Source organism: Leptodactylus fuscus, chromosome 1 (assembly GCF_031893055.1).
Source record: "Leptodactylus fuscus isolate aLepFus1 chromosome 1, aLepFus1.hap2, whole genome shotgun sequence".
NCBI classification, from domain to species: Eukaryota; Metazoa; Chordata; class Amphibia; order Anura; family Leptodactylidae; genus Leptodactylus; species Leptodactylus fuscus.
Genome location: NC_134265.1, coordinates 201,671,339 through 201,802,258, shown reverse-complemented (window position 1 = coordinate 201,802,258; position 130,920 = coordinate 201,671,339). Strand labels below are relative to the sequence as shown.

Below are 130,920 nucleotides of genomic sequence, written 5' to 3'. Positions count from 1 at the left end.
TTATACTCTTGTTTTTGTTTTTCTTTTGTGTATTTCCTTACACTTGAAAGAGAGGTTATCAGTCAGGGACCAGTCCATGGTCAAAGATCCCCAGACCATAATAGTAAGACTGGCCATAAAATATTGAGCTAACCTTTTTCATTAGAATGTTTTTTTTTTTTTTTGGTAGTGAGATCCTTCAAAATTTTTCTGAAATGGATGAAGCTATTAGTTCTTTGATTGAGCAGTTGAAGAGACTGACTCTAAACTCAGGAATTAGGTCAGCAAATAAAAGTTCTTGAGACTGCGTTACCTGACTGTTTTTCAGGAGATTATACTATGTTTGAAAGCTTCAAAAATAGCTTTTGGACTTATTTTTTGGTTAAAACTCAATCTATTGGAACACCTCAACCGGTTCAGGTCATCATCTCTTTGTTGCGAGGGGATGCCCAGCAATGGGCGTATTCTTTGCTTCCAAATGACCCTGCTTTGCTAAATCCTGATTCATTTTTTGAGAGTTTTGGATTGGTTTATTATGAACCTAATGCTAAACGTGTTGCTGAGCATGCTATCATTAATTTACAGTAGGCTTCTGATAATGTGGAGTTATATTGTCCGAAATTTATAAAATGGGCTGTTCAGACTACTTGGAATGACTCATCGCTGGCAGCCATTTTCCGGAAAGGTTTATATGACCCAGTAAAGGATTTCATGTCGGGGTTTTCTAAGCCTCAATCGTTTAATAAGTCTATGTCTTTAGCCATACAGGTACACCGCCGACCAGGGCCAGCGTCAGCACAAGGCAATGCAGGTGCAGCGTTCTGTGCAGTGATGTAACTACCGTGAAAGCAGCGAAGGCAGCTGCCACGGGCCCCGGGACATTAGGGGGCCTGGTGACAGCCGCTACCGCTGCGTTTTTTTCTTAATAGGCCATCACCAACCGGTAACAGGCACTATTTACTTACCGATCCTGGCTGGGCCGGGATCGGTAAGTGACACCGCGGGCCCCACAAAGACTATTATTATACTCGGGGGGGGGGGGGGGGGGGGGTCTTTGCATGACCCCCCGAGTATAATGACCGGAGGCCCGGGAGATGTAAGAAACATAAAAAACTGTGTTACTTACCTCTCCGGGCAGGCTTCGGCCTACTTGTCTGACGTCACATGAACCCGGCCTGCGTCCCGGGTCATGTGACATCTGACATCATTGAAGAAGGCCGACAGCGGAGGACTGCAGCGGAGCTGGGGGACAGGTAACAGTGGGGTTTTTTTTATGTTTTTATTCCCCTGGGTCTCTGATTATTATACTCTGGGGTCTGAAAAGACCCCAGAGCAGTGCCAGATTTATAAAAAATGTGACACAGATAATAAATAAAAAAAAAAAATTGCAACATCTTGAACATGGTGTTTCTCATTAGTTGTCTGAAAAAAATTCTGAATATTCGTATTATTTTCTTGTGGCTCGTTTGTATATTCGTGTTCAGTAAGTTGCTCTTGAATTAGTTCCATATTTTCACTTTGAATTGGTGCAACAGCCGTGTCCACACATACAACGTGCTGCATTGCTTCCAATAGAGTAGTACTAGTTGGCACATGCATGTAAGCAGTAATCGGCGTTAGCTTCTTTCCCTCATACTCTTGTAGCTTCTTTTTCTGGCGTTTGCAAGCGCCACTTTCAAATCTTTTACTCATTCTTAGATTAGCTGAACAAATACTTTATTGTCGAGAGCGCGATCCTTCGTTGCTCCTTACCGCGTCAAATACAAAGTAGAAGAGAGAGTGACTTACGTCAGCTTCCGGTTTTTGTATGTCTTGAGCAAGTTGTTGCTGCCCTCTGGTGGTAGCTCCGCCACAATCTTAACCAATAAATTTTTATGTTTGTTTATTAGTCATATGCGTAGAATTTCTCCTTATTTTCGGCTGTGTTTTAGTGTTCACTGTTAGAATAATGTCATTTTAATTTTGCTAACAATTTTAATGTAGGCCCCTCTTGATCTTGAGGCCCTAGGCTGAGGCCTAGTTAGCCTATTGGTAAATCCGGCACTGCCCCAGAGTATAATAATTGTTTATGGGTGTCCACAGTGGGAAATAATACTGTGTGCATGGAATTTTGCTCCACAAGGGGGCCCACTGAGGCTTTGTCGCCCAAGGACCCATAAACACCTGAAGCCGGCCCTGCCGCCGACTATGCCAGAGGAAAAACAATTTGGTGTTTCCTTCCATAGATAATGATTTTCCTGAGCACATGCAAATTGATCATTTCAAAACTCCTGATCAGCAGATGGATTGGCACAAAAATAAAATGTGCTTATACTGTGGAGATCCAGGTCATTTAAAGGGGCTCTATCAGCAAAATTATGCTAATAGAGCCCCACACGTGCATAAATAACCTTTAAAAAGACTATTCAGGCACTGTAAATGTTATATTAAACCCCGGTCCTGTTTTTAAATAAAAGCATTAATACATACAGTTAGGGCCAGAAATGTTTGGACAGTGACACAATTTTCGCGAGTTGGGCTCTGCATGCCACCACATTGGGTTTGAAATGAAACCTCTACAACAGAATTCAAGTGCAGATTGTAACGTTTAATTTGAAGGGTTGAACAAAAATATCTGATAGAAAATGTAGGAATTGTACACATTTCTTTACAAACACTCCACATTTTAGGAGCTCAAAAGTAATTGGACAAATAAACATAACCCAAACAAAATATTTTTATTTTCAATATTTTGTTGCGAATCCTTTGGAGGCAATCACTGCCTTAAGTCTGGAACCCATGGACATCACCAAACGCTGGGTTTCCTCCTTCTTAATGCTTTGCCAGGCCTTTACAGCCGCAGCCTTCAGGTCTTGCTTGTTTGTGGGTCTTTCCGCCTTAAGTCTGGATTTGAGCATGTCAAATGCATGCTCAATTGGGTTAAGATCTGGTGATTGACTTGGCCATTGCAGAATGTTCCACTTTTTTGCACTCATGAACTCCTGGGTAGCTTTGGCTGTATGCTTGGGGTTATTGTCCATCTGTACTATGAAGCGCCGTCCGATCAACTTGGCAGCATTTGGCTGAATCTGGGCTGAAAGTATATCCCGGTACACTTCAGAATTCATCCGGCTACTCTTGTCTGCTGTTATGTCATCAATAAACACAAGTGACCCAGTGCCATTGAAAGCCATGCATGCCCATGCCATCACGTTGCCTCCACCATGTTTTACAGAGGATGTGGTGTGCCTTGGATCATGTGCCGTTCCCTTTCTTCTCCAAACTTTTTTCTTCCCATCATTCTGGTACAGGTTGATCTTTGTCTCATCTGTCCATAGAATACTTTTCCAGAACTGAGCTGGCTTCTTGAGGTGTTTTTCAGCAAATTTAACTCTGGCCTGTCTATTTTTGGAATTGATGAACGGTTTGCATCTAGATGTGAACCCTTTGTATTTACTTTCATGGAGTCTTCTCTTTACTGTTGACTTAGAGACAGATACACCTACTTCACTGAGAGTGTTCTGGACTTCAGTTGATGTTGTGAACGGGTTCTTCTTGACCAAAGAAAGTTCCCAAGCTCACCAGTCAATTCCTTTTTTCTTAGAATGTACCCGACTGTTGATTTTGCTACTCCAAGCATGTCTGCTATCTCTCTGATGGATTTTTTCTTTTTTTTCAGCCTCAGGATGTTCTGCTTCACCTCAATTGAGAGTTCCTTTGACCGCATGTTGTCTGGTCACAGCAACAGCTTCCAAATGCAAAACCACACACCTGGAATCAACCCCAGACCTTTTAACTACTTCATTGATTACAGGTTTACGAGGGAGACGCCTTCAGAGTTAATTGCAGCCTTTAGAGTCCATTGTCCAATTACTTTTGGTCCCTTGAAAAAGAGGAGGCTATGCATTACAGAGCTATGATTCCTAAACCCTTTCTCCTATTTGGATGTGGAAACTCTCATATTGCAGCTGAGAGTGTGCACTTTCAGCCCATATTATATATATAATTGTATTTCTGAACATGTTTTAGTAAACAGCTAAAATAACAAAACTTGTGTCACTGTCCAAATATTTCTGGCCCTAACTGTATATGCTAATCGTACCTGAACGTGCACCATGGGCGGGGATGCACGGTGCGACGTCAGCTTCAGGCACGCCTACCTCTTCTGTCTTCTTGTAGCGATGGCCCCTGGTTCCGTGTCTTCTTCCGTCTTCTTGTCTCCAGAGGGAAGCGCTACTACGCAGGCGCAGGATTTGAAGACGGAAGAAGACACGGAACCAGAGGGCGTCACTACAAGAAGACATCCCTGCTGCTATGGCGGTAGTTACGCCACTGGAGGTGCCCATACTTTTGCACCGGTCAAATTTTGGTTTAATGCATATTGCACATTTTCTGTTAGTACAATAAACCTCATTTCAATCCTGAAATATTACTGTGTCCATCAGTTATTAGATATATCAAACTGAAATGGCTGTTACAAACACCAAAATATTTAGAACTAAAAATGATTAAGATTAATAGGGGTGCCCAAACTTTTTCATAGGACTGTATGGCTAAAAAGGATGTTTCCTTGAGACCGTGTATAGACTATCGGCAGTTACAGAATAAAATCACTGTAAAATTTCAGCACACTTTGCCAATGATTTCAGATCTGTTTAATCAAGTTCGGGGTGCCCGCTGGTTTACTAAGTTAGACCTGCAAGGTGCATATAATGTGATTAGAATCAAAGAGGGTGATGAGTGGAAAACTGCTTTCTTTTCTTAAAAATTCTTTATTTATAAACACAAAGTTACATAAAACAAACAACGGGCACAACCACAACAACGCTGGGCCCGAACAAGCAGATTGGCAAAGCAGAATCAGGCAAGTAGGATATGTCCAGAAAGATGGGACAATACTAGGCAACAAAAATAAAATTCCAAAATATGGAAGAAAGATGGAGGGAGGGAAGACTAACGGAAGAAGAGGGGGGAGGAAAGAAGAGAGGAGAGAAATGAGAGAGGAGAAAAAAAAAAAGGAAGAGGCCCCTGTGAGAAGCAGGCAATCCCGAGCACCAACTACCTACCAAACGACGCGGTGAGGTCATCCATGACTCTGATATTCCTTCACTTTATGAATCTAGTGGCAAAGGGAAGGGGGGTAAGAGGACTTACACAGCGCCGGGACACAGGCCCTGCGTTGATCACATGACGGAGGGAAGGCTTACGGTACAAAACGGAGAGGGAGGTCCAAAGGGTGAAGCAGGAAGAAGGCTGGCAAGTAAGGGAGAGAAACTTGGAAAACCTGATTAGCCAGCAATCATGAAGCCTAGTGCACTCCCAAAAAAACATGCAAGAGGGTCCCCTCCTCTGAGCCACAGCGTCAGCAGACAAGGGAGGAGAACAGGAAAATCTTATGTAGCTTCAACGGAACATGGTACCACTGCGTCAAGGTTTCATAACCCGCCTCCTGGTATATGCTTGCTAATGAGCTTTCATTGGCAAACTCCAAGACTCTGGTGCAATGCGAGTTGGAGAGGGACAAGTTTAAGCCTAACTCCCACTCAGCCAAGACAGAATGTCGGTAACCCGGGGGGAGGGGAGACCAAAAGCGAATAGAAGTCAGAAAGGGAGTGTCTGATGGGATCAGAGCCAAAACAAGCCTCTTCAAACTTCATGAGGGATCCACCACACCCGCAATGGGGTTCATGGTCGGAGGATGGACTCCTGCACAGGGGGGGGGGGGAGGAAAAGAGAGGGCGAGAGAGAGAGAAAGAAAAAAAAAAAAAGGGGGGTAGAGGGAGGAGAAGAAGGATAGAAGCAAAGGGAAAAGAGACAAAGAGGGAAAAGGATAACAAATTGAACAACAAGACAAATTAGCAAATCCGCACCAAACTAACCCTGCACCGGGCAACACAAAACAGTGGGAAGGAACCCACTAACACAGGTGTCAGAGGTATACCGCAGTATACGCTCCAAGAGCCGCCAAGCCTAACTAGTTGGGGGGGAGGTAGAACTACAGTATAGCGCTACCCGAATCCCAGGCAGCAAAACCATAAAGTAACTAAAAGAAGGAGATCAGAACCATGCATCAAGGACCATTCCGAACTATCTTTAAGACGTCTGAGACCCCTCGCACAGATCAGCCAGACCACGCCGCGGCCAGGAAAATACAAGAGAGAATGCAGCATCAGAGCAACCCACCACCACAGCCACTAAACAGAGGTTGAGGGGGAAAGAAGAGGGGGCAGCTGACCACGGACAGCTCCAAACCAGAAAGGGAGAGGGCAGTTTACACCGTCAGGGGGCACCACGGACCAAGGACCACAGCAACCTCCAGCGGGGCAGGACACATAAACCAAAATCAAGAGAAAAACATGCAAAACATATCAAACGTAAGGCACAAGCTGAGCCAGTAGGCAAGCCTGGCCCTAGAAAAGACAATTGTCCCAAAACGTCCAACATCATGTGGAAGCTTGTGAGGAGACATCCTGCAAAGGTACATCCACTCGGTGAGGCCGGCAGACCCCCAGAAGAAGCAGAAAGACGAGAAACAGACGGAGGGGGTGGCTGTGGACACTCCAGCCAGTCCGGAAGATGAAGCTCAAGCAGATTCAGAAACTGCGCTAATAGAGGCATTTGATTGGGAGAATGAAGGGTAAACACTGCCCCATTGCGGCGGATCTGGAGATGAAAAGGATGACCCCAGAGTTAAGTGGATCCAGAGTCCAGGATCATCTGCAGGCTTGTTTAAGGATGCATCGCATGGCCAGTGTGCGACGGGAGACATCAGGAAGCAAATGTATCGGGCTATCCATAAAAGATACCAGGCCATGTCACCAGGCAGCCTGAAGGATGTCCTCCTTTCCCTGTAGAAGTGCACTCTACATAGGATGTCATGAGGCTCTGCAGTAGCAGCACGTCGGAGGCCGAGTACACGGTGAATTTTGTCGATGTTTATTTCAGTGTCCATAGAGCGGGAAAGGACTGTGTTAAAAATGGAGGCAGCAACAGCGTGAATCTCAGCAGTCGGAACTGAGTTGGGGATGCCCCTGAGCTTAATATTGTTTCTGCGGCCTCTATTCTCCTGATCATCCACTTGGCGATTAAATGAACGTTGGGTGGCAAGGGACTTCTCCACCGCAGCCAAGCAAAGATTGATGGAATCTATAACCTGCTGTTGAGCGGTAACTTGCATCAACAAGGATTGAAGCTCAGATTTAAATTCGGACATGATCTTATCCTGTCGTTCCTCAACCCTACAGATCATGGCCTCCAAGTCCATTTTAGTGGGCATAGTATGAAGAAGCTGCCAAATGTCCACCAGCTTAGGACGTTTGGAACGGTGGGACCACGCAGAATCGGAAGAATCAGAAGAGAGAGGGGTACGCAGGGCTGCCAGGGTAGAAGAGTAATCCATGGCTGGATCCATAGGTGCAGCAACAGCAGAGGCAGACACACCATGGCAGAGACCCTGAGAGTGCCCCAGTAGTGAAAACCAGTCCGAGGACTGGGGGGTAGAGCCCAGCACCCCAAGAGATATTGCAGTTGGACAGTCGACCACAATCCAGGGTACAATTGTGGGATTGGCTTTTGTAGCCAAAATTCTTGGTAACCATTCATACAGGTTTGTACAAATTGCGTTGTTTAACTAAAACGTGATAGCTCACAAGCTACCTACCAAAGCTATGATAAAAAGTTTACATACCCCAATTCTTAATACCATGTATTGCCCCCTATAACATTGATGACAGCTTTAAGTCTTTTTTGGTAGTTGTCAATGAGGCTCTTTATTTTCTCAGATGGTAAAGCTGCCCATTCTTCTTGGCAAAAAGTCTCCAGCTCCTGTAAATTCCTGGGCTGCACGCTTGAGATCCTAGAGTGGCTCAATGATATTGAGGTCAGGAGACTGAGATGACCAAACCAGAACTTTCACTTTCTTCTGCTGTAGCTAATGACAGGCTGACTTGACCTTGTGTTTTGGATTGTTGTCATGTTGGAACGTCTAAGTATGTCCCATGCGCAGCTTCCTGGCTGATGAGTGCAACTTTGCCTTCAGTATTTGCTGATAACGTGCTGCATTCATCTTTCCTTCAACTTTGACCAAGTTTCCTGAGCCGTTGAAGCTCACACATTCTCAGTTCATCAGTTACCCACCTCCATGCTTTACAGTAGAATGGTGTTCCTTTCATCATAGGCCTTGTTGACATCTCTTCAAATGTAACATTACTGATTGTGGCCAAAAAGTTAGATTTTTGTCTCATCACTCCAAATTACGTTGTTCCAGAAGTTTTGAGTCTTGTTTCTGTGATATTTGGTGTACTGAAGGCGAGATTCTTTGTCGCATTTGCGCAGTAATGGCTTAACGGGGGGGGGGGGGGGGAGAACTAGTCAAAAAGCACTCCACTAAACACCACTAATAGCAAGAAAGGAATTGCAGGGCAACACTACTCAGTCCATCAAGATAGATAGTAGAGTGACTTAGCACCACCCACCACAGTCCATTCTTTAGAGACATGAGGAGGTCGGGATGGAACCTCCGAGGCAGCAGAGGGAAAGTCTCCGGAGACCAACTTCCACTTACGAAGAAGGGACAATCCTGCATGCACAGAGGAGACAGAATGGAGCACCCCATTGCGGGGTATGAGAAGTTTGGTAGGGCAGCCCCAACGATATCTTATGCCCCGTTCCCTAAGGATTTTGATGATCGGCACAAGTGTAATGTCCCGGTACTGCTCGTCCAATTCCCTTTAATAGTCCTTGCAGACTGAGATGGTATGGACATTTGCATATAAGGTAAAGAGGTTCCTCCCCCTTCATTCTTTCTATATTAACAGTATTTCTATTTTCCCAGAGCCAGCACACAGGGGGTCTATTAATGCGCCATCTTGTGGATGTTTTGTGAACTACACCTGCCTATACTTGCCATTGTAATTTGAGTTGCCAATGTCAAGGAGTGTCCAGTATGATCAGGTGACCTTCAGGACCAATCAAGCTCCCTTGACTGGCCTGGAGGAGGAGGAGTTACAGCCCCCTCTAGGGGGGTTGGGAACCTTGTGTGGTTCTCTTTGTGTGAAGAACTAGACATGTGGAGCTGAAAATGGCAGCCAAGTCTCAGGGCACTCCAAACAGAGATGGCTTTTCCTCTGTACTCAAGATCCTCCTCAGAGAGTATTTTCCTCTGAAGCTCCAAGCCTACAAGCACTAAAGTTTACGGACCTGCTTATCCATCTCATCTGGGACCTCTACACGTATCTCTCTATTCAAGTAAGTCTTTGGAACAAATCTATATTTAAGAAACCCATAGCTAGTCTGGCAGAATTTGAGGGTCTCCCGCTGTCGACAACTCTATTTCCTCTCCTACATACGTGTACCCAGTTTGTTGAGGACTAACCCCCTGGATACAGGCCATCTTTACAATTATATACAAGTTTAACTACCCAAGCAACTACTAATTAAACTATCCAAAGCATTCCTGCTCCAAGCTCCATCACCTGCTTAATTGGACACTACCTACAAAGATCGCTGTATTGTATGTGAAGGATTACTCCATATGTACATTTGTATTGTCTTGTCCTGGTAGTAAAAGAGCAATGACTACCCCCGAGACCTGGTTGTCTGTTGTCATTGTCAGGTACCATGTGGGAGTGGGTAGTCGGGGACATCAAAAAGGAGATTTTGTGCACATTTGGGACCCAGGGACCCCCTAAAAGCCGGCCACATCTGATATATTGATACCATGATACCAGCCCTGGCCCTCCTGAGTGTTACACAAGCTCCCGTCGCGCCTGCATTGTAGCTGCTGACAGATCAGGAAACAGGGAAATAGATGCAAAGGGAGCAGGGAGGGTACCCCTCTTCCTGGCCTCAGCAAGGATCGAGTCCTTTACATTATAGAAGTGGACTCTGGTTAAGACATCTCTCGGAGCCCCTGCTGGAGCAAAGTTCGCTTTGGGAATGCGATGGGTTCTGTCAAGAGTTAGATCCATTTCAGCAAGGTGAGGCAGAATTTTCTTGAATAGGTGCTTAACATAAGCCGCCAGATCTTCCAATGCAATATCCTCAGGGACTCCACGTATCTTAATATTATTACGCCTGGACTGGTCCTCAGAGTCAGCAACTCGGAGTTTAAGCCAGCGGACCTCCGCCTCAAGGGTAGTGTGGGCATCGACCAGTTCATTATGAGTCGTAGAAAATTCTTCCATCTTATTCTCGAGGTGGTCCGTCCGCTCGCCAAGGGCATCAATATCCTGTTGCAGTTTGCCTACTAAGGAGGAGACATTCTTGTTGATCCCTGCTTGCAGAAGGACTAGCATCCCTTTCAAGGTTTCACATGTAACAGGGTCCGAGGATGCAGGGAACTCAGAGATATCCGAGAGACCAAGAGTGGGACGTCCCTCCGAGGCGGTAGGCAAAGCAGGAAGATTCCTTTTACACGCCGGGCCTTCACCTGATGGGGACCCTTGAGGGGACACGCTCAGGCTTCTCTTACCACCATCACTCAGCGAACAACGTTGGTCATCAGGGGAAGCAGCCATCATGTCTAAGGGAACCGTCGCACGGGAAAGCAGAGGAGATTCCGTCAGGGAGCGGGGGCCTTCGTCTGGGAAGATGACCGCCCCGAGCTGGAGAAGACGTCGGAAAGTTTCCCGGGAACCTTTGAAGAGGACGACTTCTTCCTAGTCATCACAGCAGCGGCAGAATGTTATGGAGGTGTCATAGAAGGTAGAGGGGACAAGAGGCAGAGAAAACGCAATAAACACAACACTGTAGCAGGAATCAGTAGATCAAATGCTGGCGGAGTCCATCAGGGTGCCCAGTAATCAGATGTGAGCAGCCATAGGCGATACTGTTAGAGATTTATTCAACCCTCGCCAAGGAGCACAAACAGGTATGCAAGGTCACGCAGGTGGACCCTTCAGTCAGGCATACAATAACAGTCACAGTTCCAGAGGAGCTCAAAGGGAGGAGCCCTTTTTATTCAGTGAAGCGGGGACTTGACACACAGAGGGCTCAACTAGCAGGGATATAACACAGGGAAAGAGTCCAAATGGGGGTCAGGTGAGGAACCCCTTGGTGGTAGCGCAGGGGCTCAACCCTCCTTTGTCTCCCCACCACTGGCTGCCAGGAAGGGTTGCCAGAGGGACACAGGGGAGTCTGTAGAATCAATCCCAGGTGCTAGATACAGAGGCCAGGTGAGGCATACAGTCACTTACACATACCACAGGGATGGAAAGCAGGGGCCCCAGGCAGTAGGGAGGTACACAGCAGTTCACAAAAGAAGGTGATGAATCCCCCACCAGTGGATGTAAGGTGAAGTCCCAGAGCAACAGGATCGCTGATGTCCGGCGATATCCCTCCCCAAAGTCAGGCTGGGAAGACTGGGGAAGCACACACCTCCAGGTGCAGAGATGGCAGGCTGCAGAGGTCCAGACAGCACGCTGAGGAGCTGGGCAGGGAGGAGTAGCAGGGCCCATGCTTCCCAAGATGGCCGCTGCTGCGTGTGCAGCACTAGGCCTCGGTCCAGGTGTCCGGGTGGCAAGGAGGCCGAAGCAGCGCTCCGGAGGCGAAACGTGAGGGCCCGGGAAAGCAGCACTCACCGCCCGTGGAGGAAAATACAGCCGGAGGAGGAGAGTCCAACTTCCGAACTGCCCTACCTGTATATTTTGTGTATTGTATGTAACCCCCAAATGTAAATTGGAATTAATGGTGCTATATAAATAAACAATAATAATAATAATATTATTAATAATAAAAATAAATATACAGATCAACTACCTTTTCCTGTAGAACCGTGGACATTTCTTTTGTCTGTCTGGATCCCAGAAACTGATTCAGCTTTTATACACACACATGGATCACAAGCAAACAGGTCACAGGCGAGGATGTTACCAAACCCCTTTGTGTCAACTTCTGGAAATGTTATTAGGCTAAAATCACCAGGGGATGGGAACTTTTGCACAGGGTTGTTTTGATGTTTTTGGTTGTCATTAGGATTTAAAATGAAAAAACACAGAAGTATGACAATAAATGGCTTCACCTAACCACTAACCATGAGTGGAGAAAAAGTTTTTGTGTTATCATTCATATTCTCTGAAAAAAATATCTGCCAGGGTATATAAACTTTTTAACACAATTGTATAGGCTCATCCTGGTATTTGGCGATAAAATGACGTCTCCATAATAATCTGCACCTGTTTTCACTTGGCTATGTTACAATACAGATATTGAGACTGCAGCTTGTTTTGGTTTTCTCCATCAAGCCAGCAGAGGGCACCAGTAATCCTGTGTCACAAGAGCTTCCTATAAACAGACAATAAAAAAAGTATGACTCTTCTTTCTAGAAAGATAGGGTGAACTTAAAGGGGCTCTATCAGCAAAATCATGCTGATAGAGCCCCACATATGCGTGAATAGCCTTTAAAAAGGCTATTCAGGCACCGTAAAAGTTATATTAAACTACCCCCCAGTTTTAAAATAATAACCTAAAAATGAATGTGCTCTACTTACCGAACGTGCACGCTGGGCGGGCATTCAGGGTGTGTTTTCATCTTCCTCCATGCCTCTTCTTCCTCCGGTCCCATCCTCCTCCGGCGCTCGCTCGCGGACACTGATTAAAAAAAAAAAAAAATAGCCTGGGCGCATGCGCAGTAGCCGTAGTAGAAGCCGCATGCTACTGCGCATGCGCCCAAGCTATTTTTTTATATCAGTGTCAGTTCACGAGCGCCGGAGGAGGTCGGGACCGGAGGACATCGGAGGAAGAGGAGGCGTGGACGAAGATGAAGACACACCCTGAATGCCCGCCCAGCGTGCACGATCCGTAAGTAGAGCAAATTCTTTTTTAGGTTATTATTTTAAAACGGGGGGGTAGTTTAATATAACTTTTACGGTGCCTGAATAGCCTTTTTAAAGGCTATTCACGCATATGTGGGGTTCTATCAGCATGATTTTGCTGATAGAGCCCCTTTAAAAAAGCCTGAGAAGTCACTGTGGGGAAATGTACTATTTCATTTCAGAGAACTGAATAGATACACATAAATATTTCCATGTTTGTACCAAAGATGCACTCCTAGGAACCTATCTATAAAACATAGTGTAGAATACTGTCAGAGCTCCTAGGAACCTATGTATATATCTAATCTATCTCATTTCTGTCTTTGTAAGGCAAACACAGTCCGTTATGTCAATGTGAAAGTGACATTATTATACTCCGGGGTGTCTTCAAAGTATGACTTCCCGAATGGAATTCCGAACGCAGATGTGAACTGGGACTTAGTTTGCCTAGACGATTCTCCATTTGTTCGGTTTTGTGAAAAAAACTAACAATTTAGAATATTTGGGTTGAACCCGGGTCAGTACGAGTCAGTTCACCCATCTCTATTCCCAACTCTCATGCTAGTTTTATGAAAAGTGTCAGAGCTGGGTTGGAATCAAAAGTGGGAATACCTTGGCCCATCTGATTTACTGTTACTCATGCCAGAAAACTGGCATAAGTTATACCAGAAATCAATTCTAGTTCCTTGTGTTTTAAAATAGACAAGGTTTTTTTAATCAAGTTGGGAGGGTATGCTGTGCTGCCTTGAACTGTAAAAAAGCAAAATTCCAGGTAAAACCCAATTTTGTATTTCAATTTCCTGTTGCGGCAACACAGATGGAATTTCACTAGCTACTTAAGGGATGGGGGAAACCGTATTAAGTACTACTGTTCCAAAGGCTAGACCCTTAGGCTGAGTTCACACTGAGTTTTTTGGTCAGAATTATGAGCTCAAATTCACCTCAAATCCCATTTCAATGGGAGCCGGTTGTTTCTTTTTTTTCCAGCTCCTGGAAAAAAGAATGGACATGCTCATTCTTCAGGCAGATTGCATCTCGCGAATCCGCTTGAAGACACTCCCGACTAGGATCATTCATTTGGACACCAACATCCAGTCACGGCTAATCCGTATTTTGGACCGGAACCTGAGGCGGCCTCCTCCTCAGATTCTGGTCCAAAATACTCCGTCTGAACTTAGCCTTTAGGGTCCATTCACACAGAGGAAAATGGCGCTTTATTTGGTGCTGAATTTTCCACGCTGAAAAAAAAGCGCCTCCCATTGATTTCAATGGGTTCTGCTAGCTTTTTTTTCCCACTAGTGGAATAAAAAGCTAGCGGCACCCATTGAAGTCAATGGAGGCTTTTTTTTCAGCGCTGAAAATTCAGTACCAAATAAAGCACCATTTTCCTCCATGTGAGTGGACCCTTATAGTGGATGTCAAGATTATAATGCTTAATAAAGGTGGAGGAAGAACTCCTCGAAGCAGCATTACGGATATACTGGATGGATACTTGAGGATTTTCAGCCCATGAGGTTGCTGTGGAGCATGTAAAATGTGCCTTTGGTGCAGGTGACACAGAGATATATGCTAATCTGTAGGCTTCATATGGTCAAAGTGTCTTTAGAGTATTTCATCCCTTTCCTAGTAACTGAAAAAAGTAAAAATAAAAGTTTTCTTCATTCCTGATTTTCTTAGTTTTATTCAGGTAGGCCAAAATGGCTCTTTTAACATCTAAATTGTGAAACTATTATAAGCTTATATGAGGGGGCTATTATAAGGGGGAGACTTTTATATATAGGGGCTAGTATTTATAGTGGAGAAACTATTATACACAAGTGGGGGACACTATTATAAGAGAGGAATTATATACAAGTGGGGCTATTATAAGGGGGAACTATTATATATAAGGGGGGCTGTTATAAGTGGGAGACATATAACAGGGCTATTATTTATAATGGAGGAATTGTTTAGGAGGGCTATTATAAGAAAGGAATTATAAGGGGGACCGTTATATATAAGGACGGCTACTATAATAGAGGAAATATTACATATAAAGATGACTATTATAAGGGGTGTGGGGAATTGCTCAGGTAGATGCTCGGTAGCAGTGCAGGAAACAGGGACACAGAGACTGGGTTGCACTTAAGTTCAGTATTTATTCACTTCTTGTGCATAAACTGCCTTTGCAGAGGCACATACAAAAAAAACCAAAAAAACCTTCTCGGCTGAGAACTAACTAAACATAAGAAACTTTTCCCCTGACTATACAGGAGCCTGGCTACCAGACTCCCCAATGGGTGGCACAGTACCTGCTCTGTAGATTTGGTCTGGACAGGTCAGCTCTGTCAGTGTGGTGCCACACTCCTAGTCTTCACACACAGACAAATATCAGGCCTTGATTACACAGCTGACCTCCCTGGTGTGGGTCTTTACCATACACCCTTTAGGTGCAAGGCTGGAACATACCTGTGTTCCCAGACCACACCCTTCACTCTCTCACAGGGGAGACTGTTATATATAAGGGGGCTATTATAGGAGAGGAACTATTATATATAAGGGAGCTATTATAAGGGAGAACTATTATATATAAGATTGGCTGTTATAAGGATGAGACATATATATAAGGGGCTATTATGTGTAAAAGAGGAACTATTATATATAAGCAGGAGTATGTTATATATAAAGGGGAAGTGTTATTTATAAGGGAGGAACTATTTATAAGGGCGCTATTATTTATAAGGGAGGAAACTATTAAATATAAGGGGGCTATTATAAGGAAATTATATATAAGGGGGCTATTATAAGAGGAAAACATATAAGCATCCACCGTAATAGTGCAGCAGATGTTGGGACGGGGTTTGCACCATTGGGACACCATCGCATCCCAACCCAGAGCCCGCAGCATCACCGCACTCCTGTTGCTGCAGATAGTCTGTAATGGCAAGAGTGGGGTGATGCTGCGACTATGCTCTTCTGCCCCCCCCCCCCCGCCCCCCACCCCACATTAGGACTATAAGATCTCAAAGGTACCACGAATTCTAGTTGCAAAACTGTTGGACATCACTGAATCTTTTTGCTACTAGAAGTGGCAGTTGTGGTATCAGATTGGGGGTTGGCAATCCAATACTGCAATGCTCGGGAGCCTATTGAAAGCGTCAAGGATTATCATTAGATAGATTTTATTACATAGTGTGCTAGGCAGCCTATAAAGTCTAGGGATTTCGCAATACGTTCCTGGGGACCTGGCAATTAGTTCCCCAGAAATTGAACATTTAGTCCCTGTTCTGTGGATAGGAGATAAGTATTAATAACAGGACAACCGCTTTATAGGGGCTCTATCATTGGGAAAAGTCATTTTTAACTAAGCATATCCTTGCATAGCCTTTAGAAAGGCTATTCCACATGTACCTTTTGTATGTAAATCGCCTCAGTGGTTTTTGAATGAGCCCATTTTTATTCATATGCTAATTAGCCTCTTGGTGGCTATATCAATGAGAGACTGTTATTAAGGGATCAATTGGATATCATAGATCTCTGGAGCCATGTGTAATAGGACTGGCAGCGAATTATATTTATTTAGGTGTCATTAGTTACATACTAGCAATGTTCTAGGAGTGTATCTAGATAACAGTGTATAGGGGGAGAGAGAGTACTCGCAGTAAATCTTTAATACTAATCAGCCCAGCAGGAGATTTATGAAGGTATATCAATGAGGGACTGATAGATTAGATCGACTGCTCTCCAGTATACACCCCCAGAGTTAAGGAGGAACGAGGGTGTGGGTTGATATATCCAACTACTCCTAGGGCGTCCCCTATGTAAATGCTTGGTTTTTAGCCCTAGTAGGCAATACACTTTGGTTTTAGCTGGCGTCATTAAAGGTTAAGTTTTATGCTATTTGCTTTGGAAAGAGAAATTTGTAGCTGTTTAATACCCATTAGACTAAATCCTCAGAAGAAGTATGTGCCTACAAAAAACACACCTCGACGTTTAGGGTGAAATGCGTTGAGATGTTTTTTTTAATGCACATACTTCTGTGGATCATGGAGCTTTATTGACTGTTGTCAATGGCTACAGATAATTATTTGTGGTCACTCCCTTTCTCTTACCTACCTTCACATATATCTTACTGTGTTTTATCCTCAGCATCCTTCTCACAATATTTGTGTCCTATATATTAACACACAGTTGTGTTATTGAGTGGTCTTTTGCTCCCACAATAGTGGATTTATATGCATGGATTATTTTCTATTTATAATACCTCTGCTTATTTTTATATGATGCATTTGACAGACATGTTATTTTATGATTTGATATATTGACTGTGCTGGAAGTTTTTTGATATCTTACCATTATCTAGTCATATGTGATGATATCATTTTGTATCTCCTCTCCAGATATATCCTGTGTTTTCTGTATGTCTGTACCAATTGTTTAGTATATTTATTATGTATTTTCATCAATAAATTATATATATTTTTTACATATATCAAGTGATGTATTTGTGTTTTTTGATCACATAATAGTTGTTTTTGATGGCATAGTTATATTTGCTGTGATCTTGTACATATACAGAGTTTTTTTTTGTCCTGCTATGGCCTAAAGATAGTCCAACCATGGGAAAATTCAGTAAAACCTGTTTGTGCTGTGTGGATGGTATTTGGTTAAATCTCATCTACTTTACTTCTGCTGTATAAATCCATAGCGACAAATCATAGCCTAAGGCTCCATGCAGACAAATATGTGCATTGTCTTTGTGCATGACCTATTATATTGACCCTTGTGACCCATTATATTGTACTGGTCCCATAAACAGACCTGTCTTATCAGGGGTAGTAGAGGCCACTATGGGGGATAATACTGTGTGCAGGGGTCACTATGGGACATAATACTGTGTGCAGGGGACACTATTGGGGATAATAATGTGTGCAGGGGCCACTATGGGGGATAATACTGTGTGCAGGGGCCACTATGGGGCATAATACTGTGTGCAGGGGACACTATGGGACATAATACTGTGTGCAGGGGCCACTATGGGGGATAATACTGTGTGCAGGGGCCACTATGGGGAATAATACTGTGTGCAGGGCCACTATGGGGGATAATACTGTGTGCAGGGGCCACTATGGGGGATAATACTGTGTGCAGGGGCCACTATGGGGGATAATACTGTGTGCACGGGTCACTATGGGGGATAATACTGTGTGCAGGGGCCACTATGGGAGATAATACTGTGTGCAGGGGCCACTATGGGTCATAAAACTGTGTGCAGAGGCCACTATGGGGGATAATACTGTGTGCAGGAGCTACTAAGGGACATAATACTGTGTGTAGGGGCCACTATGGGACATAATACTGTGTGTAGGGCTTACTAAGGGACATAGTAGAGTGCGGAGGAGGGGGTCGGTCGAGGTCTTCGGCGTCAGTTGGGATGGGGGGGGGGGGCATGTCAAAAGTTCGCCACGGGGCCCCGCCATTCCTAGTTACGCCACTGGTAAAACCTCTTTGAGACGACTATCAAAAAGTGGTCTTCTGGGTGGGTGGTCTTCCAACAGAAGATACTTAATATTTAAAAAATCACATCACAGAAAACGTGGTCTCAGTAAGAGAGTGGTCTTCTCAAAGAAGTGGTCTCTAAAAGGTGTCACTATATTCCTATTGAGTAACATATGGATTTTGCCATAAATTGCAATACAGTAAACAAGTTTAAAAAAACAAACAAACCTTATTACCTCTCCCCCATTCCTCTAGATTACAATAATGCATATAAAAAAGATAATAATCCACATAGAATACATACAAAAATAAACACAAAAAACCAAATCAATTATTCCCCAATATGAATTTGATAACGCCTACATTATGCCCCACCGTAAAACACACTTAGGTTGGTCTTACACGACCGTAGTTTTAGACCGCAAATGGTCCGCAATTGCGGGTTTGAAATTGCGGACCATTTACGGACCCATTGTTTTCTATGTGGCCTCTTACACCACCGTAGATTTTGTCCGTGGTGTAGCACGCCGAAACCGTGGTCCAGACAGTATACCGCATGTCCGTAATGGCCGTGCTTTTACGGCACGAAAGATCCCATAGAAGTCTATGGGCACATGCAGTTTTGTGGATACAAACAACACATGTTCAGTGTATATCCGTAATTGCGGATGTCAACACTGTAACGCTGCCGGAACTAGGTCAGCACGCAGGAGAGAAAAGAAGACGAGAACCGAGGAGCCATTAGCTGCCAAACATCAACAGGGGAGGATGTCCCGACAATTTGTCGAACAGCTCCTGACCATGGTGCAGGTATGGACTGAATGTGTTATGGGTGGTTTGTGCCTGCTTGGGAATGACTATTGGCAGTGGGGGGGTTAGTAATTGCCTACTAGGAACAATACTACACAATCATCAAACTATTTACATTTTCATCAAAGGTGATTAAATATAATGTTTTTTAATTTTTATTCCAGTTGATGATGTCAAGACTCAGTGGAACACATGCCGAGACCAGTTTCGGCGTGTGTTAACTGCAAAGGGGAAGAGTGGAGCCGGTCGCCGGACTAAAAAACCGTACATATATACTGTACCCAACAACTGATGTTTCTGAAAGAAGTAATGGAAATTGGAGAGTAAGTATATATTCAATATACTGTACTATGAAATTGTTTAGTCTGGCAGTAAAAAATTACAATGTCTGTTACTTAAAAATTGTTTGTTTTTCAGAACTGTTGACAATCTGGAAGGTGATGTTGAGGAGTCTGAGGACCAAGGTGCACTAGAATGTTCTCAAGTTTCTTCACCATTGCAAACCCCTTCATAGCCTAGTTTGCTACCACCATTTTAGGGGCTAACAATTTTAAAGGGGCTAACACTCTGCTGGTGCAAGGCTCAACTCACCCAAAGGGAAAAAAAATTCTGCTGGTGCAAGGCTGAAGTCACCTCAAGCTCCTCAATCTCTGCTGGTAGCTCAGCTTAAGGGACTCTAACTTAATTTAGAAGGGCTCACGTTAAGGGCCAGAAAAGTGAATTTTTGAAGATCTTACCACATCACACACACACACAATGACAGTTAAGGGTGGGGGCTGTTGGATTTCCCATTGCCTATGCCATCTGTGATTGTCATGGGCAACGTTATTTAAAGGGGTGCATGCTAATGTTTCTTTAGCTTTTAATTTGTGTTTCTGTCCATACTATTGTGGAGGAAAGAAGGTTTCCAAGTATTTGTCAACTTTCATAGATGTTCTATTGAGTTTGGAAAGTGTCTAGTTGATAGGCTGTGATAGTGGGGTAATACTGGGACTTGGGCGTGTTAGATGCCCCCATGCATGCTTCCCCTGCTGTCCCAGTTGCATTCCAGGGGAGTTGGCATCATTTGCTGAGGTGTCACAGTGGACTTGGTGACTCTCCTTAGTCGAATAGTGGTTTCCCCTGAAACTAGCGTTTTTCCCCCATAGACTATAATGGGATTCGATATTCGGTCGAATAGTTGAATATTGAGGGGCTACTCGAAACGAATATTGAATATAGAATATTTCACTACTCGCTCATCTCTAATCAGAAGTTGTCAAGTTGGAGGTTGTTTGCAAATTTTTTTCCAGCATGGTGTAATAATACCTAAGGGCTCGTTCACATCTGCGCTTCCTGCATAAAACAGAGCAGGAGATGGAAACCTGCAGGAGTCTTTCTCACCCATTCATTTGAATGGGTGAGAAAGCTGTCCGGCCGTGAGCGGCGGTGAGCGTTTTATGCTCTCCGCCGCGAAACCGGGTTTTATAATCCAGACACAGAGTCGGACATGTAGTACTCTGTGTCTGGATTAAAAAAAACGGTTTTGCGGCGGAGAGCATAAAATGCTCACTGCCGGACCCGGTCTGTGGTTTCCGTCTTCTGGCATGCAGAAGACGGAAACCACAGAACGGACAGCTGAACGCAGGTGTGAACCTAGCGTAAGACAAGTGGGTTCTAGATTTTCATAGACAAAAATTTAGGTAATAGAAATTCTCCACAAACCAACAGATCATTTTTTTTTATAAACAGGCAACAGATTCCTCATGGTTTTCCACTGATATGAGACTTTCTGGTAAAAATGTCATAGAAGTTCCAAAAGAGATAGAATGTTATGGATATATTTAAGAATGTTTCCAGTCCCAGAGGTCTCAGATCTCTGAATTGATATGTGAAGAAAATTCACATCAAGATTAGGGTTGAGCGATTGGGTAAATTTCACGATCGTGAAATTTTTAGTAGGGATCAGAATGGGAATTCCGATCCCAATCGCTCAACCCACTTACCTGCACAGAACCGATGACGCTCCCCTCCCTGAGGGGATCATGAGTCATCATGACTCATGAAATTGTGTGGTATGTCCTAGAAGAGACCCACATCTAGATAAAGATGCCCTGCTGACTCCAAGTAGTAATTAAATGCAAAGAAGATAAAATTGAGGTCATTCAGACATTGTTTCATGTTACCTTATTCAGTGTGATAAGATTTTGCTTGAGCAAACGCCTGAGATACCATCAGGCTGAGTTTGGATTTTGACCAGTGGCGTAACTAGGAATGGTGGGGCCCCGTGGCAAACTTTTGACATGGCCCCCCCCCTCCAAATGGCACCGACGCCGAAGACCTCGACCGACCCCCTCCTCCGCACTCTATTATGTCCCTTAGTAAGCCCTGCACACGGTATTATGTCCATTAGTGGCCCCTGCACACAGTATTGTGTCCCTCAGTGGTCTCTGCACACAGTATTATGCCCCATAGTGGCCCCTGCACACAGTATTATGTCCCTTAGTGGCCCCTGCACACAGTATTATGTCCCTTAGTGGCCCCTGCACACAGTATTATCCCCATAGTGTCCCCTGCACACAGTATTATCCCCATAGTGTCCCCTGCACACAGTATTATCCCCCATAGTGGCCCCTGCACACAGTATTATCCCCCATAGTGGCCCCTGCACACAGTGTTATAGCCCATAATGGACACCCATAAACAATTATTATACTCTGGGCTCTTTTCAGACCCCAGAGTATAATAATCAGAGACCAGGGGGAATAAAAACATAAAATATTACTGTTTCTTACCTGTCCCTGGCTCCTACGCTGTCTTCTCCGCTGCCGTCCTTGTTCTATGACGTTGGACGTCTCATGACCCGGGAAGCAGGCCGGGTTCATGTGACGTCAGACAAGAAGGAAGGAGGCCTGGCAGGATCGTGGAGAGGTAAGTAACTGTGTTTTTTACGTTCCCTTACCTCTCCCGGGCTGCCGATCATTATACTCGGGGGTCTGCAAAGACCCCAGAGTATAATGATAGCAGCGGTAGTGGCTGTCACTGGGCCCCTAATGTCCCGGGCCCTGTGGCAGCTGCCTCCGCTGCTATGGCGGTAGTTATGCCCCTGGTTTTGACCATATAATGTGTGTGTGTCATTGCATCTAACTCCCTTGGTGACTTCATTCATCTTGCGGCACATAATTCTATTTGCCTGAAGATTTCTAGACACTTGTGTAACATGTATGAAGAAGAGATAGGAAGGAAGGGTAGGTAAAGTTAGGAACTTATACAAAACCTAGAGATGACGTTCATCTGAAGAGCATTAATATGTCTGAACTAGGAAAAATGTAGTCCAGTGTATTTTTACAGGTCAGTGGTGTATTTGTACAGGACAGTGGATTCTGTCAACATGAGGTAGTTCAAATTATATAGCTATGTCAAATCGGAGGGGACCTATATCCCCAAATATTTGATTGAAGTGGTTTCCCAGCAAAAGAGACATTGTTGAGACAAGGAGTCAATTTCTGCAACAAGCAATGTGACATTTAAAGGGATTCTATCATTGGGAACCACTATTTTCACTAACAGCATGTTGGAATACCCTTTAGGCTAAGGCCCACTGGGCGTAAACGCAGCGCTAAAGCGCTGCGGAAAGAACCGCTGAATGCATTACAGTTCTTTCCGCAGTGCTTTTTTTCAACATTAAAGTTTATTAATAGAGATGAGCGAGTAGTGTTCGATCGAGTAGGTGTTCGATCGAATACTACGGTATTCGAAATACTCGTACTCGATCAAATACTACTAGCTGTTCGAAGTTTAATGTTCGATGCAGAACCAGCGTTGATTGGCAGAATGCTATACATTCTGCCAATCAACGCTGGTTCTTCTCTTACCTTTCCGAAGTCTTCTCCGCGCTGCGTCCCCGCATCTTCTTCCGGGTGGAATTCACTCTGCCTAGACATCCGGCCTAGGCAGAGCTGACTGCGCATGCGCGGGCATGCACGCGCATGTGCAGTCGGCTCTGCTCAGGCGTCGGGCCTGGGCAGAGCCGCACGCGCATGCGCAGTCGGCTCTGCCTAGGCCGGATGTCTAGGCAGAGTGAGTTCCACCCGGAAGAGGACGCGGGGACCCTGCGCCGAGAGAAGACTGTACACAGGGGCGTCCCCGCATCTTCTTCCGGGTGGAATTCACTCTGCCTAGACATCCGGCCTAGGCAGAGCTGACTGCGCATGCGCGGGCATGCACGCGCATGTGCAGTCGGCTCTGCTCAGGCGTCATTTGGGGGGATTACTTGTGTTTTAGTAACTCCATGTGCCTCATAGTAATAGCAGTTAACCCCATCATCTCCCTCACATTAACCCCTGTTTGCCTCACCATAAGAGTTACTGATATGTGAGACATATGGGGGTAATAATAATGAAGATACTTTATTATTACCTCCATGTCTCTCACATATCAGTAACCCTTATGGTGAGGCAGACAGGGGTTAATGTGAGGGAGATGATGGGGTTAACTGTTATTAATATGAGGCACATGGAGTTACTAAATTGTAATGCACAGGACCAGATATTTTTTTTTATCCACAATTTGTCCTGGTATAGCGGTCAGCGGGTGACAGTATTTAGTCCTGTAGGGGCCACTAAGGGACATAATACTGTGTGCAGGGGCCACTAAGGGACATAATACTGTGTGCAGGGGCCACTATTGGGTATAATACTGTGTGCAGGGGCCACTAAGGGACATAATACTGTGTGCAGGGGCCACTATGGGGGATAATACTGTGTGCAGGGGCCACTATGAGGGATAATACTGTGTGCAGGGACCACTATGGGACATAATACTGTGTGCAGGGGCCACTATGGGACATAATACTGTGTGCAGGGGCCACTATGGGGGATAATACTGTGTGCAGGGACCACTATGGGACATAATACTGTGTGCAGGGGCCACTATGGGGTATAATACTGTGTGCAGGGTCCACTATGGGACATAATACTGTGTGCAGGGGCCACTAAGGGACATAATACTGTGTGCAGGGGCCACTATGGGGTATAATACTGTGTGCAGGGTCCACTATGGGACATAATACTGTGTGCAGGGGCCACTAAGGGACATAATACTGTGTGCAGGGGCCACTATGGGACATAATAGAGCGCGCAGGAATGCGTAGGAGGGACTCTGTCGAGATCTTCGGTGTCGGGGGGGCCCCATGTCAAAAGTTCGCCACGGGGCTCCGCCATTCCTAGTTACGCCACTGACTGCTGATGTTATTAATCTACAAAAAGGGAGAAGATGCAAATGTGAATACAGCCTTATTTTTAGCACTGAAAATAATGTATCTGATAAAACTGTATTCATTAAAACTACAAAATGAAGCATTAGTGTGAACAGAGCCTAAGGGAACACTTCATTTTCCTGTACACAGGGGCGTCCCCGCATCTTCTTCCGGGTGGAATTCACTCTGCCTAGACATCCGGCCTAGGCAGAGCTGACTGCGCATGCGCGGGCATGCACGCGCATGTGCAGTCGGCTCTGCTCAGGCGTCGGGCCTGGGCAGAGCCGCACGCGCATGCGCAGTCGGCTCTGCCTAGGCCGGATGTCTAGGCAGAGTGAGTTCCACCCGGAAGAGGACGCGGGGACCCTGCGCCGAGAGAAGACTTCAAGAGGAATGCAGCCCGACTGTCACTCGTGGACTTGGTATGATTTTATCGAATGTTGCCTACCCCTGAAACGAGCATTCCCCCCATAGACTATAATGGGGTTCGAAATCCGTTCGAACAGCCGAACAGTGTGCGGCTGTTCGAATCGGACTTCGAACCTCAGACACTTTAGTGTTCGCTCATCTCTATTTATTAAGGGTTTTTCAAAGGGTTTTACAAAAGGGAAAAGGGGGGGGGGAGGAAAGGCAGGGGAAAATCAGGGGAACAATGGGAAAGAAAGAAGGAAAAAAGGGGAAGGGGGAGAAAAACAGGGGAAGGCGGACTCTGACGCAGCAGAGTTAAAATGAACAATGCATTTCAAGTAATCACATTAATGGAGAAAAAGAGAACACAGCAAGAACCGTAATATGAAAATAGAAACAAAAAAACAGTAAACGGTAATACGAAAATCCAAGTGGTAACCATGGAGGGCCGGAAAAATGAATGCAAGTAGGAATAGAAGGAAACAGACAGGTATCACGGGGGTGAAGAGGGGAAAAGGGCGCGGAAATCCGGGGAGTAATAGAACATGTTCCACAGACGCCAGGACGAAGCATTGCCAGCATGTCCTCCATTGTACGGATGTGGAGGAACTCTTTAAGCCAGGAGAGGAGTGTGGGGGGGGGATTGGGACTTCCACAACCTCGGGATAACTGAACGTGCTGCTACTAACATAAACCCCAGAAGCTTGCGAATAGGTTTCTGGAACTTACGAGACAAAAGGGAGAGAAGTAGAGGGGCCGGATCATCTTCCAAAACGACTCGTGTAACTTGAGAAATAACCCCCCTCACTCCATCCCAGAAGGAGCGAAGAAGTGGACATCCTCACCAGATGTGGGCCATCGTGCTGCGGTCGGTGAGGCACCTCCAACACCTATCAGATGTAGTTGGATAGATATTATGGAGCAGAGCCGTAACCCTGTACCATCTAGAGAGAATCTTATAATTAGTTTCCTGAGCCTTACATTAGATAGAAAATTTGTGGCACATATCCTTCTCCCACCCCCCACGTAAGGCGGTAGGCCATCCTCTGGATCCTCCAACAGAAAGCTGTACAAAAGAGAAACCGTGTTACTCTGAAACTCTGTTATTCCTTTCTGGACTGATATTACCAGCGGGTCAGGATACATTGGGTATAGGAGATTGGTGATTATACTTGCACTTGGGGGATTGTTTATTGTATCTCCTGTTCCCTAGGTACTTACCTAACCACGCTCCTGCTTATTGGCCTGTACACATAAGACACAGTATGGTTCGGCCCACTGGGTGGGCCTTTCTGGATATGTGTTGTTCTCCTTCAAGTCCTCCATTACTGTAGGTGGGGCTGGAGGGAACACCCTTTAAGGGTTAGACTTCCCATTAAGGGCGACTCCCAGCTTGTCATTGATTGGGGAAATCGTGCAGGATGGCCTTTAGAGGCGTGGCTTTTTCTTTATAAGGTTTTCACTGGCCTCAGTCTGTTACTGCTGTTATCAGCAGTGGTCATACTGCATCACTAATGTGAACAGTGCTTTCTCATTATATTTTTCTGGTAGTTATTGCTCTGTAACGTTTAATTTATGATGATCTATGTCTCATGGAAAAATGCGTAGGGTTGTTGTAGATTTTGTGGAGCATTACTATTCTTTGTGTTTGACTGACCCTATGAATAGAGTTAAAGGGATGTTGGTGTGGCATTAGATGCCATTAATGGGCATAGAAATATATTTTGTGCAGTCTATGTTCAAGAAAAAAGTTTCGATACTTCTGATCCCATGTTACCATGTATCTTTTATAGATCAGTTTATTCAAGACAAGCCCTTTACCGGACATAAAAGATTAGAGATGAGCGAGTAGTATTCGATCGAATACCTCGCCGGCATAGGAATGCAAGTGGATCCAAGTGGATAAATGCTTTGAATATATTGGTGTTCGGCCGATTACACGCATTTCTATGCCGGCGAGGTATTCGATCGAATACTACTCGCTCATCTCTAATCTTTTATGTCTGGTAAAGGGCTTGTCTGGGATAAACTGATCTTCCTAATCTAAGCTACCCCCTGCCTACCTTGTAAATTTACTGTACCAAAAAGCTATATTTACCTTCTTGCAGGGGTGGTCATGTGACCATCCCAGATACATGAACCGCCCCTCCCCACCCATTATACTTACCTGTCTGAATCTCCTGGGCAATCCAGCTCTATTGTGCAGGTGTTGGCAGCCGGTAGACATCAAGGAGGTCCCGGCTGCTCAGAACAAGTGAAGGCCTGGGCCGGGAAGGGGGGGTTCTGCTAGAAACCCATGCACGGATGTGAATCAAGCCTTTTAATGCATAATTTGTCCCTCTTCTGTCCTTTGAAACTTGTAAGGTATATGATGAACTTTGACATTTCATTCATTAGTAGTAGTGTCTGGTCCTGACAGCAATAATAGCACTGCTGACAGTGGCGTAACTACCACCATAGCAGCGGTAGCAGCTGCCACAGGGCCTGGGACATTAGGGGCCCGGTGACAGCTGCTACCGCTGCTATCAATATTCTCGGAGGTCTTTTCGGACCCCTGAGTATAATGATCGGGGCCCCCTGTTGGTGGAATACTTTCCACCAACAGGGGGCCCCGAAGCTGCAGCAACGGCTGAGACACAGGAGCTGCAGGTCTGGCTCCTGTCAGCGCTTCAGGACGCTCCCCCTCTCTCCCCCCTCCCTTTCTCTGCTGTCCTCTGCCCACCAATGAGAGGAGGAGGCGGGGCTTATCCCTGCCGTCCAGCACAGAAGAGAAGAGGAAGAAGCTGCTCTAGGAAAATGAAACTGAAGCTACACAGGTACGTACTGGGGTTACTATACTTATTACTATCAGGCATTTGGGGGGATTACTTGTGTTTTAGTAACTCCATGTGCCTCATAGTAATAGCAGTTAACCCCATCATCTCCCTCACATTAACCCCTGTTTGCCTCACCATAAGAGTTACTGATATGTGAGACATATGGGGGTAATAATAATGAAGATACTTTATTATTACCTCCATGTCTCTCACATATCAGTAACCCTTATGGTGAGGCAGACAGGGGTTAATGTGAGGGAGATGATGGGGTTAACTGTTATTAATATGAGGCACATGGAGTTACTAAATTGTAATGCACAGGACCAGATATTTTTTTTTATCCACAATTTGTCCTGGTATAGCGGTCAGCGGGTGACAGTATTTAGTCCTGTAGGGGCCACTAAGGGACATAATACTGTGTGCAGGGGCCACTAAGGGACATAATACTGTGTGCAGGGGCCACTATTGGGTATAATACTGTGTGCAGGGGCCACTAAGGGACATAATACTGTGTGCAGGGGCCACTATGGGGGATAATACTGTGTGCAGGGGCCACTATGAGGGATAATACTGTGTGCAGGGACCACTATGGGACATAATACTGTGTGCAGGGGCCACTATGGGACATAATACTGTGTGCAGGGGCCACTATGGGGGATAATACTGTGTGCAGGGACCACTATGGGACATAATACTGTGTGCAGGGGCCACTATGGGGTATAATACTGTGTGCAGGGTCCACTATGGGACATAATACTGTGTGCAGGGGCCACTATGGGGTATAATACTGTGTGCAGGGTCCACTATGGGACATAATACTGTGTGCAGGGGCCACTAAGGGACATAATACTGTGTGCAGGGGCCACTATGGGACATAATAGAGCGCGCAGGAATGCGTAGGAGGGACTCTGTCGAGATCTTCGGTGTCGGGGGGGCCCCATGTCAAAAGTTCGCCACGGGGCTCCGCCATTCCTAGTTACGCCACTGACTGCTGATGTTATTAATCTACAAAAAGGGAGAAGATGCAAATGTGAATACAGCCTTATTTTTAGCACTGAAAATAATGTATCTGATAAAACTGTATTCATTAAAACTACAAAATGAAGCATTAGTGTGAACAGAGCCTAAGGGAACACTTCATTTTCCTGTACACAGGGGCGTCGAATACACCCTGCTGGATGACTTGGAGTAGTCCATAAAATGCTAACGCATGGGGAGACCCCTAGGCCAGAAAAGCGACTAGGATTCAGTGCTACACCCCGGTGGGTGAGCTTATTCACGCGACGTGAGCTGTGGCTCTCTATTCTATTTTCGTCCTTCTGGGTTACTATTTCCTTCCCACTTAATACCCTTACATTTGAGGCTAAGGGGCCATGTGAGGACACCCGCTGGATTATTTCGTTCCCTATCACTAGGCGTATACCTCAAACGCCCCACCTCCCCCCTCCCAGCACACGGTGGTTTGGCCCGGCCTTCAGCTCATTGTTGCTTGGCGCCGGGTCCAAGATGGCGTCGAGAAGCTACTGAGTGTGAAGAGAAGTGAGACCCTGGACCGGCGGGGAGAGAGTGTCTAGTAGCTGCCGTAGTAGGAATCTCCATTTCTGTACATAGCCGTTGGATTGGGATTAGTATGCTCTCAGGACATGGGCGAGAAGCTGGAACTCAGGCTCAAGTCGCCGGTGGGAGCCGAGCCTGCCATCTATCCGTGGCCGCTGCCTGTTTACGTGAGTTCGGGGATTGTCACTGTGGGGAAGGCCGCAATGGAGATGGCAGCCCTGATTGTGGGAATTGCTTTGTTCGCTTCGTGGATGTACACGTGTGTATTCCGAGCTGCCCTTTTGCTCTGTATACCCCTCGGCTCCGGGGCTTTGCTGGGCACGTTTGTTATTATTGAGAGCTGATGAAAGATTGATTTCTAGATAATCTGATCTGATTTTCTCGTGCACCAGACTCAGCAATCGTAGTGTGAGCAGCCAGTTATGTGTGCAATATAAACTCAAAGAGTAAAATCAGAACCCCCTATTTTTCAGCGAGGATGGTACGTCCTTAATTGTTTGGGGCTGATCTGCTTGACCTTTGCCCTGTTTGATTACTGTCACTGAACTGATCAGGAGGATTTAGGATCCTGGCTTTATTAGATCTGTAGCCGAGTCTTATGTGTCGTCTTTCATGCATATTTGGCAAGTTCCACGAGAAGTTTCTTGAAATGCCAATGATCTAAGGACACATGTATGTGTCAGCCCTCCCTCTCCTTATGACTCTGTGTGTATAACTCACGCGATGGTTCCTGCTTGCATACTTTAGTACGTTTTGTCATTGACAGTTATTGTAGTGGTATTTTCTTGACCTCAGATTCTTGCACTGTTGATCGTGACACTTTTTCGAATGCTTGACTGTCAATCACATTGGCATGCAAGTTTTACGAGTGTGGTCTCATTCCAGATGACATCTCTTCTTCTTCTGTCAGCGGGACTCTGGCTTACTAGATTCTAAATCTATTTTTATCCATTCCCGCCTCCGGCTCACACAGGGTTAATAAGGCCAGGGCTTGCTATTGGCTGGGGAAAAAACCTAGCGTTTACCCGCTCAATAGCAACAGTTGCTCCCCCTTCTTCTCCCCAACCTTCCCACAGGCCCTGAGCGCGGTAATGATTTAAAGGGCCAGAGAGAAATTACTGCAGACCAGAAAATTAAAATTTTTGATGTATTGAAAAATACTCAAGCTGTAAAATCAGCTAAAGTGTTATGTTTATCAAAACGTGCCTGTATACTGTGTGGTTTCCATGAATAAATTGGCTATGTTACATTCCCTTTCTGCAATGCAAGCGATCAAATGTTCCAAGCAAAGTACTCACATTATGTCAAAGTAACTCCAACTTAAAACAACCTGAGAACGGTGTGACTAAGCCACTCGGTTATATGTAAACTGGGTAGACAATCTAGGCCAATACCTGTAAGACAGGTAACAGAGCTGACAAGCCAAAAATAAGTTTCCAAATCAAAGCCATGTTCACATCTTAAAAACGTGCTTTATATTGTGGCTGTTACGAGGCTTTATTCTGCGCTGTGATAAAACACTAGAATACTAGTGCAGCCGCATTGTCCCTGACAGCCGAGCACCCAATTGTGAAGCAGAGTAAGTGCTGTGTCTACAATAGAGGAAGTGCAGGGTCTCTGATTCTATTGATCTCTTCGATCACATGATTGTTGGGGCAGCTGTCATGTGACAGCACAGCTCTGTCCAGCACAGCCCTGATTTTGACAGCTGTTTGTGATGTTTAGGTTATGTAATGTTTTTCTTTGTGAATTGCAAAAAAAAATTAAAAAAATTAGTGACCTATCCTTATAAATATTGGATTGCAAGGGGTCCTACGCCTGGCACCTCCACTAAATTGCTGCATTCATGCACAGCAGCAGTGCTGAGAAGGTGTACATAGCCTGAACTGGTGGGGTGTCCGAGTGCCCTCGCTGATCAAGTAATGATAATCAGTGCAAAATATCAAAATCCTTTAAAACGGAAAAATTCTAATGAAAACTGTGTCCACGTTTGCATTTGATCATTTGTTAGGAGCTTCTTTACCCCAAAAAATAATAATGCAGCATTCTTTGTTTTGTCTGGTAAAATGACATGATCAATATAGGCCACAGCTGCCAGGTATTAAAACGTAATAAAAGAAGTTTAAAAAAAAATTGTAATTTTGTTGCACTGTAAATGTTGTAAAAAAAAAAAAAAAAAAAAGGCACGTGTTTCTTTTTTCTAATTCCAACCTATTCTAAATTTTTGCCTGCTACCGAGTACATTGTAGAAAATACTAAATGAGCATTGCGAAGAACACTCTCCCAAAAAATATACTTTCATACAACTCAGGCTGCGGTCACAGTAGCGTTGGGTGACTGTTCGGGAACTCCCTCCACCCTTTCCCTCAAACTGGACTTTTCTCTCCATTGGTTTTGGGCAGAAACCCGGAGGAACCAATTATAGTCTATGGATTCCACAGGTTTCCGCAGAAAACCACTTTTTTAATGGAAAGGGTTTTCATTTTTCAGGGCCCCAAAGAATCGAAACCTGACTGCTACTTGGTAAACAAACACCTAAAAAGGTTATGGGTTTTAGAAGGCAGAGATTAAAACATAAAAATGCAAAAAAACCCCCAAAAAACAGAGCTTTGATGGGAAGGGGTTAAAAAAAAAAAAAGTTATAGTATATGTTAAAAACTGACAGAATTGTAAAGGTCTGTCAAAAATTGTGGTTCTCCAGGGAGAATTTCATGCTTTCCCCAGCTTCCCTTGCAGGTGAGCTATAGGTTTCCTGGCAAAATCCTACCCTTGATCATGTGATCAAAACCATTATCCAGCCCCCAAGTTACTTCCCCTGCTCTCTTGTGTTCACTCCTAGATACCGGCCCTATGGGGCTGCCTTTATTTTTGCATTCAGCCATCCTTAGGAGTGAGGGCTTTGAGATGAAGTTGAGCAACCTGGTGGTGAGGTGCTGGGTCCAATCATGTGACCCAGGATTGGAACCAGCCTGGAACCTAAACCCCATGTTTCATCCACCATAGAAGCTGCGGGAAGTAAGTGCTGAAAGCCTTCCTAGAGACCCTCTTTAGAAGTGTGCCGGTGGCTAAAGCCCAAATTAGAACTGGATCCTAAACAGCGAAAAATATTCACACGTGTCCTATCTTAGAGAATGTTTAAAAACCGTACTGTGGAAGCAAGGTATAAAAGTTTTGTTATAGAGTGTTTGCGTCAATATTTTATTCCTTAGCATGACTTTCTATATTCGCCTGTGTCTTTAGCCTAGGATCCAGTGGAGAGTGTGTGTGGCCCGTCTGCTTCTGACCTTTGGCTAACGTGCATCGGTGTGGGCCAATCAGTGGCTGAGTAGTCATGCACTGTTCAATTGGATTATAAGCACTCAGCCATTGATAGGTAAACAGAGGCTCTTTACTGGATCCCTGGCTAAGCAGAGAGGCAAGTGTATAGTGTTTATTCATAGAGGCTGTAAAACCTGTACAGACACCTGGCAATGTGCATAGGCCAAAAAACAAATGATAAAAAAACCCCCAATCATGACATGCAGTATTGCAATGGTTTATAACCTGTGGTATGTATACCCCAAGGTGTACTCCTCACAGTCCTTGGTGGTTGTCTCCCGGCTGAGAGCTGCAACAATAAAGAAATTGAAGAGTTTGACCTAATGAGTTATGTTTCCTTTATGCATGTATTCAGCTATCCATAATGGTGTATCACTTAGGTGAAGTTCAAATCTGCCCCAGAGTCTCTCTTGGAGACTTCACACGCAGAAGCAGATAGAAATTGGTGTCAAGAAAAGTCCTGCAAGGACTTTCTCTCTGTTGCTTTCAGTTTGAAAATGGCGGACACCATCATAGTCAATGGGGTTCATGGGTACCTGCTGTTTTAGCTGTCCGGCAGAGAGGCCAGCAACCTAGCCTTACCTGGGAAAGAGATGGCACCAGGATGCATTGTTGGGAAATGACCAACTGCTTCTTAACATCTTGGTACCAGTACCATCAAAGTTACTTTGGAGTCCACACCTTGCCCTTGTAAAGCTGTCAAAACATGTCTCTGGCTCAATCTGGATAACTGACGTGATTTTGTGCATGTTTATTTTGGTTTGGGTATACAGTATTTGTGAGCTTCTGTCTCCATGTTTGTTTGGTCCGAAAATGTCTGAACTGGCACTGCTATTGTACTCTGTGGCCATGTTTGGTGAGCAAACATAGAAAGACAGTGTTACACATCTCTTCTTGGCTCCAGTGCAGGTCTTTGTCCTTTACAGGCCTCTGCCTTTTGAATTATGTCAGGGACTCCTGAGGCGCAGTCATGTGGGTCAGGCGGCGTTGACGATTGAGTGACACTTGCCGGGGACTTTAGGAGGCTGGAAGATGGTTGAAGTGGATGAAGACCTGCACTGGAGTTAAGATGAGATGTGCTTGCCTCCCAAGGACCTCTGCTAATGATAGGTAGTTCATGGTCTGAAGAGACCCCAGAGTGTAATTTTATTTACTTTGCTTAGGCTGGGTTCAAATCTGCATTTAGTATCCGTCAGCTTGCAAACCATTTTAAGACAAAAACAGTTTGATACAAAAAGTATTCCAAACGGTTACACTGTGGATACCTGAATCTGTTTTTTTAGACAGATTAGTCAATAGTTGTTCGTTAAAAGAAAAACCTGACAGTTTGTGTAATTTTGTGTCGGTTTGTAATCAGTTTATCTGTTTTTGACCAATCAATTTTTTTTCTTCACCTTTCTTCATTTTGAGCATGTACAGAGGTAAAAACTAGTCCCAGCATTGCTCTGTGCTGTAAATTACGTGTAGCTTATTTTGGTCCTAATTAGGAAGCAGTTTTTAGACCTTTATGCGTTTTCCGCCTCCCATTCACTTCTATTGCTTTTCTCAGGCGGAAAACGCCTGAAGAAGGGTCATGTCGCTTCTTCTTTCTGCTAGCGGCGAAAAACTGCTAGCAGAAAAAAAAGCTAGCAGTCTACATACACCACTATTGTAATGAGGCGTATTTTGAGGTGAAATCCGCCGTCAAAATCCTCCTCTTTGTCCCCGTGTGAACTAGGGTGGTTGAAGAATTTGGTCAGGAAAAAATCCGCTTCAGGAATTAGGAACGTTTTTTGTTTGTTTTTTTTCCTCCAGCACAGTGAATGGACCTTGAAAAAACCGCCTGGCGGTTTTTTGAGACTTTTTTGCCAAAAAACGCTACAAAAACCGCTAAAGGTTTTTCCGCTTCCCATTGACTTGTTTTGATTTCCTGAGGCAGAATCCGCCTGAAGAAAGGTCATGTCGCTTCTTTTTTCCACTAGCGGTCTATACATAGACCTCTATTGTGAGGGGGCGGATTTTGAGTTGGATTCCGCGTCAAAATCCGCCCCTTCTTGCCCCCTGTGAATGAGCCCTTAAAAGAAACAAAACAAAACTGCAACAAAACTTGCTACTAGAGATGAGCGAGTACTGTTCGGATCAGCCGAACAGCACGCACGCATTGAAATGAATGGACGTAGCCGGCACGCGGGGGGTTAAGCGGCTGGCCGACGTCAAAGCGGAAGTACCAGGTGCATCCATTCATTTCAATGCGTGCGTGCTGTTCGGATCGGCTGATCCGAACAGTACTCGCTCATCTCTACTTGCTACATAAAAAGCAGTTTTTCTGCAATGTGGAACTGAAGGCAGATTTGCTTTGGCCAATGATGGTGAAGTTTGGGTTCGCCTGCTTTGTTTATGGTTGATGCAGATAGGACTTTATATCTGAATAGATTTATTTTTATTTACCCTGTAGGTATGAAGTATGGCTTCTTACTGCTTCCAGGTATCTTCAAGATGGGCAAAGAAGTGAAACACAATGTATATTAGAAAGGTTTTGTAATACTTCATTATATAATGATTAAGTGACATTTCCATAAAGCTTCTGGTTCCAAGTTTCCCATTGAAGAACATTTTTGATGACTATTCGTTTAGTAAAGGGTTTTTTGTGGTACAGGAAGTATGAGGTTTGGTAAATTTTGTTGTAACACTTGGTGTATGAATATTTTTTTTTTTCTGATACTGTAGCAGGGTGTGGTTTTATGTGGGTGTGTGAGGTGGCATGATTCCCTTGTGTTCATATCTCCTCACACCCTTCCTTGTCTCAACAGTTCCATGCAGTCAGACTTGTATCTCTTTCATAATAAAACTTCATCGCAATAGCAACATTTGGTGGGAAGTTAGGTCAGAATATTGAAACTGGCCATTCACAGTAGATAAATGTATATAACCTGCACAGTAACCATTTGATGTGTATTGGGGGCTCCTGACTCCTCCAATATCTCCTGTTTGGGAGGAATCCAGAGGACCCCCCATACACATAAGGAGTGAGCAGTTAGGGGGCGTTCACACTACCGTCTGTGTCCAACAGGTAGTGTCCGCTCCTAGTGTCCGTTCAAAATCTGGCACGGACATTAGGAGCGGACACTAGCTGTGTCCGTGACATTTGTGATTTATTTAAATGGACACCGGGTGCGTTCTTTTGCACTCCGTGCCCTTCCTTCACTTTCCGCTTGTAAAGATGTCCGACTTTTCAAGCGGACAGAAAAACCTGACATGTAGGACATCTATACATGTGGATAGAGAAGGAAGGGCACGGAGTGCAAAAGAACGCACCCGATCACCATTTAAATAAATGACAGGTGTCACTGACACAGCTAGTGTCCGCTCCTAATGTCCGTGCCAGATTTTGAACGGACAATAGGAGCGGACACTACCTGTCGGACACAGACGGTAGTGTGAACGCCCCCTTAGTTATCTGAATGTAGGGTCCTTTTGTTCTGCTAGGTGTCTGGAGTAGCTTCTCTCCTTCTCATACTGAGACCACATGCACACTTGGCTCTGCTGCATCTGTATTTGGCCTTTTGAGAAAGGAAGCTTTGTTTTGACACCTATTTAATATGTATAGCCGTCTGTATATTTTAATTATCAAAGAGGTTGTCAGAGGGAGACTACCTCTGTCTGTGTGCCCTATTGGCGCATATATGACCAATAATTCCCTCTTCCCCATCGTATTTTTCGGTTCACTACCATTGAACTTGTTTACGTTATTGTGTTAAAATTGCTTTAAAGGGAGTCTATCAACACCAAAAGCATTACATTATTATGGCTGCTTAATTATTGAGGAAAATCGACTTTTTATTTCTATGCAAATGAGCTAAGAATGCATGGATGGGGGAGGAGCATTGTGGTAATAACCCTCCCCGTAACACTCACATAATATTTTTTCCTTGTTGCCTCAGAACACACCCCTGATGCAGTCTTGGTTCATTGACATACAAATAAAAAGCAGCCGTTCTAAAAACAAATTATAGAGCTGTACTTAGTACTATAAGGTACTAGGGCTGGCTTAATAATGTTTTTAGTGCTGACAGACTCTCTCTTTTTAAGAATGTGGTGTATTCAGTTGGATGGTAGTGTCTCTGTTATCAGTTTATGCACCTTGATGTGCTGGTGTAAATTATATGTTGTCTATCAGACTTAGTGCCAAAAATCTAGTGTGCCTGTCGTACTGACCATTCTGTGACTTTGGATGCATTCCACTTACATCTCTGGGCTGAGACCCCATGTTACAGAAATCCAGTTTGTTTGTTTTTTGTTGCAGATTTTGCTGCATTTTTTTTTTTTTTTCAGCCGAAGTCTGAAATGTATTGAACATAAGGTAGAAGTATAAGAAATTTGTAGATATTTTCCATTCCTTTTGTAGCCGTTCTTGGCATTGGCTCAAGAAACACCGCTAAACCTGCAACAACAAAAGCTGTGTTACGGCAACTTGGGGCCTCAGCCTTAGTACCATTTTGTGAATGTTATAAAAGAATTGTCGCTTACGCTTCTGTTTCACACAATACTGATGCTTAAAGAGCACCTTTCATCAGATTGGGCACAGGCAGTTCTATATACTACTGGAAAGCTGACAGTGCGCTGAATTCAGCACACTATCGGCTTTCCCGATCTGTGCCCGGTGTAAAGCACTATCAGTCCTGGTACCGTAGCGCTTTAGTGTCAGAAGGGCGTTTCTGACACTTAGCCAGGGACGCCCTTCTGCCCAGCAGCGCCTATCGCACTGTACTGTGGAGCGGGGAGGAACGCCCCCTCCCTCTCCTGATAATACTCGTCTATGGACGAGCTGTGTGAGCAGAGGGAGGGGGCGTTCCTCCCCGCTCACACAGTACAGCGCGATAGGCGCTGCTGGGCAGAAGGGCGTCCCTGGCTAAGTGTCAGAAACGCCCTTCTGACTGTAAAGCGCTACGGTACCGGGACCAATAGCACTTTACACCGGGCACAGATCAGGAAAGCCGATAGAGCGCTGAATTCAGCGCACTGTCAGCTTTCCAGCAGTATATAGAACTGCATGAACCCGATCTGATGAAAGGTTCTCTTTAATGTGATGTCTCTTGTGCTAGCCTTAACATGGTAAATATAACTTAATCCTAGTATAAAGCAAATATGCATTGTATTGTGACAGCTAAATTTTTAGAGCTACATGACACAACATTGTTTATGCCACTTGTATTTACCAATGGTCATTAATGGGTTAATGTGTCTACTTCTATTGCTGCATACTTTGTAAACTTGTTTAGGCATTGTTTTTCAGTAGTAGTATTGGCGTACCCAGGCATGCCCAGTTCTAGTCATTTTTGCAGTGACGCCCTGCACACCCTAAATTGTTCAGCCCTATTGTAGGTTGTCTGCATTGTTAGAAGTCATGTAAGCGGGGGGGGGGGTGAAGTAAAGCAAACTTACTTTGAGATGGTATTTGTTGGTGCCAGCAGGCTTGACATGGTCATTTTGTCTGGTGCATGCATAAGTTATATCAGGGGCCTCAAACTCAGCCAAGAAAATTGACTGTGCATAGAAAAAAATTTGATGTTGATAGGCCACATTCCTTTCATATGCTATGCAATATAAAGCCACATGCTTCTAATCCACATTCCTGTGGCCTACAAAATCGTGAAGCTTTAGAACAGGTTTGCTGGGGTCCTGCATACGGGCCTCTTGTTTGAGACCCTGGGTTATAGCATATATTTGGATAAGAGGATACCAGTTGTATTCTAAGGGTTATAATGAAGAAATGGTAGCAGGCATGAGCAATGGTGACTCAGTCGTACACCAAATAGCTAATTCTCATATCAGGAAAAAAGATATCTCAGAAGTGGGCCCACTGATCAGGAAGCAGAAAAGTATTTTGTGTGGATGAGTGTGGAAGCGTAGGTCCCTTCTATGATTGCATCTAGGTTAAAGGGATTCTAACATGTAGGAATAGCCTTTAGAGAGGCTATTTTTCTCCTACCTTTAGTAGTCTTCTCCGTGCTGCCATTTGGTAGATATTCCTGGTTTTCTTTGGTATGCAAATGAGTTTTCTTGCAGTATTGGGTGTTCCCCTGCGCTCAAACAGCACTGGGGGTGTTCCCTGGGCTGCTTGAAAACTCTCCAGCGCCCCTTCATCATCTTCTGTCACGCCTCTCTTCTGGCGAGTCTGTCTTCTGCATCTAAATACAGCGCATGCGCAGTCGGCTCTGCCATTGGACTTCGGGCAGAACCAACTGCACATGTCTGCAGCCATTTTCTTGTGGCCACTTAGACGAGCGTACTGTAAGTGCAGTGTTTGTGTAAGCGTTCACAAGAAAATGGTCACAGACATGCGCTGTGGGCTTTGCCCAAAGTCCGATGGTAGAGCCAACTGCGCATGTGCTGTATTTAGATGCAGAAGACAGAATTGCCAGAAGAAGATGTGGCGTAGAGGCATGCCAGAAGAAGATGAGGCACTGCTGGAGAGTTTTCAAGCAGCACAGGGGATGTCTCCAGAGCTGTGAGTAAATTCATTTGCTTTCCGAAGAAAACCGGGAATATCTACGGAATGGCGGCGCAGAGTAGACTTCTAAAGGTAGGAGAAGAATAGCCTTTCTTAAAGATATTCCTACGTATTAGTATTAAAATACGGGATTCTAATGAGAAAACCCCTTTAAATGTGTTGCGATTAGTAAGGTGAATGGATAACCCCCAGAATTAGTATACAGTGAGTGGATATATCTATGAAGTGTGTCTCTTATCCCTGGCATTCTCCAAAATCTTATTAATAAAAAGTATGTCTGGCTTCACCTAAAACTCCTGATATATCCCCGTGTACAGATTTAGAAAGTCACGGGATAATTTGTCTACTCCAAGATTGTTTTTGGATTATTATTTTGTTCTGTGTGTTAAACTATAACTATATAAATGTGGTATCCCTCAAATCATACTGACCCATAGAATACATGTAACCACTCCAATTCCACCCCATTCTAATTTTTTTTTTTTTTTTCCAGCTTCCCTACCGAGGACCTAAGGGGTTTGTAGTACTAACACGCTCAGCTGGGCTATTACACTAGGGAATTGCCGAGCTGAGCATGTTAGTAGTACTAAGGAATAGCCAAACTGAGCTAGTCGTGTTATTACAGGAGGAGTAGCTGGAGGGATGGTTGGGTGTAGTGCAAAGCTCTTTCATCTCTGGTGTCTGGAGTAGTCGAGCTAAACGCACGGGCTCTGCTATATCTCGCTATAGGAATGCGTTGACCAGCGTTGATTGGCCAGTGTACAGGTATTCGGCCAATCAACGCTGGTCAATGCATTCCTACGGGAAAAAGTCAGCTCGCGCATATCGCAAGCTGACAGGGATCCCGACAAGATAGAGCCCCATAGAGCTAGGTGAGTGACATTCCCCCCTAAATAAAGGTAATCCCTAGCTAACCCTGCCTGTAGATCTGTCCCTGTCTCACATTCATATAGTTCACAGTCCCAAATTAAGCAAATGGTAAATTCACCATTCGTCTAAATTAGAGGTCACCTGATTTCGGCAGCTAATGGGTTTTTTCAATTTTTTTTAACTGCCTCCGTTGTCGTAGTTCCTGTCCCACCTCCCCTGCGGAGTTATTGGTGCAAAAAACGCGCCAGGGAAGGTGGGAGGGGAATTGAATTTTTAGTGAGTTTGCCACCTGGTGTTCAATTGGAATCGAATACCTCGAATGGCCTGATATTCGATCGAATATCAATTCGACCGAACGCCGTTCGCTCATCTCTAATGTTTTACAATAGGGTCACTTTTTGGGGCTTATCTGTACCGCTACCTCAGGGACCCTGCATACATGACTCCGCTCTAGAATAACATTCCAACTATGTCCATGCTCCAGTAGTCTAAATAGTGGGTCTTCCATTCTGAGCCCTGCCATGTCATCATGGCATTATACAATTGCCGCATGTAGGGTATTGCCAAATCCAGGAAAATCTACGCTACATTTTATGGGGTCAGTGTCTCTGGTGGCATGTGCTGGGTACAATATATCGGGCACTGAAATGGCATATATGATTCAAAAATTGCATTTCTCATTCTGCAGCATCTGCTGTGACGTACCATTTAGAAAAGCCTGTAGTGTCACTATATTCCTAGACAAATATAAGTGGTTTAGTTTCCAAAATGGGGTCACCACTGTTGTGGCATCTCTGGGTCTCTGCAAATGCAACATGGTGTCTAAAAACTATCCTAAATGAAGTTGCTGCACCGAAATCTCTAAAGGTGCTCTTTCATTTCTGAGGACTGTGTTTGAGTCAAGTTGCACAGAAGGGTCACATAGGGGATATTTCTACAAACTGCAGAATCATAGTAATAAATATTATGGTATATTTTGCTATTAACCCTTTCTTTGTTACTGGAAAATCTGGTTTGAAATGGAAAACGTAGACAAAAAAAGTGACATTTGGAAAGTTCACCTCCATTTTACATTAATTCATGTGGAACACCTATATATAAAACAGTAGACACCCGGCAGCTATGGTGGCCGCCATCTTCAAACACCTGGCATACTCTGTACTAGTACGGCAGATGTCGGGAAAGGGTTACATTTAAAGGGATTCAATCATTAAAGGGGTATTCCCATGAACATAATCATTATCTATATTTGTAGATAATTAAAAGTTAAAACAATTTTGAAAATATAAATGGTCAAAATTTCTGCAGCGTTTTAAAGATTTCCTTAAACCATCTTAGTGGTAACAGTCTGTTGTCTTGATCGGTTGCCATGGATACTACCACAAATGCAGAAACTTTCTATGGTCTGGGACTTGTCAGGAACCCAGCAATGATTTTCTTATTGTAGCTGTGTTATCAGGCAGGGACACTACATGTATCAGAAGATATCCTGGCCATAATAAGGAAGTCATAGCTGATTTTCTGACCTTAGAAAGTTTCTGCATTAGTGGTCGTATCCACTGCCAACCGATCAAGACAGAAAAACTGTGACCACAAGATATTTAGAGAAAACCTTTAAAACTCTGCAAAATGTTTAATTACGGTACTTATATTTGGAAAAATGTTTTACTTCTAATTATCTACAAATTTGAAAAAATATTTATAAACATGGGAATACCCCTTTAAAATGCATTTTTCTCACTAACCTGTAGGGATATCCTTAAGAAAGGCTATTCTTCTCTTACCTTTAGATGTCTTCCCCGCGTCGCTGTTCGGTAGAAATCTCGGTTTTTTTATTGCATTCAAATAAGTTCTCTCGTAACACTGGGGGTGGTCCCCAGCGCTCAAACAGCACTGGGCGCGTCCACAATGCTGTGAGAGAAATCTCAAACACCGCCTCTATTATCACCTTGAACGGCTTCTTCCGGCACTGGCTTCAAACTTCTACGCCTCAGGCAGCACCAACTGCACATGCCGCAATTTTCCTGTGGCCGCCTACACAGTAAACTGGTGTAAGCGGCCATTTTCTTGTGGCTGTAAGTTACTTACACTGTAAGTTGGGGCAAGTGGTCACAAGAAAATGACCGTGGGCATGCGCAGTCGGCTCTGCCCGAGGCCCGATGGCAGAGCCGAGTGTGCATTCCTAGAAGTTTGAAGCTCAGTGCCGGAAGAAGATGCGTAGAGAGGCGTTCCAGACGAAGACAAGGATTTCTCTCGCAGCATTGGGGATGCCCCCAGTGCTGTTTGACTGTGAGAGAACTCATTTGCATACAGAAGAAATTTGGTATTTCTATTGAACGGCGGCGCGGAGAAGACGTCTAAAGGTAGTAGAAGAATACCTCTTTGTGCATGGCTTGTGTGTGTAGTAAATAGAAAATGAGGGTGGGGGGGTCACTTCAAAGATTTATATCTCGGACATTATAAATCATTGTCCTATGAAAAAGTAGGGTCTCATATATGCATATTCTAGAGATATCACTGGCGGAAAATACAGATGGGATTAGTAAATTCATATGCAGGTGCACACAATAACTAGCGTAATACGAGAACCTCATCTTTTATACGTCACCAGAATCACGTTTTCACATTTCATAATTTCCAGAGATATCATTAATTGAAAACCCAGTAGAGATTGGCATATTTATATACAACTTTATGTAAGTAAGTCAATCCTGACTGTTCTTAACTGAGGATATATCTGGAAATAATACAGGCAGAAGAGCAATCTGAGTCATATGAAAGATGAGAATCTCCTCTTTCATATGACATCAGAAATCATTTATAACGGTAGGCAGGATGCCATTATGCCCACACTGTTTTGTTTGTTTGTTTAAATGTAGATTGTCAGCCCCATATAGGGATCACAATGTAATTTTTTTTTTCCTATCAGTATGTTTTTGTAGCATGAGAGGAAAACAAACAAACACAGGGAGAACATTCTGGTGGGATTAGAACCCAGGACTCCAGCATTGCAAGGCTGCAGTTCTAACCACTGAGCCACTGTGTTGCCCCAATATGCCCACACTGTTTGTCAGCTGGCAGAATCTTCTGTATGTGCATGCATTTTTCTGTTGTAGTTTTGATGCATCCTCAAACCACCATCCTTTCCATCGAGCACATACCAAAATTCACCTTTTACCATTGCCAAGCCCCCTTAGTGGCCCCACATAGTATCATGTTCCCCAGTGGCCCATCATGCAGTGCATACTCCTTAGTGGCCCCTGGACACCTATTAAAGCTCCCTATTGACTCCCAGGCAAGTGATAATGTCCCCAAGGGGCCCCCACACTGTAAGAAGCAAACAAACTCTACTTATCCATGCTAAACCCCGAAGTTCTGTGCTCCTCCTCTGCAGATCAATGCAGCAGGTCTTCAGCAGACATCACTAGTTGATGCCTGAGCTATATAGCAGGAAGCTAAAGTCCTGCTGCTAGGTTCTGTTCAACTACTACGGCATCCTGTAGCCCAAAGGAGACATGTGGCCATTTCCCCACTGGAAGACTGGATAGTAATTCCAAATAACAAAGTTCTGTTGTGCAAGAAAGCCCTCTTGTATGTCTGTCTGCCTTTTTGGAGTGTTCCCCACCCATCCACTTTCCATAGTCTTCTATTGTACAGATTTGATCAATGTCAAGAGGTGCAAATAAGTGAGCGTTAGCCACTATGAAGCATAACTAAACACAAAGCCAAGGGGTTATTCTGGTTAAAACACGTTCCCCCTATGCACAGTGCTGCCTCTCCATTAATTCTCTGTGGGACTGAAGCAGTACAGAGCTTTACTATCTCCAGCGGTGTGCATGCTACTGTGGATACATAGTAACTTGGTCTAACCAGTCTAACCAGACTTGGTCTAACCAGTCTAACCTTCTGTTAGTGTCCTATTGCAGACACTGCATGTAATGGACGCTGGTGCCACAACTGGTAGTCTCAGGTTATGCTCAGTGAGAAGAGGAAGTACAATGCTGATCCTCTTACACCTAGAAGATTAAGCTCTTCTATAAAGAAATTCATTGGCAACAAATCTGGACACTAATCTGCAATGATGAATATTCAACATGTTCAAGTGCCTTCTGTCTGAGTTTTCTAATATCATATGCTATTGTTGTATGTGCTCTACATTGATAAACAATACTAATTTTATAGACCTTCTTAGATTTTCAGTAAGATAATGTCCCTCTTGTCATCACTGTGTTGGGTATTCTTTACTGTGTATTTCTATGTGCCTTTTAACTACCAATTCTCAGGTACACGCACATGACAGTGTGACATCTGCTCTGCAGTCACACTGAATATGCTCCATTGGTGCTACTGCATAAAGCAATATATGGATTGCATTACTCACAATTCAGTCAAGAGGAGGATGTGGAGGTGTGCATGCATGACCACAGAAGAATGCCACATAGTGGACTGAGAAAGACATAAAAAGAAAATGGGTAAACCGATGTGCATGTGGTTGGTGGGAATAACTGACTGCTAATCCCGACTGCCCTGTGCTATTTCCATTGTTCAAATAAAAGCAAATGGAAGCCACAGAAATAGCACATTTAGCTTCACTGTGGAGCAATGGAAACAGTGTAGGTCAGCTGTGGTACGCTGTTTCTGTAGCTGTTATAGGCACAGGACCCCTACTCTTGTGGTGATTTAGGGGTCCCAGCAGTCATCTCTTAGGGTCAGTTCACACGTGAACTGCCCGCGTGGGTTTTGACACCGAGAGAGACGCGGTGAGCCGCGGCTCTCTCTTGTCAAAACCCGCCTGCCGAGACCATCGCGGTCGCGGCTTTCCCCTCCACTGTCGGCTCAAATGAATGAGCCGACATAGGAGGGAGCTGCCGGGGGGCCATGGTGTTTATGCCACATGGGGCCCCGGTCTAAATGGGTTTTCTATAATGATCTATCCTCAGTATAGGTCGTCAATAAAAGATCACTGGTGCTTGCGCAAGCGCCGGGACCCCCTTCACTGTCTATATCACACGTTGTCTGCTTAATATTGGCTATCCAATATAATTACAATCTCATCCCATTAGAAGTGAATGTTATCAACCTGTAATTACTTTACACACATGCGTATGAGTGCTGTGGCCCCTTAAAACAGCTGAATAGTGGGATCCTGGATGTTGGGACCCCAGTGATCCCTTACTGACTGCCTATTCTTAGGACTGTGAGTTGAGACATCAGAAAGCAGATACCATTGTGGAATCTACACAGCTTTGAAATCAGTGAGTCTTAAGTGTTTTAACCTATTGATCTATTTTATTAAAACCATAAATAAATAAAAACTTTTAGAGATTATTTAAAGTACAACTCCCACTTTTTTTTTTTTTTTTGCTATTGTGTCATGGGATGTGTGGTGATTTTTTTTTTTTTTTTTTTTTTTTTTTGTAATATATTTATATTAACCTATTAAGCTTCCTTTTAACAAGCTGTAAAGTTTCTTTTAGCAATTCTCTAAGTAAGCATTGCCAGTGAGAGACTGTCTGTACACAAGTACTCAATGTAGTGTATAGAGCTGAAGCATTTACCAAAGGGGGATGGTCACTTCAAATGGCTGTATCTCCAATTTCATACCACCTAGAAAAATGGCTGCCAGCATTGAAATACAAGTAACAGTACCTTAGAGAGCATGAGTTAAAAACATAGTCGGAATTTGAACTTTGGAATTTAATTTGTGCTAATATGGACTCTTTTTCTCCTATTCAAAGTGCAGGGGATAAGTGTCCAATTGTTGGGGACCTGATCACCTGGTGTCTCTCACCCCCCCCCCCCCCCCCCTCCAAACCTCCCTTGATGGGGGGAATGGGGGACCGGAAGTCCTTCTAAGGCTTAGTGCACACGTGCGCTTAATAGTATATTTTGGTACTGACTTTGACGTGGGAAGCCGCATTAAAATCAGGACCAAAATGCGCTCGTCGTGACTGTCAGTCGCGGCTTCCCGCTCCGGAGTAGGCCCAAAATTAATGGGCCTAATCAGGAGGGTGCTGCCACGAGGCGGACGCCGCGGCTCAATGAGAAAGGGCAGCTCGGTTCTTTTTTTCCGTGAGCGGTCTCCATAGACCACCATTGTGAGGGGGCGGATTAAGACGTGTATTCCACGCCATAATCCGCCCCATCTTTCCCCGTGAGCCCTAAGGGCTTCTTGTATGGAGCTCCAGTGCGCTTGCATGACCAGTGTTCCATTCACAAAGAGACCCATGTTGTCCTGATCATTGGGGACCCAGACACTGGGCCCTCAGCAGTTGGACACTTACTGCCCGTGCTGTACCTAGGGGGATACATGTCCATAGCAATCCCTTTGATATGCATTAGTTCATGATGTATTTACATATCTGATCTCAGAATCCATTTTTTTTTTTAGCTAGTATAAAACTGGATATACAGCCGTTTGAAGTCGCAATTCCCCTTTTGGTAAATGTATGTTAGCAATAGAATTGTGCAGACTCTTCCTAGTAACAGCTCAGTTAGAAGTTTGCGAAGGAGAATGTTACAGCCTGTTTTATAATAAAACACAAGATGGCTTAATAAAGAAATGTCCCAAAATGCAAAAAAATGGGGAATTAACATTTTAATATTTATGACTAGATCTTTCTTCTCCCACACAGAGGAGGAGAGCTATCTTAATGGAATGGAACTCTCCAAGTTTGGGAGACTTCATAATGTGACGTATTGCCCAACTGGACCTGCCCTTGAGTTTAAAATAAACTGCGGTGTGGGTTTTGTTTCTCATGCTGCACTATGTGACTCATTGTGTGGCTGGGTCTGTATAGTGTTAGTAGGTGGAGACATTACTCACAGTAAAAAGTCTATGTATAAATAACAATCTAATTATACGGCAAGCTGTAAATTGGTTCCATCTGCCTAGCATGTTTTATCTACTGGAGCTAGGTTGGTATTTGTGTACAGAGGTCTCCAGCCAGTGGTCTTTAGAACGCCCCCAAATGCTGATGTCATGAGGTAGTAATATTCTGCATGATCTAATGTGAAGATGAGTGATAAATAAAAATCCTGTCCTCACCGTTTGCCTTTATATACACACTTCTGTGTGTTCCTGAAATAAGAGCACAGTTCTTAAAATGGAACTAAACTTTCAAACAACTTTTGATTTTCTGACAGCGTTTGTTTTATAATTTTTGGTAAGAAGCAGGGAACTGCTCTCCATAGAAAAGAATAAAGAAATGCAGGATTTAACAAAAAGGAGCCAAGTTCTGTTAATAAAGTACATTACTAGTTTTATTAAAGGGAACTTGTTTATTTTTCCACCAGAAATTGACCCCATCATGTGCAGAAAGAAGTAATTCCCTTTCCATTGGTTTCCCTCTGTAATCTTTCTGTTGCAGCATAGTGAAGTTATAAATATCTAAATGAATAGTCATTTGCAAATGAACCTAAGCAGTGCCGAGGCGGGGAGTAGCTTCAGCCTAGTACGCTATCCTTTGCCCCATCTGTCCCAAAGAGCCACAAACCTTCTAATGATAGTACAGCTATCCTAGAAACTTAACAGATAAAAGTTGCTCAATGCTAATGAAATGCTGAAAAGAGTATATAATGGTCACTTTTGTGTGTTAGTAGTACAAACACATGCCCACAATGCTAAAATCACCCACAGGTCTGTCAGTCTAGATTCTAGTCCATACACATCTGGTCATAGCAGAAAAAAAAATCCAACACAACAGATATTGGTTCTGACCAATAGACTGCCATAGCTTCTGTAGCCTAATAATACTTACTGACCTCTCAGATCAGCAGGCACAAATTAACTGTCCATTCCCAGGATCCACCGAAAATTATTTGGAGACAGAGTCTTCTGCCATGCAGCCCCCACTCTCTGGAATGCGTTACCTGGACCGATCGGAGAGCTCTCATCCCTGAACAATTTTAAATCAAGAAGGTTCAAAACACATCTCTTTGGTCTGGCATTTCGTGGCAAATGACACCCTCACTTTGCACATAGAATATTGCAAAATACCATTTAGTTAACCACTGGACTACGCTTTAAAGGGGTTGTCCGGAATATTTTAAAAACCCTACACTAATCTAAACAACCCCCCCCACACACACACACACACTTCTTTCTAAATAACATTAATAATAATAAAAAAAAATGTATAGTTACCCATGTGAGCGCCCCAGGAACATTTATTGATAATCCAGTGACGATACGTTTCCCCATTTCCGGAAATAGATTGTCACTACTACTCTTTCTCTCACCCCCCCCCCCCCCCCTTCCCCATCCGCTTCACTCATACTTCCTCTGGCGAAATGGGTCCGTCTCCTGTACTGACAGGGTGCGTGCACTGCTGCTGGTGAATCCCCTCTACTGCGTGTCTACGCCTGCGCAGTAGAGGTGACTCGTCTGTGAAAAAGGAGCTCGCACACAGTACAGTAGAAGAGGCTGTGTCACAGGACAAAGCCATGGAAGTTAAACGGATCCTATCATTAAAACTCAATTTTTTCTAGTTGACACGTAGGAATAGCCTTAAGAAAGGCTATTCTTCTCCTACCTTTAGATGTCTTCTCCGCGCCGCCGTTGCGTATAAATCCGGGCTTTCGTTAGTATGCAAATGAGTTATCTTGTTGCACTGGGCGACAGGCCCCAGCGCTCAAACAGCACTGAGGGCGTCCCCAATGCTGCGAGAGAACTCTCCAGCGCCGCCTCCATCTTTTTCAGGAACGTCCTCTTCACGCGTCTTCTTCTGGCTGAGGCGGTCAAACTTGTAGGCCTCGGTAGAGCCGACTGCGCATATGCGTGGCCACAAGAAAAACGCCAGCTTACTTACTGTACACAATAAGTAAGCGGCCATTTTCTTGTGGCGAATGCCCACAGGCCACAAGAAAATGGCTGCTTACAATACCGTGTAAGCAGCCATTTTCTTGTGCCCTGTAGGAATGCGCAGTCTGCTCTGCCTGAGGCCTAGAAGGCTGAAACCTGCATCGGAAGAAGAGGATGAAGATGATGTTGCTGAGGAAGATGGAGGCGGTGCTGGAGAGAGCTCTCTCGCAGCATTGGGGATGCCCCCAGTGCTGTTTGAGTGCTGGGGCCCGCCCCTAGTGCTGCGAGAGAACTCATTTGCATACTGACAAAAACCGGGATTCCTACGGAACGGCGGCGCGTAGAAGACAACGAAAGGTAGGAGAAGAATAGCCTTTCTTAAGGCTATTCCGACGTGTTAATGAGGAAAAAAAAGCGTTTGTATGATAAGAATCCCTTTAAGTAGGTTATGCACATTTCTGCCTCCATATCATGTAATGAACATCTATATGGAGAATTGTCATCTCTAATGATGAGCTTGCTTTCACCCATCCTTCAGGCATTTGCTGTATCCAAGCTGTATGACGCTGTTTTCTGGCTATGTAGCAGGACTTCTCAGTGTTTTCTGCTTCCTGCCCTGATATGAACTTCTTCTGAGTCCAGTGATGAGCCTCACTGCTCTGTTATTCCAGCAATGTGTGACGCTCTTAGAGCTGTTTATACATTCTTGACTCAAGGGAGGTTCAAGAATATGGCGAACGCAATATTCCACTGGCTGGCAGGCTCTTACTATTTCCTCTTAGTGTATTGTGGACTTAAAAATAAACCCATGTTTCACGCCTTATAAGGGGCTTGAGGCAACATTTTGTCATAAACATGTGATCTGTATTTTTTATCTAGGAAACTATTACTAAATGTGCATAACAACTATGAATTACTAGGATGTGCCTTCCAAATGGGAAGAAGTACTCTTGATAAGTTTATCTTTAACCCCTTCCTGACATCCGCCGTACTAGTACGGCGGCTGCATGGTGCGCACACAGAACCTGCGTGCGCACCATGCACTGCGGGTGTCAGCCATAACATAACATACGGCTGACAATGCCCCGTAACACCCGCGGTTGGAATCGGGTCCGATTGCGGGTGTTAACCCATGAGATGCCGGCAGTCAACATGACCGCGGGCATCTCCGGGGTTTCACTATGTTATGGTGCCAATCGGCACCCTCCGCGCCTGTTTCGGGGGGTGCCGGTGTTCGTAGGGGGCAGCTCAGGGTCTGATCAGTGACCCTGGGTCTGCCCCATCACTTACCCCGTCCTCGTACCTGGTTGATCCTACCGTAAAGGAAGCTGACAGCTTCCTCCAGCGCCGCACCTCCCATGAGGCGACCTGAAGCGACCGCTTCAGGCGGCGCTATGCTGGGGCCCCGGGAGAGGGGCTGTCCTGGACTGGCTTAGCGTCACCGTCTCGGCAGCCCAGCACGGGAAGCGAGCGGTGGATTGGGGCGGCCCTGTGGACGCAGCGCTGCTCCAGCGGCCGCCCCTCACGCTTAGCAGAGAACAGATCCTCTTTCTGCCTGCCTCCCTTTTTCATGTCCGCCTCAGACAGCACAAACCCTAGGTTCACCCCTGGCTTCCTCTACACTGCAATACACGTGCAACACGTGTATTGCAGCGTATATCTATTGAAGCAGTGATCAGCCAATCACTGCTTCAATCCCCCATGGGGACAGAAAAAAAAAAGTGAAAAAAAAAAAAGTAAAAATAAAAAAGTTTCAATAAATTTAAAATAAATTATATAAAATAAATATATAAAGCCCCCAAAATCCCTTTTTCCCCATGTAAAATGTTTTATGTAAAATAAAGAAAAATAGAAAAAAATATATTTGGTATCACCGCGTCCATAGTAACCTAAACAATAAAATTAAAACATTATTTAACCCGAACGGCGAACGTCATTAAAAAAAAAAAAAAAAGGTAGAAAACCGCACAAAAAACAGTGATTATTCACCACCTTTCCCTTACAAAATGTTCAATAAAAAGTAATCAAATGGTCAGATGAAAACCAAAATGGTACCAGTAAAAAGCAGAGCTCATCCTGCAAAAAATAAGCCCTCAACCAGCTCTGTCTAGCGAAAAATAAAAACGTTATGCCTTTCAGAAGATGGCGATGCAAAAATAACTGATTTTTTTCTTCCCTAAATTGAATTTTATGCTGCACAAATAGCAACGCATTAAAAAAAAATCATATAAATGAGGCATCGCCGTAACCGTACCGACCCGCAGAATAAAGGTAACATGTTACTTATGCTGTACACTGCACGGGGAAAAAAAAAGAAAAGAAAAATGCTAAAAAGCAATGCCAGAATTGATGTTTCCTTTTACATCCCACCCAGAAAGAGTTAATAAAATGTAGTCAATAAGTTACAGGCACCCCAAAATGGTGGCATTGAAAAGTACATCTAATACCGCAAACACCAAACCCTCATATGGCCACATTGCCAGAAAATAAAAATACAAATCTAGCTTTTACAATGTGAAGATAAAAACCCCAAAAGTCGCCAAATCATTAGGACATAAGTGGCTGCGACTAGAAGGAAATGTGTAAGCTGTGCAAGCGTTTTCAGGGGACACCCCATATTTAGAGCTTATGAGAGGGAAGACACCAGCGCTGATCCCCCAGAATGCTCCTCTTCCCCATCCGTGTCATAGGAGCTAGTGGGAAAATAGAATGGGATTTGGTGTACCCAATTTACTCCGCACAGCTTACACATTCACTTCGGGGTTACTAATGCTCACTACATCACTTGATAAATTCTTTGAGGGGTGCGGTTTTCAAAATGGGGTCACTTTCTAGAGGTTTCCACTGTTTTGACTCCTCATGGGCTTTGTAAATGCGACATGGTTCCTGAAACTGATCGCAGCCAGATCTGCATGTCAGCATTGTCATATGCGCCTCAGTGCCAGAGATATATCCCATCACTGACAGAAGGGTGGGCCTTACAGCTCAGCATCTGTGCTGCCCTGTGAGAAATGCTCCACCTAACTGTACAAGTCTGTGGAAGATTACTGTCAGGGGGGCTTCCTTATAGATGACGCTAGGCTGTAAGGCCCACCCTTCTGACAGTGGAGGGAGAATGTTGCTGAAATTAACATTGATATATCTGGCATCAGAGTGCGTAATGACAAAGCTGACACCGCGCTGAATTCACTGCATTGTTAGCTTTTTTAGCAGTTTCTAATAGTGCAGATGTCAGAAGACTTGAAAAGTCCTCTTTAACCCTTTCCCAACATCCACCATAATAGTACAGCGAATGTCGGGTCTTTATATATGGCTAATAACCTGCACTGATCATGAGCATTAAAGCACCTTGGGCGCTACCCTTTTTTAGATGATTGCCAGCACCTATTGCCATGACACCCGGGTGCCTATTTGTATGTAGCCTGTCATTCAATTGAAGGTATATTGCAGTGCATTGTTAATTACTCCCTCTGGGGTTCAAGTGGTCTAATAAATAAAGTATTGTGACAGGACAAGGGGAAAAGTGGTTGGAGTATACATTTCTCCCTGGTTCCTGTCATAAATGTTCCAAAACCCTGGTTAAAGGTCTGGCTGCTGGAGTAGGAGAATTGGTTGTGTCTCTACTCCATTCAGCCACTTCAGACTTTGGGATGAGCGGGGTTACCGTATATACTCGAGTATAAGCCGACCCGAATATAAGCCAACCCCCTAATTTTACCACAAAAAACTGGGAAAACTTATTGACTCGAGTATAAGCCTAGGGGGGAAATGCAGCAGCTACTGGAAAATTTCAAAAATTAAAATGGCCGAGTTCTTGGGTGCAGTAGTTGCTGGGTTCTGGGGAAGGGGAGGGGGGGTTTTGGTTGTCTGTCTGCCCCTTCCCTGAGCTTGAGGACTAGGGTTTTTTACCCCCACTTGGAATTCAGCCTGGCTGAATATAGAGTATCTGCAGTGCTCTTATTAACCCCTTCCCGACAGAATAGAAGCACTGCAGATACCCTGTATTCAGTAGACCGGGCACTTTCAGACACAGGGAGATCTAATGTGTATGAGTATCACAGTAATTTTTCTACTTTGAGGGCAGGTTCACACAAGCGCCCAATCTCCGTGATGCAGGTTTCCGTTTCCTGCCCAAGAAACATTCATGGGTTTGAAAAGTGTCCGCCGGTGAGCGTCTTCTGCTCTCCGCGGCGAAACTGGTTTTTTTTTAAACCGGACACAGAGTCGGACATGCAGTACTCTGTGTCCGATTTAAAAAAACAAAAAAACAAAAAAGGTTTTGCCGCGGAGAGCATGTCGGGTTTTTCTGTCTGCTTGAAAAGTCGGACATCTTTACATGCGGACAGTGAAGGAAGGGCACGGAGTGCAAAAGAACGCACCCGATCGCCATTTAAATGAATGACAAGTGTCACGGACACAGCTAGTGTCCGCTGCTAATGTCCGTGCGAGATTTTGAGCGGACACTAGGAGCGTACACTACCTGTCGGACACAGATGGTAGTGTGAACGCCCCCTAAGAGTTTTGCACAAATGCAATTTTACGTCAGTTCTGCGCCATTCTGAATTTTTATCCAGCTTCCTCAGCACACAGAATATTAAATAGTACTATCATGAAGAACAATTTGTCCTCATATGTCTCTGTGAAAAGAAAACTAAAAAAGTATTGGGGTTTGGAAGGTGGGGAGTCAAAAAGAAAAATCTAGCGGGAAGGGTTAAATAATTTTTTTAAAGCAGTCTCTTATTCTACATAGTTTTGCCTACATTCTTTGAAGAATTAATAGTTAATACATACATTTTTTGTATCTGCAGGATAAGCATCATGATGCAGCACATGAAATTATTGAAACCATCCGGTAAGTTGTTACTTAAACCAAAAAGCTAAATAAAATGAACAGTTTTATCTATTAATCTTGTCACTGGTAGGGCAATTTACTTGTATATGTATCTTAAGATGATCATATGAGTTGGGTAACAGTCAGTGGACCCACTGTACATGTTTGTATATTAGAGCTGACTGGAAGTTAATGGTGTAGCTTTACTATTTTTTCTTTTTTAATTTAGAAATTAAGGTTAATTTGTAATGTAAGATTTTGGATTAAAGTTGATCATATGAAACAATGTGTTATTAGGAAATAGATAACCAAAAGTCCTGATCACTAGTGTGGGATTTACAGAAACAGACGAGTGCCACTTTGCTGTATAGTTTAATGGGTACCTGAGTTTTCATGAAAAGTTGAAATATGTGCAGTGTCTTAGTAAGCTGTCTGCCCTATGACTATATAAACTGTGATACTTGGTGTCCAATCAGTTATTAATCACATTTTTGCTTCAACACATTCACATTTCTCCTTGACACAGGGGGTGTGTACAATAAGGAGCCGTCTGCCCTCCTCCTTTACCCATTACTACTGGTTTTACATGTAATTCTGCCAGGAGTAACTGTAAAAATGGCAAACAAATATCTAAGAAAAGTCTAAGTGACCATAACATAGGAGATATAGGAACACTGAATTGCAATTATGCATGCAGACATGATGCAGCTAAAAGATTCCTTACTCATAAAAAGAGCAATTTATGAGCACAGTCAGGAAAGATGCTTACTATCTGTAAATAATATCCTGTCTAGAATCTCACTAGCAAACAGAATTAGTTATAAGTATATAGAAGATTTTAATTGTACTGCTATGTTCAAACTAGCATTCAGGGAATACCGTCTGCCTTTCAGCTCAAAATAGGCGGAGAGAAAAGTCCTGAAACCACGGCTTTTCTCTCTACCGATTTCAGTATAAAATCTGCAGAATCCCAGTATTATAGACTTCAGAATATGAAGGTAACCAATTTTTAAGTGGATAGGGTTTCAGGTCCCCGCAAGCAAACTTGAAGGCTGGAAACTGAAACTCTAGTGTGAACCTAGCATTAGCTGTGAGATATGAAAAATGTTCAGTCCAGTGCACAAAGAAAGCTGCTTGCAAACACAGCTTTTATTACTATTCAAATTAGCTAAGAGTGCATGGGGGATGTTCTGGGGTGGCTTCAATTTATAGTGTACAGTGATGATTACTGCACTATACAATATAATGCATACCGTATTTTTCGGACTATAAGACGCACTTTTTTTCCCCCAAATTTGGGGGGAAAAGAAGGGTGCGTCTTATAGTCCGAATGTGGCGCCTGGCTTCCGCTGTACTAGAGAGACGGATGCCGGCAAGGGATAGACGCCGGGGCCTGAGACATCGCTGCGCTCCTCTGCCCTGCATGAAGCCAGCAGCGGCAGGAGTGATGCTATTCCGCTCCTCCGTCCCCCCGCCGCTGGCTTCATGCAGGACAGTGGAGCGCAGCGATGTCTCAGGCCCGGTACCTGTGCCAGCGTCTATCCCTCCCCGGCATCCGCCTCTCTAGTACAGCGGATGCCGGGTCAGTATCGGCGGCCCCTTCTCCCCTGGGGCCGGTCCCCACCGGCCCCGTACCTGTGAAGTTGCAGGCCGGCTCCTGCGCGGCGATATCGCAGGAGCCGACCTGTTCAGGTGACAGCCGGGAGCCTAATGAGGCTCCCAGGCCTGTCACTGCTATATATTAGTATTGCGGCTGGTCTCTATGACCAGCCGTAATACTAATGCACAGAATGGTCTATTAATTGCAATGAAGTGACCGCAGGTTCAAGCCCCCGGGGGGGAATAAAATAGTAAAAAAAAAAAAAGCTTTAAAAATATAAATAAAAGTTCTAAATCACCTCCTGTCCCTAGAAAAAAAAAAAAAAAAAAAAAAAAAAAAAAATATATATATATATATATATATATATATATATATATATATATATCTATATCTCCTAAACCACCGGGTTTTTTTTCAATACAAGGTGATCTAAGCAATAGATATTCCCCAAAATGGTATAACTAAAAAGTACAGCTGGCCCCGCAAAAAAAACACTCTATGCATCCCCGTACAGCTGCAGGGTCACCTGTCAATGTGGCCTTGCAGCTGTTGCAAAACTACAACTCCCATATATTAAATATTTTACCATTTTTTGCTTCAAAATTTTTTTTTCCCTATTTTCCTCCTCTAAAACCTAGGTGCGTCTTATAGTCCGAAAAATACGGTATTTATTGACCCTCATACAACATACTGCCCACTCAGAGGCATATCAAACAATGAAATGCTCTTGCAGTTGCCTTATACAATATAATGCCCCTTGGTGGCTCATCACAGTCAAATGACCCTGCAATGGCCCCATATAATATCATTTCATCCCAGTACATCATCACTCATTAAAGAGGACCTTTCACTGCCAATCCAATGATTCTATACCTGAAAAATCATTTCATTTATTTCATGTGTCTAATATGCTACCTAAGTACTCTACTGTCAGGTGGGCGGTGACAGACAAAAGCAAGAAAGGGGGAATGATTTAGAAGTAGTAGCGTCAGAACTCCAAATCCCACCCCTTGCCTGCTCCTGCCTGATACAGCACTTCATGCAGCACCTAAATAGCATATCAGACACTGAAAGTAATACCAGTTATTGCTTGTTAATGGTGGAGCTACAGAAAAAAATTCCAACTGTTTCAGAATCAATGATGCAAAAGCTGGACTTGACAAAGGTGGTGAAAGGTCCTCTTTATGCTCCCCATCAGATGCTATAACAGATATATTTGAAATAACAGGAATTCTGGATTGAGTTGGCATGTCTGTATATACTGTATGTCATTCATGTTCTTGGGCTGTTTGAGAGATACTGTTATGCAGCAGATTCTCCTCTACTTACTGTGTGCAGTGTATGAGTGCTAGTTTCCACCCACTGCTTCAGAGAGGACTGCAATTTCCAGTTACAGCATGCAGAGGAGAAAAGTGCTAAAAACTGCAGAACACGTGTTCATCTCTGTGGCTCCACAAGGAGGGTATCAATGACTGGCTATGAATAACTTTACAGTTAGCCTTCTTCATCATTATTGTGTAGCCTAATGAACCAGACCATTTAAAGGCTTAGGAAAGCTTTTCAGGTGTTGTGTTGTTTAGAGTGAGACACTGTGAGTTGACAATATAAAACTTTTTCACAATATTCAGATTTTCCGAAATGGTAACTTTTAGGTTTTTATTAGCTGTAAGGGGGCATTCACACTACCGTCGATGTCCGACTGGTAGTGTCCGCTCCTAGTATCCGCTCAAAATCTGTCACGGACATTAGGAGCGAACACTAGCTGTGTCCGTGACACCTGTCATTTATTTCAATGGGCATCGGGTGCGTTCTTTTGCACTCCGTGCCCTTCCTTCCCTGCATGCAGGGTTCTTCTGTCCGCTTGAGAAGTCAGACATCTTCACTTGCGGACAGGGAAGGACGGGCACGGAGTGCAAAAGAACGCACCCGATACCCATTGAAATAAATGACAGGTGTCACGGACACAGCTAGTGTCCGCTCCTAATGTCCGTGACAGATTTTGAGCGGACACTACCTGTCGGACACCGACGGTAGTGTGAACGCTCTCTAAGCCATAATCGTCAATAGTCAAAGAAATAAACTCTTTTAATAGATCACGCTGTGTGAAATGAACCTATAAAATAAGTATACTTTTTGAATTGAATTGCTGAAATTAACTTTTCAAAAATAGATTCTAAATGATTGAAATGCAATATGTAAGCGATATAATGACCAGAAGTAGTGTTACTCCCGATGTACACTGACATAGCAACTTAAACTGAAAAGTTAACTGACACTGGTATGCATTAAAAGGGAGTCTGTCACCAAGGATGAGCACATATGCATAAACACATTGCTAGATAGATTAGGATAACCTGAATGTAATGTATTTTTTTATTTGCCAATCTGGGCCGCCAAATATGCAAATGAGCAGCAGTCTGGAGCACGGAGTGTATCTGGTGCTCCATACTGCTTCCACCTGCTGCATTATGATTGGTAACCTGGTCAGTGATGTGCAACAGTGACTGGGCCAGGCAGAGTTATCTCGCTTGGCTCTGTATTCTCACATTTCTCATTTAGCAGCGGCCAGTCATAACGAAATGAAATGGGATGCGGGGGTGGGGTAGATAATCTATCAAGCTGTAAGTTTACTTATGTGTGCTCATCCCTGGTGGCATGCTCCCTTTAACCACTTTACAGAGTATATGGGGTATTTAACTATAGTGCCCAGGTCTCTGTTATATGTATAGTGCTTGCACTGATTGTGAGTGTTAACTCCCCCAGCTGATTGTGGTACTATTGTATTGGGAACCCAATGGGCAGTGCCATTTTGGAGAGAAACTCCGGCCCCCAGAACAATCTATCTCAGGCCTGTCTGCTATTCATTTCTATTGTAGGTTACTCCATGCAGCCTACAATAGGAGTTCTGGTATTTTACAATGCATCATGAGAGTAATCCGACCCTAAGAGCTCTAAAAGTATATGTTTAAAAAAATATATAAAATCATTCCGCTTTCCCTAGAACTCATATAAAAGTGTGTGTATGTGTGTGTATGATATATATATATATATATATATATATATATATATATATATATATATATATATAGTGTGTGTGTGAAACACAGACATTAGGTATTCCTGTCCAAAAATGCCCAGTCTACAAATTTATAAAAGTATTTTTCCAATATAGTGAACATCGTAGGAGGAAAAAGAATAATCAAAAGACTCAAACTGCCATTTTTTTTTTTGCTGTTTTGACTCTGATTAAAAATGTCAAAATAATTCTTTGATGAAAGCAATAGACTTTCCCCAAAATGGTATAAATAAAGAGTACATCTGACCCTGAAAGAAAAGATGCTATAGGCATACCTGTATACGGAAATATAGAGCTACAGGTGTCAGAATATGGCAACTTCAAGAATTTATTTATTTTTTTTATAAATAGTCTTGGATTTTTCTTAAAGAGGACCTTTCACCACTTTTGGGCACATGCAGTGTTATATACTGCTGGAAAGCTGACAGTGCGCTGAATTCAGCGCACTGTCGGCTTTCCCGATCTGTGTCCGCTGTAAAGAGCTTACGGTGCCGGTACCGTAGTGCTCTATGGTCAGAAGGGCGTTTCTGACCATTAGCCAGGAACGTCCTTCTGCCTCGCGGCACCTATCGCGCTGTACTGTGGAGCGGAGAGGAACGCCCCCTCCCTCTCCTGATAATGCTCGTCTATGGACGAGCTGTGTGAGCAGAGGGAAGGGGCGTTCCTCTCTGCTCCACAGCACAGCGCGATTGGCGCCGCGGGGCAGAAGGACGTTCCTGGCTAATGGTCAGAAACACCCTTCTGACCATAGAGCACTACGGTACCGGCACCGTAAGCTCTTTACAGCGGGCACAGATCGGGAAAGCCGACAGTGCGCTGAATTCAGCGCACTGTCAGCTTTCCAGCAGTATATAACACTGCATGTTCCCAAAAGTGGTGAAAGGTCCTCTTTAAGGGGGTTAAAATGTAAAAACAAAACTGTGTAAATTTGGTATTGTTGGAATCGTACCAAACCATAGAATACAGATGACATGTCATTGACTGCAAAGAGAACGCTGTAAAAACAAAACCCGTAAGAATTTTGCCTATATTTATTCATTTTCCGGATTCACAATTCGTCTTAGGGAATTTGAAATGGTACCAATACAAAGTACAATATGTCCCGCAAACATTAAGTCTCCATATGGCTCTGTGAACAATAAAATTAAGTTATGGGGTTTGGAAGGCAGGAAGTCAAAAACGAAAATCAAAAAATGCCTGTGGTGGAAAGGCATTAAAGAAAAATTGTGATCAAAAGTAAAAAAAAATTTTTTTTTTCTTTTCACCTGTTCTAAATATGATGTTTGGTGGATCATTGCCTACCAACTGCCTAAGTCTTTCTCTACTTGAATCTCTGGGTATGTGGGTTAACCGGTTAAGGACCGCTGGCCGTAAATGTACGGCCAGCAGTCCTGGTCTCTAAGACCAGCCGATAGTAAATTTACGGCCGGTCTTCAGAGACTCACTAGGCAGGGGGTGGGGCGGGGGGAGGGCAGGGGTTAAGTGTTACTAACACCTAACCACCCCCTCAACAACGTTCAGTCGGACTCAGTTCCGACTGAACGTTTTAACCCTTTCGATCGTGCCATGAAACATCACGGCACGATCGAAAGGGATCCGCCGCAGATTGAAGCTGATCGGCACCCCCCGCGGCGAGATCGGGGGGTGCCGATGTCAGTAAAAGGTAGTCTGGGGTCTGGCCAGTGACCCCAGACTACCGGAGCCCCCACATACCTGGTTGATCCTGCCGACCGATGGAGGAAGTGAGCGATGTGTCTCACTTCCTCTGCAGCTTGCAGGACACGAGCAGGCTCATGTCCTGCTCGTGTCCTGCAAGCTACTATACAGAATCAGTTGATGCTTTCATCAAAGCATCAACTGATTCAAGTGTCCTAAAGGGACACATGAAAAAGTAAAAAAAAAAAAAAAAAAGTTAAAAAAAAATAGTGTATGAAAAAAGTAATAAAGTTATAAAGCCCAAAAATCCCTTTTTCTCTATACAAAATGAATTATATAAAAAAGTACTAAAAATTAATAAAAACAATGCATATTTGGTATCGCCACGTCCGTAACAACCTGTACAATAAAAGTGAAATAATATTTAATGTATACGGTGTACATCTGAAAAAAAAAAAAAAACGGAAAAAACCCGCCGGAAGTAATGATTTTTCACCATATCACCTTACAAAATATGCTATAAAAAGTGATCAAAAAATCATATGCACCCCACAATAGTACCAATAAAAAGCGCAGGTTGTCCCGCAAAAAATAAGCCCTCAACCAACACTGTCAACCGAAAAATAAAAATGTTACGCCTCTCAGAAGATGGCGATGCAAAAATCACTGATTTATGTCCCCAAATGTGTTTTTGTTCTGCAGAATTAGTATCGCATAAAAAAATACTATAAATGAGGTATCGCCGTAACCGTACCGACCCGCAGAATAAAGGCTACATGTTACTTATACTGTACGCTGCATGGCGCAAAATTTAAAGGGTACAACTCAATGCCAGGATTGATTTTTTTTTTATATTTTTTTTTTAAATCCAGCAAGAAAGAGTTAATAAAATGTATTCAGTATGTTGTAGGCACCCAAAAATGGTGTCATTACAAAATACATCACATCCCGCAAACAACAAGCCCTTATATGGCCGCGTCACCAAAAGAATAAAGAAAATATAGCATCTAGCAATGTGAAGACAAAATCACGCAAAATCGCCAAATCATTAGAATACAACTGGCGGCGTCAGGAAGGGAATATATAAGCGGTGTGAGCGAATATCAGTGGACACCCCAGATTTACAGCTTATGAGGGAACAGACACCAGAAGTGACCCCCAAAGTGACCCCCAGAGTGACTCCCCCAATCATAGGAGCTACTGGGACATAGTAGGGAATTTGGTGTCCCCAATGTCCTCCACACAGCTTATATATTCCCTCTTCGCCATCCGCTGTGCAGTCACGTCTGGGATACTAATACTCACTACACCCCCTGATAAATTCTTTGAGGGGTGCAGTTTTCAAAATGGGGTCACTCCTTTGGGGAATCCACTTTTCTGGTACCTTACAGGCTCTACAAACATGACATGGCGTCCAGATACCAAACATCTGAATCTGTACTCCAAAAGCCTCATCGCGCTCCTTCCCTTCTGCGCCCTGCTGTGTGCCCAAACTGCAGTTTATGACACGTTTGACACATGTATGACACTGGTGTACCCGGGATAATGGACGTAATGTCATATGTGGGAATAAACTGATATTAGGGCACAGCCGGACACAGAAGGGAAGAAGGGTTATTGGGTTTTTGGAGCCCAGACGGTTTGGTTTTTGGATGCCATGACACCTTTGCAGAGCTGAAACGCCAGTAAAGTGGAATCGCCTGATATGTGACCTTATTTTGGAAACTACACCCCTGAAGGATTTATCCAGGGGTACAGAGAGCATTTTTAGCCCCCAAGTTTTGCTATAACTTATTATCCATAAATGAATACGCAGATGATTGTGAGAACTGAAAATGACCATTTTTCCAGGAATCCGTCATTTCAGTGCGTAATATGTTGTGCCCGCCTTGTATCAGAGATGAACTCTCTGAAAGCTGTTGTGCCCGGGATACCACCCGCTTACCAGTTTTTGGAGTGTCTCTGCTGACATAAGTCGGGCACAACATATCGGGTACTGAAATGGCGAATCTCTGGAAATTTTTCATTTTTAACTTCTCATTATCAGTTGCGATTTCATTTCTGGAAACTAAATAAATGCAACACTCAAGGGTTAAAAATTCTCGCTACGCCATTTGATAAATCCCATCAGTGGGCTAGTGTCCAAAATAGGGTGACATGTCTGCAGATTCCACTTTATTGACAATTCAGGGGCTTTGCAAAAGTGACGTCCAAAAACCAAACTGTGCTCCAGAAACCAAAATAGCGCTCCTTCCCTTCTGCGCCCTGCTGTGTGCCCAAACTACAGTTTATGCAACATGTATGACACTGTTGTACCCGGGATAACGTACGTAATGTCATATGTGAGTATAAACTGATATTAGGGCACAGACGGACACAGAAGGGTTATTGGGTTTTTTGGAGCACAGATGGTTTGGTTTTTGGATGCCATGACACTTTTGCAGAGACCCTAAACTTGCCCCTACAAAATGGGGTTTACAGTTACCTCCAGGTCTCTTCAAAAGGAACATGGCCCCCAGAAAGTCCCTCTAAATCTGTACCCCAAAAGCTAAAAAGCGCAGTGCTCCTTCCCTTCTGAGCCCTGCTGTGTGCCCAAGCAGCAGTTTACACCCACATATATCATTTTTTGCCCCTCGGGATGGCCCCTTAATAGTTTTAGGAGTGCAGGTCTCTGACAACACAAAGTGGGTGCAACGTATTGGGCACCGAAATGGCATATTTCTTTCAAAATTTCAATTTTCATTTTGGACATTCATTTTTTGGAAGCATTTTAGGCACAAAATGATAATACCCCTTGATTCATTCCTTGACAGGTGTAGTTTATAAAATGGGGTCACTTTTGAGGGGTTTCCATTGTATTGATACTTTAGGGGCTCTGCAAATGCGACATGGCACGAGAAAACTATTCCAGCCACATCTGCCCTCCAAAATCCAAATAGCGCTCTTTCCATTCTGAGCCCCATCATGTACCCATACAGCAGATTATGGCCACATATGGGGTATTGCCGTGTTCAGGAGAAATTGTGTAACAAACTGTGGGGGGCTTTTAATTCTTTAACTACTTGCAAAATTAAAAATATGGCGCTAAATGGACGATACATTGTGGAAAAAAAAGTAATTTTTCATTTTTACGTCCCAATGTTAATAAAATCTGTGAAACAGCTGTGAGGCCAAAATGCTCACCAAACCCCTAGATAAATTCTATGAGGGGTGTAGTTTCCAAAATGGGGTCACTTTTAGGGGGTTTCCACTATATTGATACTTTAGGGGCTCTGCAAATGCGACATGGGACTTGAAAAATATTCCAGCAAAATCTGTCCTTCAAAAGCCAAATAGCCCTCTTTCCATTCTGAGCCCCGCCATGGTCCCATACAGCAGATTATGGCCACATATGGGGCATTTCTGTGTTCAGGAGAAATTGTTTAACGAACTTTATGGAGCTTTTTCCCCTTTATCCTCTTGTGAAAATGAAAAATGTGGGGCTAAATTGACAGTTTATTGGAAAAAAAAGTAATTTTTCATTTTCATGTCCCAATGTTAATAAAATCTGTGAAACAGTTGTAGGGTCAAAATGCTCACTCTACCCTTTGATATGTTCTGTGGGGGGTGTAATTTCCCAAATGGGGTCACTTTTAGGGGGTTTCCACTGTATTGGTCCTCTAGGGGCTCTGCTAATGCGACATGGCACCTAAAATTATTCCAGCAAAATCTGCCATCCAAAAGCCAAATAGCACTCTTTCCATTCCAAGCCCCGCCATGTCCCCATACAGCAGAATATGGCCACACATGGGGTATTGCCGTGTTCAGGAGAAATTGTTTAACAAACTGTGGGGGGCTTTTTCTCCTTTAACCCCTTGTGAAAATTAAAACTTTGGGGATAAAGTGACATTTTAGTAATTTTTCATTTACACATCCCAATGTTAGTAAAATCTGTGAAACAACTGTAGGGTCAAAATGCTGACTATACCCCTTGATGAATTCTGTGAGGGGTGTAGATTCTAAAATGGGGTCACTTTTGGAGGGTTTCCATTGTTTTGGTACTCTAGGGGCTCTGCAAATGAGGCATGATGCCTGAAAATTATTCCAGCAAAATCTGCTGTTCACACCCCCAGTGTCGCTCCTTCCCTTCCATGCACTGCCGTGTACCCAAAAAATCAGTTTACGCCCACATGTGGGGTATTTCTGTGTACGGGAGAAATTGCATAACAAAATGTGAGATGCATTTTCTCCTTTAACCCTTTGTGAATGTGTTAATTTTAGGTCTAAATGAATGTATTAATGAAAAAAAATGAAATGTCTAAATTTCACTTCCATATTATGTTTATTCTTATGAAAAACTTAAAGGGTTAACAAACATCCCAAATGCTGTTTTGAATAATTTGAGGGGTGTAGTTTTGAAAATGGGGTGATTTATGGGGGTTCTATTATACAGGCCTTTATAATTCCTTACAGAACTGAAGCGGTCCCTAAAAAATTGGTTTGGAGAATTTTCTAGCAAATCTAGAAAATCGCTGTTACACTTGTAAGCCTTGTAACGTCCAAAATAAATAAAAAGACAATCAAAAGATGATGCCGATATAAAGCAGAGATATGGGAGATAATATTTATTCATGTATTTGGGTGGTATGACTATCTGCCTGAAAAGCAGAGAATTTCACATTTTGAAAATTGCAATTTTTTCCAAATTTCCATCAAATTTCCTAGTTTTTTTTATAAATAAATACAAAAATATTGATTAATATTTACCACTAACATGAAGTATAATGTGTTACGAAAAAAACAGTCTCAAATTCATTTGTGTAAGTTAAAGCGTCTCAAAGTTATTGCCATTTAAAGTGACACATGTCAGTTTTGAAAAAAAAGGCCTGGTCTTTAACATACTTTTGGGCCTGGTCCTTAACCGGTTAATCATTGCTTAGACTGTTCCACCCAGACTCCTTACAGGGTACAACACTGGAAATTTGACCTTTCTAACTGTATATTTATAGTCTTTTAGCTTATTTCGGAGAAAATAAAGGGGAGGAGCGTTTAAAATGATGGCAAGTTGTTTTCCCTAGGGTGCTGCATTAATAGACAAATAGTTGTCACTGTCTACAAATTACAATGGTTTATTTTTTTCTCTCCACTTGCTCTGCTAGGTGGGTATGTGAGGAGATCCCAGATCTGAAGCTGGCCATGGAGAACTATGTTCTTATAGACTATGACACAAAAAGGTCAGTTATCTTATGCATATGGTTTTTAATTTTGGGCTGTTTATTGATTTACTCAATTTCTCAATTACTCATATCAATAATGTTTTTACACTGTTAGGCTGAATTGATAAGTGTCAGATTGGTTGCAGACATTTCTCTGCCTGTTTCTTGTGAATTGGGTGATGTTGGCAGCAAGCACATGTATTTCTGAGAGCCCCATTTGGAAGAATAAGAGCACTGCACAAACAAATCTGTGGTGTATGAATTTACTCTTTGGGAACATTTACTTTATCCTAGGAGAAGCTGTTAATACAGTGAAACACATGTTGGCCATTTGGGGTGTGTGCAGGAAGGGGACAGTATACACACTACATCACCATTAATATACTTAGAAAAGCCAATACTTTGTAGACTGCTTCCCACCTTCATAGTGCTGTTTTGTGCACATATTATCAAGACTTCCGCTTAAGTGTTTCCCTCTACCCTTCAAGGCTGAGCAGTATTCTGATCTAGCCTCAGAGCCATAGGGCAGCATGTAATAGTAGGCTATGGATATTACTATACACTGCAGTACATAAGTATTGCTTTGTACTGTATGAGTAATCAGACTCCATTGGGGGTCTGAAAGTGAGAGTTAAAAAACAAAACAAAAAAAACTTCAAATCCTCCCCCACCTTCTTTCCAATAAACAAAATGTGTGTGTGTATATATATATATATATATATATATATATATATACACACACACACACACCGTGTCTATGACCAGCCACAATAGTAATGTATAGAATCTCCCATAAAATATTGAAAAAAAAAAAAAAAAAAGCTTTAAAAAAATAAAATAAATAAAAGTTCTAAATCTCTCCTTTCCCTAGAATACATATAAAAATTGAAAATTACTGTGAAACACACACATTACGTATCCCTGTGTCTGAAAGGGACCGGGCTACTGAATATAGGGTATCTGCAGTGCTCCTGTTCCGTCGGGAAGGGGTTAATAGGAGCATCGCAGATACCCTATATTCAGCCAGGCTGAATTCCAAGTGGGGGAAAAAAACAGTCCTCAAGGCAATAAGTTTTCCCAGTTTTTTGTGGTAAAATTAGGGGGGTCGGCTTATACTCGAGTGTATACGGTATATTATAAAGTATCAAAATACATACCAATCACATTACAAATACTATATAATTTTGTATCCCCATGATCATACTGACTCACTGAATAAAGGTTATTGAATGGTGCCATTAGAAAGTACAGTTTCCCGAAACATTTACCATCATGAAAACAAAATTATGGCTCTTGGAATGTGGGGAGGGAAAACCAGAATTGCCAAAACAAAAATTGGCTTATTCATGAAGGGCTTAAGGTTTAAAAACACACACACACACACATTTTATTGATTCTTACCTGCCTACCTCTGGTTCTCTGCATCTCTTTGCAATAATACTGAGTTGACAAATACAATCCCATAAATAGAATAAAACCCCTTAGATGCCATAAAAGAAAATGAAGATAACTGAATCTTTCAGTTTAGCATTGTTCATAAGATTGAAAAGTATTCATTTTGTTTTCCGGACATCTCATCCATCACTAAACATGCAGTTTGTTTGTTTTTTGTTTTTTTAACGTCACTCTTTGGTGTAGAACAGGGCAGCACTTTATATTGTGCCTGGTTACTATAATAAGCAATAACCTAAAACTACCTGCCTAGTATTTTGTTGGTCTCTGGAACCTCAGGGTCCTTTACACCAGGGATCTGCTGCTGATCTGCCTCCCAGTGTATTCAGTGGGGGTCAGAGATGGAAGCAAGATGCTGAAAAAGACGAGTCCTGCTTGATCTTGCCGCAGACTACACAACTGATACGACCATAACATCCGAACTTACACCCAAAAGCTGAAAATGAGTACAGGCGGTTGACAGACACACACAAAACACTGGAGGAATATTCAGATATACACCAGGCTTTTTGTTTTGGTGGCAGTTCCACAGACTTACACACCTGAAAAAGTCTGGACCCATGTTAAACTACCCAACAGGAGTGATTTTAAAGAATTTTTGAGGTCAAGGACACCTGCCGACAAGAAATAGCTGCTGTTCTTAGTGGGGCAGCTGGAAGATTCAGGTCACCTTTCAAGTCATTACACTCTGGGATCTTCAAAGTCTAAACATCAAGTTTGAGTTCCTGAGTCACTAAGAGAGGAAGATGTATGTGGTCTCCTTCAGCAACTCTAATTCGTTTCTTTGCCAGTCCTCTAATAACCTATTACGGCTAGGTCATACCCATAGTGCCATCTGGGCACAGAAGGAAATCTTCGAAAGATTATAAGCTATATTATATGCTATGTGACAGGGCTCAAAGAGGAATTAAGGCCCCAAATCTCTGCTACATTGAATTCAGAAGCTGCCAATTACAGCTTTTCCTAGATTTATTCGGGATCACCCAACAACAATGGAGGACATTAAAACACTTGTTTATACTTCAAGCTCAGGGAGTTCCTTCTCGCTGTGGCTTCCCCTTTACCTATCTGCTAGTTAGAGTGGAAAACCACCACATTTAAAGGGGTTGTCCCATCACAAGGATCCTATCTATACTGCTTGTTAATGTGAATGTAACACTTTTTCTAAATACACTGCTTCAGCAAAACTGCTTTGTTTGTCCACTATATCACTTTATTCAATTCTTTGTGGCCACAGCCCTGACTTAGCTGCTCATGAGTCAAATGATGTATCTGCTGCTCTCAGAGGGGAGGGAGGAGGGGCTAAGTGCAGGGAGCAAGCCTGTGTATCTAGCTATTCCTGTGTCTATACCACGTGACCTAGCTTCCTGCTCTCAGATAGGGGACAGGAGCTGCTTTCATCTGTTCTCCCAGTTATCTGCTTAGCTAATTCAATTGTGTTCATTATGGCAGAGACAGGCAGTCTCTGTATATAACACAGAATGGAGTTGCTGCTGCCTGTATTTCATAATCCAATATGTGTGGGCGGCGCTACACTGGAATTTAGAGGCGGAGCTAAACAGCAGGTTGCATGTGAAACCCCGCCCACCAAATGATGCAAGAAACCAGGAAGAAAGAAGATTTTACAGCAGTAAAGACTGCTGAGTATGTGAGGTGGGAATACCCCTTTAACTTAGTTGAGGAGCTCCAGTGACTCTGCGCACAATTTGACCTGATGCTATCTTGTTGTTAGATTTGTCTTGTAGTCAAATGGTCACCACATTTCCAAAAGTATGGTACCAACCAGCTGGAGGTCTGGCATTCCTAGTGTGTCTTCACCTTCCCTCTACACGCTTATTATAATTGGAAAATTGTGAAATTGTTAGTGACTTTCTAAATTTTATGGAGATTTGGCAATGTTGCTGTGTGATATTCCAATTAACCCTTCTTCTGTATGTCACACCTTCCCCCTAGCACTGCTGTGGGAATGTTGCAACCTCAGCATCAAGCAGATCTCTTCTGTTTTAGTGATCTGGTCCACTCCTGTACGTGCCAGATTCTTTGTTTTCAGGACCTTGTTGCTGATCTTTCTATCCCCACCATTGCCCTCTATAGATACCAGATAGCTCAATACTGCAGGAGAGCTCTGTGACTCTCCCTAAACTGACTAGGTTTGAACAGATCTGTACACTGGGATGTTTCCCTAGGTGCCTGATAAGATATTTATAACCACCTCAATGACACTGCCTGAGTTGCTAAACGTTCCTATATGCTCCCAGGGTAGCGATGGTTGGAGAGTACTTCTTTATGATGTATGGAGGAGGATTTGATCCAAGGCACCTAAAAGTTCTATTTGTTCAATAGTACTTAATAGTAAGCTAAAACCTATAGTCTTGAATCTTTGCTAAAGATGTCATGCTCCATATGGTTCTCTGTTTCACATGTTTTGGACCTGCCGCCTTGTTGTCTTTTTGGAAAAATAAGAGTGCCTTACTTAAAATTTGAGAATCAATTATCCTTTGTCTCAGTCCTCCTACTTTTGGGAATTTCTCCTGAAACCGATAGAAAATCACACACTAGTCTGTTCCTCCAGGTCCTTATGGCAGTTAAGTGTCTCATTGGACGACACTGGAGACATATGGCTCCCTTGTCTATATACCCATTATTAGGACTATTATGGAAATGTATGGATCAGTTTTTAGAGACTTGGTTGCTTTGAAGTGCACACAGTCCTATTGTTTCTCTTTGATGTAGGTCTCTGGATCTTTACACATACAAGACATACTTCATACTTTTGTTAACGTGCACATTTTCCCTTTTTTATTTAGCAAGTTGTATGTTAATCCTCAGTCTATTCTACACTATGGTTATTTGTATTTTATTGTATTTGTGATACATTGACGTTAACTGTCTTCTGCTTTATTTCTTTTTATTTAAAATATTATAATATTGTGGAAAGGTTTTAGGCAGGTGTGACGAAAATGCTGCAAAGTGTGTTCTTTCAAAATAGAGGTGTTAAAAGTTTTATTAATGTCAATGAACCAAATGCAACGTGAATGAACAAAAAGAGAAATCTTAAATTAAATTAATATTTGTGTGACTTTGTGTGACCTTGCTTTTGAAATGGCATAAATTCTTCTGAAGGAAATTGCCAAGGAGGTTGTTCCAAGCATCTTGAAGAACTAACCACAAATTTTCTGTGCATGTAGACTTGCTTAAACAGGATGTCCAGGAAAAAAAAATATTTTAAAATTAGGCCAGTGGAGGTGAAAACAAATAGTAAAAAAATAACAAAAAAAAAATCCAACATACTCACTTATCCCTGAGTTCTTTCCTTATCAGCAGTCTAAGGGCTAGTTCACACGGGGATTCCGTGTGTGCACATTTAGTCTGGAGGGTGCTGTCACGAGGCGGATGCTGCGGCTGAATTAGCCGCGGAATCTGCCTGAAGAAAGGGCAGCTCGCTTCTTTTTTCCGTGAGCGGGAACAAACCATTAGTGGAAAAAAGAATGCTCGCGCTCTACATAGACCTCTATTGTGAGGGGGAGGATTTTGAGGATGAATCCGTGCCAAAATCCAACCCGTCTTGCCCCGTCTGAAATAGCCCTTAGCGAAGGGACCAGGGACAGGTGAGTGTTTTTTTTGTGTGTGTGTGTGTGTGTTTTTTGTGTGTGTGTGTGTGTGTGTGTGTGTGTGTGTGTGTGTGTGTGGTTTGGTGTTTTATTTTGGTTTTTTCCTTTTTTTATTCACATCCCCTGCCTAATGTTAAAAATAAATAAATGATTAAAAAAAATATCCTGGACAATCTCTTAAATCCTGTAATCTCAGACAGACTGGATGATATTGAGATCCGGACTATACTACTTTAGAGGTATGGTATCCATCACTTTCATGACAATGCCTTCAAAGGATGGTCACATCAAATATTGATTTAAAAGATTAAAGGGGTATTCCCAACTCGTTGGTTCACCACTAGAGATGAGAGAATATACTTGATTGAATACCTACGGTGCATAGCTCCCAGTGCAAAAACACTTCCTGGGCATCGAATTTTTACTGCCCCTCCCACCTTCCCTGGCGCTGGGAGCTATGCGACTCAGGTATTCGATCAAGTATATTCGCTCATCTCTATTCACCAACTTGCAGGCTGTATGCTCTGTTCACTTCCTGTTTTTTTCAGTAAATTGGTGGGCGGGGTTTCAATTGCTTTTCTTAGCTCTCTTCATAGCAGTACATGTTTGCAGTTAGTAATGAGAGATGGTTGTAAATAAAGTAGCACAGTATCACTGGAAGATGCACAATATGAAGCTGCTGTAGCAGAGCTGGATTTCTTAGGTGATGAGAATCCCAAACGTACATGCTACAGGACCACGAGTCAGCTTGCAATATACTCACTTTTAGGTCTTTGTTTAATGGACTCCCTGTCTCAGCCCTTATCCGCAAAATTAAATTAACTAACTGATATCTGGAAGAGCCAGAGATAAACAGCTCAGAAATACAAGCTTGCTCCAAGCACTCAGCTCCCCTTCCCTTCCCTGAGAGCAGGGCGCTACATCACTTGTCCTGGGAGGAGAGATAAGACCATCACCAGGTCCGTGGTTATGGAAACACAGTGTAAACAAAGAAGTGAATAATCTCAGATAGCAGCCAAACAAAGTGGTTTTGCTTAAGCAATGTATTTAGGAAAAGTCTTAAATCCACATAAGCTAGCAGTATAGATAGGATCCTTGAGATGGGACAACCCCTTTAAAGTAAGAAGTCTATATTTTTAAATTTATCTTTATGTAATTTTTTAAAGTCTTCTTGCTTTGCAACGTTTCTCTCTCCCCCTGCCTAAAACATTTACACATCATTGTATAGCAGTTTTGGAGCAATAAGTACTTGGTTCTCAGGTTGGATTTTGAAGTCATGGAGTTGAAAATGTTTACGCTATGGTTCAATAGTACAGTTTTGGGGCAATTGTGCGAATGTTTTCTTTAGTTAGAAATACTGTCTTTGGAATATAGTTGCTGCCTGGGTTCTAAAATTTTCAGTAACTGAATGCCATTGATATCCCATCGAAAAGCTATTTTCTGTGTTTATTTGCAAACAATAAATAAGCAATAGTATATCTGGGGATCTGGAAGAGACAAATCCATTGCAAACATCACTGGCCATCTTTGTTACCTTACTGTTTCACATTTTGTTCCAACCACTGCTAGAATTTAATTTAGTCTTTTCTTTACTTCAGTTTTGAGAGCATGCAACGACTGTGTGAGAAGTATAACCGAGCCATCGACAGCATCCATCAGCTGGTAAGCGTCTTGTCCATATTTCGTTCAGTGTCTGTTCCCAAAGATTTTCTGTGCCATCTCCAGGATTTTTTGTTGAGAAAAGTCAAGAGTATCTGCTCACTTTTATTTCACAGTGCCTTTCATGTACTATAAATTTAGCTTTTTGCTGTATGTGCTATATCATTAAAATACTATTTTTCAGTAATCTTAGAAAGTGTCAGTAACCTTATGGATTGTAGTAGATTCATGAAAGGGATTGGCCACTTTCAGACCAATATTGAGAGACAAATGTTAGCCCATCACATGACCATGGACTGATTTTTATCTGCTGTGAGTAAGCAGAGTAAATGACAGTTTTTTGTTTTTACAAAATTGGTTATTAATAAATATAAAACAACTAAAACTTTTAATTGTAACTGAGTAAATGTATGTGAATGTAGAATAAAACTCCAATTGGTATGTAACCAGTTATGCCCAAAAGAATATTACTGAGCTGTTAGTAATAATGGGGCTAGTTAATCAGCGGGGTGTGAATGCGTGTAGGAGATTTTTACGGCATTCAATGTATGGAATAAAAAGCTCTTTTTTGATAGTGTGGGCTTATATACACGTGAGGATACCTTACATGTTTGTTTGTTTTTTTTACGTAAAGGTGTTTGTTTTTTGTATTTTTTTAAACTTTATTTTTCATTCTTTCTTGTTCCATAGTTCCTTATGGGATCTGTGCTAGGCAATCTTGAGGCCGTTGCTCGGCCTCCTGGCTGCCACGGAAACTTCTTGGGCCACGGCAACTTCTTGGACCCCGCAAGGGGTTCTAAAGGGTGTCAGGAGGAGTGATATTTTGCCCCCAGATCCAATGGATGCTATGATGCCCTGAAGTGCCAGAAGTAATGCAGCAGGCAAAGCTCCTGTGTCTGTGGCATTTCAGTGCTGTATTATTGCGGCGCTGTGTGTTAAGTTCACTGCAAAGTAATAGTATGATGATGAGTATCAGCTCATTCTTGCACAAGTGTCCTGCTTGTTGTAAGCAGCATAGTTATCACTGATTTTACATATAGAGGTAACAAAGACTCTGCTCCAAGAAACTTAACTAGCCTTTATCATGGCTAAAGAACTGTATGCCGAAAGAGGGAGGGAAGAGGGTATAGACAGCCAGGAGCAGGAACTAAGGCAGCATTGTGACCTGTAGCAGGTCTGTAATCTAGGCAGCCAGCTGTAAACACTGTATAGAGATTTTGTGATATCTGGCAACGACAGCAAGATGGATAAAGCATGTATTTGGGTAAAACACTTCAAGTTAGCTTAGTGGGGTTGTCTAGGTATTGAAAATTTACTTACGTGACCTGAGTTACTGAAGTTGATAGATTCGGGGCCATGTTACTACCCTGGGTTATATGATACGAAGCAGAGTTCAGCCTCCTAGGGCGCTCTGTCCCCGGGTTACCCGTTTTCTTCCCCAATCTTACAGGTAATTTAATTACCTGTGCTATGAGGGTTGACTAACTGTAGAGATTGGTGGAGGAAGGAGTGGAGAAACCCAGGAGGCTCACATGATCCTGGGGTCGTGATATGGCCAGAACCCATCATCTGCAATAACCCAGAGTCTTTGTTATCTCTATATGTAAAATCAGTGATAACTATGCTGCTTACAACATTTCCAATCCCCAGAAAACCTCTTTAAGCTAAGAGTCTGAATATTATCCTTGAGGTGGGAATACCCCTTTAAAGGACTTGACAACCTAGAGGTGTCCTCTGAAATGTTTCCTGTAAAGCAATGTTCAGACCTGTGAGTTTGTTTACAAAGTAGACCAATAATATAAGGTTACTTTATTGTATTTCTTTAACAGTGGAAGGGTACCACTCAGCCAATGAAGTTGAATACTCCGCCGTCCACTGGTCTCCTTCGCCACTTATTACAGCAAGTCTACAACCACTCGGTAACTGATCCAGAGAAGCTTAATAACTATGAACCTTTCTCCCCGGAAGTGTATGGCGAAACGTCATTTGATCTGGTGGCTCAAATGATAGATGAAATCAAAATGACAGAGGATGATCTATTTGTTGACCTTGGCAGTGGTGAGTGATTATTGAATATAAGACTAAGTCTAGCTGGACAACACAGAAAATAATTTTTTTGACGATATCATGAGATTTGGGGTAAATTGAATCTCTGGGTGTTCTTCTGTCATATCTAGTCACTGCAGTGTGCTACTGTGGAATGTAACTAGCGGTATATAAATCAGCATGTGCCCCAAGTGGTGAAAGGTCCTCTTTAAGCTGTTCTCCTGCTCTTTAGGGTCAATCTGCTTGTTTATCTGTAAAGCTGGATATGGAGCCAGATATAACGTAGAGTTCTGTGGAGGAGGGAGGGGCAGAACAGAATTCTCCTGGAAACTTGTAATTTGATTTATTGCCTCATTCTGTGTATTAGCAGCCTCTTATCTACAAAAAAATAGCCCTGTTACACTCTGCTGTTCCTTGCTTTTTTAACAGCAGAAATAGTTAGTTTTTTTTCTGCCTCTCTCCACTCTTCATAGACTAATGCAGAAAGTAATTGCCTGAAAAGTAGAGAAGAAAATACAGTCCTATGAAAAAGTTTGGGCACCCCTATTAATCTTAATCATTTTTAGTTCTAAATATTTTGGTGTTTGCAACAGCCATTTCAGTTTGATATATCTAATAACTGATGGACACAGTAATATTTCAGGATTGAAATGAGGTTTATTGTACTAACAGAAAATGTGCAATATGCATTAAACCAAAATTTGACTGGTGCAAAAGTATGGGCACCTCAACAGAAAAGTGACATTAATATTTAGTAGATCCTCCTTTTGCAAAGATAACAGCCTCTAGTCGCTTCCTGTAGCTTTAAATCAGTTCCTGGATCCTGGATGAAGGTATTTTGGATCATTCCTCTTTACAAAACAATTCAAGTTCAGTTAAGTTTGATGGTCGCCGAGCATGGACAGCCCGCTTCAGATCATCCCACAGATGTTCAATGATATTCAGGTCTGGGGACTGGATGGCCATTCCAGAACATTGTAATTGTTCCTCTGCATGAATGCCTGAGTCGATTTGGAGCGGTGTTTTGGATCATTGTCTTGCTGAAATATCCATCCCCGGCGTAACTTCAACTTCGTCACTGATTCTTGAACATTATTCTCAAGAATCTGCTGATACTGAGTGGAATCCATGCGACCCTCAACTTTAACAAGATTCCCGGTGCCGGCATTGGCCACACAGCCCCAAAGCATGATGGAACCTCCACCAAATTTTACAGTGGGTAGCAAGTGTTTTTCTTGGAATGTTGGTTTTTTTGGACACCATGCATAACACATTTTTGTATGACCAAACAACTCAATCTTTGTTTCATCAGTCCACAGGACCTTCTTCCAAAATGAAGCTGGCTTATCCAAATGTGCTTTTGCATACCTCAGGCGACTCTGTTTGTGGCGTGGTTGCAGAAACGGCTTCTTTCTCATCACTCTCACATACAGCTTCTCCTTGTGCAAAGTGCGCTGTATTGTTGACCGATGCACAGTGACACCATCTGCAGCAAGATGATGCTGCAGCTCTTTGGAGGTGGTCTGTGGATTGTCCTTGACTGTTCTCACCATTCTTCTTCTCTGCCTTTCTGATATTTTTCTTGGCCTGCCACTTCTGGGCTTAACAAGAACTGCCCCTGTGGTCTTCCATTTCCTTACTATGTTCCTCACAGTGGAAACTGACAGGTTAAATCTCTGAGACAACTTTTTGTATCCTTCCCCTGAACAACTATGTTGAACAATCTTTGTTTTCAGATCATTTGAGAGCGGGTTGTCCATGCTCGGTGACCATCAAACTTAACTGAACTTGAATTGTTTTGTAAAGAGGAATGGTCCAAAATACCTTCATCCAGGATCCAGGAACTGATTACAAGTTACAGGAAGCGACTAGAGGCTGTTATCTTTGCAAAAGGAGGATCTACTAAATATTGTCACTTTTCTGTTGCGGTGCCCATACTTTTGCACCGGTCAAATTTTGGTTTGATGCATATTGCACATTTTCTGTTAGTACAATAAACCTCATTTCAATCCTGAAATATTACTGTGTCCATCAGTTATTAGATATATCAAACTGAAATGGCTGCTGCAAACACCAAAATATTTAGAACTAAAAATTATTACAATTAATAGGGGTGCCCAAACTTTTTCATAGGACTGTATTTAAAAAAAAAAAAAAAAAAAGATATATTACAAAGTTTATTTTCTCCTGTATTATTTAGTTGTGAAAAGTTGTATATAACTGGAGATATATCCGTGCATAAACATATCAGCACAGAAGCAAGATATTCATAAGAATGACTCATTATTTACAACCTCAATATTACTTCTGGTAGTCCTTCCTCTATATGTCTTAGTCAGGCCATTATTAGTCCAGTTGAAGAAAGCTAGTTTCCATTGAATGAGATAGGGCTGCTTGTAATGGATAGCAAGGGCATGTGAAAGAATATCAATTGCGCTGAATCCCAAATCTTAAGGGATTATTTGGTGATGGAATTGTGAATCAGTGAGCAGGGAGCCATAGAAGCAACTGTAGTGTGGTTGGAACCATGTCTATGACTTCTAGGGTAAGCCAGATGGGTGAGGGGGGGGCGGTTAATTTGTCTCTATAAAGGGTGAATTGTTCTGTTGCCAGAAATAGAAAGCAGAATGACCATTTGAAGCGTTTGCAGGTTATGGACTGGGATTGGGAGGGCTCGGAAGTAATATAGGAATAAGACCATTGTGAACTTGCTTCTGTCTCTGGGACCTTGCCTTCTAAACAGCATTTTGTACTTGGTGACAGGTTGTCTTTGTGTTTTAACTGCAGTGTTATCAAGCGAGGAGTCCCCTACTTGGGTCTAAATTTAATAATTTGTTTTTTAGGTGTTGGGCAAGTTGTTCTTCAGGTGGCTGCAGCTACGGGATGTAAACACCATTATGGAGTAGAGAAAGCGGATATCCCTGCTAAGTATGCTGAGGTAAGTGTTCTCTGAACTGGTGAATAGTGCTAGTTATAGTTTTATTGTAGTAGTAGTATCTTGTTCATATGCTCCATTAGTATGTCACCTTCAAAGGACCACTACTGCTATTCTCTTTTTTTTTTTTAAATCAGATAATTTTTATTAACAATTTTTTTCTTAACATAAAATCAAACAATCGACAAAACAACAGCAACACAATAACAATTCAAAGTAAATATGGAGACACAATCCGACACATAAAGAGGACCCCCCACTAAATCTCCCGAACCTCCTTTGATTTCCATGTAAAGAATAGCATTCAGGGGATCAAGGAAACAGAGAAAATTGAAGTGAGAGATCTGTTCCTAATCAGAGACGGGGAGGGAAGGCCAGGTGTGTCCAACCATGCTCCCCAAATTTTTTCAAATTTAGTTTGGGCCTTTCTCTGTATATATACTCCCCTCTCCAGCCTAATAGTATTATTAACTCTAGATATCAATTCCACTAGAGAAGGAGGACTCGGGTCCATGCTATTCTCTTTGGAATGTGGTGTTTCATTTATATGACTAATACCGCATTTACATAACCACGGCAATGAAATATGATTATCAGGGTTTTCTAATGCCAGGCTCAGCAACTCATCATCTATGTTAAAAAAAAAAAAAAAAAAAAAAAAAAAAAAAGCGCTTTTGAGGAATTAGTAGTTGACACTCTTATCTGTCAAATAGTAACTCTATAAATGCTTTGATTCCCCATACATTAATTTTCTGGTATCTTTCCTTGCAATCTTTATGTTGTGCCATCTCTCTTTTATCTCTCCTAGAAATGCTTACTGGTAAATAGACAAGTGGGCATTATAGTAGAATACAATTATTTGGTAAAACAGACATGTTTTGGAATGCTGACATGCCCTGGTGAAGGTTTTTTTTTTTTTGGTACACAAAACATATTATTTTATAGCGATTACTCCAAAAGAAAAAAGGTTGGTTAGACTACTTTTTATGTGCATCAGAGACTGCTTTCATGTCCGCATGAAATCTACAGACAAATAGGAGGAAAATAGGGAAAAAAAAATTTTGAAGCAAAAAATGGTAAAATATTTAATATATGGGAGTTGTAGTTTTGCAACAGCTGCAATGCCACATTGACAGGTGACCCTGCAGCTGTACGGGGACGCATAGAGTGTTTTTTTTTGCGGGGCCAGAAGTACTTTTTAGTTATACCATTTTGGGGAATATCTATTGCTTAGATCACCTTGTATTGAAAAAAAACCCGGTGGCTTATGACATATGATTTTCTACTTTTATATATATATTCTAGGGACAGGAGGTGATTTAGAACTTTTATTTATTTTATATTTTTATTATATATTTTTAAAGCTTTTTTTTTTTTTTTTTTACTATTTTATTCCCCCCCGGGGGCTTGAACCTGCAGTCGCTTGATTGTAAGTCCCATAGACGGCAATACAACTGTATTGCCGTCTATGGGACATTCTGTCTATTAGTATTACGGCTGGTCATAGAGACCAGCCGCAATACTAATATAGCAGTGACAGGCCTGGGAGCCTCATTAGGCTCCCGGCTGTCACCCGAACAGGTCGGCTCCTGCGATATCGCCGCGCAGGAGCCGGCCTGCAACTTTACAGGTACGGGGCCGGTGGGGACCGGCCCCGGGGGAGAAGGAGCCACCAATACTGACCCGGCATCCGCTGTACTAGAGAGGCGGATGCCGGCACGGGATAGACGCCGGGGCCTGAGACATCACTGCGCTCCTCTGCCCTGCATGAAGCCAGCGGCGGGGGGACGGAGGAGCGGAATAGCATCGCCCCTGCCGCTGCTAGTTTTGCTAGTTTCCACAGAATTGTGGAAGACTATCTTGAGTGGAAATATAGTTTATTGTCACTACACTACATCCCGAAACTGATTGCCTATCAAATTCTGCACTTTTTAGTATAACCTGTCTAGCAGTATAACCAGTGCTTTGTCATCAGTCCCTTGATTCCTCTGCAATCACATGAACAGCCAGTACAGTATCTGCTTCCTTAGAAAACTGTTATTTATTAAACTGAAACCATAAATATAAAATGTTCATTGTAATTGTGACAGGAGATTGTCCAGTCATTAGCAGTAACTGTGATCGCTATTAAGTCTTTGACTTACTAGATAGATATTTTTTTTTTTCTGCGAAGACTGATGATGAATATATGGTATCTTTAACATATTGCCATAGGTTCCAGGGTGCATTGTGTACCTTTTTTTTTTTCTTTTAAATTCTTGTTATATGAACTAAATCTGATTTTTACTAATCCAAAATAATTTTTACATAGTTTTTGCCCTTTCCAAATGGTTTACTTATACATTTCTATTTTATCTCATTCAATTCTTTGCAGACAATGGATAAAGAGTTCAGAAAATGGATGAAATGGTATGGGAAAAAGCATGGAGAGTACACAGTAAGTTTTGAGCTTGGCTGTTTTCTCCAGAGGTTCAGCACTGAATTTCCCTTAAAGGGGTTGTCCAGGCTAAAATTTAATTTCACTAGGCTGGGGGAGGTGTAGGGAAAAACCTCCCCAAAAACACAACATACTCTCTCGTTTCCAAGTGCTCAGGTGCATCTCAGTGCGGTCCAGCCCTGTAGTTCAGTTGTTTTCTTCTGGCAGAAGTCCCCACTGCACAAGACGCTGAGGTCAGTCAGTGGTCTCAGTAGAAGGGACGGGACATCACAGTTGGTGGTAACTTTGGGCAAAAGACTATAGCCGATCAGCAGGACCGGACCACGCTGGGAGCACACCAGGGACAGGTGAGTGTGTGTTCATTTTTTTTTTTTTTTTTTTTTTTTTTTTTTTATACCTCCCCTAATTAAAAAATAAATTGTTAGCCTGGATAACCTCATTAATATTTTTCTTTAGCTGCAAACACGCTAAAATTTGTAATGACAAACTGACCTTCTAAAACCTTTGTGAAAGATATGCTTCTTTGCTGAAGAACTTGCCTCCCCACTCACACAGCACAGCGCTATAGGTGCTTCTGTGAAGAAGGATGTGATGTGATGGTGAAGAGCTACGGTACCGGCACCGATAGCTCTTCACCTGGGGCACAGAACATGAAAGCCGATAGTACACTGAATTCAGCGCACTGTCGGCTTTCCAGCGGTATATAAAACCGCCTGTGCCCCAAACCTTGAAAGGTCCTCTTTAAAACTACAGTGGCAGAGTCGTATTAAGATAAATCACAAAAGGTTATTACACTCCCCTGTATTATTCATTCATGAAAAGCAGTCTTAGCATCACTGTTCAATTTCCATCTGGCCACCCAGGCCATGTCCATGATTCAATCTGCCTATTAGTGTAATAGTGGGCATGCTGAAGGATAATTATACTATTGAGTTTGTCCTCTTACTCCCAACAGCCTTCTTTCAGGCTGAAGTTCTTTGAGCATTATAATTGGAGGTACGCTTTAAATTCTGCCCACGTGAAGCAACAAACAATATAGAAGATATAATTTCTTGTAATTAAAAAAACAAACAAACCCAAAAACGAAATTTCATGTAATTTTGCGAGTAATTGTATTTCCTTTTTTTTTTTCTTTAGCTGGAACGTGGAGACTTCCTCTCGGAAGAATGGAGAGAGAGAATTGCCAACACAAGGTGTTTTATCTGCACAGTAACAGCTTAAAGATGCACTCCAGCAATTTTTTCTTTCCTATAAAATGCAGCATAGGCTATTAAAGCGAGTCAGTCACCAGAACCCAACACTTCCACCCAGTCCCATAGATAGATAGGTTAAGATCACCTGAATCAGCCATCTGTGTTTCAATATGCAAATGAGCTTTTTGGGGCAATGAGGGTTTTACTTTTGCTCCTAAGAGACCATTTCCATATAGAAAAACAGCAGTATTTCTGTAACAGAGACATTGATCCACAAGTGCAAGACACAGGTTAGAGTCACCTGAATACAGTCCTGTATACAGGACTCAGTTTTGTTTAAAAGCCTCCCTTTAAAGAACAAGATAGTGTATACCCTCCATTTAGTGGTTCTAGTTGATAAACCATTCATAGACAGAATCCCCATCATGGCTTATTCTCCACCACTGATGCGTTTCCCCTTAATGCAGTCTAATGTGCAGCCCAGCAGCATTTTTTTTTTTTTTTTTTTTTTACTGATCCATGTGGGTGCTAGGACTGAGCTGCAAAATATGGAGCAGTGATTATTTCTGTGGCTCAGTCAACACCTGGATGTTAAACTTGTGCTGTCTGTTCTGTTTTCCACAGATGCGAACTTGACTGTAGTTGTATGCATGATCTTTAGGGCCAGTTCACACAGTTTCTTGCAGGCGGATTTTGACGCAGAATCCACCTCAAAATATGCCTGAAAAAACGCCTCCCATTCATTTCAATGGAAGTCGCTACAGTTTTGTTTTTTTCTTTCTTCAACTAGCAGAAAAAAAAAGCGACATGACCTATCTTTAGACGGATTCCACGGCTGAGTCAGCTGTGGTGTCCGTGGCTCGAGACTCCCTTCGGATTAAGATAATTCATCCAGGCTTAATCGGGAGCGGGATGCCGCGACAGAATGTTGTGAAAAAGCCGGTGGCAGAAAATAAAGAGATATTTCCTCTTCATTTTTCGCCATGTGAACTCACCCCAAGAAGTGCTCACCTTTGCTTCAGGCATGCAGTTTCTCTAACAGAATTTAAGTTAGAAGCATATCTGTAGCCTGAGTGACATAAGTGATGCCAGATAGACCCTATTGGGTGTATTGGAGCCCACTGAATCGCCCCTTCCCACCTGTTTATGTGTAATGGTTTGTGGTCTATTGGGTGTAATGGGGTCCATTGGATCCCCCCCTTTCCCACCTACTTATGTGTAATGGATTGTGGTCTTTTGGATGTAATGGGGTCCCCTACCCTTTTCCCCACCCTGTTTTTGACAGATTCTGTAATGGAGTCTTGGAGGGATCTGATTGATGATGCTCATGATATAAGCGTTGTAGTTCACAGGAAGTCCTACACAGGAAAATTTGTAGAGTAAGCTTTGGACTGGCGGCAGACTGGGTTTCGCCTGACCCAACTGTCCATTATGAAAGTATTCAAACTGTGTGGCTGGAACTGAACTCTGGGCTAAAACAAAGCGCATTGCTAGACAATTGCTGGCGAGATAGCATTGATGGCATTTAAAAAAAAATTAAAAAAAATTGCTGGAGTGCTTTATTACATTTTTCCCCGCAGCACTATAAGCCCCCATATTTAATGGTTTGATGGTCTTAGTTTGTTGCTTTTTTTTATTTTTGTCCATGTTCCAAGGCTTATAGTCCTGTTTATGCATGAGGTGACTTCACTGGTGTGAGACCTTCTTTATATACCATTAAAATTTTGGAGGGATCATCAGACTTTGATGAGCCTGACATGGCTTGATCATGAAGATATGTATGACTTTCATACTGTTGATATTTAATTAGTTATTGCTACATTGGTATGGAGCATTTTCAGGCTCATTCAGCTGTAGAACAATCAGAATCGAAGTTTAGTTTATTGGAAATAGGTGTCTCTTTCATCCATTCTTTGAAGAGTATAAGTAAACTAGATTTTAATGTCTCAAACCCACCTGTAGATCAGCATGTATTTTGTGTGTTATGTAACCACAGATTTCACCAATTTCTTTACAGATGGAGTATACTGCAGATTTGGTAGTCTGTAACATTTTGAAGCAAATAGCTTATATAACTGTATTTTTCTATAGAATATATCTCAACAAATATGCAATATGTGAACCTGGTCTAAATATCTTTACTACTAAAGCTTCAGAAGAAACACTTCACTGTGTTCTATGTTCAATGCATTCTTGAAGTCTTCAGACCCTTTAACTTTTTTTTCACGTTTTACTATGTTTTGCCATGTTTTGCTTGTTATTGAAATTTTAAAAAAAATCAAGTTGTTTTTTTTTCCTATTCCCCCCATACTGACAAAGTGAAAATAGAATGTTGCAAATCTTTGGAGTTTGTCAGAGTGACCACTAGGTTCTTGGTCACCTCACTTACCAAAAAATAAGGAAACCATAAGGCACTTCCCTGTGTGATGCCTAAAGAATTTAGTAATCTGTTTGTGCCGCTCACCTGGTTAAGTTTATCTAAGGACATAATCAATGAAGCAGACTCCTTACAATCTGCATCTACGTCCAGTCAAGGGTATTATTCTTGTGCCAGATAATAGTGACCAGCAAAATTCCTGGGCTCCAGTTCAGCACTGATCAACAATGAACATCGAAGACTCGACAACTACTTGGCTCATTTATCGTAAATAAGTACAATACATACCTGAAGGGGCGTTCGGAACAAATGTGAAATGCTTTGTAAGTATATAACTACACATGGCAATCCATTCCTAAAAATAGCCCCTCCAAAGTAAATTATATGCACTATAGCCTATTAGATGTAATTGAAGAAATCCAGCATCAATTCCTTGTATAAAACGTAACTTTTATTGTGAAAAAGTTTTCCGGAGCATGAACTGCTCCATAAAATCAAATACAGATATTCATGATGGCTGAGATGACATGGTCACAATAAAAGTTACGTTTTATACAAGGAATTGATGCTGGATTTCTTCAATTTATGGACACTTGTATCTACACCTTGGGCTGAGAGGCCGAATTTTCCGAGCACCTTCCTTTCTTCATAAGGTAATGGACATTTTTTGAAGATTTGTGGGCGAGCTGACATATTTGTTATTTATTAGATGTAATACTTGTCATTGGAACTCAAACCTATTAACCAACAGTGGTTCGTGTGATTCAAACCATAGAAATCCTCTTAGCATATATAATTCATTGATAAGGACCCCTGGTATGGCTGAAAAATAAAACTCATACCACTCACTTACATATACTGTGATCACATCCTCTTGGCCTACTGATGCATTTACATTGCAATCCAGCTGCTTCGAAATGTTGAACGCTGCAGAAGCCAGGATGGATCAGTCTTTTAAAAAGTGCATTGCCACAGAGATGGTATTATGCTTTCCTGTAGCGATATCAACTTTAAAAATAAATTATCCGCAAATCCTCCTACTAATATTATTAATGTGAAAGTTTGGATGTTTGTTACTCAGTCACGCAAAAACAGCTGAATGGATTTGGATGAAATTTGGCACATAGTTTGTAACCTCGATTAACACACAGGCTACTTTTTATCCTGGTAAATGACATGGCTTCACGACTCTTATGAAGTTATGTTCATATGCTATATTAAACTGCTCGTGCCAGCAGCAGTATCTCAGCTAATTAGAGTTTGCTGATAAAGCCTGGTCTGTTATCTCTCTATGTAAACACTCATATAACACTGGTTCCATTGCGTACAAGCATTTGCATATTATCTGATCTGCTCCACGGAAACAGTGACATGGGAAAACTCCTTTAATCTAAATTGGCAGTTTCCCAATTTTAAATAGGCCGGGAAAAAGAAAATCTTAATTTATCACAAAATTCTAAAACGAGAGCTATGAAGGTAGCCATAAGTCACAGACTTCTCCTCAAGCGGAGCTCAGGAGGATTGAACAAGCTAGGCGGCAAACGGCTCTTAGAGCAGCTGGAGCTGGCGGATCATCAACGTCAACAACACACTCATTATATGGTGTCCCAGTCAGCTGCTGACATGTCAGAATAATCACAGGCACGGTACAAGGAGCAAGTTTAGCAGCAGGACAGCTTGAGAACTGCTGAAACACCAGAGCAGGCAAACCATCGACGTCATCAATTTGCTGAATATAGGCGAATCATCGATGCCAACAACACTCAGGCAAAGTCGTGGGCAGAGGCTAGTGATTAATATGAAAGTTGGAGGACTAGTATCTAGATGATCACCACCAAATTTCCACTAGGTGATTGCCACCAAATTTCAATCTATATATAGGAAGACTTTCTATGACAATGAGAAATTAAAGATAGTCTTACCCTTTCAATCCCTTGGGTCCACCTCGATGAGATTGCAGGGTGTGCAGGAGGGTTGCCATGGCCAGGATGCCAATCAACAGCCTCCTTACTGCCTGTCATTAGAACACATGGGCGTTCTATGTACCATGTAAAGTAAGTCAGAAGAACTGCATATACATATGGTACAGGGGATTAAGAAATCTTAGGCTTAAGTTCCCTTGTGGAAAGGTTAAAAAACAAACAACAAAAAAAACAACCAATTACAACAAAAAAAGAAAGCTACAGTATTAGGCATCAGTGTGTGTATAAGTGCGCACTATGAAAAAAATAACATTACTTATTCTGTACGGCAAAGACCACTAACGCTAGGTTCACACCTGCGTTCTGGTCTCCGTTCTGTGGTTTCCGTCTTCTGCATGCAAGAAGACTGAAACCACAGACCGGGTCCGTCCGTGAGCGGCGGTGAGCGTTTTATGCTCTCCGCCGCGAAACCGTTTTTTTAATCCAGACACAGAGTACTGCATGTCCGACTCTGTGTCCAGATTCAAAAACCCGGTTTCGCGGCAGAGAACATAAAACTCTCACCGCCGCTCACGGCCGGACAGCTTTCTCACCCATTCAAATGCATGGGTGAGAGAGAATTCTGCAGGTTTCCGTCTCCTGCCTCTGTTTTATGCAGGAAACGAAAACCTGCAGAACGGACACCTGGGCGCAGATGTGAACGAGCCCTAAAAAAAAATTTTTTTTAAATACGGTAATATGCAAGTTAATATGTTTTGGTCACCTCTTCCCAAAAGAACAATTAAAAAGCTACGAGAAGATGACAACCAAAACTACAGCTTGTTCCCCCCCAAATTTTTTTTAGCTCACATAGTTCCACCAACAAAAAGGAAAAAAGTTCTGAACATCAGTACAGTGCAAGATACGGTATAACTGTAATCGAAAAGAGCCATGTCACTTTTAATGTATAAAAAAACAGAACAAACAAAATTACATTTTTTTTGTTGTTTTTTTTTCCCTCCTTTGTGGACTACCCCAATAATTTGAATAAAACTTGATCAAAACATTATATATATATATATATACACACACACCAAAATGTTTGCAACTAAAAGTACAATACAATCGTCCTTAATTGTAGGACAGCAAAGACAGTGTTTGTTCTCAAATCTCAGACATGTACCGTAATCCCCAGATCTGATGACCATAGACTTGGATGTCAAGCTGTATATAAACATGTGTGCGTGTGCCTGTTGGATATCATTGCTAGTATCTAACATTATAGGTAGTAAGGAAATTGATGATTGATCATTCCAATTTAACTGGCTATTAGTGTTTTAGACTCTGAGAGAGATTTTTGGTGCAATAATAAACTTTGCAGTAGGTCTGAGTTGTGACTTCAAACATTACGTTTACTGTATATAGCCCATCATGAACTTTGGCGGGACTATTTTTAGGAATGCATAATAATGTGTATTTTTATACTCCCCTGAGGAAGCAGAGAAGCAGCTGGGCCATCTGCAAACTTGGCAATTTACTGTGCTGCAGCAGAGGGTTGTTTTTTGGTGTTTTTTTTTTTTTGTTGTTTTTTTTTTTTTTTGGGGGGGGGGGGTGATTTTATATTTATTTTTATTCTTCTTCAGGACTGTTCCACCACATAATCCTGTTAAACCTACTAAATTTCATAGCAAAGGGTCTGAATACTTATGCAAAATTTCTGTTTTCACATTCTCAGTATGGCATAGTCAGTTTAGATTGGTTTTATTAAATTTATTTTTATTACTATGCCGTAAGATTCTGTAGACTTCCCGAATGCATTGTAGATCTTGTACCTGCATACAGCATATCCCAAGAAAACAAAACATCCCTTCAAGGAGGAGTAGTTCTGTCAAAAGATCTGCCACTCTTTCAACTCCCCTTATTGCCCATATTATTTAATATGGCACATGGGCAGGGTAGACTTTTGTTAGGCCACACTTTGCTAATTATTTTTTTGGCCATGTTGAACTCTACTTTCAAGTTAGTAGTTTTCTAATCTATAGTATTCACTTACTGACAGACAAATCCTATTTTCTAGCAAGTTTACCCTGATTTGTTAGTCCAACCAACGGCCTTAAGTCTGTTTATATTATACGAATTACAGTGAAGACCACTTTTCTATGAGAACACAGCTTTTTCACACAGTTTTAGGTGATGGTCTTACAGACGTTTCACTATATTACTGCTTACGTAACTGTGTGCTGAGTGCTGAAGTAGGTTGTCTTTCCACAGTTGGACTTTTCACTGGTAATACATTCAGGTTCAGATTAGTAGTTTATAATTTTACTCTTGAAATCAATTGTATAATGTGCATAATGTATTTTCTGCTTTTGGATTGAGGTTGTGGTTTGCTGGACAGAATGGGGGAAAAGCAAGATAGTTCTGGGATTAACATTACCGTTATCTTGCAGTGTTATTTTTGTGAATAATTTTGCCTTTGGTCCTGAGGTCGATCACCAGCTTAAGGAGCGATTTGCCAACATGAAGGAAGGTAATGTATTGACCCACTCTTATTTGCTGTTTGGAGTTATGTTTCTTAGACTTTGGTTTTAGTTATGGTTAGGTAGTAAACCAGTTTCAGCACAGCTTAGGCCTCAATCAGATATGTGTTGTGTTTTAATAGTTTCCATTGGTATTTGTAGGCCAAAACCAGGAACTTAAAGAACACCTATAATGGGACAATTTGGTTTTGGTTTAAAAATACTGTTGCAAAATACTGACCAGACTGGAGAAGGCCATAACCGCATTTTTGGTGGCAGTTATTATTTTTTATGTAAACATGTTAGGTGGAGGTATTTAAGGGTTTTCCAGAGAGCTTGAAAATTGGTCATCTGTCCTAGGGAAAGGTCATCAATATCAGATCGGTGAGGGACTCCGAACACCCAATCTTGTCAGCTAATTCAATGGTCTGCAGTGCTTCGGACCAAGTCTCTGCACATTGGGGCAGATAAACTAATTCTTTCTTTGCTTACTTGTACTTAAGTTCCTGTTTTCAAAATCTGGTGGGTGTACTTTTACACTAACTACTGTTTAAACTCTGTTTATTTAATGGAGAAATGGAAAAATTTTGGTGCAACTTCTGAATGGCAGTTTAGCGTATTAAAGAGGACCTTTCATCAGATCGGGCATATGCAGTTTTATATACTGCTGGAAAGCTGACAGTGTGCTGAATTCGGCTTTCCCGATCTGTGCCCAGTGTAAAGCGCTATCAGTCCCGGTACCGTAGGGCTTTACAGTCAGAAGGGCGTTTCTGACTGTGGAGCGGGGAGTAACTCCCCCCTCCCGCTCCTGATAACACTCGTCTATGGACGAGCTGTGTGAGCAGAGGGAGGGGGCGTTCCTCCCCGCTCACACAGTACAGCGCGATAGGCACTACTGAGCAGAAGGGTGTCCCTGGCTAAGTGTCAGAAACTCCCTTCTGACACTAAAGCGCTACGGTACCGGGACCGATAGCGCTTTACACCGGGCACAGATCGGTAAAGCCGACAGTGCGCTGAATTCAGCGCACTGTCAGCTTTCCAGCAGTATATAGAACTGCATGTGCCCGATCTGATGAAAGGTCCTCTTTAAGCAACATCCCCTTTCAATAAACCCCACACACATTCCTTACAAAAACACACAATGTTAGAAAGTGTCTAAAACACATAGAGAATGAGGTGTAAAGCATGTGCACCAGATTTTTTGATTTGTTTATCTGCCTAGCTGTTTAGTGACTGTGAATTAAGTCTTCATCTTAGTCCCATTCATTTGAATAGGGCCTGAGCTACAGTAGGCTACAGCTACATTAGCCTCAGGCTACCTATGAAGAAAAAAAAAGTATCACAAACTAATTCAAATGAATATAAGAAACTTTGTAATATCTCATTTAATCCCTTCCCAACATGTTCTATACATCTACTCAAATTAAGCCTTCCTGGTTTCAGGAATTGTTCATTGTGCATAGGGTTTTAGTTTATTGTAGTGTTTGTCGGGTCACTAGGTTCCCTAGTTAATGATCATTTACAGATTTTTTTTCTCTCTCTCTCTTTGCTTATAAAGACTTCTGAAATTCACGTACAAAATAAAATAAAAAAAGCCACCAAAAATGCATGTTAACAGGCCGTAAAAGGGAGTCCGTCAGATCCAAAATGCCATGTAAGGGTCTTCTAATAGGAGCAGAAACAGCCTGTTAGTGCTCTCATTCACTGCTAAAGGGGGTGACATGAGGTAGCAATTTTAGAAGACCTATGAGAGCACTTTTGGCTAGGATATCAGTTTTGTACCCCCTATGCATTTTAGTCCTGTGTAGCATATTCATAAAAAGATCACTATCTCAAGGCGTTTTGGCCTGGACAGACTTCCTTTAATAAAGTTTGAAATGCATGACTCCCCCCCCTCCCTTTTCTAAAATACTGAAAAAGGTGAGCGTGTGCAGGAAGCCTTAAAGGGGTTATTTGGTTTCTGATATTGATCACCTATCCCTAGAATAGATATCAATATTAGATCGGTGGGGTATCAACATCTGGGACCTGGAGAGCGCGGATCCCAGTATTGTTTACATACCGCGAGTCATGATGCTTGTTCACCATATAAACTGTAGCAGCAGCACTTATGTTCTTAAACTCGCTGCTACAGTTTGTTCGGCAAGTGAGCAGCGCGGCTCGTGATATGTAAACAATGCCACAAACTGCGCTGTCTCAGTATTGGTGATCAGCCGAGGTGCCGGATGTGTCTCCCGCAAATTTAATAAGGATAGGCCATCAATGTTAAACATTGGATAACCCTTGTAACAAATTCTGTATGGAAAAGGGGCTTATTCATCATTCCTCTGCCCCATTTTGTGCTGTGAAAATGTTGCAAAGCCTGAGTGTGACTTGTTAAATTACAATTAAGACAGCAAAATGCACTGGTGGAAACGTCCACATTCTAATTCGGAACCCCACCACCACATCAGGGTAATTCTTTAGTATCGCAGGTTTTATCCAACCCTGCATACTAGATTTCATTTTTCTGATTTTCCCCATAATACTTTTTGATAAAGCAAGTTCTACATGTGTCATGACCTATAATTTGGCTTGACTCGCATTAAAAATCATTCTCTTCAAGTAACCTTATCCTTGCAGTTGCCTTTTTAATTTTTTTTTATAGAATTGAGGGACAGAAATGAAATGTGTAATTCCAAAATAGTAACCATCAATCCTAGTTTCTCTTACTCAGAAAAATTACATGTTGGACAAGAGCTTCCAGATATCCCTTGTTTGTAAGAAAGCGGCCTATAGTAATGCCTGTAAATACTTATTTCTCCTTTCTTAGGCATGTCCAAATCTGCAAACGAGACAGAAAAGTAAAAGCTGCTGAACTTTTTTGCATTTACTATCTTGAGCTGAAGAATACAACTTTTTTGTTCTACACTTTTCTTTTCAATGACCTATACCAACATTTTACTCTAGTTTGAGATGGCATTATGAAAGAAGTCAAATTTAATGTATTTTTCCATTTACTTTCTAGAAATTTTTTGTGACTTTAAATACTGGCATTGTTCAGTACTTCTGATGCCTGTGAATCATGTCTTGCTTATTTTATTCTCCCTACCAAATCTTTTCTCAGGCGGCAGAATTGTCTCCTCCAAACCGTTTGCACCTCTCAACTTCCGAATTAACAGCAGGAACCTGAGTGGTGAGTTTTCTTCCAAGTTTTTATTTTTAAGTCAAAAATATATGGGCATTATACCATGGAAGGAGAAGGAGGAAACTGTTATCCTTTTATACTTTGGTGTTATGCATTGTAATTCTATGATTTATGTAAGATATAATATAACAATAATGGCTACAATATGTTATTGGTATCAGGCTCTAGAGTATTTTAATTGGTTACCTTGCAACTATCTTGAGCTCTTTTGTCAGTGTGATCAAAGTCATAGATGCAGATCTCTTTATTCTAAAGTGATGTTCTTGTGATAAAAAAGTTGCTTCAAACATCTTTCCGAGAGGTGTCTTCCTTCCTTGTGAATTCTTGTGTTCTGCCTGTTGAAATGTGACATTTATCTATAGCCGCAGCGACAATGATATGGATTACAGGAAGTGTGGTGTCAGGGATTTGCTATACACTGCTTGTGTATTTCCTCCTCCCTCCACATACTGTCATCAGTGTAGCAGTTTGTCATCTAGACACTCAATCATCTTTTTCATTTACAGGACTCTCATAATTCTCAACTTGCGATTATTTAAGTCACGTCCCCTTTAAACCCACACCTCTGTTATAGTGTTGGATAAACTTCATCGGACGAATCTCACCTGGTGGTTTCATTCGTTAGGTCGGAACACATCTGAGCTAAATTTATTATTATTATTATTATTATGAATAATAATATTATCATCATCAATCCTTATCTGGAGGGTCTCACCTCCCCTCCTAGGGAGGTGAACAAACAAACAAAAAAAAGTGTTACTCCCCTCTCCTGGGCTCTGGTGCTTCTGCAGCGCTTTCTGTTCTCTTTGATACTTCAGACCCCAGAGTATAATTGGAAGCCCAGGGGAGGTGAGGGGAAAAATAATTAAGTTATACTCTTCTTACCTTATCTCTCGTGGGCATCTTGGCGTTGCTCCCCTGTCTTCACTGGCTTCTTCTTCAAATAGCTTTATGATGCCAGTGAGCCCCACGTAACCACTGAAGCCCAATCGCAGATCTCAGTGGTGACACTTCTAGCTGAGACTGTTGCAGTGTCTGCCTGAAATCTGTAGACGAAAATATTCTCTGTGCCTAAATTAGTGTTCCGTTGCTCTAGGCATACCAGAAAAACAGATACCTCAATGCAGGGGTGTACCTAGCGTCGGTTTCTTTGAATTGAATATGGATAAACTGTTAATACCTTACACAACCTGAAGTATGCGGTGGTGGTTTTGGAATAAAGCAGTGATGTTTTTCTAATTTAGCCACTGAAGTTCTTCTGAACTTTTATTATATATATATATATATATATATATATATATATATATATATATACAGTCCTATGAAAAAGTTTGGGCACCCCTATTAATCTTAATCATTTTTTGTTCTAAATATTTTGGTGTTTGCCATTTCAGTTTGATATATCTAATAACTGATGGACACAGTAATATTTCAGGATTGAAATGAGGTTTGTTGTACTAACAGAAAATGTGCAATATGCATTAAACCAAAATTTGACCGGTGCAAAAGTATGGGCACCCTTATCATTTTATTGATTTGAATTCCCCTAACTACTTTTTACTGACTTACTGAAGCACAAAATTGGTTTTGTAACCTCAGTGAGCTTTGAACTTCATAGCCAGATGTATCCAATCATAAGAAAAGGTATTTAAGGTGGCCAATTGCAAGTTGATCTCCTATTTGAATCTCCTCTGAAGAGTGGCATCATGGGCTACTCAAAACAACTCTCAAATGATCTGAAAACAAAGATTGTTCAACATAGTTGTTCAGGGGAAGGATACAAAAAGTTGTCTCAGAGATTTAACCTGTCAGTTTCCATTGTGAGGAACATAGTAAGGAAATGGAAGACCACAGGGACAGTTCTTGTTAAGCCCAGAAGTGGCAGGCCAAGAAAAATATCAGAAAGGCAGAGAAGAAGAATGGTGAGAACAGTCAAGGACAATCCACAGACCACCTCCAAAGAGCTGCAGCATCATCTTGCTGCAGATGGTGTCACTGTGCATCGGTCAACTATACAGCGCACTTTGCACAAATAGAAGCTGTATGGGAGAGTGATGAGAAAGAAGCCGTTTCTGCACGTACGCCACAAATAGAGTTGCCTGAGGTATGAAAAAGCACATTTGGACAAGGCAGCTTCATTTTGGAAACAAAAATTGAGTTGTTTGGTTATAAAAAAAGGCGTTATGCATGGCGTCCAAAAAGAAACAGCATTCCAAGAAAAACACATGCTACCCACTGTAAAATTTGGTGGAGGTTCCATCATGCTTTGGGGCTGTGTGGCCAATGCCTGCATCGGGAATCTTGTTAAAGTTGAGAGTCGCATGGATTCCACTCAGTATCAGCAGATTCTTGAGAATAATGTTCAAGAATCAGTGACGAAGTTGAAGTTACGCCGGGGATGGATATTTCAGCAAGACAATGATCCAAAACACCGCTCCAAATCCTCAGGCATTCATGCAGAGGAACAATTACAATGTTCTGGAATGGCCATCCCAGTCCCCAGACCTGAATATCATTGAACATCTGTGGGATGATTTGAAGCGGGCTGTCCATGCTCGGCGACCATCTAACTTAACTGAACTTGAATTGTTTGTCCAAAATACCTTTATCCAGGATCCAGGAACTGATTAAAAGCTACAGGAAGCGACTAGAGGCTGTTATCTTTGCAAAAGGAGGATCTACTAAATATTAATGTCACTTTTCTGTTGAGGTGCCCATACTTTTGCACCGGTCAAATTTTGGTTTAATGCATATTGCACATTTTCTGTTAGTACAATAAACCTTATTTCAATCCTGAAATATTACTGTGTCCATCAGTTATTAGATATATCAAACTGAAATGGCTGCTGCAAACACCAAAATATTTAGAACTAAAAATGATTAAGATTAATAGGGGTGCCCAAACTTTTTCATAGGACTGTATATAGATATATATATCTCACAGTATACAGTCCTATGAAAAAGTTTGGACACCCCTATTAATCTTAATCATTTTTAGTTCTAAATATTTTGGTATTTGCAACAGCCATTTCAGTTTGATATATCTAATAACTGATGGACACAGTAATATTTCAGGATTGAAATGAGGTTTATTGTACTAACAGAAAATGTACAATATGCATTAAACCAAAATTTGACCGGTGCAAAAGTATGGGCACCTCAACAGAAAAGTGACATTAATATTTAGTAGATCCTCCTTTTGCAAAGATAACAGCCTCTAGTCGCTTCCTGTAGCTTTTAATCAGTTCCTGGATCCTGGATAAAGGTATTTTGGACAAACAATTCAAGTTCAGTTAAGTTAGATGGTCGCCGAGCATGGACAGCCCGCTTCAAATCATCCCACAGATGTTCAATGATATTCAGGTCTGGGGACTGGGATGGCCATTCCAGAACATTGTAATTGTTCCTCTGCATGAATGCCTGAGGATTTGGAGCGGTGTTTTGGATCATTGTCTTGCTGAAATATCCATCCCCGGCGTAACTTCAACTTCGTCACTGATTCTTGAACATTATTCTCAAGAATCTGCTGATACTGAGTGGAATCCATGCGACCCTCAACTTTAACAAGATTCCCGATGCCGGCATTGGCCACACAGCCCCAAAGCATGATGGAACCTCCACCAAATTTTACAGTGGGTAGCATGTGTTTTTCTTGGAATGCTGTTTCTTTTTGGACGCCATGCATAATGCCTTTTTTTATAACCAAACAACTCAATTTTTGTTTCCAAAATGAAGCTGCCTTGTCCAAATGTGCTTTTTCATACCTCAGGCAACTCTATTTGTGGCGTACGTGCAGAAACGGCTTCTTTCTCATCACTCTCCCATACAGCTTCTATTTGTGCAAAGTGCGCTGTATAGTTGACCGATGCACAGTGACACCATCTGCAGCAAGATGATGCTGCAGCTCTTTGGAGGTGGTCTGTGGATTGTCCTTGACTGTTCTCACCATTCTTCTTCTCTGCCTTTCTGATATTTTTCTTGGCCTGCCACTTCTGGGCTTAACAAGAACTGTCCCTGTGGTCTTCCATTTCCTTACTATGTTCCTCACAGTGGAAACTGACAGGTTAAATCTCTGAGACAACTTTTTGTATCCTTCCCCTGAACAACTATGTTGAACAATCTTTGTTTTCAGATCATTTGAGAGCGGGCTGTCCATGTTCGGCGACCATCAGACTTAACTGAACTTGAATTGTTTTGTAGAAAGAAATGGTCCAAAATACCTTCATCCAGGATCCAGGAACTGATTAAAAGCTACAGGAAGCGACTAGAGGCTGTTATCTTTGCAAAAGGAGTATGTACTAAATATTAATGTCACTTTTCTGTTGAGGTGCCCATATTTTTGCACCGGTCAAATTTTGGTTTATTGCATAGTGCACATTTTCTGTTAGTACAATAAACCTCATTTCAATCCTGAAATATTTCTGTGTCCATCAGTTATTAGATATATCAAACTGAAATGGCTGCTGCAAACACCAAAATATTTAGAACTAAAAATGATTAAGATTAATAGGGGTGCCCAAACTTTTTCATAGGACTGTATGTCTTATATGTTAACTATAACATTTATATTCCAGATATTGGCACTATAATGAGAGTTGTGGAGCTATCGCCACTCAAAGGCTCTGTTTCTTGGACCGGCAAGCCAGTTTCTTACTATCTCCAAACCATTGATCGGACTTTAGTAAGTACTGAACTTCAGTCAACCAAATATTGTTTATACTACTGAATCCCTCCAAAGTAGTAGTGTCAACTTTTTGCCATTTGTTTTGCAGCTTGAAAATTATTTTTCCAGTCTGAAAAACCCAAAACTCAGGGTAAGTTTCAACGCTGTGAAAAATATACAATTTACTTAGGTTAGCAGAGCCACAGCCAAAAATTAGCTGCTGCCAAAATTCTATTCTTTTATCCAAGGTCTTTACTGTATGAAATACTAGTTGCTTTTTGACCTTTAATAAAGTTAAGCTTTTTATTGACCATCTGGTAATCTATTATGTTTGACAATTCAGCACCTACTAGGTCCTGTTTATGTTAAATGAACCAGAAAATTAACATTCAAGGTTTGTCTTTTGTGAAGTCTCTTCATTGGTTATTCTCATGCTACAAAGTGATATTGCCAGGATAAGCCATCATATTATGATCGTATTTAGTTCAGCAGCCTCTCCAAAGTTTCTTCTTTCCCCCCTCTTATCTAGTTATTTTTCTACTCCCTTCTAAGATGCAATTAACTCTACTGAAAGGGATTTTCCAATCACAGCAACATATCCTCTAGCCATAGGGCAGAGGGTAAGTTGCATATCAGTGGGGGTCTGATCATTGCACCAACCCCCCACCCCCTAAACACACCCTTACCACGAAAACTGAGGTGTGTTGCTCCCTTCTCTGAAAGTAGCAGTGGCTGGACAGGTGAGCTTCCACTTCATTTATTTCTGTGGTGAATCAAGGTCCATCATTCCTTTTTCCGTGCCCATTGAAATAAATTAAAGTGAGGGCTGTGTGTATAGGATAAGTTACTGAGATGTGAAAACAATCTTCTTTGAGCAAGAGAAATTCACAAGAGAAGATCCAACAAGCTGAAAAATTATCAAAAGTTAGTTTTTTAACTTTTATTGTTCCCATATTAAAAAAGCAGTTAAATATCCTTAAGAATGCGAGAAAAGCTGACGCTTTTCGGAACGGATAATTCCTTAGTCATAGTTGGCTACGACTAAGGAACTATCCGTTCTGAAAAGCGTAAGCTTCTCTCTCATTAAGGATATGTAACTTCTTTTTTAATATGGGAACAATAAAAGTTAGTTTTTAAGTTTTCGGATTGCTGGATCTTCTTTTGTGAATTTCTCTAGCTGAATTGCCCTTGGCTGAAGGGTGGAGACCCATGCATCTCTGGCATCCACGTCCTCATACATCATCGAGACGTGTGAATTGGGGCTGTTTTCCCTTCATTCTTCGAGCAAGATGCATCTGCAGGTTACACAAGTTTCATATTACAATTCACATGAGTCTGTCGAGGAACAGTGAGCTGTAACTGAGAGAGAGGAAGCACACTGGCACAGACAGAGGCTTCTGGAGGGAGCTCACTATGATGTTTGTCTAATCCCAAGTGCTGATCAGTACTTTTCTGTAATGTTATATATAATCCTATGGCAGCTTCTGAGTCAGTAATTTGAAGGGATTATCAAATTAACAGAATTAACATTTTCACTGCTTATCTATCACTTTTATGTGGTCACTCATGTACCAGTTTACAGAAGCACTATACATCACTTGGAGAAGACAGAAGGGCAACTGACAGCAAGTTTAGCAAGGATTTTGTTAATAAAACTGATGTTTTCAGTCCTCAGCTTGAGATCAATGGGACATGCCATTTATATGGGTTTGCCAGGTGCTGACTCCTACCCTATTTCAGAATACAATGATGTGTGTGCCATGAGGAATAGCACTATATCTGGTGATGTGACTTGCATTGCTTATTTTTAAATTTCCCCTAAGTGCTATGTAATTGTCCCTTTTCACTACTGTGTCACTTTTGCTAGTGTGTAGAGACTAGCTGCTGAGATGTTTTCCATTCAGTGAGTGAAGCACAGGAAAGTACTTGCTCCTCTAAGCCTACATGTATTTAATATACTTTTCTGTGAGAAGACTGCACATAAATGTATCGGTGTGCCGTCCAACACCTCCATAAATTTAATTAATGAGCCTGGACTGCAAGATGGATAGGAATAAGACCTGGTCTGAAGTTTGCTATGCTATGTTTGTTAGGAGGAGCAAGAAACAACAAGACGGAAGAATCATCGTGAAGGAAAGAGCAATACCACCACCCCTACAAAAATTCAGGAGATCAAGGTAGTGTTGTGTTTTTATTATTATTATTATTATTATTGTTATTATTATTTATTATTATTGTTATTATTATTATTATTATAAAGTAAAGTGTATCCATTATCTAGGAGAACCATGATTGGGCTAAAAAGATGAAAGTTAAGTGCTAAGCTCAGATGCTTTTATCCAATCATATATTATGTTCTGTTTCAGGATTCAGGAGCTGAAGAGGAGAAACCAGCTTCTGTGAAAAAGACTTCACCAGCCAAAGCTCGAAGAAGACTCAGTAAGAAGGGTAGGAAAATGGCAGGTCGAAAACGTGGACGTCCTAAGAAACTGCTTCCATCAGCTAGTGAACGAAAGCCCTCCAAATCTCCAACTGCACTGGAAACTGTCCATTCTCAGAATGGCCCTCCCCCTCAGTCCCCACCACAAGCAAGCTCTCAGGGTAAGCACATATTATACTGTGGAGATCTGGCAAAGAGTGATAGCGGCAGGATCAGCCACTTAGTGAGAAGGGCTCTAATTTGCTATAATGCTTGGGAAGGAAGGTGGTTGGCTTGGTACAGTGAAAAGAAAAAACTAGTAAGTTGGATACCCAAATATTACAGGGAAGACTTCTGCCAGCTATACTTGAAGGAGGATTGTAATTGTGTCAAGTGGGTTGGCGAAATTTGGATGGGGTAGGGCCTCGATTTTGGAGGTATAAATTATATAGGCCGAGAGGTGGCCAATTTGCTTCAAAAGAGTATGGAGTAAGAGTTAGGAGTATGTCATCTGAAAACAGCGAAAGCTTAAACCCTAGAAAGAGGGCTCCGAGTGCCACCTCTGGCACCCGTGTCATAGGTTCGCCAACACGGCCCTAGGAGGATGGTTCTCCTTTTTTCCCTGCCTTCGACTCCCTTCGGGGTGTCCTGTCTTGTTTGTTTTTGTTTTATTTTTTTTAAACTGTAGTTTTGTTTTGTTTTGTTTTTGGAGTTTACAATATAATAAAAGAATAATACAAGGCATCACAAGATAAACACTGTAACATGGAAAAAGCGTATTGAGAGAGGAAAAGGGACAGAGGTCAGAGAGACTACAATGTACACTAGATATCCCATGAGGACCAGTTTGAGTTAAAGGCCACCACTATGTTATTTAGGCAAACTGTCAGCTATGCCAAGTTATGGATATTCTTCACTTGGCAATAAGGTCAGGAATGGATGGCAGAGAAACTGACTTCCAGTTTAAAGCTATGAGAGATTTAGCTGCTGTACAGATGAAGAGGAAAAGTTTGGCAGACTTTATATTCATTTGTCTGTTGCAAATTAAGCAAATGAATAAAGGGATCCAGCATCTCTGATTGCAGAAAGAGGCTGTCGGCGATAGCCTTGACATCCATTACTCTTTCTTTCTCTTTCTTCCTTCCCTTTCCCCCTTCCCCTTCCCTGTTCTAAGGGCCCTATCTAGACACCCTATTAATTTTAAGCTGCTTTACTTTAAAACTGCTTTTCTGGTAGGCAGGCATCACCTTCAGCACCGCAGTTGCTTCATACAGCTGATCTGTTGGGTTTCGTGGTCATCATGTCCCTGCTGTGTTTTGATCCCATACTTTTTTTTAATGTATGACACCATTGCAAGCAGCACTTTTCTCTCCGCATGTTTCGTGTAGAAACCACACGGACCCCCCATTATAGTCTGAGGTCATTGTGGTTTCTTAGTTAACAGCTTTTAATGCATATAGGTTTCCGTTCGGGGGGGAGGGATTGGGGTGTGTGTTCCCAAACGGAATACCGAACGCAGATGTGAACCGGGCCTGAATTTCAGTTTGTTGTAAATTCTTTGTCCATAATTTGATACTTAATATTGATACTTCATGTTTTCATATTATATTTTTATTTACTTTATACAGATACATACAAGTCACCTCAGAGTCCCTATTTTCAGCTACCTCCCAAAGTTCAGCGTCAACCTTCCAACCAGTTGCTGTCTTCATCTACACCTCCAGCCCTGCAAAAGCTGCTTGGTAAGATTCTTACATGGGATGGGTGGGAATAGGGTTGTCTGTCTTGTGTTCCAGAAGAGAAATGACAATGAGCAGTTAATTTTGAAGCATTTTGCTTGATAGTAGGGACTTCTGTGCCAACCTTTAATTTGATGTGGCACTTTATGGGCAGTCTGAAAGGTAGGTATTGGTGGGAGTTAAGATGACAGTTGATCTTGACAATTCAAGTTGATCATGTTAGCCATTTAATGACTTCATCGCATCTTAGTCCAAATTACTTCCAACATGCTATGCATGCTGCTGTGATAAAGTACTTTTTTCATAGTAGTGTGTACACCTGAGAGTAGCCTGTTTTCATGGTTCTCTCATAGACTTAAGTGTGTTGAAGGATCTATGAAAATGGCCTGGGAAATTGTATATTATATTAATCGATCTCTGTTTAAAAAGCGGTTGTGTGAATAGATCTATTAATATCTATATAACATCTAGCACACTGCTTGAGAGCCAGATCATGTAGATTAGCATTAAAGTGTAACTCCCACTTTTTTTTTTCTTCGCTATTGTATCAGGGTAATAAAGTAAAAATGGTCAAAAAACCCTATCTAAATTCCTTTTTATTATAAAACAGGCTGTGGCATTCTCCTTAGCAACCTTCTAACTGAGCTGTTAGGGAAAGTCGGTACACAGTTGTATTGTAAAGATGCAGAGTTCAAGCATTTACCAAAGTGGGGGTCATGGTCACCTCAAATGGCTGTATCTTCAATTTTATTCCACCTAGAAAAATGGTTCTGGGGTTCTGGTATCATAAGAAAGATGAGATTCTCAGACTCCATATGACTATAGGCTTAAAGAACTAGCTAGAACATAATCTGAGAGATCACTAATTAAAATCCCAGTTGAATATGTGATTTTATATGTAGCATAAACTGCTGCATATTAAGTTGAAAGTCAATGAAATGGGAGTTACACATTAAGGTTAAGTATATACATAGAAATAGCAGACCGATACAAAGTGACTTTTTCAGTGACAAATGTATTTGTTGCCAAGGAAGCAGTCTTTATCTGAGAGATGTGCATAATGTCTGACTTTTATTTATTGTCTGACACTCTGCCTTTCTCTAGCAGCAGTATTCAACGGCGAACGTTGTGGCCTCACCATTATCTCTCGCCTCCCCATTTAGCAGCTGCTTTCCACAGTGGAGCCTCTCGGGTGTTCGTGGTTAGCCTCCTATTCCTAGGCTGGAGCAAAGGCTCTCTGCCATTGATCTGTCTATCTGTCGCTCCCTGTTTTTTTGTCTCTTTTCACCCAAGTCGCATTTTATATTGAATGCTGTTGTGCTTGTGTGTCCTGCTTATTTTACATAAATCATTATCTTATAGTATTTAAGTTATTGACTCAGTTTTCAATTAATATACTCAATTTGTATCTTTACACCTAGCTTGTTTCACCATAAACTTTCTTTTGTCGATTGTTTTTTTTTTTTGTTTTTTTTGCCTTATTTGCAATTTTATTTTGCATTATTTGTTTTTGTCATGTGCTTTATCTTTCTCGTCTACCTATCCTTTCTTCCATGTATCCTCTGATTTCTTTCTTCTCTCCCTTCGGATGGAATTCAGGTTGGTTACATCTTCCTGCAATCCGAAAATTAGCTAATATTTCTAAGAAACTTCAATGTAGCACACTTTGGATGTGATATAATTGATGGTTTATCCTAATCTAAGTCCCTGTTCTCTAGTAGTGGTTTTCAGTAATAAAAATGTTGCTGAAATCCAGCCACTGTTCAGTTTATTTATTTAGGGGCATTTCTGATGGGTTCATAAGACTGTTTTAAAATCAGTATACTGATCAGAATGTTCCTCACTTACTCCACAGACTACAGGCCATGTTAGAGGGATTCTATCATTCAAACGCATTTTTTTTATGACTAACACGTCTGAATAGCCTTAAGAAAGGCTATTCTTCCCCTACCTTTTGTTGTCTTCTCCATGCTGCCGTTCGCCCGAAATCCCGATTTTTGTCAGTATGCAAATGAGTTCTCTCGCAGCACTGGGGGCGGGCCCCAGCGCTCAGACAGCACTGGGGGCTTCCCCAATGCTACGAGAGAGCTCTCTCCAGCGCTGCCGCCATGTTCGTCAGCAACAGCCTCTTCATCTCTTCTGCTCGCGTAAGCGGACACAAAAAAATGGCTGTCCGCACGTGAAGTCGGCAGAGCCGACTTGCGCATGCGTTGAATTTTGGCCCACTGTGCGCCGGAAGAAGAAGATGAAGAGGCTTTGCTGACGAACATGGAGGCGGCGCTGGGGAGAGTTCTCTCGCAGCATTGGGGACACCCCCAGTGCTGCGAGAGAACTCATTTGCATACCAACCAAAAACTAGGATTTCAGGCGAACAACGGTGCGGAGAAGACAACGAAAGGTAGGAGAAGAATAGTCTTTCTTAAGGCTATTCCGACGTGTTAGTCATAAAAAAATGCGTTAGGATCACTTTAAGGAAACTGGGGCCGTAACAGGCGATCAGTGTGTTGAATAAGAAGTCCTATGGTTTTGGGGGTTATTTTGTATTTTTTTTTATTTTTTGTATTTAGTGGTGCTTCTTTAAGAGCAACTTCAGAAGTGCATGTTGCCGGATAAAATTCTCCCTGTAATAGCCTCATTTATTTGCTCAGACTGTGGCATGTTGAACTGAACTCACTGTATCATGGTGATTTGATTCTTTCAGCCTGACTATGGTTCTGTTGCCCTATACTTAAATAAAATAAGTATGGGATTTTCTGTTGGGTGGGAGCTGTTAGTACCATAGATCATGATGATTTAGTTGAATCAAGCCACGGTCCGTCTGGGCAATGTGTTCAGACTACAAACAGCCATCTAGATTCAAACTATTTCAGAGTTTTATGTCTTATGACTGTGGGACATTTTCCCCTATCAATGTCCAGTATTATGTTTATTCAATCCTAGTTTTATACTGTTCAATTCTAATGTTTTTGATTTTCTACTTTATCTTCTGTCCTTTAATAGCACTTGACTATTTTTTTTTCATATTTGTCCGTTCTTTTTCTTTATAGTTTCTTTCATTGTTTTTTTTTTTTTTTCTTTTTTACAATTTAAAAGAGCAATCTGTGGTATCTCTTTAAGTATTTATTGAATTGGGTTATCTGTTACAGTGCATCAACACTGCCATTGCCTTTCTATTGCGATGTGTCAGAGGAATTGAACAGAATGTGGTTTGTTGTTGTTTTTGTTTTTTTTGGTCATAATTCACCACAATGTTGAAATAAATATGACAAATAAGGTCCATCCGTGTGGTTTACTTTTTTAAAAAAAATTTTTATATATATAAATAAACTAGTCTGAATCTTTTTCTTCTGTCATAGCGTTATTTTAACATTATAGTGGATTCTGATGGATGGACACAGAGAAAGTTTGCATCTGTTAATAATGAAAACTTTTCTTTCCATTGTTCTGATCCTCTGACAACAGTGTCAATGTAGCTTTGAACAGGGTTTCCCTCCCTGAATTGTCTTTTCATTTCTAGGAGTTTATTTTAGATTCTTTTTGCTAACTTATTTTCTTTCACAGATTCTTTTAGGATACAATATTTGCAGCTTATGTCTTACATGAAGACCCCTCAGTACAAGGCTGGACTTCAGCAACTGTTAGATAAGGAAAAGGTATGAGTGTCTCCCCCCCCCCCCCCCCTATATTTGTTCTTTAATTTATTTTATCTTTAAAAAAATATTTAGTGAAGCAGTCACAGGAAAAAATTCAGACCCTCCATATCTCGCAGACTGTTGTGCATATGTAAACTGATTGCTGTTGGATCTGGGGTCACGTAGTTCAAGGGAGGGAAGTGGAGCTGATATTTCACACACAGTGCTCTGTGAGAATATTACAGAATATTAGAATATTATATGAATATGAGAATATTATAATATAGTGAGAATCACTATATTATATATAGTACGAATTACCTTAAAGGATTATTCCTATAAATGTCTAGATTTGAAGACCATTAAAAGTTTAACATTTTTGCCAATATAAATTATTAAACATTTTAACAGAGTTTTAAAGGTTTTCTCTAAACATCTTATTGGTGACTTTTTTTGTCTTGATCACTTGCCTATTGATATGGCTATGAGTGCAGGAACTTTCTGTAGTCTTGCACTTGTAATAAACTCACTCACGGTTTTCTTATTTTGGCCAGATTATCAGGCAAGGACAGTGCATGTACAAGATGATTATATGGTGACAATAAGGAAATCTTAGTTGATTTCAGAGTAGTTATTTCACTCAAGATCGTGTCTATTGGCAGCTAAACAAGAACTGTCTCAGTTGTCACCACTGATATGATTCGGGAAAACCTTTATAAGGGCGGGTTCACACTGGTTTATTTAGAAAAAATCAGGTAAAATTAAATAAACCTTGATTTCAGGCACAAAATAAACAAAATAAAATATGGCCTTAACTTCGGCAAAAAATACCTGCTTGTCTAAACCACTAGCTAAACAGAATGGATAACCTAACTACCGTATTTTTCGGACTATAAGACGCACTGGACTATAACACGCACCTAGGTTTTAGAGGAGGAAAATAGGGCAAAAAAATTTTGAAGCAAAAAATGGTAAAATATTTAATATATGGGAGTTGTAGTTTTGCAACAGCTGCAAGGCCACATTGACAGGTGACCCTGCAGCTGTACGGGGACGCATAGTGTTTTTTTTTGTGGGGTCAGAAGTACTTTTTAGTTATACCATTTTGGGGAATATCTATTGCTTAGATCACCTTGTATTGAAAAAAAAACCCGGTGGTTTATGACATATGATTTTCTACTTTTATATATATATATATATATATATATATATATATTCTAGGGACAGGAGGTGATTTAGAACTTTTATTTATTTCATATTTTTATTATATATTTTTAAAGCTTTTTTTTTTTTTTTTTTTTTACTATTTTATTCCGCCCCGGGGGCTTGAACCTGCGGTCACTTGATTGCAAGTCCCATAGACGGCAATACAACTGTATTGCCATCTATGGGACATTCTGTCTATTAGTATTACGGCTGGTCATGGACCCAGCCGCAATACTAATATATAGCAGTGACAGGCCTGGGAGCCTCATTAGGCTCCCGGCTGTCACCCGAACAGGTCGGCTCCTGCGATATCGCCGCGCAGGAGCCGGCCTGCAACTTTACAGGTACGGGGCCGGTGGGGACCGGCCCCGGGGGAGAAGGGGCCACCGATACTGACCCGGCATCCGCTGTACTAGAGAGGTGGATGCCGGCAAGGTATAGACGCTGGCACATGTGCCGGGGCCTGAGACATCGCTACCTTCCTCTGCCCTGCATGAAGCCAGCAGCGGGGGGACGGAGGAGCGGAATAGCATCACTCCTCCCGCTGCTGGCTTCATGCAGGGCAGAGGAGCGCAGCGATGTCTCAGGCCCCGGCGTCTATCCCTTGCCGGCATCCGCCTCTCTATTATGGCGGATGCCAGGCGCCACATTCGGACTATAAGACGCACCCTTCTTTTCCCCCCGTCTTATAGTCCGAAAAATACGGTATATGTGTCGTTTACTAACAGCCACACAAAGAAAACAGGAACAAAATAGTCACCCCAGACTCAGGGTTACAGGACAGACCCACACACACCTCCTTTCTCCTCATGGAACTGCTCACAATGCAGGAGCTGTAGCCTTTTCTGGCCCAGTAATGAGCCAAGGATCTAAACCTGGGGCTGAAGCCTACTCTAGATACGCCCTGGACCACACATATGTCAGAAACCTGGGGCTGATATATCTGGACTCCAGCACTCTGCCTGTCACCTTCTCACAGTACCAAATGTTAAGTTCTGTTTTTCTATAAAATGTAACTTAATTATTTAACAATCATACAGTCTGATTTTCTGGATTTTTTTTTTTGATTTTTTTTTTTTTGTGATTCTGTCTCTCACAGTTGAATTGTAGCTACAATAAAAATTAGAGACCTCTGTGTGAAAAGTTACAAAATCGCCAGTGTATCAACTACTTATTTTCCCCACTGGATGGATACACTTTGTCCCCCCCACTATTTTCCTAGACCCCCATGTGTGCATGAGAATAACCAGTATCTCACTCACTTTCCTGGTATGCTTAGCCAAAGTCTTAGCATGCATGCGCATACAGTACGGCTATTGCACATTTGAGGTAGTAATTCTTGGAGTAAGGGCTAATGTAGCACAGGCGCTTGAGGTTTAGTGAATTGCTGAATACACTCATATGGAATGTATGGCAATTTCACATACTGCTGATTATCTTATTTTGGGGCGACTTTAAACCAGCATCACATATTGCCGTTGTGGATGCAACTTGTTACTTCTGGTGGTAATATATTTATTATTTTATTGTCAATGTTGCATTTATATGCTGTACATTTTTATGGTATTATCTGTTAACAACTGCATATATTTATTCCTATATTCTGGTATTTGCTTGTAGGTACTAGGGTTTGGAAGTCATCTATTAGGGTGATGGGTCCATAAGGACTTGTACACCACAGGGTTGCATAAATGATTTTCTGTATTGTTTGGAGTCTAATAAACCTGAATATTTGCACTCTATTCTTTTTGGAGGAGGGGGGTTTGTTTTGTATTTATGTATGACTATGTGGTTTCATGCTGACATATATTGCAATTGGGCATAGCCAGACTTAGGGCCCCTTCACATGGAGTTTACGCTCTGCTAATTCAGACACGTATACACGAGCGCTTCAAAACACATCCCATTCACTTCAATGGGAACGCGTGTAAAGCCGGCTTTACGTGCGCTCCCATTGAAGTGAATGGGATGTGTTTTGAAGCGCTCGTGTATACGTGTTTGAATGAGCGGAGCGTAAACTCCATGTGAAGGGGCCCTTAAGTTGCATGGTTCCTGCTTTTTAAAAGTTTTCAGTGTTTATTTTTTTGTTTTGTTTTTAGGAGAAAAATTCTAATCTCCTTGGTGCGGCTCAGCAGCTTCTTACACACTGCCAGGCTCAGAAGGAGGAGATCACAAAACTGTTTCAACAGAAGCTGGATGAGGTACAGTCACTGAACCTGTTATAAACACAGTTGTGAATTTGTTTGTTGGCACAGTAACTCTGAAAACTCTCTATTTATGTAGGTTATGGGACAGGGTTATTTAAGAAGAAAACCCCGTTAATGGTTTTTCATGGAGTAGTTTAGTCAGATCTTTCTTCCCTCTATAGAAGTTAAAATAACTTTCAACTTGCTATGATCTACTACATTAAATACAATAACAACATGCTCTGATGATTCTGCAAATTTGAGAGCCAAATGAATATTAAAGTGTCAAATTTGCAGCTGCCACAACAATGCCTTTGAGTCTATTGCCCAGTGGGATCTGCAACTGCCAGGTGGATTAAATAGTAATGGGTTCTGGACATCTACTATTAACAGTACACTTCTCAGCCTGTATACCATAAACTATCAGTGATGGCAGTATCTGGCTGTGGTGTGGGATTCAACTCAAATTCAACGGTTTCTGCAGTCCTTTTTTGTGATTTTGAAATGATTATATGGATAACTATCTTTTGCGATTTGGATATATTGTATACAAGTTATTGTATAGGGACATTAAGTAATGCCATGCAAGTTTTACAAACTCCACTACACATGGTCACTTAAAAATAAATCTCTCTCTCCCTCTGTGTGTGTGTGGATAGATAGATAGATAGATAGATAGATAGATAGATAGATAGATAGATGTGGAAAAACGACCATATAGACCATATACAGTACACCTCATTCAAAGAGTTTTCTGTATTTTCATGACTATGAAAATTGTAGATTCACACTGAAGGCATCAAAACTATGAATTAACACATGTGGAAATATATACCTAACAAAAAAGTGTGAAACAACTGAAAATATGTCTTATATTCTAGGTTCTTCAAAGTAGCCACCTTTTGCTCTGATTACTGCTTTGCACACTCTTGGCATTCTCGTGCCTGTATGACCTTCCTACATAGCCTGGGCATGCTCCTGATGACATAAAATACACTGCTGGAGCCTTTATTAGCAAACTAATTAGCTGACATAAATGTCCTCACAAGAGAACTAAACCTCCCTCCTCCTTCACCAACAGAGCATTGACTTATCCCTCCCACTTTTTTTTTATTTTTTAAATCAGATATAGGCCGGGCACCAAGGAGACAAAGTGTAAACAATGAGAGGAATAATCTCAAATAGCAGGCAAACAAAGCAGAGTTTCTAAAGCGATGTATTTACATATATATACGTATAGATATGATCCTTTTCTTAACATGTTCCTTCATAAGTATTCTCTTTAAAAGGATCCTATCATTCAGACTACATTTTTTTCTAAGTACCACGTCAGAATAGCCTTAAGAAAGGCTATTCTTCTGCTATCTTTCGTTGTCTTCTCTGTGCCGCCGTTTGCCTACAATCCTGGGTCTTGTCGGTATGTAAATGAGCTCTCTCGCCGCACTGGGGGCCTGCCCCAGCGCTCAGACAGCATTGCTGCGAGAGAACTCTCTCCAGCGCCGCCGCCTCTTTTTCAGCAGCGTCATCTTCAGCCTCTTCCGGCAGTGGCTTTTAACTTCTAAGGCCTTCGACCTTGGGCAGAGCAGACTGCGCATGCCCATAGGCCACGAGAAAATGGCCACTTGCATAGTATTGTAAGTGGCCATTTTCTCGGGGCCTGTGGGCATGCACAGTCTGCTCTGCCCGAGGCCTGGAAGAAAGCTAATTTGCATACCGAGAGAAACCATTTTTTTTCCTGCTAGCCTTTAAATGGGTGTTCCCTCAAAAACAAGTTACCCCTTATCCATTAATTTCATTGGGAGTGGTGGAAGATAGTCAATGTGCAGCACTTGGCTATCTCCAGTGCTTTTGTTGAAATAAGTGGAATGGTGTGCATGCTGTTTGACCACTTCTGCATTCAGAACGGACCACAGAAAGTTATTCCCTATCCTATGCTACAGAATTAACTTGCTTTGAGAGTAAAACCCCATTAATTCTGTAGCTGAAATTTTGCTATAAGCTGTTGTGAAAATTTATAACCTTAATGCCTATATAACTATAAATAATAACTAGCAGTACCCGCGACTTCGTCCGCGGCAGCGTTCCCACTTTGCGCGACCCACCTGCAGCGCAGGCCCGGGCCCCCCCATTGCGTCCCCTTTCCAATACATGTTGAAAATATTCTTTGCTATAAAATAATAATGTTAATAAAGGTACCCAACTGACCTGCATGTTATATATTAAAATATGAACAAAGAAAAAGTTTATACTACAATGTTTTGTTTGTATTTATTTTAAATTGACTTCACAGTTAGGCGTCAAGGCCCTGACGTTCAGTGACCTAATCCAGGCCCAAAAGGAGATCTTCGCTCACAATCTTCAACTGAAAGAACAAAGCCGTCAACTAGAGCAGGAAAATGGTGAATTAAGGAACCGAAGTCTGCTATTGGTAAGATGAAATCTTTTTAATCCGACACCTACACTATGCTGCCCTATACACATGAGTTACTGCCTCACACTGTAGTGGAGTGTAATAAATGAACAGTGAGCTGTGGAGGTGAAATGGAAGAACAGTGACCTGTGGCAGTTTGGGGGAGGGATAAAATGAAGTATGTTGAGCCTTTTGATAGGTATAATTTAGGATTTAGTGAGCCTGAATGTGATTACTGAAGGATATAATGAGAAAAAATTGGAATTATGATTGTATGATTACACTGTATAATCATATGATCTTTGGTATCTGCATTCAGCTACTATTATGCGAACATGCACCCCAGGCCATATAGAGTACTTGCACATAATCAGGATTATGTGCGGGTTTTCCATATAGATTTCTATACAGAAAATATGCATAATACTCTGCATAAAAATCAATGAAAAATTCCCTTATAAAGACTGGAACACACTTCACCAACTCCAATTCTTTGCATTATTTAATAGCTGCCATTCCTCTGATTCCAGTGCAGTTGGATTTTCTATAATCCTCACTGTTCCTGAGCAGTAATTTGTTAATTTCACCTACCAATAAGCTGGAGACTCCATCGCAGAAACCACCGAAAATCAGCAGAGAGGAAAGTCCTGCACAGACATCTTTTCTCTCTACCAGTTTATTTTGAAATGTCGGACTTCCGGCAGACCTCATTGTAGTCAATGGAGTCTGACATTGTTCGTGTGTAACCACTGTTTTAGTGGTCTGGCTCACTGGGACCCAAGCAACGTAGCGCGCAATACTAGTGTAAAACCGTTATACGCTGTATGGTACCTAGTATGCAATGAAGCGGTTGCCGTGAATACCTGAGCCCTGTGGTGTGGTTGCCAAGTCAAACCCAGGACTATAAAGAAGTAAGGTATAATGGAAAGATTTGCACCTTTTGTGTGTTCAGTCTTTCAATCTGCTTCTGGTTTTTGCATAAAATCATGAGAACCAAAGACGGACGTACAAATAAAAGCAAAATAACCTCTTCTCTGATTTACCTTAAACTTAGACTTGTTTCTCTGTTTTGTTCTTTTCATCTTCATAAAGCTGAAAGCCCGTTGTGAAGAGTTAAAGCTGGACTGGAATACACTGTCTCTGGAGAATCTGATGAAGGAAAAATTGGCACTAAAAAATCAGATTTCAGAAAAGCAAAAGCACTGCTTGGAGTTACAGGTGTGTGATTTAATGTATTCCAATGCTAGCTAGTTTTAATGTGTTCTTCTAGTTATAAATATTATAAATGTTTAAATAAATTAATAGAAATTTGAATATAACAAGCATGGTTATATATCTTACTACAGAAGTCTGTTTTCTACTTATTAGGCTACTCTCCTCCTTCTTATTTGTAATCAGACAATGTTTTACATAGAGATCTGTGTCCATAAATCAAATCAAAAAAGCTTTATTGGCTTGTCCCAATAGACATTAGGCATTGCCAAAGCAAATAGAGTGGTGGGTATGGCAGGGGGAATTGGGTTGACAGTGAGAGTGGTGGGTATGGGTGGGGGGGGGGAGTTGGGTTTGGAACATATGTGGGTGGATGGGTGATTGGTGGGGTGGTAATGGGGTATAGCAGTCCATGGGGTCTCATCTTCCCCTCAGTTGGAGACTGCTGGACACATATTGGATGGCAATCTCCACAGTGGACTCCTCTTCTCCCAGTAGGATGTGGAGTTTTTTCTTCTACTGAGGTGAAATCTGGGATGTGGGCAGAGAGTCTTTGGAAATAGACGGCCCTAACAGCTGAGTATTTGGTCCAGTGTAGCAGGAAGTTGGGCCTCTCCATATCCAGCTCAGGCTATGTTCATATCTGTGTTGGAGTCTCCATATCAGTGTGTCGAATATCAATAGTCACTAATTTCGATAGTATCTCAGAAGCTCCCATCACCATAAATCATTAATCTATGTGCTCAGCTCACAGAAGCTTTGCTTGGGTCGAGAAATAAGCCGACATGTGGACTACTTTTTTTCGGCCCAAATATGTTCATGTAAGGGAACATGTTTGGATTATTTTTTCCTTGCACCTACGGTACTCTTCTCCATTACCCAAACTCTGTAAACCTCCCGATTTGTCTTTTTTCACATGAGTACACAAATGATTTATAGATGACAATTCTACTTTTCATATGCTCAACTTTTTCTCATCTTTGTTCATAGATTAGCATAGTAGAGCTTGAGAAATTTCAGAGGCAGCATGAGTTGCTTCAGCTAAAGTCTACCACTCTGTCAGATGACCCTCCACCAAGTAACAGTCGCGCCAAGGGTGGTTTCGTTGGTCGCTACCCACCAGATGGATCACAACCACGTCTGATTCCTTCTCAGTCCACCAGCATCAATGGCATGAGTCCTGAACCATTACTTAATGGTCATGCTTCTCAATATGAACTGTACCACTCAAGTCGTGGAGGAGGGAGTAGGCCTTGCTCTAAAGAAAGCACACCGTCCCATGTAGATCACAATGATATTCATGCATCACGGCACAAGGGAGAAAGAAACAGCCAGTCTCAACCAGACTACACACGCTACTCACCTGCCAAAATTGCTATGAGGCGTCATCTTAATCAAGATCCTGCACCTAATTCCAGAGGCTCTGAAATCTCTCATCGGTAAGAGGGGGTTCTTAACCTCGTTATAAAAGTTCTTCAATAAGCCTCTCCAGTAAGACATGTAATGGAGTTTGTCCACAGAAGATATGTATTTACTTATCCACATCTTGTGGATATGCCACAAATTACTGATAGTTGCAGGTCCCAGAAATGGAACCAGCCTCCATCTCTGAAATGAAATTCCGTTTCCCAGAAGTCAGCACCTGTCTGCTCCTCAATGTGTCCCTGCTGACAGACAATTCTAGTCTCTGAGCTACACTGTTTCCACAACTCCCATAGAGGTGAATGATACTAATATGAGTTACAGAAACCATGTAGCTCACTGTTCTACTCTGCTTCCTTAAAGGGTACTCCCATTTTATGAAGTTTCATACGCCAAGGTTCTAACTACTACAAGCCTCATTGATCATGAGAACAGGACAGTCTTGTTTACCCTTTTGAATAAAACGTTGGTCCCATCTCTAGGAGCTGCATATATTAGATATATATCTGATGGATATGTCATAATTGTGTTTTATGGGCAAACCTATTTAAAGTTATATAAAAAAAAATATATTTTTTGAGATATATATTTACATCTTTCACATTGTTTTTTTTGGGGGTTTTTTGTACTATGATTTATGTAGAAGTGAAACGGTGAAAGAAAATACTTTTTTGTCCTCGAGTTCTGGAATCTTGAATGGTATCCAGCTGAGTCCCCGTGAGTCACACCCTTCATCTCCTGAAGACGGACAAACCTCAGTGGAAAGAGGAATTGATAAGGTGGGCTACTATGCAGATTATTTTTATAATGCATCATTAAACCCCTGGTGATATCTGCTTTATGTATATGGTGCATGTACACAGATTAAAAATGGCACAAGCTCAGGAATTGAGCCAACTTGATATGCGGTGAATAAATTTACCATGTCTTTTACAGCGTGAAGCTAGGTTCACATTTGTTCTAGACTCTCCATCGCCCAGGTCCGCCTGGGCACCCAAACAACGGACTGCTAAAACAGAAGGTAATCACAGACTCCCCATAGACTATAATGGGGTCCGCCGGGTTTCTGCCATTTTTATACTGAAACAGGCAGAGAGAAAAGCCCTCCTTGCAGGACTTTTCTCTCAGCGGGTTTTTTGCAGCAGGGACTCTGGCGCAGATGTGAACCTAGCCTTATGCTATTGTAAAAAAAAGCCAAATAATGCTCAGACTTGCAGGTTTTTTTCTCATAACCCCAAACTATCCACCTCAACACCTCCATCCCCCCCCCACACACACACACAAACACTATTGCTCAATAATAAATTGTGTCATCAAAAATCCAACTAGTTTACCAACGAGCAATCTGTCATCAATTTATGTGGAAGGAAAAATGTTATACCTCTTACAAGGCAGAGAGGTAAAAACATAAGTTGGCTATGTCATCAAGGGGGCTACTCAGCTCCATATTTTTATACTTGGCTGTCAACCTGTTTGTTTATACCTTGTCTTTACTTTTTATATTGTCTCTTTCAGATGTGCAGAGATCGTACCTCTACTCCTAACCCTGAGACCATCACCAGTTTGCCTATTAGTATCCCACTTAGCACAGTTCAACCTAACAAACTGCCAGTCAGTATCCCTCTGGCTAGTGTTGTCTTGCCAAGTCGTGTGGAAAAGGTATACTATGTTTTATGTGCGCACTCTATAGGCCATGTCATTCAGAAATGCCTAGGTTCTGAAGTGTGCTATATTGCCCGAATGCCAGGAGTGTTGTAATGTTACATGTTGACCTTTTTGTAATGAGCGATGACACTATAGGGTCTTGTTGAATCAAACTGAGCAAGTGATAGTACTTACCATTTTGGCTAGAGCTTTCATACTGTGGAGCTTAGAATACATCCTCTTAGCATCTGTGTTGTCTGTGGTGCTCCAATCTATTATGAATTAAAGGGATTTTTTGACACGTGACTATATAACTTAAATGCATTAAAGATTAGTCACTAGTGTATTGTCTGCTGTCGAGATGCCTAAGTGTGTTGTGACTTCACAAGACATATCCATGCTCCTGGTGGTATCGTGCTTTTGTGACATCCCAAAGGCTAGGTTCACATCTGCATTCCCCAAGCGAACCCCCCGAACAGAAACCTAACTCGCTTAAAAAAAAAAAAAAAAAAAAGCGGTTACCTTCGGAAACTCATAAACTGTATGCTGCTGCTCTTTGCTGTCTCTCCCCTTCCCCCTCTTAGTTTGAGGAATTTGTTTCACATGCTGGACAGCAATTCATGAGATTTAAAGAGGTTCTTCATTGAGGCTTTTAAGACTTTCTTTTGGTTCTGTTGCAGACAAACCACAGGTTTATGGGCTGATTTCGACATTTGTCCCATGTTTGTAAATAAACACTAGCCCCTGAATCACTCAACAACCACCCACCTCTTCCATGTTTACTGTTATTTACCTGTATTGACTTTACTTTACAGGTGTCTAGTAGTGACTCAAGGACTGATTTCCAGATCAATCATGTGATCAAGGATCAAAACCAGCCCAGAAACCAATGGTTTGTCTGCAACAGAACCTGGGGGAATCAAGTATGGAAACCCTCCATGGCAAACCCATGTAAGGCAAAAAAAAAATAAAAAAATAGCAGAGCAGACAGTGTGTATGAGAAGAATCACTGGCGGTGCTTACCACAGCAAGCTGTAATCTAAACCAGTTTCTCATCTTCTTGAAGTCAAGTACTCTGTTGTGAAAAGAGTTCCAACCGAGTACCCCCATTGGACACTGTGGTGTCAATCATGTGACCTCCCATTCTCAAGTGGTGAAGAAAAATTGGCAAGCCTAGTGTGCCAAGCAAATCCTTTTGCTTGTGGGGTCACCTAAGTCCTTTAGCTTCCGACCAGCATTTCACTCATCAAAACATAGATCAATAGCTATCTGACTATTCAGCGCAGACTACCTGTTTCTGTAGAGGAGACCCATGCCCTTAACCCCAATCCAACATCTTTTGACACCTGTCTTTGGTGGACATTGTGCCTTAGAATTTGAAAATGGTGGGCAGCATTAGATACCTAGGAGACCGAAACCTTAGCACTTACAAAGTCTGCAACTTTCAGAGCAGTGGTTCTCAGGCTTAGCGCATACTTTTGAGACTGTGTTACATACCACCTGGGGTACACATACCACAGGCTGAGAACCACTGATCTAAATAAATGTGCAGCACAGAGTTGGGCAACATGCTAACAATATAAGGTAACTACTGACCTATGTTGGCACCATCTGTTGAGCATTCACTCACTATTAACTTGGGAAGAATAATGCAGAGATCTTGGGAATAAATGTAAAATGTCTTTGTGGCCAGTTGCGGTCACCACTGGACAATTTTGTGTATGTGCCAGTAACTGAAAAATATATATAATGTGTAGTAGTAGAATGAATGGATCAGTGAACTGTATTGTACCACATTAGAGGTAAATACTACCTATAAAATAAGATCCAGATACCGTATATACTCGTGTATAAACCAAGTTTTTCAGCACAGTTTTTGTGCTGAAAAAGCCCGCCTCTGCTTATACTCGAGTTAAGTGGCAAGACCCCTGTGGGCGGCCGATGGAGCAGCGCTGCTGCCGATAGGTGAGTGGTGAAGCAGCGCTGTCTCAGGAACCGCCAAAGATGTTTCCAGAGCGTCTTCTCTGTCTTGGAAACATCTTGGGGTGGCCCCTTGACAGCACTGCTTCACCACTCACCTATCGGAAGGAGGGCTGCTCCAGCGGCCGCCCACAGTCAGGAGAGGGCCTCCACTCCAGACCCTGCCCCCCACCGCTACATCACACGCTGTCAGATGTCTTACTGTGTCTCCGCGCAGGCGGCGTCATCACACCGCCTATGCTGAGACGCAGTGTACCACTAGGTGAAGAGGAGGCGGGAGCAGTGCAAGGTTGGTAAGTAAAAGAACTTTTATAATAAGCCGCTACCTACTGGAGTATCCCTAGCAGCCTATTTACCTACCTTCCCAGGCCTGCTCACTGTCGCGCCCGCTTCCCCTTGTACTATAGGCCACAGGGGCGGCTGTAAGCAGGCCCAGGCCGCGATCCCACTGCCACTATTATTATATTCAGGGGTCTTTTCGGACCCCCAAGTATAATAATTAGGGCTAGTTCACACGTAGGCAAAGGGGCGGATTTTGACAGCGGATTTTGCTTCAAAATCCGCCCCTTTACAATGGTGGTCTATGTAGACCACCGGGCTTTTTTTTCCCGCTGAGCCGACAGTGGAGGGGAAAGCCGCGACCGCGATGGTCGCGGCAGGCAGGTTTTGACAAGAGAGAGATGCGGCTCACCGCGTCTCTCTCAGTGTCAAAACCCGCGCGGGCAGTTCACGTGTGAACTGACCCTTAGAGCCCCAGGGGAGGTGAGAGGAAATAATAAACAGTGTTACTCACCTCTCCAGGATCCGATGTTACTCCTAGCAGGCTTTGAGCCTGTATGGTAATATAGAATACAGAAGAAAAAGCAGGAAAAAATATATAACAAAATATAAATTTTATTAATATAAAAATACATATATGACAAAACAGCAAGATAACATACGATTTACATATAGGGGAACAGATAAACCCAAAAAGGTACGGTACTAAGGAGGTAAACTTGTATCAGTGTACATTGTTAGTAGGGTCACTTATGCTATATAGGAAAACCATACATGTGCAGGAGTTAATATCCAGATAGCAATTGTAAAAAGAATAGCTATCACCTAAACTCACATCAATACCCTGCACATAGGAATCAAACATGTAGATAGCTCACAAAGACCCACAACAACTTTACCTATACCGCCATATAGGACCGTACCACAACCCAAACTTTTTGCATTATGGTCAGTGATCAATTGCATCAGATCTTGACTGCAGTGATTGCATATTTCTTCCCATTTTTTTAATAAATTCATTATTGTCAATGCCAAAGGAGGGGAACACCTGTACCCTTAATCCCCTTGGAAGTAATTGTTTAGAAAAATAGTTACTCAATGATGCTTTATTCCACCATATTACATACATATTTACCTGTATGGTAATACCCCAGACATCACCTGGGCTGGGATAATAGTGTATAGGCCCAAAGCCTGTGCTAGTAGTACCATATAGGCCTGAAGCCTTTTCTAGTAGTAATAGCCTGTTACTGCTAGCTCAGGCTTTTGGGCCTGTATGGCAACAGGCTGCTACTGCTAGCACAGGCTTTGGGCCTATATGGTAATATCCTAGACCACGTGATGTCTGGTACAGTATCATACTGGCCCAAAGCCGGCTAGGATTAACATAAGCACAAACAGAATGTCATGCATTTCCCCCCCTCAGCTTATACTTGGAATCAATAAGTTTTCCCAGTTTTTTGTGGTAAAATTAGTGGCCTCGGCTTATATTTGGATCGACTTATACTGGAGTATATACGGTAGGTATTATGTAAGAATATTAAGTACAGTAGCAAGTTCAGTTATGTATAAATACTGATCACATCACAGGTATGCTATGCCTCCATTAAATACAAATAGTGTGTGCTGTGCAAAACCAAGGCATGAAAAACTTGTATAGACATGCAGGTATTGTATCTAAAATAAATTAATTTGCATGCTGTCAATGTGAATAGACTGCATAAGCCGAGCAGCTGTGTTAGGGCAATAGTTTTTTCACATAGTGTTAGATTGTTTGGAATAGCTTTTTTACCCCCTTAATAAATTGAAATCATCATTTCTAAACTTCTTTTTGTATTCTCAGGATATATTTGATTTTCAAATGTGTTTGATAGTCTGAAACATTTAAGTGTGACAAATGTGGAATAATGAAAGAAATCTGTAAGGGGGAATATTATTTTTCACAGCACTGTAAAATGTCATTTTGGTTGTACAATGAATGCGGTGAAAGCAAAATCCATAATAAAATGGCACAAATGCTTGTATAGTTTAGAAAATGTTTGTTTTTTGAATCGTACAGAATGTTAAATGGTACCCCTATGAAGTACATTAACCATGCAAAAAACAAGCCCTCATGCAGCTTTATAAATGGAAATATAAAAGTTAGGGCTTTTTGAAGGCTGTGAAAAACTGAAATCAAAATTGGCTGCAGCAGGAAAGTGTTAAGGTTAACATTAAAGTTTGCTGGTAGCTATTCAGATATTTTGACTTCACTTTTTTTTTTTTTTGTTTCCTTCAGAGAAATAGTCCAAGCCCTGGCTGTCATAGCAGGGACAGCTCAAGTATGGATAATCAATATGGTGCTACTACAAACATCAATTATGCTGCTGTCTCAAAGTCTCTGGCTACCTCAGGTAACGTTTATTGTATTCAGTGGGAGACCAAGAAAGAAGCAGGTCATTGCAGAAGCAATTGTCATGACTGATTCAACCATAGAGTCCGCGGCTCATACTCACAGCTGATTAAGCCCATTCATCTGCTTGCTATAGTATTCAAGTAGTAGTATTCAACATTTGTTGCTGATCACTGCCCCATGTCCACCAGTAAGCTGACAAATAACTCATATTTTGGCCTATTGTATTTCCTTTATACTAATGTACTACAGTATTTTATGGTTTTTTTTAGCATAAATGCTGATTGTAGCAATGAGAGTGCACAAACCTTTACGAACTCTTTGCATGTAGCAATCATTATTAACTGAGACATCTTAGCTTTGATCTCCAGTACATAGTGATAGGAGCGATACTACAATTAAGCAGAACCATCACTATATTTATCTTTTCAGGTTTCTTTTACCCAACCTGGTCATCTTCTTTGAATGGACCAGTTTTGAACAGCCATGGTTCAGAGACAGACTGCATGGATGACTCTTCAAATTCAGGCACTCTCTCAAACTCTGGAGGATCTCGAAGTTCCACTCCTTCCCATCACCAGCAGATCTCTCAGCGTTCACCTTCGCATTATACTATATCGAATAGTCCACGTGCATTTCAAGATGCTAGCAAACTTACTGGTGATGGAGAAATAGATACAAGCGATACAGAAGTTGAAACGAAGAGGCGCATCATCCTTACTATAACCAATGGTGGAGGAAGTTCCTCGGGAAGGTCACCATCAAGTAAACATAGTCCACTCAGTCCACTTACTATTCGCAGGGAGTGTGGCACTGGGCAGGATGGAAGGAAAAGAGGAAGCCGAAGGAAAAGATCCTCAGCAAGCAGCCACTCATTGATGGTTTCACCCAAGAGACGATCACTTCCAACATCACTTGGGCTAAGTGGTTTTACTTCAGGGTCTCCACTGAACATTAGCTCCATGGTATGCAGTGTTCTAGAATATTCTTCTTATGCAAAAATATTATTTCTACTTTACCAGACTAGTGTGTGAATAATATTTCATTTGTAATCACACACACAGCCAGAAGTAGAATTACATTTTTCTTTCATTGTCAGCTGCAAGATGTTGCATAATGTTCAGCTTCAACAGTTTGCAGATGTGTGTGGAGGCCGGGGGGAGATTCATCCCCTCCCATCTACATTCACTGTGCCTTGCTTATCAAATGCTTCTATAGTCTGGACTTCCCAAGCAACACAGAGTGAACTGCAAATTAGCTAGAAGAGAGACACCTAGTGGCAGGAACTTTAGAGAGGTTTTTCAGGGGGAAAGCAGGAACAATTTAAATTAATGTGTTATCTAGAATCACATGCTCACATATGAAATGAGACCAAGTTTAGAGATAAGTGAGTACTGTTCTGATCAGCCGAACAGCACGCTCGCATAGAAATTAATGGACGTAGCCGGCACGCGGGGGGTTAAGCGGCCGGCCGCCGTCAAAGCGGAAGTACCAGGTGCATCCATTAGTTTCTATGGAGCGTGCTGTTTGGATCGCCTGATCCGAACAGTACCCGCTCATCTCTAACCAAGTTGTCTGAAAAGTTAGTGACCATTTAAGGGAAATTTATTCAGGACTGAATAGAGTAATTACCTCAATTCCTGGTTTTAGCATATGTAAACTTTTTAACCCTTTCCCAACATCTGCTGTAATAGTACGGCGGATGTCGGGTATTTAAATATGGCGACTGCTCATGAGCTTAGCCGCTGTCATAGCCATTGGGTCTCTGCTGTACTATTATAGTATGTTATATATTATGTGTGGGCACTGATTGCGGACATTAACCCACCTGTGCCTCGGTCAAAGCTGACCAAGGCGCTGTTATGCAAGATCTAGGGCCGGCGTTCCGTTGGCATGCAGCCTGCCATACAGATGCCTATAATTTGCTATGCATTAGCATTGTAATGCATTTCATTAGTGATCAAATCTCCTGGATAAAGGCAATAAAAGAACTTAAAAATAAAAAAAAAACACCCCCACCCCCATACTGTGAAACATATTAGTTATCCCTTTGTCTGAAAACACCCAGCCTACAAATCCATAAAAATATTTTTTTCTGTACAGTGAATGCCATGTCGGCAAAAAAAAAAAAAAACATCAAAAATACCGAACCGCTATTTTCTTTCACAGTTTTGTCTCTGATAAAAATTTAAAAAGTGATCAAAGCTATAGACATTCTTCAATATGGTATAAATAAAAAGTACACCTGGCCCCACAAAAATAGATGGCCTATGCATTACCATACATGGAAATATAATTAGTGGGTTGCATTAAGTGATTTGTCTATATGAAAAATATGTCATTTATGCGAAATGCACTAAGGACACTTTGGGTCTGCTTGCTGACCCAAAAAAATGGAAACCCTAGCTGCCTAAAAAACAGTTTCCTGTGGATCCCATAGATTATAATGGTGTCCTCCAGGTTTCCACCTGATTTCTGCCCAAAATCGACAGAGAAAGAAGTCCTGCGAGCACATTTTAAGTGGAATGGGGGACAGAGTCCCCAAACAGTCACACAATGCTAGTGTAACTGTAGCCTTATATTTATGTGTGTTAGATTTAACTCTTGCTTTATTTTTTCTAGGTTAATAATATTAACCAACCTTTGGAAATAACTGCTATTTCATCCCCGGAGAACTCACTGAAAAACTCTCCTGCTTCATACCAGGATCATGAATTGCCTCCAGTACTGAAAAAAGAAAAACCCATTTCCTCCACTAATGGGGTTCATTATTCACCCCTTACAACAGAGGATGAAGCCGAATCTGAAGACGAAATCCACAGTACAAGGTGATTTTATTGTAACTTGCTTTGCACTTTACTTAGCTTTATCAGAGAAAACATGCTGGTGGGAATACTTCATCCTTTTACAGCTTTTGATGCAGCCTCTATATCCCAGAAATAGAGTATTAAATGGTATTTTACAGGTTATATTTGGTCCTGATGACTTACATAGGCACACACTCACTATAAATGGGCATACCTGCCAACTATATAAATGCTGTTTGCTTTGGAGTTATTTTTACCAGCTGTGCACATTAGCTAAGGTTAGCCATAATATACAGTTTTCTAATATACTTTTTAAATGAATTCCTCAAGGATTTCTAGATTTCTGCCTGCTGGTATTCATTCTTCTTACTAGCAGTGGATGTAAATCATTGCCAAGAATTGCCTTAGCCCTATACAACGAGCATTAACCCCTATAGCCCCTAGGCAATGAGCATTAACCCCTATAGCCTCTAGGCAATGGGCATTGCCTAGGGGCTATAGGGGTTAATGCTTGTTGCTAGGGGCTATAGGGGTTAATGCTTGTTGTATAGGGGCTATAGAGGTTAATGCTTGTTGTATAGGGGCTAGACCTAGGTCCACAGGGTGTACTGGGCACTTATGCTCATTGCTTAGGGGTTTCTTTACTTACCTGTAATGTCAGTGAAGTTCTCCTTCATCCACTTCAAGACATGGCCTGGATCGCTTCTCCGGGTCTTCTGTGCAGCCCTGTGAAGAGAGGACTGCCTGATCTCACGAGAGCACACAGCAGAAGCAGCTCCGACACTGTCCATTGCTAATTCGACAGTGTCAGACTGACGTAGCTCTTGCCTTTATAGTCAGAAACGCCCTTCTGACACTGAACGGCTTCATTAACATACAGGGCGCCAGAATTAACGGGGCTCAGAGCTCCAAAACAAGGGGGGCTAGGGAGGTAATTCAAAGTGCACCAGAGTCTGTGCAGCAGCGCCTATAACATGCGGCAGAAAGCTGCACAGGCTTGGAGTGGTGAAAGGTCCTCTTTAAAATCACTTGGGCAAGTTTAAGCATCTCAAAATTATTGGCAGATAAAATGACCCATTCCAGATTTGAAAAATGGGACCTGGTACTTGAAGTGTTTTAGACTGTTTCTTTAAAGGGTTAAGAATAGGTCATTGATATTACAATCCTGGGAAAAACCCACTTGAGACTGAAGAGACGCACATAATTTTTGTTGCTTTTTTTGTTAAGATGTTGCTGCAATTTTTTTTAGCCAAAGCCAGGAGTGTGTTAACAAGGCAATGGGAAATATAAAGGAAGGACTTGCGAGGCTTCTTACTGTAGCTCAAACTGCAAAATCGAAATTGAAAAAAAGAGCAAAAATAAAGTACTTTATTAGCTTGGATTTAGTAAAACAGCAGATGTCACACTGTAGATATCAAGCTGCTAGAATAAATTAACGCCCCTCTGCTTCCCTCCAAGCAGGACAGAACGGAAGAACTCTGGATTGTGTTTTGAGAATAAAGATTCTCCACAAAGGAGTGAAGGAGATAGAGGTTAGTTACAAATTTCTGTTATTAACAGTATACCCTCTGTCTGTTCCAAAAGAGTTACTAAGCCATATTTACCTCTCCTCATGTTATTCACCATCCCTGCTTTAGGTCTACCGTATCCCAGCAGAAAGTCGTCTTGTGAAAGTATAGGCAAATGGAAATCTACCTTCTCTCCGATCTCTGATGTTGCTCCCAGCCGCACTCCTGATAGTCCTGCTTCACCCCCACGTTACAACACCCATTATCTTTCTGGGGATGTGTCCCGTCGAGGATCTGGGGGTTCAAGCCCAGGGTCAGGTAGCAGTCTTGGTGACAACACTAGAGTGGAAATGGGCAAGACAACAGATGGAAACTTGTTCCTGAATAAAAAGTGTACATCTGATGCTGGAAAAAGAGAGGAAAAGGGGCCGTCTACAAGAATCGATCGCTCCAGAGGTCCACGCAGTCGGGAAAGGGATGGGGATGGCCGAGTAGGGAACAACCTGTTTATGTCACAGGGAACAGGGATTCTACTGAATGGCAAGGGACCTGGCCCTAACCCTCTTCAAACCCATCACCAATTCTTGAGCAACCTGACCGCAGGCTCCCAGCTGACACTGCAGAGTAGTCTCAGTTCAGTGGCTAGCAATTCAGTGCTGCAGTCTCTCTTCAATTCCGTGCCTGTACATGCTACTGGCCCAGCCAGTCGTCTAGCTAACTCCCATGGCATGGGCAGTTTTACATCTCCTGGAGTGACCGGTGGTACAGTAGGAGGTGAGTTTCTCATTCCTCCCATCTGTGCATTAGAATAAGAGATTTTCATATGTATTTCTAGCTGTGCATGTCTGCAGATATGTAGAATGTCATACAATAACTGTAATTTGCAAAGAGGGTACAAGTACCATAAACAGCATAACTATGCTAAGCTATAAATATTCTAGGAAATATCATAGTATAATGTTATTACTGGAATGTGTGTGACAGTAGGGTTTGTTCACACACAATTTTCCACCTCTTATTCATTTAAATGGAAATTTTCAAATGCAATCCACCTGAAGATCAAGCATGACGCTTATTTTTTTCCGCTAGCTTAAAAAATTAGGAAAGGAAGGAAAAAAAAAATCAGCATCTGATTCCTATTGGAATCTGTGGAGGTTGATTTGAGGTGGATTTTGCAACAAACCTTAAATTGTGTCAGATTCCACTATGTGAGTCCACCTTCAGACAGTTGAGCAGTACACTCTTCAAATTGCTCATACATTTGCTGGGGAAGCAAGGCACAGCATAAGACTTTAGATTGCAATAACTTTTTTTTTTTTTTCTGGAGGCACTAGGAGGGAAAAAACTGCTAAATCTAGATTCCCAGTTGTGAGGCTTTGAGTGTACATCCATAGATTGAGGGGCTGCAGCATGGAAAGTGCTGGGCCTCACAATGTTCCCCAGGATTTTGCATCTAAATAATTTTACTATTTATGACCACTCACTTATTGTCCTTTTTGCGAAAGCTGAGAGTCCATGATATGGTTATGGGCCATGAGACCACTATTAGTTACCTAATTCTGAGAGGACATAGACCATGTCCTCCTAGCATCTTCCTCACCCTATGTACTGTATATACTCGAGTATAAGCCGAGTTTTTCAGCACAGTTTTTGTGCTGTAAAAGACTGCCTCGGCTTATACTCAAGTCATTACGATAATTCAGCAATATTTATAGTTACAGATCCAGCATCTGGACCCGGCATAGAGACACGCCGGGTGACGTGGCCACGTAACCTCAGATCTGCGTATCTGCATTCCGGGCCTGCTAGCAGAAGTACTGTAAGTACTTCTGCAGTTTAAAATGAGCAGCATCGCCACGCTCCTACTATGAGTGTGGCGATGCTGTGGCCCGGCACCCATCCCGGTGTCTGTATGCTGGGTCTGTAACTATAATGGAGCCGCTCTGCTCCAGAACGGTCGCCTTACCAACTGGCTCCTCCACAGCGGTAATGCCGGAGCTCCCTGCAATCAGAGATTGCAGGCATGAGCTCTGACATCTTCGCTGTAAGTGTTACAGCGGAGATGCTCTCCGATGATGTCCCGATCCGAAGGCGCCGCCATGCTGCAGGAGGGAACGGGCGCAGCTGCCGTCTCAAGGGCGATCCTGAAGATCGGAACTGCGGCCGGCCGCCGGCAGAAGCGCTTCTGCCGGGGATTCTCCTCAGCACTCCTGCTGGCGGCCGGCTGCAGTTCCCCTTCAGGTCCGGCCGGCCGAGGTTCTCCTTCAGGTCCGTCCCCCAGCGCTCCTACCGGGGATTCCCCTCAGCACTTCTGTAAAGGCTCCCCAGCCGGCAGTGCCTCTCTTTTGCAGGCTGCTCTATGCAGCTTGCAAAAGAAATGACAATTTTTGCAATGTATTGCAATGCATTGCAGTAGTAATCAGACTCCCTGGGGTTCAAGACCCCTAGGGGTCTAATAAATGCAAAAAAAAAAAAATGTAAAAAAATAAAAATAAGTATTAAAAATTCAAATCACCCCCTTTCCCTAGAACACATATAAAATTAATACTGTTAATACTGTGAAACATACATGTTGGGTATCCCTGTGTCCGAAAACGCCCACTCTTCAAATCTATAAATATATTTTTCCTGTACGGTAAATGCCGTAGCGGGAAAAAAAGTTGTCTAACTGCCCCTTCCCCGAGACTCCCCCCCCCCCCCCCCACCTTGGAATTCAGCCTGACTACAACCAGGCTAAATATAGGGTATCTGCACTGCTCCTATTCCGTCGGGAAAGGGTTAATAGGAGCACTGCAGATATGCTATATTCAGCCAGGCTGAATTGCAAGTGGGGGGAAAAAAACCCAGTCTTCAAGCTCAGGGAAGGGGTAGGCAGACAACCAAAACACCCCCTCCCCTTTCCCAGCATCTACTGCACCCAAAAACTCCAGCCATTTTAATTATTGAAATTTTCCAGTAGCTGCTGCATCTCCCCCCCCCCCCCCTCGGCTTATACTTGAATCAATGATTTTTCTCAGTTTATTATGGTAAAATTAGGAGCCTTGGCTTATATTCGGGTCGGCTTATACTCGAGTATGTACAGTGTCATGTGTCATTACAGTCCAGTTTGTAGATGTGTTCTTAGCTGCGCGGGCCATTAACTGACTGGTTTTTGTAAATCTAGAGATCAAAGGAAACCAATTTTGTTTAGAATACCTCACATCACATCAGGACAATGCAGTGAAATCCCTACGAAAGGATTTACTTCATGGAGATCTTGACTTTAGCTATATAGTGAGCATGGTTGTCTGATCACATGTAATAAAGTCACTGCAGTTAGATTTCATATTAATCTCTTCTTTCTCTTCCACAGGTATTTAAATGTCTACCTCAGTCGAATTCACCTATGCAAAAAAGACCTGCTATATTTTTCTTTCTTTCTTTTTTTTTTTTTTAAACCTCAGCTAAAAGGTGCTCATCATTTTTTGAGGGGAGCAATGTCTTCCCTCATTCTTTCCTTTGTAGCCACCACTGGTTAAAACATATAAAATCACTTCATTCTTCACTGAGCTCATTGTCAGGATACACACCTTTGTTCCACTGTGAATGAAAACTCAACAGCAAAATCCGGGAAAAAGACAGTTGTACTTTATTTATATTAAATATATAATTTTTTTAAAATTTCTTTTGTAAGTTTATTTTTGTGGGTTATCTTTTGAGGACGTAGCTCATGAAATGAGCAGAAAAGTAAAACGGCACATGGATTTTGGATGAACATGAGGGATGCGTGTCTTTCCTCAATGCAGATTTAACTGGTGCTACATATATAAGATTGTGCCTCGGTTGTCTGGTGCTGGTGATTTGCGGTGCTCTTTGAACAGTACACACTGGGACCCTGGATCCATTGTGTCAATATGAAATGTGTGCTTAATTTATTAATAACGTCGATATCTGTATAACCAAAGTACATTCTGTTCTTTTCCTAGTATGATGAGATATTTTTCTGTCTGCTCAGAGAACTGAACCCTCTTCCATATTTTTTTGTGGGTCCACCCTCACTCAACCCCCTTCTCCCCAGAAAATTATATGGCAGCTAATTGTGTGATTGTAAAAAAATAGGAACTATTTATCACAGGTTATTAAGGCACAGTAGTGATGCTGTATTTTAGAATATTCACTTGACCCTAATATTTAAACCTGAAGCTAAAAATTCATTTTCAAGATACTTGATTTTTTTTCTCTCCAAAATATAACTTAAGCTATAATGCATACATATGCATATATTGTAAATGTGTGTATATTACATTTGTGTATAAGTACATATTTATATGTATATAGTCTTGCACATATATCTAAATATCTTTATGGACCGGAATCTTGTACCCTTCATAATAGAACATGCATTTGAGGCCAAACATAGTCTCTCTGGATCTTAAGGAATTAAAAGGTTGCACTAGCTAGGACTTTGATGCAGTGTTTACTCCCTCGTCTTTACTTATCCAAATGATTGGATTAGTTAAAAGTTATAGTTTGTCTTGTTTCACATAATATGGGACGGATAACTTATTATCTATAGTTCATATGTCCCAGGAGAGCTAGCATGAATCACTCTGAAAGTGGACAGGGTGCTGGCCTACACATTGAAGGTTACTGTACCTGTAAATGCAGATGACAAGGTAAGGACTGCATCTTCCTATTAGCAAGACCTTATGGTGCTATGTCATTCAGTGCAAAAAGGAATTTATACTCTAACTTTGCTGCCTTGTTCCAGTTCTGTTTTTCTAGTTTTACTTATTGTAATAAAAGAAAATCACAACATTTGGCCTCCAGAGCAAGTTTTATGAGGTGGGTGAGGGGTAGATTTTTAAGCTATTTCCTTGTTAACAAATGGTGAAATAGGTTACGACTTCATATACCGATTGGTATTCAGAGCCTTGCATTCCAAACTTGGATCTAATGGAATATATAGGTTTTACTTGCCTTAATAACCTGCTTATGGCAACATTTGACAACTGTTCCTTGTCTGAGAGTGTGTTTTAAATATAAATATATACATATTATATATAAATATATAAATAAATATAAAATAAGGTGCTTGGCAGTTTGTATAATAGATTTCAATTTGGTCTATTTTTTGTCTTGCATTAGGAGGATGTTAGATTCAACCAGATCTTTGTAAGAAACTCTTAAGATTCCTTCTTGGTTAGTAATTATTTTGATACTTGCCCGTATGCCTTGTAAAATGTTTTCCCATCTTTTTTCAAAACTGTTTACCTTCCTTTTTGTAGATTGTTGCTTTTGACATTTTGAAAAGTGATATAAAAAAAAAAAAAAAAAAAAAAATGGAAAAAAAAAAAAATCTTCAACCACAAATGTATTTTTATCTGTTTTGTGTCTTTAGAGAAAGCTGTACATGAACTTCACTCAATATGACTGATTTTTAATTTATGAAAGTGTATATAAATAAAAAAAAATATGATCTAAATTTCGATCTGACTTTTGAAGTAGAAACTGAGATTGGCTTTATTTCTTGTATTGTTTATAGAGATAAGTGTCATCATTTATGTAGGCACATAGTGAGAAAAGTGGGTGAATTAGACTGGGCTTAAAGGGGTATTCCCATAACCCTTGTTCAGCTTGTGTGCTCTGTTCACTAACTGGTTTTCTCGACACATTGGTGGGCGGGGTTTCACTTGCTCTGATATCTGCTATGTTTGCAGTCAGTAATAAGGGATTGGTTGTAAATGCATTACTACAGTATGAAGTTGATGTAGAGACTGATGTAGCAGAACTGAATTTGAGTCAGCTTGCATTACATACAGAGGTAAAGGACTCCTTATCTCAGCCCTTATCAGCCAAATTCAATTAAACCGGCTGATAAGTGGAAGAGCCGAAGATAGACAGCACAGTAATCCCAGAGCTCTCACCTCCCCTATCTGAGGAGCTCCATTACTTTTCAGACATAAACAGCTCAGAGCTGCTTCCAAGCACTCATTTGGCATGATAAAATTCGACGTGACCAATCATCTTTGCCCTATAATAATCTGTTATGGAATAATTGGGAGGCGGTCGCCATAGTTACAGACCCGACATGCGCCGTACTATTACGGCGCATGTCGGGAAGGGGTTAAGTTAAGGGAACCATCATTTCTGTCCAGGCCTGTTTCTTGAGTTCTATTTTTAATAATTCAGTTGAAGCGAAAAGCAATGTCTGACTTTCAATTGTTCATTTTCATAGAATTTTTATTTATTACTTTTGTCAGATTCAAGTTATTTCTGTAACCATTGTGGGGGGGTTTTCCATTAAACAAGGGGTACCAACAATTTTGTCCATGTGTGTATGTGAGGACCTTCATTGACTTTACAACACTGGAAGGTAAAGAATAATAGGCATAGACAGAAGGAGGAGAGACCGACAACACAGTCTGCAATGCCTCCAGGGCTGAAGACTGATACTGTGAGACCCCCCCCCACACACACACACACACATGAACCTCCTACAACCTTAAAGAATCCCTGAGATTTCATGAAAAGTTAGAATATCTGTAGGGTCTTGCTAGGTAATCTTTTCTCTGTAAGCCTTCTTACAGTGTCTTATCAGTTTTTCTGCTGCTAACAGCCCCATTATAGGTGCTGCAGCACACTTTGCAATTGTCTCTGAGGCAGGGGGTATGTTCAATAAAGAGCAGTCTGCACCCTCTGCCATCTATTATTATTACTACTGGTATCTTTACTTGTAATTCTGTCAGGCGTAACTGTAAAATAGCAAACGAATAGCTGAGAAAATCCCAAGTGAATGTAAAATAGAGGATCCAGGTAGAATGGACTACAAATACAGCACATGATGCAGCTTAAAAGATCAATGACCCAGAAAAAAAAAAAAATCTGAGTACAGTCTGTAAAGTTGCTTGCTGCCTATGACTAATAGGCCATTAGCAATAATACAAGCAGGCAGATGTAGATACATAGTAGATATTTCTTATGCTCTATGATGCCACAGTGTACAGATGAGTCCAGGCTAAAAAGTTTGACCAGTCTCCACCCTCTCCATTCACTTTGTGGCAAGAGAACAGCCTCTTCTTTCTCCACTCACTGTGAATCCATCTTGATTTTAAAGAAAATTTCCTCAGTTAGGCGAGGATTTTGGAGAGGAAAAAATCCACTTCAGGAATTAGGAAATGGTTTTTTTGAAATGTTTTTTTACATGAGGCTTTTTTTGTAGCGTTTTTTGAGGTGTTTTTAGCTATTTGTTTTCCTCCAGCACAGTGTACGGAACTTGGAAAAAACGTGACGCAGTTTTTGTCAATAACCACAATGCGGTTTTTCCACCTCCCATTGACTACCGTTTTTTTCAGGCAGAGTCCGCCTAAAGAAGTCAGCTCGCTTCTTTTTCCTAATAGCAGAAAAAAACCCGCTAGCGGATGCTATAGAAGTCAATTTGGGAGGCGGATTTTGCGTCAAAATCTGGACCAAACAACTGTGAACTCATCGTTACAGAGAGTAAAGAGCAAATTCGCTAGAATGGAGACACCTAGTGGCAGGAAACACCAACATTTTTACGCAAAGCATATTACAATTTGGTCCAGAATCACATGCTCATGACATAAGACTAAGTTGTCTGAAGAGTTAGGCTGAGTTCAGACGGGGTTTTTTGGTCAGGATTTTGACACGGAATCTGTGTCAAAATCCTGCTCAAAGAACCGCCTCCCTTTGAAATCAATGGGAGCCGGTTGTTTCCTTTTTCCGTGAGCGGTTTGTTCCCACTTGCAGAAAAAAGAAGCAAAATGCTTTTTCTTCAGGAAATTTTCTTTATCATCCGCCTCGCGACACCTCCCTCCTGACCAGGCCCATTCACTTGGGCCTAATCCGGAGCGGAATGCCGCGATGGATGCTGGTGCACTGCAACTACTAAGAGCAAAAAGAGCATGGAACCAACTTCACCAACACATCCTGTACCCGAAAAAGAAGCAAAGCAGCTCAGGCAGGAACAGCAGGAAAAAAAAAGCAAAGGTGGGATCTATGTTCCCCAGTGAATACATCGACCAAAGGATTTTACGGTGAGTACATAAAAAAAAAAAAATCCCATTTTCTCGCTTATATCACTGGGGGACACAGCACCATGGGATGTTCTATAGCAGTCCCAGAGGGTGGGAATTACACAGCCAAGTGAACAACCAGCACACAACTGCCTGCAGAACCTCACGATCTAACCTGTGCTGGCAGATGGCACACAACGGACCTGGGGAACCCAGAGAAGTGAGAATGAAGCCCAGGCAGCAGCCTACAGACTTGGATAGCAGAAACTTAATGCAGAACATCCGAAGAGGCTCCAACAGCTCTTCAAGAGAGCTGAAACATGAAAAACAGATGCTTGAGGACAGAAAGGTGGCAAGCTATGCCCTGAGATGACAAGGGAGGAAACCACCCTGGGTAGCAGGATGACAAGGACGAAGGACAACCTGTCCCAGTGGAGAACTGGAAAGTGAGGCTGCCGGCATGGTTGTAAAGGCCACCAGGAAAGCGACCTTCCAGGGCAAAAGGTAAAGGGGGGGCACCAAAGCCCCAGAGTAGAGAGAAGATCCCATGGATCAAAGAGATGACGGGAAAGAGAGGGGAGGGGGCAGTGCGGCCTCCCTGTAGAATGTCTTCACCTAAGGCCCGGAAGGCCAGGGAATACAAAAGAAAAACTGAGAACAAAGACTAAAACCGTGATCCAGGCCAGGACCTCGCAAGTGGGAGTGGGGTCACTGTAATATCCAGCAGTCAATGCAGCATGTGGAGAGTGGGCACTGAGTGACCGGCGAGGTGCTCTATTACAGAGCGCTGCACTCGCAGGGGGTACGACTAGTACATGTACATGATGAAGACCCCCCTGTACCTGAAAGAAAAATTAAAAACTATGCAAGACAGACCTGAGTCTGCCTCCTACAACACTAGGTTCAAACTGACTGTGGGACAGGATATAGCCCAGTAGGCAGAGCCCACAGTTTTTCATTCTCCTAGTGTCAGGGTCTGTATCCCATGGTGCTTTGATGCCCAGTGATATAAGTGAGACAAACACGTTTTCCTTCTTTTAGTTTCCATTTTACTGGAGATATATATATATATATATATATATATATATATATATATATATATATATTTATTTATATCCAGTAAAATGAAAACGAAAGGAAAACGTGTCATGTTATAGCCCTCAACTCCCTTGTAC

The 130,920-nt window shown here is 42.0% G+C and overlaps 1 protein-coding gene across 1 annotated transcript; it reads left to right on the top strand.

Moving 5' to 3' along the window:
• The first annotated feature begins 28,962 nt into the window (after positions 1-28,962).
• Positions 28,963-126,525, top strand: DOT1L (DOT1 like histone lysine methyltransferase). Its single transcript, XM_075281985.1, has 28 exons — positions 28,963-29,242; positions 53,365-53,408; positions 64,858-64,932; positions 71,576-71,639; positions 73,466-73,694; positions 76,526-76,620; positions 78,992-79,054; positions 80,192-80,247; positions 86,976-87,055; positions 90,151-90,219; positions 94,806-94,912; positions 95,004-95,045; positions 96,988-97,071; positions 97,261-97,495; positions 98,942-99,055; positions 102,614-102,705; positions 105,990-106,091; positions 108,367-108,504; positions 109,579-109,704; positions 110,689-111,137; positions 111,764-111,899; positions 112,636-112,779; positions 117,302-117,416; positions 117,848-118,380; positions 120,038-120,243; positions 121,684-121,754; positions 121,860-122,504; positions 125,083-126,525. The coding sequence occupies exons 1-28, from the start codon at positions 29,162-29,164 to the stop codon at positions 125,088-125,090; spliced, it is 4,203 nt and encodes a 1,400-aa protein (XP_075138086.1). The 5' UTR covers positions 28,963-29,161; the 3' UTR covers positions 125,091-126,525.
• Positions 126,526-130,920: the final 4,395 nt, after the last annotated feature.

What these genes read in the sequence shown, in the direction of transcription:
- DOT1L (XM_075281985.1), top strand. Translation starts at nt 29,162, where the DNA reads ATGGGCGAGAAGCTGGAACTCAGGCTCAAGTCGCCGGTGGGAGCCGAG. An exon ending in CAAAAATTCAGGAGATCAAG is followed by an intron (nt 97,072 to 97,260) that starts GTAGTGTTGTGT and finishes GTTCTGTTTCAG; the next exon opens with GATTCAGGAGCTGAAGAGGA. An exon ending in ACCACAAGCAAGCTCTCAGG is followed by an intron (nt 97,496 to 98,941) that starts GTAAGCACATAT and finishes TACTTTATACAG; the next exon opens with ATACATACAAGTCACCTCAG.